The sequence below is a fragment of the Syngnathoides biaculeatus genome, chromosome 19 (genome assembly GCF_019802595.1).
Source record: "Syngnathoides biaculeatus isolate LvHL_M chromosome 19, ASM1980259v1, whole genome shotgun sequence".
NCBI classification, from domain to species: Eukaryota; Metazoa; Chordata; class Actinopteri; order Syngnathiformes; family Syngnathidae; genus Syngnathoides; species Syngnathoides biaculeatus.
This window is the reverse complement of record NC_084658.1, coordinates 12,079,657-12,223,835: the sequence shown is the minus strand read 5'-3', so window position 1 is coordinate 12,223,835 and position 144,179 is coordinate 12,079,657. Positions and strand designations below refer to the sequence as shown.

Genomic DNA, 144,179 nt, shown 5'->3' with positions numbered 1-144,179 from the left:
AGATTGACCTGTGAGAGGCAGTATTGTGATATTGACATACTTGTTGTGTTCCCCCCGCTGGAAAAGAAAAAAAAAAAAAAAAAAAAAAACCGGATGGCTTCATTTGAAACCTTCATGGGAAAAAAAAAAAGGTCACGTATGAAGACCAACCGGCGGACTGTTGCTTTTTAAGTGGTCCAAGGGGGATGGCGAGCAAGTACATCAGTTGTTGTACTTATTAAACCGCCGGCAAGTGGCATTTAGACGTGACACGGTATTTGGCCTTCAGCGTGTGGCTACTTATTACCAGCACGAGCGGAGGCTGTTGAACGACACAAGGGAGAGGAAAAAAACAACAACAACGTAGTAAATATTACATGGCTACGGGTCAAAGGGATGTGGATGTTTTTCTTGGGGAGACCGTGCGCACGCGTTACATATTCCACTAGTCAGTGCATTCAATTGGAATCGCCATGTTTTTTATTTTTGGTTTATTTCCGCGGGATACTTGCCTTTGTTGCTTTTTTGAAAAAATATGTCAAAAATAGTAGGGTTTGCCCAGCCATAAAGTCAGTGAGCAAGCTGTTCGGAATTTTCGCACCAAGACTATGTTCTCATCCGCTGGTGTCAAACCCGAGGCCCGAGGGAGCCGAATCTGGCCCGCCGCGTGATTTCACGGGGCCCGCGATGGAAAATTACGAGAATCAACTTCCGTGATTTTTAAAATAAAATCTGTACTTAAGTTTCAAATCACCATATCATAAATAACATTGAGATGTTGCAAGCAATAGTCTGTGCGCAAACAGCAGCAATGGTTCAAAAACCCGTGACCCATGATTTGCAGTTGCAAAACTAGCTCATAAATATGATGATGAGGTGAAAGCTTTTCAAGGTTTCACATTCATAACGGCCCTCGGAGGGGAAACTGTAACTACAATGTGGCCTGCGACGAAAATGAGTTCGACACCCCCTGTTCTAGCCCGGAATGACCGCCCCTGGCATTGACTTGCAGCACATAAAGGCTGAAGTCCGATTGGACAAAAACCCCCAAAAATAATCAACGTACAATTATCGAAGGTAGTGGGACCAACCAAGACTACACAATGAAGAGGACAGACGTTTGGGATTACCGTATTTTCCGCACTATAAGGCGCACCGCATTATAAGGCGCATAGAATAGATGCTAGAGTAGAGGCTGGGGTTACGTTATGCATCCATCAGATGGAGCTGCGCTAAAGGCTCCATATTGATCCATATATAAGGCGCACCGGAGTATAAGGCGCTCGGCTTTTGAGAACATGAAAGGCTTTTAGGTGCGCCTTATAGTGCGGAAAACACGCTAGTTTATGACAATTGTGGTTGCAAATGTACTCTAGGTTGGTGCTTGTGAAGTTTGGGCCATCAGAGAAAGGCCCACGCGCTCTGCAATCTCGCAATTTGTCGCACAACACGGATGTAATAGCCCTTTTATCCATTTGCGTGCGCCGAATGCTAATCGTAAACCTTGTTAGACCTTGCTTGTTGGCGACGGTCCGCGTTTGGCACATCAAAACAGGTGAACGGCGAACAAGCCCTTCACACAAGGTAACAAGCTTTGACGGTTCCACCCGAAACCTTTTTTAATTTTCCGCGTCATTAAGAGCCCCGGTGGCACCCGAGGCCGAGAAGCCCCCCGCCCCTTTAGGCTCAGGCAGACCCTTTAACGACCTGTTTACCGGCACGGGGAAACGACGGGACGGCCCGACCTAGTTAACGCTTTAACGGCCTCTCTGATTGATTTAGGGATTTGCATAAAGGTCACACTTGTGTTAGGGCGGCGTCGGAGGTTTACGACGCGCACGGATCATTTGCACGGAATGGGAGGCGGCGATGAAGCGTAACCGGGAAAAGTACCGTTCGCTTTTGTGACACCCTGATAGGTCGCAAATTGTTGCTAAAGCGCGAGACAAGACGGGTGAATTAGCTTCGATATTAATGGGCGAACGGCTTACGCGTGCTCGACTGCGCCACCTGTGTGTGAACGTGAGGTACACTCCAAGGCAATGCTGTCGGAAAATTGTTTGGCGAAAATCTGGACATGTTAGCTTTTCATTGGAATGCTAATCCTGTTAGCTAAAACATTTTCCATAACCCATTCAACAAAGAAACGGCAATATTGTTATTTTTTTTTTTTAAAAGTGACCAACATTAAATATGATAGACAGTGTATTTTTATGTCAATGCGACAAAATTAAAATTTTTTCAGATAAGTGCAAACATTTGGAGATACATTTCATTAAGAAAAAAAGTCAACGTTCGTGTATAATATCGTGTTTGTCTTTGATAGCCTAAATATCATCCGTGTTATACCATCCAACGTGTTAATATTTCGGCATATATGTGCTATTATAGTTGTACTATTTTTTTTTTTTTTGTTTTGTTGCTATCGTAGCCTCACAGAAACACAATGGGAGCGGGTCTATGAATAATTCAACAGGCAAAACTGAGCCGATAGCGGAAAGAAAAAGCCCGTGGATTCAGAATAATGAATGTGAATGTTGTCAGTTAGCTTTAATTTAAAAGGACAAATCTGACATTTTTTTTTTTTTAGCTATTTCAATGGCGAACTGAACAGATTGTCGGCCCCCACCCCCACCCAATCCCCTATTTCGGCAATGTAGCAGACGTCAGGTGTCTGCGTTTTCCCCTTCATACCCGCTTTCTTATCTCGCTCACTCGGAGGCCGGGCTTTTCTCTATGGCAACAACAGGAACGAAGATGGTGACATTATGATTTAAAAGTAATACGTTTTAGCTGCTTTTGACAGCTCCCTCTGCCTTTTCTCCGCTCACGCTTATCCTGATGGCTCTGTCGGGGGCAGCGTAATAAAACGCAAGGTTACGAGTGGTCCGGACAAAGACTCTGGGGGCGGCGGGGGCGCACGATGGACCTCGACTGAAGCACCCGTGAACTGTACTGGAACCAGAGCGTGACGAACAGATGCTCTGGGAATTGTCGTACGAGAAGGCAGAGGTGGGTGTACGTCACATATGTGCAAGTCGCAAGTTAAGTCTCAATTCTTCACTTTCAAGAAAGTCCCAAGTCACAAAAATCAAGCCGAGTCAAGTCGCCTCTAACTTTCGAGGAAGTTGAGGAAGTCAAGACGTTGCTAACTTTCAAGGAAGTTGAGTTATTCCTTGGGTTAAGTGGATCATAAGTCAAGTCATAGAATCTTGCTCAACAGTCCTTAGTCACAAAAATCAAGCCGAGTCAAGTCGCCTCTAACTTTCGAGGAAGTTGAGGAAGTCAAGACGCCGCTAACCTTCGAGGAAGTTGAGTTATTCCTTGGGTTAAGTGGATCATAAATCAAGTCATAGAATCTTGCTCAACAGTCCCTAGTCACAAAAATCAAGCCGAGTCAAGTCGCCTCTAACTTTCGAGGAAGTTGAGGAAGTCAAGACGCCGCTAACCTTCGAGGAAGTTGAGTTATTTCTTGGGTTAAGTGGATCATAAATCAAGTCATAGAATCTTGCTCAACAGTCCCTAGTCACAAAAATCAGCCGAGTCAAGTCGCCTCTAACTTTCGAGGAAGTTGAGACATTGTTTGGGTTAATTGGATCATAAGTCAAGTCATAGAATCTTGCTCAACAGTCCCAAGTCACAAAAATCAAGTCAAGTCAAGCCGCCTCTAACTTTCGAGGAAGTTGAGGAAGTCAAGACGTCGCTAACTTTCAAGGAAGTTGAGTTATTTCTTGGGTTAAGTGGATCATAAATCAAGTCATAGAATCTTGCTCAACAGTCCCTAGTCACAAAAATCAAGCCGAGTCAAGTCGCCTCTAACTTTCGAGGAAGTTGAGACATTGTTTGGGTTAATTGGATCATAAGTCAAGTCATAGAATCTTGCTCAACAGTCCCAAGTCACAAAAATCAAGTCAAGTCAAGCCGCCTCTAACTTTCGAGGAAGTTGAGGAAGTCAAGACGTCGCTAACTTTCAAGGAAGTTGAGTTATTCCTTGGGTTAAGTGGATCATAAGTCAAGTCATAGAATCTTGCTCAACAGTCCTTAGTCACAAAAATCAAGCCGAGTCAAGTCGCCTCTAACTTTCGAGGAAGTTGAGGAAGTCAAGACGCCGCTAACCTTCGAGGAAGTTGAGTTATTCCTTGGGTTAAGTGGATCATAATCAAGTCATAGAATCTTGCTCAACAGTCCCTAGTCACAAAATCAAGCCGAGTCAAGTCGCCTCTACTTTCGAGGAAGTTGAGGAAGTCAAGACGCCGCTAACCTTCGAGGAAGTTGAGTTATTCCTTGGGTTAAGTGGATCATAATCAAGTCATAGAATCTTGCTCAACAGTCCCTAGTCACAAAATCAAGCCGAGTCAAGTCGCCTCTAACTTTCGAGGAAGTTGAGACATTGTTTGGGTTAATTGGATCATAAGTCAAGTCATAGAATCTTGCTCAACAGTCCCAAGTCACAAAAATCAAGTCAAGTCAAGCCGCCTCTAACTTTCGAGGAAGTTGAGGAAGTCAAGACGTCGCTAACTTTCAAGGAAGTTGAGTTATTCCTTGGGTTAAGTGGATCATAAGTCAAGTCATAGAATCTTGCTCAACAGTCCTTAGTCACAAAAATCAAGCCGAGTCAAGTCGCCTCTAACTTTCGAGGAAGTTGAGGAAGTCAAGACGCCGCTAACCTTCGAGGAAGTTGAGTTATTCCTTGGGTTAAGTGGATCATAAATCAAGTCATAGAATCTTGCTCAACAGTCCCTAGTCACAAAAATCAAGCCGAGTCAAGTCGCCTCTAACTTTCGAGGAAGTTGAGGAAGTCAAGACGCCGCTAACCTTCGAGGAAGTTGAGTTATTTCTTGGGTTAAGTGGATCATAAATCAAGTCATAGAATCTTGCTCAACAGTCCCTAGTCACAAAAATCAAGCCGAGTCAAGTCGCCTCTAACTTTCGAGGAAGTTGAGACATTGTTTGGGTTAATTGGATCATAAGTCAAGTCATAGAATCTTGCTCAACAGTCCCAAGTCACAAAAATCAAGTCAAGTCAAGCCGCCTCTAACTTTCGAGGAAGTTGAGGAAGTCAAGACGTCGCTAACTTTCAAGGAAGTTGAGTTATTCCTTGGGTTAAGTGGATCATAAGTCAAGTCATAGAATCTTGCTCAACAGTCCTTAGTCACAAAATCAAGCCGAGTCAAGTCGCCTCTAACTTTCGAGGAAGTTGAGGAAGTCAAGACGCCGCTAACCTTCGAGGAAGTTGAGTTATTCCTTGGGTTAAGTGGATCATAAATCAAGTCATAGAATCTTGCTCACAGTCCCTAGTCACAAAAATCAAGCCGAGTCAAGTCGCCTCTAACTTTCGAGGAAGTTGAGGAAGTCAAGACGCCGCTAACCTTCGAGGAAGTTGAGTTATTCCTTGGGTTAAGTGGATCATAAATCAAGTCATAGAATCTTGCTCAACAGTCCCTAGTCACAAAAATCAAGCCGAGTCAAGTCGCCTCTAACTTTCGAGGAAGTTGAGGAAGTCAAGACGTCGCTAACTTTCAAGGAAGTTGAGTTATTCCTTGGGTTAAGTGGATCATAAGTCAAGTCATAGAATCTTGCTCAACAGTCCTTAGTCACAAAAATCAAGCCGAGTCAAGTCGCCTCTAACTTTCGAGGAAGTTGAGGAAGTCAAGACGCCGCTAACCTTCGAGGAAGTTGAGTTATTTCTTGGGTTAAGTGGATCATAAATCAAGTCATAGAATCTTGCTCAACAGTCCCTAGTCACAAAAATCAAGCCGAGTCAAGTCGCCTCTAACTTTCGAGGAAGTTGAGGAAGTCAAGACGCCGCTAACCTTCGAGGAAGTTGAGTTATTCCTTGGGTTAAGTGGATCATAAATCAAGTCATAGAATCTTGCTCAACAGTCCCTAGTCACAAAAATCAAGCCGAGTCAAGTCGCCTCTAACTTTCGAGGAAGTTGAGTTATTCCTTGGGTTAAGTGGATCACAAGTCAAGTCATAGAATAGTTTGTACGTACAGGTTTTGGAGCAACACATGCTGCCATCCAAGCAACGTATATTGAGACCCGGGACTGATGAGCAAAATAAGTTCCACATCAAGCAAGAATGGAAAAGAATCCCACCTACAAAGCTTCAAAAAGTCAGTGTAATCAGTTCCCAAATGTTTATTGCATTTATAGCTGAATGATGCTACCTATCAGTTTTAAGGTTAATGTTATGAGGTCCCCTATTTTTTAAATACAGAATTAGCTTTTTGTGCACTGTATTGTCTGTCAGGCTGCGCAGAGGTGGAATTTTAACATTATACACCATCTCATCCTGTACTTTCTACTTTGGCTTCAGACCAGACCTTTTTTTTACTCAAAAAAGAGGAAAATATCGTCCAGTTTCGCCACTTTTTCTTCATTATTATTATTATTATTATTATTATTCACATACTCCGACATTCATTCAAGCAAAAGCATTTTTTTTCTTTTCTTTTTTTTACTTTTGCCATTTTTATCTAGAATAAACATAAGCAGCATGTCTAACTCGTCTTTGCTCTACGTTGCCCAGACTCTGTTTCCAACTAAAGCACCGGTGGTGGGGCGGTGTTTGTAATTATGAGTGTACCCCTTTAAGAGCGGGCGGTGTGAAGAGAAAATGATGATGTGATATAAGACAGGCGTAAACACTCAAGTGCTGCGACCCAAGTCCGCCACCTCAGATTTGTGCTAACTGGCTGGAATATGGCTAACACCATGCCCTCATCTGCACATAGTATTAAAAAAAAAAATATATATATATATATATATATATATCCAAATATAGCTTTTATAACGACCTGGACAGAGGGCAGGTCAGTTCCCAACGAACCCTCTTGGCCATTTCCGTGACGGTCGTTGGTCACGACTGGCTGCGCTGCCTCGGCGTCGCGCCGAGTCCTTCCGAGTCACTGGTCCTGACACGCTTTCCCAAGGCTCTCTTTGCGGTCGTCGGCCCCGTTGGTCGCTCTATCCAACGAGACAAAAAATTAAATATGTACTATGGCTTTCTTTCCTCGTTAAATTTGATGAAGTTCAAACCTAGGGGGCATGGTTGACCCGAGTTAAGGATGTCTGCCTCACAGTTCTAAGCTTCTGGGTTTGAATCTCCGCTCTAGCTTTAATGTATCGAGATTGTACGTTTTCCCGGTTCTTGCATGGTTTTGTAGATTTCTGCCACGGCGCGTGCAACCAAGTAACTTTGAAGACATCTGCGAGTCAGCGTGGAGACTTTCGACTGGTCGACTGGGGTCAAATCAGTCCAGTTGGTAGGTCAGGACAGGAAAAGACTTTGGTAGTGATCCAGGCAGTGCTTACCAGCGTGCGGTTGGAGTGGCGTCACGTGACGGCAGTTTGAAATCTGTTTTTATCGAGGCTTGGATAACAGCGGCTTTTTTTTCACTGGGTCAACCGACATCCGGATCTCTTTCCAGCCGCGCCGGTCCGTTAATAAAACAACGCCCTCCTTCCCCCGTCTCTTCTTGTAGGGCATCGCTACTGTACGCGTTCGCATTAGCATACTAAAGGTCAACGTTTCTGCTTTTCATAACGTCGGCGCACGCCCGGGCGGCGACTTGCCGACGTTAAATAGATTTTGACGCGTATCTGCGCACCGCCCGCATTTGCAATTCCGTCCAAGGTGAGCCCGAGCGTCTTCGCCGCATTTTGACATTCCGTTTAGCGCGCCGGATTTTCGCATTATGCTAACTTTTGTCTGATAATGTGTCACCGCCTCCGCTCCGTGGAAGGAATCGACGCATAATACCTTCTATCAGCGGCGAAAGCGCCGTCTAATCCAGTTGTTCTTACGTATTTGGTCGCTTGGTTCATCTTGCGTCGAGGGCGTGATTGGAATATCAAGACTGAAGGAGAACCCCCCCCCCCCCCCGGCGTTTGATCCAGTCGTCCCTACTGGAAACGATATCCGGCAAGGCGACGCGTGAAGCGCGGAGGCTTTTGTTCGGCGAGCTTCTATCAGAATTCAATACCGCGCACCCCGGTGACTGATGTGACGGGAAGGAACAAGTGCTGGAGAGGATAATTACGAGGCCCCGTTTCCTGCGCCAACGGGTGTGACAGGCCCCGGGTCTCCGGCGCAGTATTGTTGTCACGGCGAGACAAATAGCTGTCCGATCGCCGCGGCGACGGGCCGTTTGGCGTATTTACCCGCGTCCTATTCGACCGGAGCGGACAGTGCACAGATGAAGTCGGCGTGCGACCCAGAGAGCTGCGTTTCCAAATCTTTCTCCAGTCCGGGCACGTTATAGAAAGTCTACACACCCCTGGTTTTTGTGATGTGAAAAATGAGACCGACGCCAAATACCTCAGCCCGGAAATGATTAAAAAAAAAACAACTCGAGCATTTGATCCTGATTGACAATCTCGCGGCCTCGTCGGCAGCGAGGTAGCTAGCACGGGAAGCTAGCGTAGCGGCCTGCGTCAGCGCGAGTTCCGGCACTAAACCTGGCAGAAGTCGTGCTTCTGGTTTTGACCGACCAATCACTGAGTAGTGATTAAAAGATTTGCCAAGGACTGTCAGCTGGGGTGGCGGTTCAGGGGGAGGGAGGGGCGGTTTTTGCAAAGAAACACGAGCTGGAGAATGCATGTTGACAATTTAATAATCCTCACCAGATGTTTCTTTGTCTTAATATGAACGCGGCTATTCGGACCAAACGCTACCACTTACCCCGAAATTCTTTAAATGAGCCCTAAAAACGACTTTAAATTTTCGCGCCGGTCGAGTTAATTTCCACCAGCTGTCAGCAACATGAGGATTAATGGAGGTGTCATACTCGCTTTATTCGAGAGCTTCGACACAAACGGCTCTGTCTGACTTTTTAAACGACTTCTGCGCCGATTTGCGTAGTTCCGGGGAAAAAAAAACTGCGCGTAGATTTTTATTTGCTGAGAAACATACCAATCATACCCGTGTGTTTATTTTTATTTTTTTTCTTCTTCTGTAAAATATTCAAATAACCAGGAGCAGTTGCAAAATTAAAAAACCCGTTCTCGCCAGGTCTCGTTTTCATCCTCTGCGAATTTGCACGCACGCCAGTTGTTGCCGTGCAGCTGATTCGCATCCGCTCTCCGGGCCTTCATTAAAATCCAAACACGCGACGCCAGTGGCAATGAACCGGGTGGGCGTCGGAGCGGTGCGAGTCGTCGGTCTGACTCATACGGTTTGTGTGCCTACTCGTTGTGATTGTATTCAGACTACCCCCCCCCCCAAAAAAAAAAAAAAAAAAATAACAATACCCCTCCCGTGGACTACTTTATGGATTCCTGGAATTGATTTTCTTATTTTAAAAGCTAATGATCTGCATAGAAGAGGGAGAGAAAAACAATTGGCCTTATCGAGCGCGTGGCTTGTCCTCCGCGGCCGACATGAATAAGTTAGCTTGCCCGCGCGTAATTGAAAGCCGTATGAATTCATCAACGGATGAAAGCCGTATCTCGAAAATCCCGTTAGCGGCGTCGACGGACGGTCGCCGGGACCGGCTCGTCGCTACCCTCAGATCGGACGGCGACAGAGACGTCGATTGGATCTCGATCCGCGTCTGACGCAAACGCCGCGGCTGGAGTCGATGAGCGACGGCTAGTTTTGATTGAGAAGGTTTTAAGGATTAAAAAAAAAACAAAACAAAAAAACAACAATCCTATTGATCTGGAAATTGATCACATAGACAACACACGGACAAAGTAAATATGGTTCGCACCTGTGTATAACGCGGATGCTAAAAGCGACTCACATGAAAGCGGGTTGTATAACCACTAGTTCCGAGATCCGCTTCACATCTGTTCAGTTTTGAGTAGACCCAATTCAAATTCTGCCACTAGTAAGCTGCAATGTCATAGATTTCCCAAACTCCGAAACGTAAATAATACAATAAATTGAAGATTTTTCCGCACGCAGTCGACCAAAACTCGGGTCAAGGCCGTTTCTGGGGGCAGGAACAAGAAGCGGGAAGGATGTTTCAGATGCTGGATTTGCAGCGGGCAAGCGCCAAAAGTTGCTCGATTTGGTTCAACGCGGATGTGAAGCAGGTCAAAAAAAACAACAGTTATGCAAGTAAATATTAGCGATAAGTGATTCAGAGGAAGGCAACATATTTATTTTACTGCGAATATTTAAATAATGCAGTTTCTGAGTCATTGTTTATTAGTTTATATGCGGCATAGCGCATGGTGTGTTTTAATAAGTTTGGTTCCCAGGGAGAAACTCGTGCAACTTTCAAATTGGGGTCTTGATTTTGGTGCCCAAAATGGCCTCCGGTGGTCCCTGCTCTCTGGCCACAGGTTCACTGACGCTGTTTATGGCGTCTGCTTGCTCGCAAATGCTACGTTGCGCTCAGCTGCACGCTGTAATGAAAGGGGAAGAGCCGTGGGGGTGTGGGGGGGCGTTTTTGTATGGGGGGGGGTGGGCGCCGCAACCGCAAGTGCAGTCGGGACAACTGCAGCCGCGTTTAACTAGCGCAGTCTGGCTCGGTTTCTTAATCAGTTCAAATTTTCACCGACTTCATCCCCGGCTTGGCCCCCGAGTGTTTGATGAGTTGAAGGGGGCGTGAGCCAGGGTTATTAAACTTTTTTTTTTTTTTTTTTTATGAAGAGAAAAATAGTTAGTGTCGACTGGTGAACCGGAACATCAAAAAGTCATATTAAAAATATTTTAAAAAATGTATTGTAGTTATGTGTATTAGTATTTAATATAATTGAAGCACAGAAACAATATAAAAGTGACACATTCCTTTAAAAATATAATTCATAATCCGTCCATCCATCCATTAGCTTTGCCGCTCGTCCTCGCGAGGGTCGCGGGAATGACTCATCATTTTAAATGAAATATTCTTGATATGACAGACATTTTTATACTGAAATTGTATCTTTGTTGCAATGATATTTTTCAGTAAATTAAATTTAAATGTTTATTTATCATTTAATTAATAAACACTATTTAATTTGTTGATTCCTGAATATTTGATCTTTGTTTGTAGCTGACATTCGGTGCAATTAAATGTGACGGAAGAAATATTCTCAACCAGAATGTTTTTGGATGTAAACTTTTGAATGTGAAAAAAAAATAAAAATAAGTCTAATTGTTTTTCAGAGCAGCCCTAAAAAAATTATATTTAGGTATATATATATATATATATATATATATATATATATATATATATATATATATATATATATATATATATAAATTTAATATAAATTAAAATAAAAAAGATAAACAATGCAATCAAATATCAATCCCAAAAATCTAAAAAAATATATAAAAATAGTTAAAAAAAAACAATGCAATCAAATATAAATCCAAAAAGATGTAAAAAAATTTAAAATAGTTTCACAGCTAATTCCTAAATAATAAAAAAATAAATACATGGATAGATAGATAGCTAGATAGATAGATAGATAGATAGATAGATAGATAGATAGATAGATAGATAGATAGATAGATAGATAGATAGATAGATAGATAGATAGATAGATAGATAGATAGATAGATAGGTGGATGGGTGGATGGATAGATGGATAGGTGGATGGATAGGTGGATGGATGGATAGGTTGGGAGATCGATGGATACAAAGGTGGATGGATGGATGGATGGATGGATAGGTGGATAGAAATGTGGATGGAAGCATAGATAGATAGATAAAATAAAGTGTATTTTTATACCTCATCAGGATAAAAAATAATGTCATGTCATATATCATTCAAAAACATTTTTAGTAATTTTTTTCCCCCCCACCTCTCGTCGATTTCATCACATCATCGGAAATCCGTTCAGGTCGGCGTCTCGGCTTCGACCCGCGTTTAGCGTTGAAACAGGAGGTGGGTGGGGGGGTGGGGTGCTGCGTATCGCTCGGGCTGTGATCTCATCACCGGGCCAGCGGGGGGGGGGGGGTGTTAGTTTGCGCCGCAGGTAATGAAGTGCAGCAGAACAAGATGGAGGGAAGGTGTTATTAGAGACTTGATCTTGTCTCTTGGCAGGCCAGGGCTGCTTTGGTCATTGATCTGCAGGAAAGCCCCCCCCCCCACCCCCGCCCAACCCGGATTTTAGAATATACAACATAAGCGAGATCCGAGATATGATTGAAAACACGCCGGGCTGCGTAAAAGGGATTTGGTTTGTGTTAAAAGCCATTAAAACAATGACTGAAAAAAATCTGCAATAGAGCGAGAGAACACTGGAATTTAGTCAGTCTGGATCTCGCGAGCGAGTGGGAGTAAAAAGGGGGTTGGATCTCACCGGTGAGTGTGTACGTTTCAGGCGGGCATTCGGGTAGCTCTTCTGTAAGTTCAGGTGTAACAGTAGGGTGGATATTTCCCGAAAAAAAATGCAGTTTTAGCATTCCGTCTGGTGTTCGGAATCACACGTTTTCCTCTCGCCAGTGAGTGTGTGCGTTTCAGCCGGGTATTCAGATGTCTCTTCTGTAAGTTCAGGTGTAACAGTAGGCTGGATCGTTCCCCCCCAAAAAAATGCACTTTACCAGTGGGCTCCATCTCCTTGTGTGTCCGTCTTCAATCTCCTCTTCGTCAACACTCCTTTTCCTCTTGCCAGTGAGTGTGCATATTTCAGGCGGCCATTCAAGATATCTCTTTTGTATGTTGTTCGGCTTCTCACTGCCAAGTTCAGGTGTCACAGTAGGCTGAATCTCTCTGCACTTTTAACATTCCATCTATTGTTCGGCATCACTCGTTTCCCTCTCGCCAGTGAGTGTGTGCATTTCAGGCGGGCATTCAGATATCTCTTCTCTAAGTTCATGTGTAACAGTAGGCTGGATCGTTCCGAAAAAAAAAAATGCACTTTTAACATTCAATCTGTTGTTCGCCATCACTCGTTTTCCTCTTGCCAGTGAGTGTGTGCATTTCAGGCGGGCATTCAGATATTTCTTCTGTAAGTTCAGGTGTAACAGTAGGCTGGATCGTTCCGGAAAAAAAATCCACTTTTAACATTCAATCTGTTGTTCGCCATCACTCGTTTTCCTCTTGCCAGTGAGTGTGTGCGTTTCAGGCGGGCATTCAGATATCTCTTCTGTAAGTTCAGGTGTAACAGTAGGCTGGATCATTCCCCCCCAAAAAATGCACTTTACCAGTGGGCTCCATCTCCTTGTGTGTCCGTCTTCAATCTCCTCTTCGTCAACACTCCTTTTCCTCTTGCCAGTGAGTGTGCATATTTCAGGCGGCCATTCAAGATATCTCTTTTGTATGTTGTTCGGCTTCTCACTGCCAAGTTCAGGTGTCACAGTAGGCTGAATCTCTCTGCACTTTTAACATTCCATCTATTGTTCGGCATCACTCGTTTCCCTCTCGCCAGTGAGTGTGTGCATTTCAGGCGGGCATTCAGATATCTCTTCTCTAAGTTCATGTGTAACAGTAGGCTGGATCGTTCCGAAAAAAAAAATGCACTTTTAACATTCAATCTGTTGTTCGCCATCACTCGTTTTCCTCTTGCCAGTGAGTGTGTGCATTTCAGGCGGGCATTCAGATATCTCTTCTGTAAGTTCAGGTGTAACAGTAGGCTGGATCGTTCCCCCCCAAAAAATGCACTTTACCAGTGGGCTCCATCTCCTTGTGTGTCCGTCTTCAATCTCCTCTTCGTCAACACTCACTTTCCTCTTGCCAGTGAGTGTGCATATTTCAGGCGGCCATTCAAGATATCTCTTTTGTATATTGTTCGGCTTCTCACTGGCAAGTTCAGGTGTCACAGTAGGCTGAATCTCTCTGCACTTTTAACATTCCATCTATTGTTCGGCATCACTCGTTTCCCTCTCGCCAGTGAGTGTGTGCATTTCAGGCGGGCATTCAGATATCTCTTCTCTAAGTTCATGTGTAACAGTAGGCTGGATCGTTCCGAAAAAAAAAATGCACTTTTAACATTCAATCTGTTGTTCGCCATCACTCGTTTTCCTCTTGCCAGTGAGTGTGTGCATTTCAGGCGGGCATTCAGATATCGCTTCTGTAAGTTCAGGTGTAACAGTAGGCTGGATCGTTCCGGAAAAAAAATCCACTTTCAACATTCAATCTGTTGTTCGCCATCACTCGTTTTCCTCTTGCCAGTGAGTGTGTGAGTATTTCAGGCAGGCATTCAAGTTATCTCTTTTGTATATTGCGAGGCTTCTCACTGGCAAGTTCAGGTGTCACAGTAGGCTGGATCTCTCCGAAAAAAAAATGCACTTTTAACATTCCATCTAGTGTTTGGCATCACTGGTTTTCCTCTCGCTGGTGAGTGTGTGCGTTTCAGGCAGGCATTCAAGATATCTCTTTTGTATATTGCTTGGGTTCTCACTGGCAAGTTCAGGTGTTGCAGTAGGCTGGATCTCTCCGAAAAAATTAACTTTTAACAGCCTCTTTGTGTGTGCGTGTTCCATCTGGTGTTCGGCATCACACATTTTCCTCTCGCCAGTGAGTGTGTGCATTTCAGGCGGGCGTTCAGATGAAAATGCACTTTTATCAGTGGGCTAGATCTCTTCGTGTTGTACGTGTTCCATCTCATCTTTGGCAACACTCGTTTTCCTCTCGCCGGTGAGTGTGCGCGTTCCAGCCTGCGACTTGCCTCTCCACTACTCACAAAAGCAGAGCCCGTTCCCCATGAACTCGCACTTTGTATGACCCTTATATTAAAGTTTCATTCAGACAACAATCACACAGCGAAAAAAAGATAGTTTAAGGGTGTCTTTCCGTGCGGAGCAAGGTGAGTGAAAGGTACAAAAATGTCATTATTTATAAGCGGAGTTTTGTAAAAAAGAAAAGAAAAAAAACCTCCCACTCTATCCTTCCACACGGCGGGGGTAATTCATCTTAAACAAGGCGGGATGCATGAAAACAAACCCGGAGGCCTCGCCACATTTAAATTGCACACCTCTCCTCTGTTTGCGTGGGTGAGGCAATTTTGTGCATTTTTCCTGGAGAGGCGACCAAATAATCTTCGCCGCGCGTCGACTAAAACGCTGTCCGTCTTTCTTATTGGAGGAGGCGGGCCCCTCCAAAGGCTGCGGGCGATTGAAAACAACAAGCCTCTCGGCGCCGTCGATCGAGACGGAGCGAGAGAAATCCGAGCTGCTCGGAATCATTTCGTCGTGGGTAGGGGCCGCTGCCGAGCCGCGAATTGCCGTCGTTTCAAACGCGGTTGAAACCGGAGCAAATCGCGGCCGACTTTGAAGTGCGCACCCTCGACCGGCGCCACGCTGCGATGTGGAACACTTCCAGCGCGAATCACCGCGCTCGGCGCCGCCGCCGATGTCACTTCACGTTACGTCTCGTGTCGGCGCGTTTGAGAATGTTTTGGGGAATAAATAGAGATGTCTTTTCACATCAGGCGCGGCATCGGCCCCCTAAATTTAATCCGCCGACGCTCACGCTCCGGCGGGCCTCGCTGAACGTCGGGGGGGGGGGGGGGGGGGATGCAGGCGGGGGGGAGAGGTGACGTGTGGGTCAGCGCCGCTGAATCGCAGCCCACGGCGTGACAGGAAGTGAAAAATGTCTGAACAAGAGGCCCACGTACACACGCGCGGCCTTCAGCTCGCTTTTGTCGCGACGCGGATGTTTTCCCCGACTCGGAACGCGGGAGCGTGTGGACGGTTCCTGTCGATTGCTTTCATGTGTCCTTGCTTGGTTTCCGCCCTGGAGATGGATCGGACTCCGGGATAAACAAACATATCCGCATTTGTCATCTACGGGAGAAAAATAAACACCTCCCTCCAAAAGATGACCTTTTACCCGCTTTCGGCGGGGAAGGATGTTTAGAGAGTTAAATTGATCGAGTCGTCCTTGTTGTCACTTCTGTTTGGCCAGAACTGCTTCGGGCACGTGCACAAAGACCCAGAATCGAAATAAATTCCCTCTGGAAAAGAAAATAGTTCCAAGACAGTGTCCCTTGTGAGGATAAGCGGTTTGCAATATGGTTGAATGTGTGAATGTGGACGAAACATGGAATTGAAGTTCATATTAATTATCTTTCCTTCTTTTCTGTTAAATATCATTTCAAACTAAAAAAGAACCCACAATTAATTTTATTTTGCAAAAAACACGCGTATCGTAGCATCAAGATGTTCGACGTACTTCCTTGACACAGATTGCTATTTTCCTATCAGGCAGCGCTTTGGCACCATCTTGTGGCGCCGTGGAGCATTACAGAAAGTGCACAAAAAACAATATGTGAGAATAGCGTCCATAAAGGTGGGGAAAAAAAAAATACAATTTGTGAATAACAAATGACATTTTTTCATTTTTTTCCAAATCATGTTCATGTCTATAATAGACGCCGTTCCCTAATTAGCGCGGTCGAATAAAGAAAAACAAGGGAAAGGCAGGAGAGGAAAATAAAACTGTATTTACAGTAATCATCTCAGTTCATTGGCAAATATTTAATTGCCAAGCGCACTTAAAGCGGCAACACGTAAACTGTATAATGTAAATATGTAAAAAAAAAAAAAAATAGCCTGCCTCCACTACGCAAATTGCAGAACCGTTGGGGGGGGGGGGGTACTCCAAGGCGTGGGCAAGCCTGTCAGCAGCGGATGAGGCCAATCTGCTCGCGGAGCCTTAAATCCGAGCTTATGCTCGATTTTCGCAGGAGCGCACAATCATTAAACTCCGTTAGCCGCCTTTTGCGCAGTTATTTACAGTATTTGTTTTCGAGCGCGCGCTTTGAAGTGTCCCAAGTGTATTCTTTTTTTTTTTTTTTTTGCTTTTTTTCCACAAGTCAAATGCGGTGTTTTGTTTGGTCCTAGTTATTTGTTCTCAGATGGATAGTAGTATGTAGTACAGTGGGGGGTGATTTTATCCTGTCTGATCACTTTAAAAGAAAGGAAGTTGCTATTTTTTCAAATTTTGAGATATATATATGAGTCAAGCATCAATTAAAACACACAATACCCCACAATTTAAATCATGTCACGCTATATTGCAGATTTGTTTCCAAGCAATCGTTTTTCATTTTTATTTTTTAACAGTGTACCGTAATTTCCGGCAAATAAAACGCGACTTTTTTCACACGCTTTTTATGCGGTGATGCGGCTAATTTGTGCACTTTTTCTAACGGCCGCAAGGGGGGGGGGGGCACTCGAGCGGTAAAGGTAAGCGAGAGACCGGTGGAATATATGTGCCGAGGAAGTGACATTTACGGTCCGGCCGTGTTAGTGCTGCGCTAGCGTGTTACTGCCGTGGCGGCGCTAGCGTTAGGTTAGTGTTAGCTCGGCGGCGCTAGCGTTAGCTCGGCAACGCTAGTGTTAGCACGGCGGCTGTAGCGTTAGGACGGCGGCGCTCGCGTTAGCGCTGCAGCGTTAGCACGGTGGTGCTATTGTTAGCGTTAGCACGGCGGTGCTAGAGATAAACTGTTTGTGTACCGTTTTTCTTAGTAAATATCTTGTGTTTCAATGTCGGTTTCAATGTGCACACTCGCGGCTTTTACACGGCTGCGGCCTACGTATGTACCAAATGGTATTTCCTTTACAGATGTACTGGGTAAGTCTTAAAACCAGGTGCAGTCTGTAGGCCAGGTATTTCCACAGCACAAAATGGAACGCAACATTTTTTACGAGCTGAAGTCAAAGATCAATTATTCCTTCAAAATCTGTTAGCCGAGATAATCCGTCCATCTGACTCATGATGCTGATTACACAAAACCGGTGAATATCCGGCGTGACCACCATTTCGACAGGTTCTTGATTTGCGGTTTTTCGGAATGTTGCCCCGCACCTTTTCAGTGGCTAGCTATTATTTTAATACCTATTTGTCTGTTTTTTTCAGTGTCACGCTGGATGTGCCCGTCGGCGACGTTCTGGATGAGGAAAGGAGGTTTTCGTCCAAAACCTGACACCACACGGCGCCCTTCGCAGGCCCCCTCGATTTGCGGTCAAGTCCCCAAACACGGCAAGTTGAATTCTTGCCAAATGGCTCAACTTTTGGTTTCATCTGACCACAGCTCTTACTCTATAATTTGTGAACATATTCGAAATCCAACATTGGAGAAAATGAGTAGTTGAACAAACCGGCGCCGAGAGTACGAGCCCCGGTGTCACTCGGCTCTCTTTCCCACTCTGGAAAATTCTGGTGGGATATCGAAAAGTAATAGTTTTACGAATAAAACGGTATACCGACATTTGAGCTAAATTTGACCATTTTCAACATTATAACTCACAATGGATCTGTTTCTTTTGAACTATGAATAATTTTATGTTTGATGTAAGCGTGACCTTGTAGGCTAGGTTCTGTTCTTCTGGTCTATGCGATGTCTCGTCGTCTTTCTAGATGGAAAACAAAAAATCTCATTTCCCACCATTTATCAGCGTAAAAAAAAAATTGAATTCAAGCACATACTTCTTTGAGCCCGATAGCCATGAATCGCCCTTTCAGCCAGTTTATGTCCACGCTCTAAACCCCTGTGCAGCATCTCATGAGCGTCAGCAGCATGAAATATTTCAGAAGACGCTTTTAGGAATAAGTCACGGTGTTGGTGTCCTATCAAAAATAATACACACGGGAGCTTAGCTTGAATGTAGAAAAGAAGGATTGACCGAGCCGCGACCCCGCCAGGAACCAATAACCGAGAGAGTTAAGTATTTTTTTCAACCCCCCCCCCCCATTTTCCATTCACGCTAAAGGCCTCGTGAATAAAATACACAAGCGGGAGGAACGATAAGACACCCGATTGGATGGCGAGACGTGAACTTTTCCCGGCTTATTGCGTTTACCCGAGCGACTTCCCCTATTTAAGAGTCCGCGGTGACATTACGCGGGATGCGCACATAACGATGATAAGTCAGCTCTGGCCCGATTATCATACAGTACGTCTACAAATACATTTTCCGAGTGATTATCCTGTGGTTAGAATTTGATTTCCTCAACGATCTGCTCAAAAAATAACCACAGACGACAATCGTAAATGTTAAACCTGTTCAATATTTACGATGACAAATCCTGATGTGGGCAATACCGACACCACGCATATGGAACGATCGTCAATGAAACGTGTTCATAATGACAATCGGACAGAATTTGAGCGTTTTCGTCCCTTTTTGATCAAACTTGGCCAAGGTCCGATTGTGGGGTGTACTTGAAAGATTATCCTTAGGAGATATTACTGTATATTCATAATAAACACTAATGAACCGACAATTCCAAAGGATTGTTAAAAAGTAAACAAAACGCACCTCTTTTTTGTAGGGGTTGTACAATATAAAATGAAAGAATAGCAATTGATTTATATTCATGCGTACATCAGTTAATATCACAATAACAGGCGCGGATGAAAAAGCAGTGAGGTTTTCATATTTCTTAATTGAGCAAAGCGATGAAGTCGCCACACTCCTCCGTGTCAGCGTCTTGACGCCGAGTGGGCTGGAGTGCACTAGAGTGACGCGACGCCGTTTGATTGCCTCTCCGTTATGGATTTGATCGTCGGAGCGCTGTTACCGCGATTAACGCGTCCACGCCGCGTGAGAAAGTTAGCGGAAATGTCAGCGGGTCGTGCTCGTTGTACATTTCGCCTGTACAAAAAAAAACCCAACAAAAAAAAACAACCAATAAAATAGGAACATGTACAGTAGCTAGCTGTTACCGTTTAGCTTAGCGAGCTATGCTAGCTAGTGCCACACAGCGTTTTATGAAAATATACGCGTACTAATGTTGGATTATTGTGTTGCTCTGCTTTATTTCTGTATAATACTACATTATAGTTGACAGTCTTTGCTGAAGATTTTCATTTTTTGCTATTCTCTAGTACCTTCGACTCATGTTAGTAGCATAACGTTAGCATTTTGTTAATGAGCATATGCCGTTGGTGTACACTAGTTAAGGATGCTGAACTGTTTAACTTCACAGTCACCATTTCACTTTTTTTTTAAATTTTTTCTTGCTGCACTCAATTTTCTTATTTTTCTATTTTATAAATTGATTAATAAACTAACTAACTAACTAATTAATTAACTAATTAATGCATTTATTATTTTTTTTTTATTTTTTATTATTATTTTTCATTTTTTATTTTTCTTAAAGGTACATGAAGCTAGTTTCGTTAGCGGACGATATTGCTGAACCCTGCAATATTCTAGTTCACAGTCTCCATTTATGTTTTTTCTAGCTAGTGCCACACAGCGTTTTATGAAATTATACGCGTACTAATGTCGGATTATTCTATTGCTGTGCCTTATTTCTGTATAATGCTATATTTTAGTTGACAGTCTTTGCCGAAGATTTTCATTTTTTGCTATTGACTAGTAGCGACGACTCACGTTAGTAGCATAACGTTAGCATTTTGGTTAATGAGCATATGCTGCTGGTGTACATTAGTTAAGAATGCTGAACTGTTTACCATCACAGTCTCCATTTCACTCAGTTTTTTAAAAGTTTTTCTTGCTGCACTCAATGTGCTTATTTTTCTATATTTTAAAATGAATTTTAATTCTAATTAATCAATTAATTACATTTTTTAAATTTATTTTTCATTATTATTATTTTTTTAAAATATTTTTCTTTTTTCTTAAAGGTACATGAAAGCTAATTTCGTTAGCGGACGACATTGCTGAACCTTGCAATATTTTAATTTGCAGTCTCCATTTCTGTATTTTTATGCTGCCCTCAGTCTCTCCTTGGATAAAGTACTCTCACCGTAACAAAGATAATCCGTCGGGACAGATAATAATAACAATAATAATGGGAGAATGCCCTCCCTTTCATAAATGAGAGACCACAGGCAAAACGTGGCTCTAATAAAAGATGACACCTTCATAATCTCCTGGAATATTTGCGCTGATTAAACCCCCCGAAATGTGATCGTTACATTGACTTGTTGATATTCCTCGCCGTTACTCCCCCGCCCACTTGAACCCGGCGGACCGCCTCGCGGAAGATGAATGCGTCTCCAGATATGAATCATTCATCGCATCCGTTTGGAGGAAAGTCATCATTTTCATACACCCCACCCCCACCCGCAAATGTCCATCAGAATTAAGTCGATGTCTCGCGGTAAGTATGGCATGTAATCGCCGCAATAATACTAAAAAGCATAAGCGGCGGTTATCCGAACACAAAACGGCCCGACTCATCACGTCTTGTTTAGCGTTACGACTCGTGGAGATTTTCCACGTCATTCCCGCGCGTCCATAAATCCCCGTTGCGTCCCTCAAACCCACGTCGCGAGCGTCAGGCTCGCGCCCCCGCCGAAATGGTTCTTTCATTGCAGAGAAACGCAATTAGTTTAAGTACTCACGGGCATCGGCCATCGGTGACAAGCCTATTTGTTACCGGCGCTTTTAATAGTGCATTAAGAGATTTGCCCGACGGAACACTAATCAAAAAGGTATAGTGTCTGCGCGAAACTGTAATGGTGTTTGTGCAATTTAGCAGATGGCGACCGGGGGGGCGGGGGGTGGAGGGGGGGCGTATATCAGAGAATTGGGTGTACAGTAGCTCTCCCGACGGTGGCCATATTGGAGGTCAAGACGGGCGGTACGGGCTGTCGAAAAGTGATGAGAAAAATACTTGCCACACGGATCGCGGTGTCAACGTTGACCCCCCCCCCCCCCCCCCCCCCCCGGCTGACCCCTTTCCCTTTCTGGCAGACGGCGCCATCTTGTAACCGTAAACCGCACGGATCCTCGACAAGCAACCCCCCCCCCACCCCCCCACGCCTCCCTGTACTTGGCGACGAACTCTCGTTTGCCTTCACAAAAACACAAACATGATTCAGCTAATAGGCCTTAAGCGACATCCATCAGCACTTATGATTACCGCGGAACCACAGGACGCCCGCCAGAAGGGGGACAGAAGGGGGAGGACAAAACGTTGCATTGCGTATGTCAGGTGACTGCGGAACAGGGGCCATGCCGTGCCACGATTAGCTAAAAACCACAACCGACGCCCTTGTAAAACCTTTTTAATTGTTCTCGACCACAATCCGTTCCAGAAAAGGGTTCGAGTAGTGTTTTGTTCCAAAACCAAATCGATGTTTCCCATTATAATGAATGAAAAAAGAAATAATGTGTTCCAAGCCTAAAAATTTTGGCTTTTTAAAGCATTTTTTTTAGCTTTTCCTGATAATAAACTGCATAGTAGAAATACATTTATATAATAATATAATTTAAGAAATAGATTTAATTTTTGCTTATCCTTACTCGATCAACTCGACTCAACTCGATTTTTAGCTTTTCCTGATTAAAAAAAATGCATAGTAGGCATACATGTATAGTTTAAATACTTTATATAATAAAATGATTTAAGAAATATATTTAGTTTTTGCTTAAAATGTATGCTTTAGTAGTAGAGTATGCTAGGCTGAGAGTGCATCGCCGTATATGTAGCGACTCGGCCCCCAACCTTGTAAACTTTTTTTTTTATTAAAAAAAAGTGCAGAATTTCTGGGTTTTTTTTTCAGGCGGCGTTCAAATTTAATTGAATTGCGCGTATTATGTTATTTCCGGGTTTTTTTTCGGCGGCGTGGGAATTCACAACAAAGCGCGTTGTGGGTCAGCTGATCTGGCCGCCCGTTATTTCCGGGGTTTTTCGGGGGCGTTCGAGTACCGATTTTTCGTTCGAAAACAGAAGCAAAAAAATCTCGAAATTTTCGTTCGAAAACTGAGACATTCGAGAACCGAGGCTATGTTGTACGTCTGCTTCAATGGGTATGGGAAAGAATCACAGCCCGAGTACAGTTCAGTTGTATTTAACTTTTAAGTTAAATATATTTACATTTCATGTTCAGAAACATTTTTCTTGATATCAGCTTTAAAAACTTTTATGTACAATGCATTTCAATTGAATTATTTTCAGTTGGCTTACAATTTTTTTTTCTGTACCATATTTAAGTACACAGTTACTGTTTCAGATGTTTTCATTACGCACAAACACACCGGAAATATACATGAACTCACTTGCGAGGTAAGAGACTCTGTAACTCCCACTAGCAACCCAGGCTAAACTTGTGTCAATCCCCAGCATACAAAATAACTCAACAATACTTACTTGACATTAATTTCCACTATGACGCCATTTTGAAAAATCTCCTGCCTTTAAAGGCGACAAATCGCTACTTTTAATAACTACAGCATGACTAATAAATGAGGCTCCTCCCATCGCATCAACATACCTCCTTGGCACCAGCAAGTCACACGATGGCGCCATAGCAATACTTTTGTACTCGACATTAGCCGGCAACCAAAACAGCGGCAAAATTATTCATAACTTTGCATATGACAGTTGTTTTTGGTTTGTCACCCAAGACGATTCCCGCGCTTTTATTGAATTAGTCATCCTTACGGCGGCAATACAATAACGCGTAATTGCGGCTGTAATGTTTGTAAATTACGCCCACGCTTATAGACGGGAGATATAGTGCAGAACGTATTACTTTGCATTTCCTCGACGACGCGCCGTGCACAAACGCTGTCGTGATGTCGTTTTGGATCATTCCCAGCCCCCCGTTGCGAAACCGCAGTGTTGTTTTAATTGTGATTTTTAAGGGGACACAATTACAGCAAAGGGGCCTTTTATTAGCAAAGCGCGGCTGGAATGCGACGGCGCCGCCGCCGCATACGATCAAATTTGTGTATTTTCAAAGGCTTTTAAACGGGGAATAAAAAAACAAGTACGTCCTCTTGCACCCGATGCTCTTCCTCCCGGTTGTTGTCTTTTAAATATTCATATGAAAATGCAAGCTTTTGAGCCCAATCATTAGCATCTCGCGCTCTGAATTCACCTCGCTTTTATTCGCCGGCGGTAATGAGCGTCCGTCGACTTTGCGCGCCGCTAATCTATCACGCGGTTGCAGAAGGAGACGAATTGCCGGCGCGGAGTCAATATTTCTCTTCCCGAGGCGGACGCTCTTAAAGCCCGTTCCAGAATGGATGTTTTGCACTTAAATAAAACGAATCCGGTCGTCCGTCATTAGCCGCGTTGTTGACGTTGAACCCGGGGCCGAGGCGCGTTTGGGCGACTGTCTTGACGTACGTACGCCCGGCCGCCGGTGCGCCCCTCCGCGCTTTTTCCGATCGCAATCCCGGTCGGAGCGTTAGTGGTGGTCTGCGGTAATGGCGGCTAATGGGGCTTTAATGGGGAGCGCCGTAGAATAATCAATCTAGATGGGAGAGATCACTAATGAACAATACTACTTATCATATATTGTTTTGCGGTAATCTCACCAGAAGCGCTTCAGGCTTTAAAGTCATCAGATTCTTAATTTCTTCGCAATGTCCTAGAGTAAATGTTTTGAAATGGCGCCGGTGGTGTTTATTTTGCTCAGATGACTCTGTACTCTGCACTTGCAGTGGACGAAAAGAAGTATTTCAACACCCTGCTGTATAGCAAGTTCCCCCACTTAGAAATCATGGAGGGGGATCGTGGTTGGGTCATTCCACATGACTGCACACAGCCAGGAAAAGCCAGGAGTGTCTCCGTAAGAAGCATATCAAGGTTCTGGGGGGGGGGGGGGTGGCCTAGCCAGTCTCCAGACCTAAACCCAATAGAAAATCTTTGGAGGGAGCTGAAAGTTGGTGTTTCTCAGCGACAGCCCGGAAACCTGTCCGATCTAGAGAAGATCTGTGCGGAGGAGTGAGCCAAAATCCCTCCCGCGGTGTGTGCAAACCTGGTGAACAACTACAGGAAACGTTTGACCTCTGTAATTGCAAACAAAGGCTACTGTACCAGATATTAACATTGGGTTTCTCAGGTGTTCAAATACTTATTTCCAGCTGTATCACACACATTAAATTGTTAAAAAATCATACATGCGATTTCTGGATTTTTCTTTTTCGATGATCTCTCTCACAGTGGACGATGAAAATTTCAGACCCCTCCATGATTTCTAAATGGGAGGGCTTGCAATATAGCAGGGTGTTCAAATACTTATTTTCTTCACTGTAACTAGAAAAACAGATGTAGTACCGTACTGATTCAATTCCTGTATTTTGCAGTGTTAAATGTTGAATGTAGCCTCGCTGCTCTACTCCGTTCTCCACCCGAGTCGCTGATCGACGCACACAACAAAAATTCTTATTGGTATGAAAATTTCATTTTGGGGTATATGAAATCAATAAAAAACTCGAGGAGAAGCGATAACGGTGACGTCAAACCTATTGTGCCGAAATGTCTCAGTAGCCAGAGGTCCTTTCAATCTGTTTTTGTCTGCTAGCCTTATCCCATGTTGTCGGTAAATAGCAAAGCTCCTGAAGCCCAAGGTAACAGGTCAGCGCAAGGCCTTGTGGGTGTGGCTTCTCCCTGTGCCTGAGTCACGCCTCCTGTCTGATTGGTTGTATTTCCTCTGGTGTGGTGGCGTCTTCAAATTTAACTCGAGGTACAAGCCGCGAACAGAGAGAGATGATTTATGATTCATTTCTTTTATTTTTTTATTTCTTAAACCAATAGTTTAACTCGACAGCTACCTTCTTGATGTGTGGTAGAGTGGTACCTTAACCCGTGAGTTTTTCTGGGTTGCAAGCTGCTGCTTGGGTGATTTTTGTTTTGTATTGAGAGCCCAAATTTGAATTCTGAGCTGGCTTCAGATACAACAAATATGTGAACATATGCTGCTAATTTTGTGTCAACAACATCACCACAGACGCACTCCAAATTCTCGTGGACGGTCTCCCCGTATTCTCCCTCGCCGTCGCTCCCCCTCAGGTGTTTTGCTGTCCATATGTCTGTAAAAACAGATGTAATAAGGGTCTTAAACTGCGGTATTTTGCGGATATTTCCCCTCATAACGAGGAATCTCCCGTTTTCCTGCGTGACAAACGGCCGATCCCCCCAGGCGGTAGTCAGTCACGTACTAACCCGAAGATCATTGGCCCAACACTGCAGATAATTATGATTTTTTTTTTTTTTAATGTATTTCTTTTACCGGGGTTTCACTGAGGCTTGCGGCAGCTGCTCTCAAACGTTGCTTGGACAAACGCCACCGTGGCAAAACAACGAACCGAAGCGGCTGTACGGCAGAATACGCGGCTAATTAGAGCAGATGGCGTTCGAGCCAGACAGTTTGACGAGGGGGGCATCGAGCCGGCGTGTCGATACGACTCCTACGGCTCCCTCATGTATATCCCCGCGCCCGCGCTCAGCGGTCTCCGGCTTTTATTGCCCGGCGTTATAGCGTCTACGTGCAATAAAGGGAAGCTACGTCGCAGTGAGCGTCGGAGGCCGGAAAAAGGATGACGGCGCGGAGGAAATCTTGCTATTGCCCTTTTCATCATTGCCGTTAAAAACAAAACAATTAGCCTTCGGTCAACAATCGGGCGCCGTTAGCTTAGCTAGCTAAAGTTGCTAGCAGCGATGATAGGAACTCCTTTTCACATTCGTAGACGCAGAAAAAAACCTGCTTATCGATTTTCGACGGATTCCACAGACGTGCTGGCGAGCTTGATCTCGGGCACGTTTTCATTGATCAGGAAGAAGGATATCAGATAATTTAATAATTAGCGTGATTATTCTCATCAACGCGCACGAAACACACCGGTAGCTGTAAAATGGCGTCGACATTTTCCCTTTGATCGGCCCGTGGCGACTTGCCTCATAAAGCAAACCTTCACGTGGACTTGAGTTGACTGCTACCGTGCGTTCCGAGCGGCGTAATATATGTATTTTTTTGACAGGTGTTTGAAAAGCATCGCAAGCGTTTTGGGGGAGATTATAAAAGCCGTCCGTCGTTCTCGTCCGACGATGAACGCACGGATCGCGGCGCTTCCGGGTGATTTGTCGTCAATTAACCGTCGCTGACCTTAAAACAACCCCCGACTGGGTTTGACATTGACGCTACGTGCGGCGGGGACTCATGAGACGCCAGCGCTAATGCGCCTAACAGATGCTAGCTAGCTTCATTAGCTGCTAAAAGAGGTTATGATGAAGACGGCAGCTGTTGAAATCAACATTGGAGAAAATATGTTTTTCGACATGAAGTCTGGATGTCAAAGTAATCTGGTAAAATTGTGACGGTAGTGTTTTTTTTTTTTTTAAGTCTTTCATGCAACATTTTAGTGTATCAGGCTATCTTCTTTAGCTGTTTTAGCAATAAAAATAGAAAAGGCAGCTCTTTTAATAAAACAGACAAAACGTAATTCTTGAAATTTCTTGAAGTAATCAAATCATAATGTCAAAAGAAAGTCACTTTCCCTCTTAAAAATATTGCATTTTCCACCTAACAATAGCTCTTATTCCTACTGACAAACAAATGCACAAGATGAAAATCTTTATTTGATGAGAATAAATTATACTAAAATATTTTCTCATGAAAACTCATAAAAAAAGTTGCAATCTTCTGAAACTAATGTACATTTTATTAAAAGTATTTTTTCAAGTCGTGTGTCTTAAAGTGAAGTCATCACTTTACCAGAATATTTTTTTTTATTCCTGAATTAAAAACTCTCATTTTGTGTAATATAAGTACTAATATTACAACAAAAAAGTTGTGTATTTTTGAGAGAAAAAGATGCATATTTTCAAAAGTCACAGCAATCTGATGAGTCGAATACTGTTGATGAGGAATATGTTCAAAGTAATTAATTCACGTAATTCTTGAAATTTATTGATTAATTAAATCATAATGTGACTTTTTGTTAAAAGAAAGTCACTTTCCCTCATAAAAATATTGCATTTTGCATCTAACAATAGCTCTTATTTCTAATGACAAAAAAAAATGCACAAGATGAAAATCTTTATTTGATGAGAATAAATAATACTATTAATATACTGTTATACTATTAATGATTAATTTACTATAATTATATTATATTTTCTCATAAAAACTCATTAAAAAGTTGTAATCTTCTGAATCTCATGTAAAGTTATCTTAGTCATCACATTACCAGAATGAAGTTGTTTTTCTGAATAAAAACTCTCATTTTGAATAATATAAGTACTAATATTACAACAAAGAAGTTGTGTATTTTTGAGAGAAAAAGCTGCATATTTTCAAAAGATATGATGAGTCGAATACTGTTGACGAAGTATATGTTCAAAGTCAAAGATTATGTTTTTGAAGTAGCAAATTTTCACACACAAAAAAAAAAAACCAAGCAACTTGAAGATAAAAAAAAATCCCCGCATATTTTTATCTCGTAATATTCCAACACGTAATAACACGCTGTGAAAAGATTTCAAATGCAGACGCCAAGATGTAAGTGGACTAACCTTGAGCTAATCATGATTTTTACCGGCGCGTACCTGACCCGAATTCCTCGTCGCGGATTAAAAAAAAAAAAAAAAAAAAGTTTTTTCCAGGCCCGTCAGACAAAGCTTTGAAGGACACTTTCTTTCTAATCGAAAAGTCTCTTTTTTTTTTTTTTTTTTAACATTTTCTTTTTAAATTCTTCTTCCGCCGCCAAACTCTCGACGTGCGTTCGGTACGTCGGCATCGATCCCGCTGGCGTAATTAAAAAATCCTGTGCGGAAGACGGTAAACAGCGCTCAAAGGCGGCTGCGGCGCGCCTCTTCGTCCTTAATGAGATTTCAGTGGGAAAGCTTGCGAGGCATCCCGCCCGATCGATCCTTTGCTCTCTCGCGTTCTCTCCTCAAATGCTTTTGATAATCTACTCTGAGGACACCCGCCCCCTCCCCCTCCTTTCCGCCGATCAATTTGGACTGATTCGTCTCATTAATAAAACTTGTACAGGCCAACTTGGGCTGTGTTTGAATCTTAGAAAAACAGTGCTTAAAAAAAAAAGGGTGGGGGGGGGGGGGGCAAATGTCACTCGTCGCTCTTGGCGTCGTACAAAGGATTTATTTGACGCCACCTTGACTGGGCCGTACCACTTTACACGAGGGCGGGCAATGTATGATAACACCCATCGAGCATTTCCACAAGGGTTCAGCAAATTTTTGGAAACATATTGCGGGGATAATGACTAAATGTGACTTAAAAACTAAAAGTGAACGTGAAGGACCTTCGCCGCTACCTTCGATTATGTTAGTATTACCGTAATTACCGGACTATAACGCGCAACTTTTTTCACACGCTTTCAACCCTGCGGTTTGTGCGGCGGTCCGGCTAATTTGTGCATTTTTTTCTAACGGCCACTGGAATATATCTGCCGAGGAAGTGACTTTTACCAGTCTGGCCCTGTTAGCCCTGTCCTAGCGCGTTACTGCCGTGTCTCAGTGATTTTTATCGGTATGTTTTTTTTTTTTAGTGGCCCTGTAAGCGCGGCCCTATTAGCATTAGCGTGGCAGCGCTAGCGTTAAACTCTGTGTTTACCATCTTTCTTTGTAAATATCTCGTGTTTCAATGTGGGCTATTACACAGCTGCGGCGTATGTATGTACCAAATGGTATTTCCTTTACAAATGTACTGGGCGGGGCTTCATGGTAATAATTTGATATTTATCGATGTATATTCTATGTTTCGCAGTGATAATTTCAAACTCATCTTACATATCCCAGTTAAAAACAAAATGGCTCGGTGTGCTAAATGTTACTTCCACTTACAACCCTGGCTAAACTTAACTAAGCCATTAGTCCCTCAGTCAAAATAGATCACTTAAACCAACTTCCTTGTCACCAATTGCTACTTTTCCACAATCGAGGGCTTTTCCGACATCTTGTGGGAGCTTTGAACATTAATGAGCACGGAAACTACAAAAAAAAAAAAAAAATCCACAAAAAGCAAAAAAAATAGCAAATTGCTAAATTTATGAATTAAAACAAAAAAAGTACTGTATTGTGTATTTTCCATATTTTTACTTTGCTTTTACCTCATAGACTAAGTAAAAATGAGTAGGTGCACCCGTTTTTAAAAATCAAATGCGGGTCAAAAATCGCACAAAAATCCGCCCAGCTCGGATCCAGCCCGATGTCAGCCGACTGACACGAATGTGGGCGTTACCTCATTAAAGCGTTGTCCTTTATTAACATCTCGTCTCGCCCTCGACGGGCAGCGGTCGATAAACCATTTGCTTCACTTTATACCTCGCAAAAGGATTACGTTGCAAGGCCGCAATCCAAGCGTAAAACTCACATGACGGGAGATGCCATTCATGCCAGCAGCTGGAAAGCGTTGCCGATATTCCCAATTCTTACTTTCTTCTGAACGACTTGACAGTTTACTTGCAACGGAATTCATTGCTATACCGTAATAACCGCCCAATAAACCGCGACTTTTTTCATACGCGTTCAACCCTGCGGCTTATGCGGTGATGCGGCTAATTTGTGCACTTTTTCTAACGGCCGCAAGGGGGCACTCGAGCGGAAAAATAAGAGTGAGACCGGTGGAATGTATGTGCCGAGGAAGTGACTTTTACTGCTAAGTGTTTTTTTTTCCTACCAGCCCTGTTAGCGCTGCGCTAGTGCTGTGCTAGCGTTTTGCTGTGTCTCAGTGATTTTTTTACCTGTATATTTTTTTTTGTTTTATTTTTTAACCGACCCTGTTCGCGTCACACTAGGGTCTTGCTGCTGTGTTACTGCAGTGTCGCAGTGATTTTTATTGGTATGTTTTTTTTTTTTTTAAACCGGCCCTGTTAGCGCCGCGCTAGCGTGGCTTTTACGCAGGTGCGGCTTATGTTTGTACCAAATGGTATTTCATTTAAAAATGTACTGGGTGAGGCTTATAAGCAGGTGCGCTCTGTGGGCCAGAAATTAGCGCTGTGCTAGCATGTTGCTGCCGTGTTACTGCCAAGTCTTTCATTTTTACTGATATATATTTTTTTGCAACCGGCCCTTTTAGCGTTAGCACCATGCTAGTGTGTTGCTGCTGTGTTACTGCGCATCTCAGTGATTTCGGTATGTTTTTTTTTTTTTTTTTTTTTTTTAACCAGCCCTGTTCGTGCTACCATGTTGTTGGTATGATAAGCTAAGCTAAGGTATTAAAAAATTCTTTACAGTCTTTCTTTGTAAATATCTCGTGTTTCAATGTGCTTTTACACACGTGCGGCTTATGTATGGACCAAATGGTATTTCCTTTCCAAATGTGCTGGGTGAGGCTTATAATCAGGTGCGCTCTGTAGGCCGGAAATTACAGTAGTCTATGTGCCCACTGTTCTGTTTTTCTTTGCTCAATAGTGAATCATCCGCCAGTCCACTTCATCGTACTGTTTACTCGGGTAAAGTAAACTAGAAGTAGCTGACCGCTCCAGTCTAGAAACCTCTCGCTCTAATTGCCAGATTGCCAGACACACACACACACACACACACACACAAAAATTGCTGTGAATGTGCGACATAATGGACTCATATGCATAATACTGACAAGGACCGAAATTATTCTGTTCCTGCTTGGTGACGGCGTTGACAACCGCAAAGCCGGGAAGAGCAGAGGGCAGTGCGGTTTCTCGTTCTCTTCAGCCTTTAACGGCGACCTGTTCTGTCATTTGTGATTCTGTAAGACAAAAAGGGTCACGTCGACTTTTTAACTACTGCTTGAATTTGAAACAGCCGTAGTTTGTGGTATATACAGAGTTGAATATGATCAGCAATTTTAAACACTTCTGTAGGCGTGTCAATTCCTTTTTTTTTTTTTTTTGCGATTTGCCCGAAGGAATTGCTTTTCCAGCGCCAGATGCGCCGGCGAAAGTGGACCGTGACATTGAGAAAAGTGAGATTAATATAGACGACGCGGCGATCTTAACGGCTGCAGTGTGTTCCCCCGAAAGGGAGAACATGTCAAAGTCAAGCAGGTGACGGCACGAAGACCAATTACTGGCCTCGCGCTCGCCGGGCTGCACCCCCTCGGAGGGCTTCCGTTAGCCCCGGCTATTAATATTGCACTTCCCGCTCGAGAGCAAAGGACGCGCCGCCCGCCCGCAACTGACAAAGGCGCGCAAAGGCCGCCACTCCAAAAAAAAAAAAAAAAAAAGACTTGTAATTTAATGAGGCAGAAATATTAAACAGGACATTCTTGTTTAAGATCCACGCGACCACCTTTGGGTATGATAATAAGCCGCCCGCTGATGTGCGCTGCGCTGGCAGTCGGGAGGATCCGGGTGGGACGGGAGGCCCTGAATGCTCATGAATTTTCACGTCGGCTCATAAAATCCTGTTGAGCATTCGAGCCGGACATTGTCGAGTCGGGTCTCAGTCGTAGAGGTGACTTTCAATAACGCCCCTCACGCAGTTGCGGTTCAACGTTCATAATTTAGGAATTTGTGGTACTGTTTTGCTATTTATTGAAAAGGACAAACAGTAAACACGCAAATATAAAATGAACGCTTGCAAGGAGCTGCTGTAGATCACAGCTCACACTCGGACGCTCACACGCATCAACCAACTGCAGACCCTGACATCACTCTTTCAGCCAAGCCCCTTAAAGGCACAAACACCTTTGTGATACAATGTATTTGAATTATTTTTTTTGTACGATGATCTAAGTTTAGCCTGGGTTGTCAGCGGGAGTTACTGAGAGTTGGCTCACGTGCATGCGCAGATCCTGCGATTATTATTATTATTTTTTAATTAAATTATTTGTAAAAGATTTGTGAGCAACATATAGGAAATATAGGCCCCAAAATATGGATTTTTTTTTTCCGTCCTTTTTGGTAATGAACCAATCAAAAACCTCTTTCAAAGAGTACTTCACAGCACTTTTCTTACCGGTCCAGTCCTCTACCACCTTAAAAAGATTGTCGAGCGCAGGATTATGTGTACATTTTTTGTACTGGAGCTCATTAAATGAGCGCATTAAATGTTTTTTTTTAATTATTATTATTATATCAGTACAATTGCTGGAGTGCTTCACTTTTTTTTTTTTTTTTCCAGAGCCGTTATGCACTAACCATACGCCAGACCATCGAATAAACACGATAGGCCAGCGTGGACTCTGGGGAATGGTAATAATTGTAATTCTCAGCCCCGCCGCGGCTTTTACCCGACACGGAGCTATTAGACGACCCGCTTTGATGCTGTTACGTGAACGTTGTTTGCTAGCCTTTGTGGGTTAACGGCGGAATTATCGCCACCGTTTGATCTCGCCGAAGCCAAACGTCGGGCTTCGACGGCGGCTCGGCCACGTATCGCCGTTGAGGGGAAAAAAAAAAAAAAATTGATGAAAATTTCACGTCCCTATCGCAATATCTTTTAAAACTCTTTTGTGTAGCGGTTCTCAAACGGGGTTCCACTGACTGCCGGGAATACGTGAACAAGAACCCGGTGTGCAAAATTGCAATTCTGTTTACAGTAAACAGTAGAATTGAATTCAAATGACCAAATATTGTATTTTTTTTTTTTTTTTTTTTTTTTGCTCAGTGATGAAAAAGTTTCGACATGCTTTGTCTTGGTCTCGTTGGCATCTCGCAGAGGGGTGTGTAGACTTTTCCTATTGCCGCACTGTCGACCATCGCGTACATCTCTGTTTTAAAAATTTGACCTTTATTCTCTCCGACCCGAGCGCTTTTCCCGCCGCCATCTTCCCCTCGGAAAGCAGCTCCGTAAATTACTATTATTAAACCGCGCTAACTACGTTACCAACTTGCGACGTGAGCAATGAATTTCTACAAAATGTATCCCGATAATTATATATATCCAATATGAACAATAAAAAGGGTTTGCGCTTAATTTTATTCTGCGTCGAGTAAAGCCTCTTACAGTACTAGTCGCCCCCCCCCCCAAAAAAAAAAAAAAGTTCACTTTAGAAAGCTTAAATTGGGAAATTTGCACCTCGTAATAGCTCCAATACGGCCGAGCATCTGTTTGAAGTTAATGCATATTTGCAGTCAATTTACCGCCATGATGGAATATCGAAAACGGGAGATTGTTTCTGACAAGTTCATACATTTCTAATGAAGTTGAAAAAAAGTATATATATATTTATGTAATATATACCCACGCTATGTATGTCTTGCCGCTGACAATAGGATATTTAATTTTGTTATCTTGCCCTACGGGGTCAGATCAGAGCGCTGCAGCGAAAACACCGCCCGGTGTCGTATCATCCTGCAAATCCGCCTTTATCTTTATTACTGCGTCTTCAATCTACACTTTGTATGGGCTGCTACACACTTCCAATTAAACTGCCAGCGTGACGTTCTCTAGAGGGTGATCGGGGCCAAGAATTAGGTGACTCATGAAAAAGAAAAAGGGGGGGGGAGAGAAAAAGGAAGCCCGCGCAGACCAGTAAAAGTGTAAGGGGGGGAGGGGGGGGGGATAAAACAAGAAGAGCTGGTGAAGTGTGACGGGGGGAATTATCACGTTCCGGGTCGTGAAAGCCCACCGGAGCGGCCCGGCTACGACGCGCTCGTTTCCCCGTTGTCGCGAATATATGACGCACTTTGCTTTTAATGACTCTTTATGTCTCGATGTGCGCGTGAAATATTCATCTTAAAAGAATGTCTGCGTGTTGTAAAATGGAACATTTATAGAAAACACTGCTGTCCCGTTGCAAGTGACGACCGCAAAAATAAAGCAAGTTGTAGGGCTGTGTTTGGGTCGTCGCGCAAATGCTAACGCTGGCGCCGCCGTGCAAAGAGGGCCGGTTAAAAAGAAAAAAACATACCGGTAAAAATCACTGACACATGGCAGTATCACGCTAGCGCAGCGCTAACAGGGCCGGACCGGTAAAAGTCACTTCCTCGGCACACATATTCCACCGGTCTCACTCTTAGCGTTTCCGCTCGAGTGCCCCCTTGCTGCCGTTAGAAAAAAAAAATGTAAAAATTAGCCGCATCACCGCACAAGCCGCAGAGTTGAAAGCGTGTGGAAAAAGTCGCGGTTTATAGGCTGGAAATTACGGGAGTTAAGTACACAGTATCTTGTACTTCTTGGGATTGTTCAGTGGTTAGTTGTAAATCAGCGCTCGGCGTTAGCCAACAAAGGCATATATTCGGTCTCACTCTTACATATTCCGCTCGAGTGCCCCGTTGCGACTGGTTAAAATAAAACTTACCGGTAAATATAACATTTTTAAAGGAAATACCATTTGGTACATACATAAGCCGCACCTGTCTAAAAGCCGGAAGTAAAGTTTCTCTCAGCTTGTCCCGTTAGGGGTCGCCACAGCGTAACATCTCAGATTAATGCTCATATTTGTTTGGCACAGTTTCTATGCCAGCTAACAGGGCCAGTTTAAAAAAAAAAAAAAAAAAAAAAACATACGGTAAAAATCACTGAGACACTGAAGTAACACAGCAGCAAGACCCTAGCGCGGTGGTAATGCTAGTGCAGCGCTAACAGAGCCAGTTCAAAAAAGAAACATATCGGTAAAAATGACTGAGACACTTCATAACACAAAAGCAAGACCCTAGCTTGGCGCTAACAGGGCCGGTTAAAAAAAAAAACCATACAGGTAAAAATTACTGAGGCACTGCAGTAACACAGTAGCAAGACCCTAGCGCGGCACTAATGCTAGCATGGTGCTAACAGGGCCTGTTTAAAAAAAAACATACCGGTAAAAATCACTGAGACACTGCAGTAACATAGCAGCAAGACCCTAGCGGGGCGCTAATGCTAGTGCAGCGCTAACAGGGCCAGTTTAAAAAAAGAAACATATCGGTAAAAATGACTGAGACGCTTCAAAACACAAAAGCAAGACCCTAGCTTGGCGCTAACAGGGCGGTTAAAAAAAAAAACATACAGGTAAAAATTACTGAGGCACTGCAGTAACATAGTAGCAAGACCCTAGCGCGGCACTAATGCTAGCATGGTGCTAACAAGGCCGGTTTAAAAAAAAAAACATACCGGTAAAAATCACTGAGACACTGCAGTAACATAGCAGCAAGACCCTAGCGCGGCGCTAATGCTAGTGCAGCGCTAACAGGGCCAGTTTAAAAAAAGAAACATATCGGTAAAAATGACTGAGACGCTTCAAAACACAAAAGCAAGACCCTAGCTTGGCGCTAACAGGGCGGTTAAAAAAAAAAACCATACAGGTAAAAATTACTGAGGCACTGCAGTAACATAGTAGCAAGACCCTAGCGCGGCACTAATGCTAGCATGGTGCTAACAAGGCCGGTTTAAAAAAAAAAACATACCGGTAAAAATCACTGAGACACCGCAGTAACATAGCAGCAAGACCCTAGCGCGGCGCTAACAGAGCCGGTTAAAAAAAAAAAAAACTACAAGTAAAAATCACTTGAGACAGAGCAACAGGCGAGCACAGCGCTAACGCTAGCGCAGCGCTAACAGGGCCAGTTATAAAAAAAAACATACCGGTAAAAGTCACTTCCTCGCCACATTGAAAATTACGGTACATTTTACATGTTTAACAATAATTGCTTAAAATGTGTGCAAAGACCGAGAACTATGTCGGACTGAACTGCGGACAATCGGGCCAGATTTGGATCAAATTCAGCAAAGGCCTGGAGCGATTACACTGTGGTGCGAAATGAGTTAAGTCCGATCTGCTTGGGAACTGGATCAGGTCCAGGATCATAGTTCAAGTTAACATTAAAAAAAAGATTTTTTTGTCATCAGAATCAAAGATTAAAAAAAAAACAAACCATTGACGTGTACTTGCGTGTATGCCTCACAACCTTTTAAAAGGAATTAAAAAAAGTTCCAACACGGTGTCGGAAGCACTTTTTATTTTTTCCCGCAGTCCTTTTCCGAGTTTCTTGGACCATTTGTGCCGGAAGCGAGTCTTGAGACGGCGGAGAGCTCCATACATCATTGTGCCGCCGCATTACCGCGGGTAATGAAGCGTGAACCAGGAGCGGCGCTTGCTTGTGTCATAAAGAGCGAGACGGAGATTGTGGGCACTCTTCAGGCGATCACAGCCGAGCGCCTCAAATTACAGCTGTCAAAGAAACGGAGTCCACCTTACTTGCCGTTGCTTCTATTTGTATTATTTTTCATTTTTTTTGCCAGGAGTGGATGCTAATGTACGTGTTCAGATGAGAGATGAAGACGCGTCTTAAGGAGGAGGGGATGTATTGTTTTTCAGCTCCCGTGAACATTTAGCATTTCTATCGGAAACTTGAGCTCCTCTTCACCGGCGCACGCTTTGCTAACGCGCTAAATGGATGCCCGCGACTGGGCGGAAGTGATTTAAAAACATCAAAAATATAAAATCCTAGTCTCACTGGATCGGTCAATAGTCGCAACAGTTTAGCGTTATTGGTAAGGTTGGGGTCCTTGTTCGGGTTTCCGGTACCATAATTTGAGATCCGTGCATCGGGAGTGGAGTTTTAGGGTCGAGGTCTGATTTGATTACTTGTAGGGGGTTCTTCTTGATGGGGATTGAATGACATGGTCTAAATATTCTGTTTTTAGGAAAGTGGAGCATCAACAGTTTTGCTTTTTAGGTATTTTGTTAAGTTAGCATATTGCTAGCTGTGACGTCTGCGCCGCTGGACTCTTTATTGACAGAAAAGGGACGTGGCTAGAGGGCGAGGCAGTTACTCTTCTTGTCCTCTACTCGGTATTTTCTGTCGAGGCTCTATTAGTCACCACCTCATATCGCATAATTACCCCTGGATTTGGTTATTATCAATTTTATGGCTGCGTTTGAACAGATGCCAAGGAAAGATTTTTGCAACCTGTCGCCGGCCACATAAAAAGATTGCGGGCCTCGCGTTTGACACCTGCAGTGTTGGAATGGAGCGTTTCGGTTTTACGTGGTTAGGGTTGAGATAGAGGTAGGGTTTTGATCATAGATGGCGTGGTACGGTTTCAGTTTTAGATCGCAAGGGGGAAAAGTTAGGGTTCAGGTCGGAGATCGTTCCGGCTGAGGTTAAGGGTTTTAGGTCTTGGATGTTTGGGTAAATGTGGAGATGTAGAGTTTGGGTCTAAGATGGTGAGGGTAAGGGTTTAGATTGAGGGTTTAAGTAAAAATGGAGGGTTTAGGTCTTTGGGTCTACGGTTATGCAGCATCTGATATGGGTTCAGTCAGTCAGTTAGTTTGATTGGGTTCTCGTATTATTGGGCTCGAGTTGAGGGTCTTATCTTACAGTCCAGGTTTCAGGTTCCAGTGTGTCGTTAAGGTTAATATCAAAGAGATGAAATGAAATTAGAACTAGGATTGTAGTCCTGGGTGATGTTTTAGATGAAGCTCTCCAGTCAAGTGAGGTTTTTACGGTTTCAAGTTAAAGTCAGAGGTTATTGCTGTAGGTGTCCACACAAATACGACGTGTCCTCACAAGGGTGACAAGCAAGGAATCACAAGAAGACGACCTGACGATATAAAACTGTCCTTTATTGAATCCCCCACATCTTAAATCGCACAACGCCGCTTTGATTTGGTTCCCTTTCCTCAAATCACGGACTGAATCGAACTCCCCGGCGGAAACATTTATAGGCCTACAATTGCTTCAAGGCCGACACCTATGATTCCCCCCCCCCCCCCCCCACCGCATGATTTATTGTCTGCGCAGACAAACATTCCCCTGGGATATTTCGAAACGAGCGCGCCGCATTAAAAAGCGGCGGCAGGAAGCGGCGGAGCGTTCGGTTATCATGCCGCATGATGAACACGCAGAAGAGCGGAGGGAACTCGCCAAACAATGTTAATCCTGTCAACTGATGTGCCAAAATTCTTTTGATTGAAAAATCCCTGCTGCCTCTTTTCGGTTCTTTATGGGTCTTCTAGCTACTTTTGTTTGGGTACTAATTCAGCAGGTTCCTCTGGGTAATGTCCAATTACGCCTTGTGGTGATCAATGAACCCGTTTAATGATCTTTAGTGATTGCGGGAGGGCAGAGACACGGTGATAAAAAGGTGCAGTTCAGCTCGTCGTCTCACCTCGTATTTCAAGGCAGTCACAGACCAGATAGAGAGGTTTTAAGGTCTCCCTGACAGGTTGCATTCAGGAAACACAAAAAAAAAAAAAACATGACAGCGAGATGTATTGCTTTTAGTTTAGCATCTGGACTGACCCCACACATTACTTTATCAACAGAGCACACCACACTCATGACGATGTTTTCACCGACCGTCGATTCTCCTTCCAGGTCTCTGTTGTAGTACCAAGACTGAACTGTGAGACGCAGCATGTTTGCCACAGTGCGACCAGGCTGTCGTTACACACTATCCATCGACCCTTTCTTTGGTCTTTCTCTCGCTCTCTTCCCTGTTAGCGCCGTCCTTACCACCCTCCTAGCAATTTCCTCACTCTCTCGCCTCCGAACATGCCCAAACCATCCAAGTCTGCACTCTCGAAACTCGTCTCCAAAACATCCAACTTTGGCTGTCCCTCCAATGAGCTCATTTCTAATCCTATCCAACCTGCTCACTCCGAGCGAGAACCTCGGCATCTTCATTTCTGCCACCTCCAGTTCAGCTTCCTGTTGTTTCTTCAGTGCCCCCGTCTCTAATCCGTACATCATGGCCGGCCGGCCTCAGCACCGTTTTATAAACTTTGCCCTTCATCCTCGCGGGGACTCTTCTGACACCTTCCGCCAACGGTTCCACCCCGCTTGGACCTGTTTCTTCACTTCCTTACCACATTCTCGATTGCTCCGTATCGTTGACCCCCAAGTATTTGGAGTCGTCCACCCTCGCCATCACTTCTCCCTGGACCTTCACTTTTCCTCCTCCGCCCCTCACATTCACGCACATATATTCCGTTTTACTTCGGCTAATCTTCATTCCTCTCTTTCTGAGTGAAAAATAACTCTTCGCACATCCCACACCCCAAGATAGTTACTCATAAGGATCAGGATTTAGCCTGATTCTCAGAATTGGATGTACCCACTTTTAGTTACTTAGCCAGCAGGATCCAATCTGTTCACGGCGCCGGAGCTTTTAATGTAAACTGTCCTTGAGACTCGCGAGAGTGGCCTCACATCATGTTTTTATTAAAAATTTATGCGAGGCGCAAAATCGCGAGAGAGGAAAACTAGAAATAGTCGTCGGGGGGAGCGAGTGACGACGACTGAATAGCGCTTTATTCCCCTCGAAGAGTGATGTTTACATTATGCATGGTGTGTAAAATGACAACAAGCGTGTTGTGGCTGATGTATTACACGCGGGCTACTCTGGCGAGGAAATGTATGGCGGCTCTAAAGGGACAAAAAGGCATCCCGCTACTTTGACTGATCTGTGAGTCGGCATGGACAAAAAGCGGGTTTCACAACGACATATTCAGGAGACTACCAACATGTAATGTTGACCCATTTAATTTGAAATTGAAAAATATATCGCAAAATTGACTGTTTATAATTTGGATTATAAATATAGTTCGGACTGCAGATTGTGAGCCTGTTCACCTGACAATCAAATCCCAATGCTATGCCTCGGAAAAATGAACGCTACTTTGGCTAGCATTTTTCTCGAGCCTGTGCATAACTGTTTAAAAAAAAAACATGAAAATATAGAAATTTGGTGGATGGAATATATCGCACCAGGGCATTGTGCGACAATCAGGCGCTCTAAAACGGCCACACCACCCACCACCTGTCCACACGCTGGCTTTGACGTTGGACTATTTCGTTTTTCCTTCTCTTTTGAACCCCCTGTCAATGACGTACGCAAACTCACAGGCAACAACGAGGCACTCTGAAGTAGTCCCTCCAGCGTTTTACCCAAAGGGAGGATGTGTTTTTGCTTTGTAGGGCTAGGTATAGCATAATTTAGCTATTATGCCGCACAGAAATGGAATAAGTTGCCAACAGAGGTGAGGTCAGCCCCAAATGTGAATCTTTTCTTCTTTTTTTCTCATACTTTTTAGAATATAGCCACTTTTTGAACATATTACTTGCACTGTATGCGATTTTAATTGTCTTTTTATTAAAAAACCATTTTGTCGATTTTGTTTTTATGCTGTTTTAAATGTTTTATCCCTTGGTATTCAAATGCCTTTAATCAAGTAAAGCACATTGAGTTAGCTCGTATGTGAAATGCGGTATACATATAAATTTGCTTTGCTTTGCTAGGTAGCTAGCTAGCTCGCTAGCTGCATGTCACTTTTGCGCCAAATTAGTGCGAGATTGCTTCAGATTATTGCTTTTTAAATAGTAAGGGACGAGGTGGATTTGTGCCCAGCATTTTAGCCCCAAAATTAGGAAGAGTGAAATTGTGAAAAACTGTTTAATATTAAATTTCCAACAAGTTCTCAGTCTTTGCGCGTTTCCAGCAACTGCCTCGAAAGATGCTTACAAACAAATCTCCGAATTCAAACGTTAAGCGGAAATGCCCAACGTGTCTGCTTCAATGCCGGCTTCAAGCGCCGCCACGCCGTTGCTCGTACAGTTCAGTGTGCTCACCAATAAGTGACGACGTCGCGGCCTGTCACGGCAGTCAGGCATCCGGAGTGATTTATAGCGGGAAACCCGCGTGATAACAGGCTGACAAACAGCTCGTCGCTATTGCGGAACGGAACGTTCCTCTGACACCGTCGGGCGTCTCCGCGTGGACGCCGGATTGTATTTCAAAGACGCAATAGCGGATGTGACAGACGGATGGTTCAGGTTGAAAGGTGGTTGATTTTTATTGCATTTTGCAATTTTGATTTTTGATTTTTTTTTTTTTTGCCTGTCACGAAACAGCAATTGCAATCAAAGGTCTCCGTGACGCGCGCCCGAGCGTGGCGGCGGTGCGCGATGTGACACGAGAGGTAATCAGCCTGATTGGCTGTCACTCACTGATGTATTGAAATGACTTTAAAGTCGTTTCGGAGCGAAACAATGAGAACGTTATAAATAAAAGTCGAGGTATTCATTTATGAATTATTATGTCTCGTATTGTGCGCAATGTCGAACGGAGCGTTGTTTGGATTATCTCATAAGACTGTCCAGGTGTACAGTATCTACAAGATATAGCAATTAACTGCACAATTTCACCCCCAAAATTATTCCCATGAATTTGTTTGTGTATGGAAATTGCACTCTGACGTGAACTTTAAAGGGCTCCTGTCATGAAATGGATGATTTTTAGTATGTTATTAATGGGAAAAAAAATGGCAGCCGATATGGACCCATCTGGTTTTTCATCACAAAACGTATATGGCTTTTTGTAACTCCCGCCATGAAAACCCTTTCGAGGGATTTGTTTTCGAGAAGAAGCAGGAAGTGACGTAAAGGACAGCGGCGCCCCCAACTGGACTGGTTTGTTTCCATGAGTTTCACCTCCGGGAAGGTAGCTCGTTGTTCCTTCGTGTTAGCCAAAATGTCGGCTCATTGCATTTCTGGACATTGCTTAAACACACGGGAGGATGGATTTACTGTTCATAAGTTTGCAAGAGACCTGGTTTGTTGTGAAAAATGGATTGCACGGGTGCAGAGGACGAGAGCTTCGTGGGTTCCAAATAACAGGTAGGCAGTAATGCGCCCTGGCTTGACGGTGTTGTTCATCGCGTACTGCGGCGGCTACGGACAACCCCCTAAACCAGCACGGCTCGGCTCCGTCATAAGTCACACCGGCTGGCTGCGATGAGCCACGATGGGTCACCTCCGCCACGGAAGCGGTTCGGACGGGGATGCGGTTTGGCCGTGATCGCATATCATCTGAATATGGCTCGATATAATAGTGTAATATTGCCCCGGTAACTTCACTCGGTTGTGGGGTGTTGTACTTTTCGAAAAGAGCTTCCGTGTCAGAAGGGGCGTGTTCGCCACCCATAGTTAGGGTGCACCGCGTGTTTTCAGTGGCGGTTGTCCGGGTGACGTCACGGACGGAGGATGCAGCCAATGTGGCGACCACTTGGATGTCGTAGAATGACACTTCCGCAACTTTGCGCATGGACGACGCGCTCTCCGCTCACATTTATTTTTTTCGTACAGCCGTTGAAGTGAATAATGTTACATGTATTTGTCATTACAATATCTATTTTAGAATAATTATAGGGATGACACTTGGGCTTTAAAGTGATTGTGTTCAAGAAAAAAGCAATTATCTGGACTAAATGTCAAAAATTGGTCATTGATTTTGCGCATTATATGAAGTTAAGAAAGAAATTGACGAGTTTACGCCACGAGGAACGGAACAAAAGCCCTTTTGTAACGGCGCATTGTGAAGCCCGCAGATCTCATTCGTCACTGTGTGTAATCTATTGTCGCTGTGGCGTTATTGAATCAAGGAGATTGCAAGCGCCGACCAACTTAATCTGTGATTAACTGCTGTCGGAAAGTCTGGATGAGAAACACACACACACATAAAAAAAAAGATCACATATTAAATCCAGTTAAGTCTTTATATTAAATGTGGATCGACCTTCTTGTTTCACTTCGGGATGTCTTCATTTTTTTTTTTTTTTTTTCTTCCGGTGGATGAAAACAAGCGCTAATAACCAAAAGCCGCAATGAGATGTTTTAATCATACGCTGGAAAGCAAGCGGTGTCGTTTTGAATGATTCAAAGCCCGGGGAGGAGAGGCGTGGCTCCTGACAGGAGCATGAGAAAATAATGATATCTTCTGACGGTGTGTTGTTTTCGCCTCAACGGACCTAATTACAATAGCCGGAGTGTGATGCTGTCAATTGGGATTCTCACCGTCGTACTTGATTCTTGACCTCTCCTTTCTGAAGAATCTCATTTGCTCGAAGCGATCATTTTTTTTTTTTAAATACATTAACGTGTTTATTTCACCTCGTAGAATGTCTGTCCTGCACGCGGCTGCGTAGCGGATGATGGGGTCGCCATCAAGACAGATGTCCTCAGTTGGCGCGCATGTGACGCGGCTCAGCCAATCACGTCCGGAGCGGGTTTGTGAGCCGAACGAGGCGGTGTGTGTGAGGTCCGCAAGCGGTGGAGAGAGAAAACGAGTGGAGCCAGTCGGTATGTACGGTGTGCTAATGCACGTGGCGACTCCGAACATCTCCGAAAATATCATCGCTAATGGAGCGCCTCTCTAGTATAAAATACTTGGACGAAGTAGCCACCTGAGTTCTTTCCTCACTCCAAAGTAGGAAACTAATAAATTAACTCAATGGTAATTACTCTAAATGTCTACTACAACTTTACTCTTTACTTGTGCATTTCATTCTCTATCAAAAAGTTTCTGAAATAATATTTCCCCTTCTGAGTTAATATGATCCCAATTTAAATAATCAAGCCACCCGATAAACTCACCACTATTTTAACTGTCTTGCAGATAGTCAAATAATGAACCTAGTTATGTAACAAAAAGTGTCAACATTTAATAACGAAATAAAGGTTAGAAAATCAAACATGTATACACAGCAGTCAGATAAACAAAGTCAATGTAACAGGTACACAATCCACACATGCTAGGCTAAGGGCCCAAAGAAATATGAATATAGCCTGCAAGCAAACGAAATTCAAACCCCAATATCACTGCGGTGCTTCCCAAGGTAGGAGTGAAGAAAGGGGAAGGGGTTTTTTTCTCTGAAGTCCAAACACAGCCTCGCTAGCCGCGTTAGCTCGACGCGAGCACCCTTGTCCTCTTCTTCGTGGTCCAACACACAGGCCTTGCTAGCTAGCGTTAGCTGGTTGCTCGCGCCCAAGCCAAGTCCCGTGCATGCACTCAGCCCCGGAGGTAGTGGCTAACTCCACCATGTTACGGCGTGATTTGAATCGTTGAACTTTCAGCAGTCCTTGTCGAACACGTCGATCGACTTTTGATAAATGTCCACCGTTCACTTTCTTTGTCCTTTCGTTGTCCTCCGACCACCACTGTGCCTTGCACTCCATCTTGCCTTTTTTTCCTCTCTCTCTCTCTCTCGCGTCTCCTCAACACGTCACCTCCTGTCCTTCTTAAACAATGGCTACAACAATAAAATGACAAACAAAAGTATTTATTTTTCACAACTGAATCAAACACATTTAAATACAAATCCCTCCAAAAGAAAATACAGTCAGCACACACAGTTTAACAGATATTATTACATTATAGATGGAAAACCTATAACCTAATTGGTACTCTATTGTACTGAAATTTTACCTGGACCAACTTTTAACCGGGTTACACTAACACCGCTAAGAAAATAAGTTATCGCCACAAAACGCCTAGCCTGGATACGAACGGCATCCTCTCGGGTAGAAAAGCGCAATCCGACAACAACCCCCCCCCCCCCCAGATTGTCTGCGTGAAATGATTGCCATCCCGAGCGCAAGCATATTAGAACCGCCTGGCCTTTTATCAGTAAAAAAAAAAATATGTGGGCCTCGTCACTCTTTGTTTGACTGATATTTTCCTGAGCATGGCTACTCGTTGGAAGGCACAGATGACACCCCCGGCACCCCCAGCCTGCCCCCATCAGGGTTGCGAGGACATTCTGTTTACTTGACTGCCAGTCAATAAAAAACCCATTAGCCTAGCTGAACTCTTTAACATCAGCCAATGATGTTTGCGGCCTTAATGTGACGGGCTGCAGTTTTCTGTTAAACTCTTCCTGTTGCTCTTCTAGACGTCGTTTGTGTCTTTCTTTTGGGTACAGTCGTTCCCTGAAGATGGAACGCCCTAAACGTTTGATGAGTTGGAAATCTGTCACGTGTTTTGGGGGAAGAATGTCACTGAAGTTTGAAATTGTTGTTCGGCGGAATCTACGAAATTGTTACTTTCAGGAAATCCACCCCCCCCAAAAAAATCTTGCTCGATTTGACCAAAAACTGCGCCGTTTACGGAGGTATTTGTATTGTTTTGGTACTAAACGACAAGTTCAGCGCAGGTAAAAAAAAAAAAAATTGTAAACAGAGCTGCGACCGAGTTCGTCTCACGGTCGAGCGCTGTAGCGTTTCATTAGCTTGACTGACATTTCATTAACTGGGAAAAACATCTTTACGTGGGACGGCGCACGTCCGCGTACGTTTCGCGCAGCTTTGCTTGATGGGCGGCTTGATTGGTATGCGACTGCGTCATTTCCCTTTGCCTGCGCTCCAGGTCAGAGGTTGCTCGTTTTCAGTGTTAAGCCCGAACTTGTGAAAAGTTTCTTCATATTACGTATCCGGGAAATAGAAATTTACAATGATCAGATAATATTGTGAAATGTGTGGCTCGTTTTAGGAGATTATTTGTACTCTGCTTAAATTTTTCAATTTATGAGCCATCGATAGGTCAATTTTTTTTTATGTTGTCGAACTAAACCTAAAAAAAAGAAACCACAAACTTTGCTTACCCTAGTCTGCTAGCTTTATGCTAACATACAATGGAAAATACCATCGGCGGGCTAATGAAAGTAGCATCTATGTTGCAGTAACCGTTAAACCGCGCGTGCCCGCGTACGTTTCGCGCAGCTTTGCATGATGGGCGGCTTGATTGGTATGCGACTGCGTCATTTCCCTTTGCCTGCGCTCCAGGTCAGAGGTTGCTCGTGTTCAGTGTTAAGCCCGAACTTGTGAAAAGTTCCTTCATATTGTGTATCTGGGAAATAGAAATTTACAATAGCTGGTTGCGCTATTTATGATCAAATAATATTGTGAATGTCTGGCTCAATTTAGGAGATTTATACTCTGCTGAAAATTTCAACTAATGAGCCATCGCTAGCTCAATTATTTGTTGTCTGTCTAAACCTAAAAGAAAGAAATCACACTCAACTTTGCTTACCCAAGTCTGCTAGCTTTATGCTAACATACAATGCAAAATACCATCGGCAGGCTAATGAAAGTAGCACCTATGTTGTGGTAACCGTTAAACAACCTATATTTGAACTCAAGCGGTAGCAATAGACAAAGCATAAAAATACTCACCGTCATATATTCTTTATCCTCTGCAAAAAACTTACCCATATGATTAATATCAGATTTTGTCTCTGCAGTACCTTCCATACGTTAAGGTAGCACAACGCCCGTTTCACAGTAAAAGTAAAGAAAACAAAAATGCTGCTGACTCAAAAATTAAAAGCCTACCATGGATTATCATTGTTTCAAAAGTTAGTGAAGGATACTGCGCCGAGCTTTAATTCCTTGCCGAGAAAATGGAAATAAGGTACACCTTTCCAATGGTATAAAAGAAGTATTATTCTGAGCGAGTGATGGTACAACACGGATTCGCCACATGCTTCTTGCTTCCCGCAGGCACGCCAGCAAAGGTCAACAAATGGAGATGAAGCAGCTTTTTCACTGTCCCGTGTAACGGTCGCACGGATTCCAAGGAAAGTCTAATAAGGTGCATGATTTGAATTTATGCTGATCAGGGAAGGGGGTGGCGGTGGGGGTGGGGGGGGGATAAAATAGTGATGCTCGGCTGAATACGTCTGTGCGCAATTTTTATTTTTTTTTTTTGCTGGTGGTGCACTGAAACGCTCCCTCTGTGGGTTTCATGATAAGATGTTAAATATAGGCAAAGCGCTTTATTCGCGGCCCCCGGTGAGTCACAGCGAGTGGCAACGCTAATCGAAACGCTTTAAAGACTCGCGCCGGAGCCGTATTTCACGCCGACGCCCACTGGAAATGTTTAGGATGCTTAATGTCAAAAGATTTCAGCGGCACTGCAAAATTTCACGGTGTCCATTGTTACTTGCCGATGACAGATTTCGTGTCGCCGCCCGATCCGCTGAAGGTAAACGTCTCTCGTGATGTTATTCCCAATGGTGCCAAGTATTATACTATTCTACTAATTACACTGTAATACATAATAATTCCCATTTTCGCTTTTCACATTTCAGCTCCGAGCAGATTTACGGCGCTCGACAACCTGAAGTCGGCGCAGGTAAAGCTTTGTCACTCTCTCCAGGATCGGTTGAATACGCGGAATTCCTTCCGGGGGCCTTCCACCAGAAACCCCCGCAAGCACATAATGGCGCAAAATATCTTGTTTTCCTTGGGCCGAAAAGGAGGGGAAATGAGGGGGGGGGGGGGGGGATTATAATTTGACAGCAACCCGGACGCGGCGCGGCGCTTCACTCCGAGTAATTGGCAGTGTAATTTGGACCGTGCGGTGGGAGCGAAATGAGTTTTTCCCCGGAGAATTCGGCCTTACGTTGCCCGGAGGAAATGCGGTCGAGTCGGGTCGCTGCTAAACGGATGCATGAAAGCAAATATTGTGACATTGGCGCTAGTTCAATAAACGAGATTTTAAGTGCTTGCGAAGAACTGGTGAAACTTCTTTCTGTGGTCCAAACATAGAGTATCTCGCTACAGATGTCACCCCCTGTAAAGCCACAAGTATTTCTCATTAAGTTTTAGTTTGGGAAAGGTTCACAGAAGAGATGGTAGTGGAACTTCAAAGTACTGCTTTGTATTTGAGCAAGGCTTGGCCACTACCACGAGGGGTCCCTTTCCTGCTTTCTTGGACTGTGTAATGGTGCATCTCTTTAGTTAAGAATAAAACCGACTGAACATTATGCCTTTGCCTGGGAGTCCTGCATTTGGGTCCGCCTCCGCACCGCTGGGATGTGACAAACGCAGTCCCTGTTTTTTCGCCTACCCTATCAAAGTCGCTTGGGGTGTGGTTTCAGGTTTGACGATCATTCCTCGGATTGGACATGGAAAAAAAAGGTGTACGGGGGCCCGATCAACATCGCTTGAATTTTTTCATTTTATTTCTACTTGTATCTATTTTTGTGCTGATAGTCCCTATCTGGGACTGTCTGGCAGCGTGCTTTCATTGTCTCGCTATTGATTTTCCTCGAGGGTCCGCAGGCTCGCGTCGGCCCTCCGCTCGGGACGAAATAGGATGCACGAGGCTCTTTACTGGAGCACTTAATGAGATTTGCGTTGACGATCGATCCGTAAGCGGGACAAAGGGAATTGAGTTCAAGGCCATTCGACAGGAGCCCCCCCACCCCCACTCCCACCCCCCTTGAAAAAAGAGAGAATACTAATAATTCTTCTATTGTTGTGATGGGTTTCCTCCGGTCGTCGTATTTCAATGTGTTGACACGCTATTCGTTTCGATTCTCGGTTGTTTGTTCTGGCGCAGTGTTCGTGTTCCGCCATCAAAGTCCTCTGTTGTCTGTAAAGTGCTCGACGCTGACAGCTGCTGAGTAGACACAGGTGGTAGCTTTCCGATGCTCTCAACGCCGACCATTGTCCACCCGAGCCGCAATTCTCTCGGTATTATCGCTAGCGCGCGAGCGCTAAGCGGCCCATTAAAAGTGGACACTTACATCAGCGGGAGAGACTACTTTGTCTTCTTCTTCTTCTTGTGTTTCTATTCGCTCGCCACTTCTCGGTGCAATTTCACATGGAAGTGTCACAAAAGCGCCGCGGTTTGAAGTCTCTACAGGTCTCGCGTCGCATCGACTCTCGGGTTGCGGGCCCACGCACTCATTGTAAATCACAGGCTGATTGCTCCGACTGTGCTCAATCCAAAGACGAGGCGGGCAACCTGAAGCACGTTGGCGGTAAGCAGCTGTGCCCGGAAGTTGACATAAACTCTGTGTCCTTTTTTCCACGGTGAAAACACGAGACGTTGTGCAGGTACATCTTGTTCTGTTCCGTTCTGTCATAACCAGAGCGCGAGGGCGGTAGACTCGGTAGACAGGAAGGCAGATGAAGGAAGATCTTTATTCGTTCCGAGGTCGAATGCCGGAGAGTCAGTCAGAGCGAGCCGTGGTATCGGGAGTGTCAAGCTTACGAGGTTAGTCGGAGGACAGGCCGAGGTCGGTAGACAGGGGTTCAGGATCAGGAATGCGGAAGTGCGGGAACGAGACGTGGGTGGCAACGATCTGGCAAAGCCAGACCGTCCGCTGGGTCCTATATATACCAGCGTTCATTATAGCTGATGAGGCGCAGGTCTGCGCCTCCTAATCGCACAGCCAGGGCTGGACCGGCAGGTCTGCGCCTCCTTATCGCACAGCCAGGACTGGACCGGTACGACCCATGACATGTTCAAAGTGTGTTCTGTTAAAAATAAATGAAAAATCCTTAATGGTCACCGAAATGAAGAAGTGAGCAGTGTATAGTACTTTGAATTTTTTGGGGCTGCTTCGCTACATCAAGAACAGGGTGTCTTGAAATCGGTGCAGGTTGGAGGGAAATCTCAAGAACCTCAAGCCATACTGGAGTGAACTGTGCTACAGAGTGTCATAAAACTTCAAACAAGGAGTGAAACGTGGTCTAGTACTGGGGCTGCTTTTGCACATATAGCATTGGGCGTCTTGAATGCTCAAGTTCAGCCTGGTTATCGCCGTGTTTCTACCTTGCTTTGGAATAGAAGTGATCCTTTTTGGATCCATCTGGAACCAATTCAATCCAAGATCATCCGTTCGAATCGTATTCAGATCTGTTTGTCTGCCAAGGTATGGAATGAAGACTCAAAGGGTCACCTACAGACGAATGGAAATTGGGTAGGTAGGCCGTGCAGGGTATATCCAGGAACCACCAAGGCCTTAAAAGAAATTGGAGGTCGACCAGGTTTTGGGAACATGTTGCCGTCCCACTCTATTCCCTATCAAGTGTGATTTAGTTTCCCTGAGGTATAATCACACGTGGGGGAAATAATCCCATTAACAGCGGCGCAGCTCTAATAGCGTTTCATTGCCACGCCGCCTACGACGTCGAAGCACTCGGTGGCAGAATCGCGTGGAACTGATGGAACCTGCGACTCTCAGCTTTTAATGGCAGCCCAGTCAGGTCCTCGGGGGCGGCCTGCTGTCACTCACCCATTGAGCGTACCTTTAATGGAGGAGGGGGGGGCGGTGTGGGTAATTGGAAGTTGGACTCCTTTCTTTTGCTTGCACTTTCCTGATCTGTCAGACTTGGGGGGGGGGGGGGGGACTCTGCTGGGATTAAAGGAAGCAGGTTTTGGAGCGGCGTGGGTTACATCGCCTTTCCGCGGGAGAGAAAAATCCTTACTCAATCAAGCCGCCCACCTGGTTTCTGCATTTTCAGCCCAGCCGCATTTAATTAAAATGGGGGACATCCAAAAGGGGCTGGGACCCTGCACTCCCTCAGAAGGCTTCTCTTTAATCATCAGTATATTTTAAATACTTTCACTTTGACACGTGTCAAATATGCATATAGTATTATCATGTAAAAATTTGTTACATTTAAATAATTATTTTTTTAAGTAGTAATAGCGGCAGTAGCACTAATACGGCGATGCCTCGGTTCTCGACCACAATCCGTTCCAGAAAACGGTTCGAGAAGTGATTTGTTCGAAAACCAAATCGATGTTTCCCATTACAATGAATGGGAAAAAGAAATAATGCGTTCCATGGTTTAAAAAAATTAGGCTTTTTAAAGTTTTTTTTTTTTTTTTTTTTTTTTTTTAGCTTTTCCTGATAATAAACTGCATAGTAGAAATACATGTATGGTTTAAATACTTTATATAATAAAATAATTTAAGAAATATATTATTTATATATTTACTGTACTTTTTTGGGTACATTTTACCACAGACACAAAATGGTGTCATGCTTTTATGCATGTGACGCAGTTACCTTGTGTATGGCACGCGCTACATAAATACAATATCTTTGCTACACAAACGTGTACTCCAAAACCTCATGTATCATTCAAGCTGCCGGATTTGCTCGGCAACGTCGCGTCCCCGTCGTACGGCGCGTGTCATCTCGGCAGAGGTCAGGCTAAGCAAATTATTCGGTGGGGGCGAGGGGGAGCCGTTTGACTCAGGGGGGGTACGGGCGCTCCTCCGAATGCCGAGCGGCCTCCTTTTCCTCCAAAGTCCGCCGCCGCCCGCCGCGGCGAGGTTACTCCTTAAAGCGTTGGTCGCTCGTGTGACGAGGCGACGTTTCTTCTCGCGTGCTCAAAGGACTGATTTGCATCCTGCAGCGGTTGCACGGAAACGGGCCGTCGCAAATAAAAGTCCAGACTCCGGCGCGGCAAATTTAGCGCAATTAGCATTTGTATCGCAGAACTGTTTGACTTTCAATAAGTGACCCCCTTTAAATGGCCCCCAGAGGGATATTATGATTTATTTTTTAATTTTTTTTCTGACAGGGATGATGGATATCCTGACAGTTCTCATTCCAGATGCCGCCACTGATGCATTTTTCAAGATCCGCATTTGTTTTGTTTGATTCTTTTTTTTTTTACACACCGTCTTTTCGTCACTGTTTATCCCAGTGAGTGATCGTGCGATCCAGTCCAAGGTGACATTCCAGAGATGGAATAAAAGCCACGCAATCCCCCGCCAAAACAAAATACACTCATAGTACGTGAATCATTTAAATAGGATTTGCGACGGCGTTCGCCTCGCTAGATGAGATCAAGCTGTCGTTATTCCAAATAATACGAGCGTGACGGCGCGGCGCGGTTCAGTGCACGATGACTCGGGGGGGGGGGGGGGGGGGGGAGGAGCCAAAAACGGAATGGCGCTCAAAATATCTGCTTTTTGAAACATTTGCAAGCTGCGTGCCAAAATGGAATTGGTCTTTTGCTTTTATCGGAATCCAACAACTGTAAAACTGACAGCATGTTTGACAAACAACTTCATGCTTTTGTGGACCTCTGTAGGCTGGATTAGCGGTAACGTTCTATCCACGAGCAAGTCCCGAAAGGCTCCGGCTGCTCCAAAATGCTGTTGCCTGAGTAACGAGTGGAACTAAGAGAAGAGATGAAAAATTTCCATAAAATTGACTTTGGGCAAGAGGCGGGGGAAATATTGGACCAGTTGCCAGGGTACAAATAGACAAGCAACCATTTACATACAAATGTGGACAATTTAGAGGCTTGAAGAAGAATTTTTTTTTTATGGGGTCAAAAAGTCAGGTGCTTGAGCACCACTGAGGGTCTATTTGTGCGTGTGCCTTGTGCGGTAGTTGTAGAACTTTCCAGTATCTCCAAACGAACTTCCTAATGGCCAATCATTCTGTTTCACAATCTGTCAAGATTTGGACAATCTAAAATAAAAGCGATCAAAATCTGTTTTTTTTTTTTTTTTTTTTTGGTAAATAACGGTGCAGGTGGATTGTCTATTTTTAATTGTCGAATGGTGCTCCGCCGTGTACGTTGACGATTCTTCAACTCCAATTCATTCTGCATTTTTTTTTGACAATTTTTTGCACCTAAGAAGATTGCTTCTTTTTTTTTTTTTCTTTTTTTCTTTTTATGGAATAAGTGTTGACTGACATACTGTAAAAGCAAAACTCATTTTTTCACCGAAACCCTTTGAGGTCGGCGAGGTGCAATTTCAGCTCCGGGGGGAGACATCATATAATATTAACACATGATATAGCTGTACCTCTTTTTTTTTTTTTTAATTAAACTTGCAGTGTGGCAGAGACGTACCCGTTAGCGCCTCCACCTGTGCCCGTCTTCTTGAGTGACAGCTTCCAATATGCATAACCCCGGCGAGACCTCGCCATAGCGCGGGTGAACAAGACGTGCTAATTGAGAGCGCTAACAGCTAACCCCCCCCCATCATCTCAAATGGAGAAAATATAGCATTCCACTCACACTCTTTTGTCACACCAGGAGTGTTACTGGTTGTTCTCGTATAATGTGTTGAAGGATCAGGAGCTTAGTTTTCATTTTTTTGTACACATTTCTTTTTCTGCGGCTGGTAAAGCGTTGGCCTCACAGTTCCGAGGACCCGGGTTCGATCCCCGGCCCCGCCTGTGTGAGAGTTTGCGTATTCTTCCCGTGCCTGCGTGGGTTTTCTCCGCCCCCCCCCCCCACATTCCCAAATCATGCATTCATTGGAGACTCTAAATTGCCCCAAGGTGTGATTGTGAGTGCGGCTGTTTATTTGTCTCCATGTGGCCTGCGATTGGCTGGCGACCGGTTCAGGGTGTACCTCGCCTCCTGCCTACAGCTGGGATTGGCTCCAGCACTCCCCGCGACCCTTGTGAGGATAAGCGGCAACGAAAATGGATGGATGGATTTCTTTGATTTGTACAGACATGTTTATCGTACTTATTTTTAATATTGTTAGCGAGTTAAATCAATCTAAATGGATATATCTTAGTTTTTTGCCACCATTTTGTAGCATTTAGAGGCAAATACAAGTTTTTGGGGGGGGGGGGGGGTTGAAGGGATGGCTCAGTCCCTGTTACATGCAAATAGCGAGGGAACACTGTAAAAAAAAAAAAAAAGTTCAAACCAAATGAAGCTGCAGACGTTTGCGCTTGATGCCGTTTCACAGAAAGAAAGGAATCCCAGATTTCAGTGGAAATGTTTTGTTCAGCCGTCAAAATGTTTTTGCCACCGCGGCAACGGGTGCCACTCGGCGATCCCCGATGCCTTTCATTTAGCAGTCATTGTGTGGGCGCAGAGGAAAAGAATGCGGCAGAACGAGTTCCGTTGCAGATAAGAGGATTTGCGACAGATTTTTGCCCTTCTCGTCCCCCCACCCCGCGCCATCGCCGTCGCCCGTCGTTCCCGTCGAAACAGACGTTTCTAGCTACTAGACAAATCATCGGGAATTAACTGTTTAAAAAGGGGTTTCATGTATATGACAGACCAAATTTGGCCAATTAACTATTAAATATCTCGGAAATAGCTTAGCGTTTTTCCGCCGACCTACTGCCTTTTCCCAATTGTTCTTGAGAGTTCTTTCATGCGCTGACGTAATCAGTCAGCTGATTTTAAAAAAGCTCCCTCGCTGGGTTTGAATAGTCCAAAGCTTCTGAAAGATGTGGGTAAAAAAAAAATTAAAAAATAAAGAAAAGACAAACCAAAGCTGCCTGAGTGCCTTCACTCCGCCGGAGCAGCGAGGGTGCTATGGTGATGGTTATTAAGTGGCCATTAGTCGGCTTGTTCGGTAAATGGATCCGTGGGAACGGACACATCAGAATGTCATTTTCTTTCTTTGCGGTGTCAGGATGTCGAGAAGTTGCTCAGAAGAAATAAAGTTACAACGTAATTGCAGCACAACGGGAAGCCCAAATGTCCTTTAATTCAATCATGTACATTTGCAAAGTCGATCAAATCTTTTAAAAAAATGAAAAAAATCACAGCGAAAAGCAAGCCGATGAAAGAACTCTGACCCTAATTGTGTGAAACGATGGATTTGTCAAAGATGCCCTGGGGCACTGCGGCGTACGATGCGCAGCGGGCTTTTAACTAGTGCCGGCGCAAACCTTTTTAACGACAGCCCGCGCTTGCTCGCGAGAAAAACGAGTTATTCATTCTCCTCGGAGTCGATTTTTGAAATGATGCCCCACTGTGATCCGATTCATCAATTAATCATAAAACTGATCGGGACACAAATCGATGGTTAGTTGTGACCCTATTCTTGTGCTCGGCTACAAATTCCTCAGAACTTTTTTCCTCCCGGTCCGGTTTGGATTCCACCTAAATGACACGGTCAAATGGGATTTGCTGTCGGGAACACAGAGGTGTTTTTTTTTTTTTTTTTTTATAAATGTGTGTGAGTGGGAAGTCAGAGTCGGAACACGAGTTTTGCGTCCGGAGCCAATTTGGCAGTAGAGGAAAGGTGCCGGGCCCGGTCGGTGGCCCGACGCTCCGGCGGCCGCGTCGAGGCGAAATTTGAAAGAAGCGATTCATCACAATCCGGCACAGTGGGATCTTCGTCTTTATTAAGGCCTGTTGGCGTTTAAGCTTTATTGCTCGGCAGTCAAATGCCAAAAGACATTTTTGTGTCTCGCTCAGGGGACCTCATCGCTCTTTTACTGACAGAAGAAGCCCCCGCTTTTCTTAACATGTTGTGAAAATGCGCTTTATTTTTGTCTCTCTACTAGTTCAGTGTTGTGGCGATATTTCATATACTACCGAGAGTTGTGCAAATCCTATCTAGGTTAGGAAGTCTGTCAAGACCAGCAGGTCGTTAAAATAATAGTGTATGGTTAGGAAATGTAAGTTAGGGTTAGGGTTCGGTTAGGGTTAGGGTTAGGATCAATAAAATGTCACAATTGAAGAAAACTGTACTGTATAATATAGATTTTTGTCTTGACTAGTGCCAACAATGAGAATTCCCGACTGCTGTTGCTTCATTACGCCGTTACCACCTCAGACAACACGAAACAACTTTCCGACGTCGCGCATGTTCCGCAATCTGGAGCCCCCACCGACCCTCATTTCTTATCTTAACCTTGAACCCGAGTGGAAAAAGGAGCTAGATTGGGGGGGGGGGGAGAATGAGATCTCTAACTCTTATTCTGCTTTTTCTCCCCGACATCTCGTTATGGCTTTTGATGGGTTTTCTGGCTCGATCAGATTGGACCGAGCTGACAAATATCAGCACATGGTCTGGAGAAGGCTGCGTTCCCGCTGGGTTCGGACTTTCTGACCTGCTTTTCTGTCCACCTCCCGCTGAAGACAAATTGATCTGATGAGGGTGCCCGACGTCACCCAGCGGCACGGCGCGAATTCGGAAAGACGATCTTGCATTTTCCCTCGCGGACGCGTATGACCCGACGCAAACAATGCAGCCACTCCACATTATTGTTTACAAGGCACTCAAAAGTACTACTTTCATAAATTTTGAGAACTTGGCAGCGCACATCATCATGGAGGGGGAGTTGGGGGGTGGGGCTTATGCTACATTTGAGGAACGATTGACTGTTCGGGGCCGCCGCTTATCACCTGGCACTTCAGCAGGGATTGAACTAGGTCAGCAGAATCTACCGCGCCAACATTCATTCCCAGAACGGTACGATGCACTGCTGAGCACCACTCGGGTGGTACTCTTGGGAACTGGATCCAAATCTTTTACTCCCCCACCCCCCGAGCCAAGCCGATCATGTCGCGGCACACCGGGGGAGGCGGTTATTCATTAAATAAGCCCCATTCTTACCTAATATTTAGAAGTCATGATACCAATTTCTTCAAGTTATTACTTATTTTGTGAGAATGGAAATATAAATGCTGGTACTGTACATGATATAAAAGTTTTTTTTTGTGTGGGAGTGGGGGGGGGTGTAGAGAAAAACAAGTGATTACACAGCCAGCGTAATCGATTGTGTTTTGGCGGCCATTTCTCATTTAGCATCACGAGTCAGCCGGCGAGTATCGATCCAAAACAAGAACGGGGGGCGTCCTTATATCTGTTTCATATTTGGCATTTCCACCTCATTTGCAGCTCACTGACAGCGTAAAATGGATACTTCTTCATTATCTCCGTGTTGCACATCATTAAAAAAAAAAAAAAAAGTTTACTTCTATATTGTAGCTGACTTGTATTATGGATGATATATTGATTCTAAATATGTAGATTCCGGCATAAGGGGTTTCTGCCCGACAGTCGATTTCTAAAATCCTACAAACACGTATCATCAATTCTCTCATTGTATTGTAATTTTTATCTGTAAAACAATGGTCTTTAGCACAAAAAATATACCATAATTCCCAGCCTACAGAGCGCAAGGCTCACCCAGTACATTTGTAAAGGAAATACCGTTTGGTACATACATACGCCGCAGCTGTGTAAAAGCTTGCACCGCTGTGCTAACACTAGCGCCGTGCTAGCGTTGCGCTAAGAGGTCCGGTTAAAAAAAAACAAAAAAAAAACATACCAGTAAATAATGAGACATGGCAGTAACACGCTAGCGCAGCGCTAACAAGGCCACACGGGTAAAAGTCACTTCTTCGGCACATATACTCCACCGCTCTCACGCTTACCTTTTCTGCTCGAGTGCCCCCTTGCGGCCGTTAGAAGAAATGCACAAATTCGCTGCATAAACCGCAGGGTTGAAAGCGTGTGAAAAAAGTTGCGGATTATAGGCCGGAAATTACCGTACATACCGTTATTGTCATTTGGAATATGCTAACCCTCACATGCTCACACCAACTACGTAAGAACTTCACGGCGTTTTTGGGGGTAACAATTGAACAATCTGGTTTTTGGTTGGAGACCCCGACCACCCAACGGCAGTCACCGCGTTAGCATAATTCCTTTCATCAACCATACTGTATATTTCCTCCGTTAGTCGGGCTCATCTGGGAATTATCACACTAATGGCACTATTAGCCCGCGCGGCATCAACCCGCTGTGCCGTTTTATTTTATTTATATGTAAAATATTCTTTTCAAATGAGATTTTTTTTGTTTTGTTTTGATTGTCAGATCGTTGCCTGCTTTGTGTAACCGTTCACAGTCACAATCGTTCCTTATCGCGCTCGTGTTGTGACATTTACAAGCCGGAATCAAACACCTGCAAGATCGCGTACACTTCCCCCCGTCCCCCCACCGCCCCCACCTCCCAAAAAAGAAGCTTGTGATGTATTTTGTATTTCAATTTCCCGTCTTGCAGGAGGAATAATTAACAGGCCGGTTTGATTCATTAGCCTGTGGAAAGTAGAGAGGAAGTGCACTCTTCAAAAGGTTTGTTTGATCCGCGACTGAGGAGAGCGAGAGATGGGTGGTGGGGAGGTGGCGGGGAGGGCGTCGCAGCGTGATTACGGCCCGCGGACTTCGGCTCGCGAAGACGGATGGCGGCCGTCGGCCACCTTGGAAAGATCGTTTGATTTGACGCCGCAGAGGAGAAAGCGATGTTGCCTCCGTAATTTGCTCGGGCCGCCCCCCGCACGACTTCGCTCTCTCAACTCGGGATCACTTGGGCAAAGCACAAAAGTGGAAACTACTTCAGAAGTTTGCTCGGGTGTGTGTACTTTAGATAACTGCACGTCTTTGTGATTCACTCTCCACAAATTCGCCTAATTGAATATTAATGCGAGAAACGGTCAAACTAGAAGAATTAGTCTATTTAAAACATGGGTGAGCCTCCACATGCTCACGACCCTTGTGAGGATAAGCGCCTCAGATAATGGATGGATGGATGGATGGACATCCATTTAGCGTAGTAGCGGAATGCTAATGCTAACACATAATGAGAAACATATCTCTTTAGCAACCGCCATTTGAATACAAATGGTGCAGCAGCACATTTAGACATTCAGTAAAGCACCACTCAGTATACTATTAGTGTTCTTTATCCTCTGCATACGTCTCTGTCTCATACTGCCCCCAGGTGTCCAAGGTGGGCAGCAGGACAAGGGCCATTGAACCGATTCAAAGTGGGACAAAAAGAGAGAGGTATTTTTTTTCTTTTTTTACAAAAGCACGTCACAGATGTTATTGAAACACTTGTCTACATTGTGCAAAAAAAATGCCTCGATTAAAAGCTTTTTCTCGCAGAGTCCCATTTAGTTCCGAGGTCGTTTGCTAAGGCCGCTCCTCGCCGAATCAATTCCCCGCAAAGGAGAGAAACGCAAAATCATTACAGATCTGAAAAGAGAAAGCTAAGTGAATTACAGTAATTATTTAATACTCGCTCTTGGTCAAGCTAAGTGTCTGCACGGGCTCTTATTTATTTCTTTAATAGGGCCATTCATCTCCCGAGATTCCTCTGCGGATACGAGAAACATCCGTAAACGAGGTAGCGTGCGTATCGAGCAGTGAGGGTGGGAAAAAAAAACCCTAAAAAACTTGTATGTTGCTTTTTTTACGCAGGGTTTTTCCCTCTTGGGGTAACTTTTGCAAGTCCACGAGGATTCTCGATCTCAGATTGCAGAGTGGGAAATTGCCATTGCATTGTTTTTTTTTTAGATGGACAGTGAAGAAAATAAGTATTTGAACACCCTGCTATATTGCAAGTTCTCCCACCTAGAAATCATGGAGGGGTCTGAAATTTTCATCGTAGGTGCCAGTCCACTGTGAGAGAGATCATCTAAAAAGAATTATTTGTGTGATACAACTGCAAATAAGTATTTGAACACCTGTCTATCAGCTAGAATGCTGACCCTCAAAGACCCGTTAGTCCGCCTTTAAAGGTCCACCTCCGCTCCATGTATTGTCCTGATCAGTTGGACCTGTGTGAGGTCGTCACCTGCATAAAGACACCTGTCCACCCCGTACAATCAGTAAGACTCAAACCTGTAACCTGTCCAGGACCAAAGAGCTGTCCAAAGACACCACAGACAAAATTTGGAATGGGCTACGGAGAAATTGCCAAGCAGCTTGGCGAAAAAACGTCCACCGATGGAGGAATCATTAGAAAACTGGACGGTCAATCTCAATCGGAGCGGAGCCCCGTGCAAGATATCAACTCGTGGTGTCTCAATGATCCTTAGAAAGGTGAGGATTCAGCCCAGGACTACACGACAGGACTTGGTCAATGACCTGAAAAGAGGTGGGACCACCGTTCCCAAGGTGACTGTTGGTAATACACTAAGACGTCATGGTTTGAAATCATGCACGGCACGGAAGATTCCCCTGCTTAAACCAGCACATGTCAAGGCCCGTCTTAAGTCCAGAGGAGTCATGGGAGAAAGTTTTGTGGCCAGATGAGACCAAAATGGAACTTTTTGGTCATAATTCCACTAACCGTGTTTGGAAGAAGACAAATGATGAGTTCAATCCCAAGAACACCGTCCCTACTGTGAAGCATGGGGGTGGTAGCATCATGCTTTGGGGGTGTTTTTCCTTGCACATGGGAAAGGGCGACTGCACTGTATTAAGGAGATGATTACCGCGGCCATGTTTTGTGGGATTTTGGGGAACAACCTCTTTCCCTCAGTCAGAGCACTGAAGATGGGTCGTGGCTGGGTCTTTCAACGTGACAATGACCCGAAGCCCACAGCCAGGAAAACCCAAGGAGTGGCTTCGTAAGAAGCATATCAAGGTTCTGGCCTGGCCTAGCCAGTCTCCAGACCTAAACCCAATAGAAAATCTTTGGAGGGAGCTGAAACTCCGTGTTTCTCAGCGACAGCCCAGAAACCTGCCTGATTTAGAGAAGATCTGTGTGGAGGAGTGGGCCAAAATCCCTCCTGCAGTGTGCGCAAACCTGGTGAAGAACTACAGGAACTGTTTGACCTCAGTAATTGCAAGCCAAATATCAACATTGGTTTTCTCAGGTGTTCAAATACTTATTTGCAGCTGTATCACACAAATAAATCGTTAAAAAGAAATCATACATTTTGATTTCTGTATTTTTCTTTTGAGATGATCTCTCTCTCACAGTGGACCTGCACCAACGATGAAAATTTCACACCCCCTCCATGATTTCTAAGTGGGACAACTTGCAATATTGCAGGGTGTTCAAATACTTATTTTCTTCACTGTACCTGCATAAATGTCGCACCTGAAGAAAGTCCATTTAACGTAACCGAGTTGCGGGAAGCTCGGATCTCCAATTTATGTTCCATTAAATCCAAAGTCCACGATCTGATTCAGTCCATGAATGTTACCCGCACGAAGTACTCTCCCGCCCCTCAACTGTTGTGTTTTAAGCTCGACTCTTAAAACGTAACAGTGCGTATAATAAGCTTTGTTGCCATATTTACTCGCCGTGAAATCTGCCCTAAATTTCTCTCAGACGTTACCCCCCGTCCGTGTTCTTCGGTTGAAGCGTTCCGAAAGGTGTACATAGTTGCAAAATGAAACGCACATTTAGCTCCGAGGTATTACTAATTTCACAGACGTTGCCTCTCCAAGTCGAAACCACCTCGCGGTCGTGTTCGACAGCGATGATGAAGTGTGAAACGGGTTTTGGGCCGCAATCTTTTGTCACTGATCCTGTCGAGATAATTGTGGAGGGGGGCCGCGTTACCACCTCTGTGGCGCTACCACCACCGCTGGACCGAAGCTCACCGGTATACCCTTGTCAGAACACTCTCGTCGTTTGAGGGGTATTAAAAGCATTTGACACAACGTGAAACGTAGTCAGAACTACTCTCATTTGATTCATCTCGAAAAGACTCCGAAGAAGTAGTTTTTGAGGAGTGGCTAGCCCCACAGGGTGCCCCGACTTTGACGAAGACCGAGTCGTACCTTATGGCGTTCTGGTCAGCGTGAGGAAACGTTGGTAGTCGCCCACGGTCGCCCGAATAGCGCCAGAAGAGCGTCGTTTGAACGCTAGTGAACGTCGACGATCGCCGGGAATCGGCGGAGAACGCCGGTCCGGGAAAAAAAAGTTTTGAACCAGCATTCATCAACGTTTAATTTTAAAATGCTGCAGAACATTCAAGAACGTTGGCGGAACGTTTTACTAACCTTCGCCGAGCGTGCGCGCGTTTGGCTATCGTCGGTCGGTCGTTACTTGGTTGTTACTTAATCGTTTGCTTTGCGGTGAACGACCACTGAACAATCCCGTAGCGCACACAGCGTGTAACTGAAGTCAAACGAACGTTTCCCGAACCTCGACGCATGCGGCTATATAAACCGATGTTTTGCATTCTTACTTGCAGCGCTAGTTGCTGAAGTCCGCACCCCAACTTCTTTTCGTCTCGGCGGCATGTTGCTGACTGAAATTTCCAACGTTTTCGTTCCACTGTCAAAATTACACGCCAGCAAAACGCTGTTCTGTCGTTATTCACCCGTTTAGTCACACGCTCAACACGCTAGGCTAACGTTGACAAACCGCTCGTCGCGCGCCAATGACACGTTAGCACACACTAATGGCTTTGAGGGGTATCTTATTTGGTCGCTGTGACACGCTTAATCACACGCCAGATGTGTCATCCTCATTTGACAACGCTGAAAAATAGAACGATTGAAATGTTCAGAGAACGTTGACCAGAACGTCAGGGTGTGACGGAGCCTTAAACAGCCCGAATATCGATTGTTGTGACGATCGACTGCGCGGAAAGCAAACGCGGGTGAAGGTCAATAGAAAACATTTTGCGGGAAGCGTTCGGCTCGCTCTCCCGCTCACGTTAGCTCTAAGTGCGGCTGCGGGTGTAATTTTTCGAACGGGTCACTCGCCGGTAAATCATCGCCCGGGCGTCTGCGATTGGGCCTGGCGTTAAATTAAAAAAAAAAAAAAAAAACGAAAAGGAAATAACCTGTGATTAAAGGAGAAAGAGTGACATAACTCATGTTTAATGGTAGAAAAAAAAAACCCAGCGGGAAGCGCGTTGGCATCGAGCCCGCTCGGGCCGACGTAAATCCCGACTCCCCGCAGATGTCGCCTGTAAAAGGTCAGCGCGACTTTGAGTCACGGCGCTGTGTTGGGTGTCAAAAGGCAGAAGGGGGCTCATTCGTCACTTTCACTTGATGGTTGCCGAGCGTGCCGACATTTAGAAAACAAACAAACGAAATGTGAGAACTTTTTCTTGCTTCAAGAAAGGAAACGCCAACTTGGCCCCCGGTCTGCACTTTGGACACCCCTCGACAACTAGCATAAGCTAACTCCAATTATGTCACATGACATGTTTATGTCAAGTTTCTCTAAAAACAATTATCCAGAACGACGTAATCTTTGACACATAAGTCCCCACGATATAAATGAACTAGATTTGATTGCAGCCGTAAAACTGGAAATCCTGTAAAATGACAACAATGGACCTTTCCGACCTGTCAATCCCTCGTACAATAATAGCCAATCAGATAGCCGCATTGTCTTGACCCCTGGCTTGACACGCCCCTCTCGCCGTGTTGTCCCACAAGCAATGCCGGTGGTCAGTAGCGGGCGCTTGGAAAAGTTAATGTTATGAAGAAAATGGTCCTCACATTTTTAAATTTGCGAATTGTGAACCACAAATATTCAGGAGCTTACCGTGCGTCGGCTTGAAAAGATTTTCCAAGTTTTCATAATACTCCGATCCTTAGTCACAATTCAGGGGAAATTATTAAAAATATGATCGCATCGTGGGTGTAAAGACGGCGTTGATTTCTCCGTACCCGACCTGACGTGATGAATACGCTCTCGCCATTAAGTCACTTCACCGGCCTTTAGAAACGACGCCGTAAAATCCACACTACCCCCAGGTGTACCCCTGAACGTGACCCGAAAGTGACGACAACTCTCCGTGACTTATTGGAAACGATCGACTTTTCTCTCAGAGGATGCGATGAATAATTCTCTTTTTTCCCAATAGCGGGACCGAATTCCTGCCCGAGGATATTTGGTCAAATTGTCTTTTCTCGTCATTTAAAGGGAAAAAAAACGTCGACAAACTCTTATCAGCGCTGTGCATTCTTTGCCGTGGGAGCTTGGATAATTGATGATGAGGATGGGGGGCGGGGTGGCGGGGGGGGGGGGGGGGGTCACAGTCTGCATATACTGCGCCCGTCTTGGTGTAGCGTGGAAATAAAGTTTACCTTCCCGTGGCGGATTCGCTGACATGAAGAGATGTGAGGAAATTGAAATTACAATCATCATTGGGAAATATTATCCCGATTGGCTTCACTCCGCGCACTTTTCCTACCTCTAAACGACCGAATCACGATATGAGCTTTCATTTGACGCGGGCGAAGGACAAATCGGAGAGCGCAGACCTCCTCCAAGGCGGAAAGTGGCGTGCGACAACGTTTCCCGTCATCGGCTGTTAGTTTCTCGGTAGCGTTGCCACAAGTCGGAGACAAACCCCTGGCCCAACAGGTAATCGGGGTCAAGAAACTATGCCGAATAATAATTCTCGACGGAGGATGAAGCTCTCCACGTCAGTGAGGAGTTGAGTTTAGCCTGGGTTGTTAGTGGAATGCCGCGATCAGCGGAGGCGCACACCTGCGCCTGATCTCAAGTAATCATGTGCCATTTATATCGAACCACACGTACGGTCTGGCCTTCGTCCCGACACTTCCTCATTCTGTTCCCGCTCTCTCGTGTACCGACACCTGCCCGCCGACCGACCTGCCTCTTCCCCCTGCCGATTCCAGTGCTGTTGCTACCGCTGACTGCCCGTGGGGTTTTCGACACCGGTCTGAAGAAAGACCCTTCCCAAACCGCCTCTCCGCCTCCTGAGGTCTGTATTCGGGTTCAACCCCGTGTTCTGGTCGTGACACGCATTCGCTGCATGTACCAGAGTACTTCCTGTGCGTTTCTTCAAAACCAAATCATCTGTATCCCGTTTAATCTTACGTCTCTGGTGTAAGATGATGTTTTGGGATCATAGTTTCTGATATCTTTCAGGTTTCGACTATCGGTATGGACAATTCTAGAGAATTTCGCCTCAGATTTTTGTAACGGTTCGCGGTGGGGGTCAGCCTTCGTCCTTTGGGAAGAGCGGGGGTTTGCAATCGACCTCATTTCAGCCGGCATGAAATTACTACCTCCGCGTGCCCGACGCAGGACTATAATAAATGAAAGCGCACGTTAGCTTAGCGAATAGAGGCTTCTCAAAAATATTTAGGAAGGCACCCGGGCTACGCGTGGAGCCGAGGAGACGTTCTCAACCCTCAGTTAACCAAGTGTGAAATAGCTCCGGCTAAGTTAAGGAGCGGGGACAAACCATTAATTCTGATAAAAAAAAAAAAAAACGGGGGCGAGGTTTTCTCAAGGTGAAGTGTGGCGGAGCACCAAGAAAGTGATTTATGTCACCCCGCATAAAAATCCTCCACACCCCCACGTTTTTTTTTTCTTCTCCTTGTCTTTAACACCACAATACTAAGTCAAAATCCTAGCGCCCGGTCCGCTTCCGAAAATGCGATTCTCGGGCTCAGAAATTCATTTTAACGTGACCATGAGCACAATCTCGGTGTGATATTTTCTCTCCCGAGGTTTTGCGACGGCAGACTTTTGTTGCCGAGAGACCGTCTATTAAATAGAACTCTTGACGCCTGGCGGCATCTCGGATGATCTAAATGAGGTTTTGGTTCTCAAGGCAGCAACATGAAAAACCTTCTGTTCGAAGGTTCTCATCATAAAACGAGATTATTGTTGAATATAGTATCTCGGGTCAGACATTACTTTAGATAATCCAGTCGAGGTTATGCCTGTAAAGTATTTAAAGGTCAAGTGTTAGCTTTGCTGCGTTGTCGTCGCACGCGGCTGAGTGAGGCATTGTCGGCTGCGTTCTTCAGAGCCGCCGCGGTCCGCAACCCCGACGCCGGAGCCTTCGCAGAAGCCGTGACTGCCGAACGCGGCGGCTTATAATGGAGCCGAGCCGTGCTGCTTTAGGGGGTTGTCCGTAGCCGCCGCAATACGCGTTGAACGACACCGCTGCGTTGTCGTTGCACGCGGCTGAGTGCTGTGCTGTGGCAGCGTTCTTCAGAGCCGCCGCCGTCCGTGAGCCCGGAGCGCACATCGGCACATTTTGTACGCGGATCTTTTGTTACGTTTTGAGAGACTGATTACGTGGTCCGCCCCATACTATTAATTTTTTTTTTAGTAGCTGTATACACACTTACCTGTCATTCGGAACCCACGAAGCTCTCGTCCTTTGCGCCCGACAAACGGGGTCTCTTGGAAACTTGCGAAGGTTAAATCCATCCTCACGAGTGTTTGAGCAATGTCCACCGATGCAACGAGCCGGGATTTCGGCTAACACGAAGGAACAACGAGCTACCTTCCCCGCAGGTAAAACGAATGGAAACAAACGAGTCCACTTGAGGGCGGGTCTGTCCTTTACGTCACTTCCTGCTTCTTCTGGAAAACAAATCCCTCGAGAGGATTTTCACGGCGGGAGTTACAAAAAGCCAAATATGTCAAAAACGTGGTGAAAAAACGCACAGGTCCATGTCGGCTGCCATTTTTTCATGAATAAAATACTAAAAATCATGCATTTCATGACAGTGGCACTTTAAAAATGCAAAAGAGAGGAAACCAACCCCGAGTTAACCCCTGCATGAGAGGAAATAACGAAAATAATAATCAAAGAGAGCACTTATCGCCATTGCTCGGCGGAGCTATCGCTGCTCTGGAAACGAAGCATCAAAATGCGCTAACAATCGCTTTCGAGATGTCAAAGCTTGCCCGGGGGAAAAAATAAAAAAAAAAAAACAGGCTTCATTTACTGGATTTCTTTCAAGTCCAGTTCGAAACGTTCCTCCCATGCGTCATTATTCTCACACGAGATGTGCGGAGCATCACGCATAAAGAATACATCCAGGGTTTGTCACATCCCTAATTGGGCAAATCAACGTGCCCATACAAGCCCGCGGATCTGCTTTATTAGCTTAATCAGCTCTCCCGAGTCGGGACCCGGGGCCAGCTTAAGACCCCTTGTCAAATTGTTAATAAGGTCCTTGGTCAGGATCAGGTCAGAGCGCTGCAGGCTTCTGGTAATTTAAGGGAAGCGGAGGCGAAGAGTTTTTGGGCCGAGAACTTTTCCGCCGGGAAACGGACCGTCGCCGAGTCGGCCGTTCCAAACGAGCCGGTGCGGCGTCCCGAGGTTTATCCTCGACGCGTCGCCGCATGAATAATAAACACCCCGGGGTAGAAATATGCACGCGCACATTTAATTCTGCGAGGATATCGCCTCCCGGCTCGTTCCAATTAAACAACATTACGGTTCTGATTTACTTACTTTACGCCGGCGGTCCGTGGCAGCGCAATAACAGAAATTGAAATCCTTGCAGTCGCGGACCAAGACCCCCGTAGATACCGCCGCGCGGGGAGGGTAGAAATGGAACCCGTTCATTATAAAATCGCAGTCGCGGATTTGAAATCGTGGACCCCATCGCGAAGAGAACGGATTAAGGCCGGGAAACGTTTTGGGTCGATCCAATTCAGCACGTGCCGCCTCTTGCTAATTTCCATCCGTCGGTACGTGAACCAAATGTCGGCAGAGGCCGACTGACCCACATTCAAGAGCGAAACATGTTCGGGTATGTGAAGTGTAATCGGCGCGGAAGCTGTTTTGACAGCTAACGCGGGCTCCGGCGCGTTAATGTCACATTTTCCGCCGGATGAGCATGCGGATGGTGTCAGGTGGCGGACAACCTGCTCCCGTTTTTTGATTTGATGCTGAGGTTGTTCGCTGAAATATCGCAGCGGTTGCTCTTATTTATGCATTTTCATCTTTCAGCGGGGATTAAGCGGTTTATACGTGTCACTACTTGCACCGCCGGAACGGGCGCCGGTGCGCGTGTTGCGGAGCAGCCGCGGCGGTCGCCAGGAGCCGCGTCCGAAAGGCGAGTCGCGGTGAGCGAGACAGCAAAGGAGGCAAAGGGCAGCCGGCGGTGACGCGTCGGCCGTTCTCGGCTCGGGGGCTGCTGGGTCGCTGCTGGGTCGCGGACTCCCCTGGTGGAAGGGGTTTTGCGGACGGCTCAATGCTAAAGGAATCCGCCGTGTTTTGTTTGTGTAGGCCGGGTGCGCACTAGGCGACCTCAGTCCTCCACACTGAAAGAGATAGACCGAGGGCCCTGTTCTGGGTGTTCTGGCTCCACATGGAACATTCTGTACGGTGTGGGTTTTTTTTTTTTAGTGAACCACAAAAACATGGTGTGATTGTCAAGGAAGGAACAGATGGCTACAAAGAACAGGAAACCGGCAAGAATTAAGAGAGAAGGTGGATAATTTGGAAGGATTGATCACGACAGAGACTCTTCACTCTTTGCTTTTTGGCCTCATGTACAGTACATACTTCTGGTATCAGGGCAAAAACCTCCTACTAGTTTTTTCTTTGCATTTGGATTTTGGACTTTGGTCATTTCCACGGTCCTTGTTAGCGTTTTTTTTTTTTTTTTTTGCTAGTTCAATTAATTTTCCCTATTCGAGATTCCTACATTCGTGCCGTGTCTCCCGATTTCCCTGCACTTGGGTTCTGCAACTATTACCCCCCCCCACCCCACACACAAAAAATCCTCAACCTGACAGTTTCGAGCCTTATCCGTGTCTTATTTCATCCATTCACTTAAATCCAATTAGAGGTGTTTAAGCATAATTTCCCAATGACTTCCTTCAGTCAAGATAAAGACAGAATAATTTTTCAGCCTTCAATGGCTTGATTACTAGTACAGAGAAGATCAATAGCGACATCAATACCCGTCACGGCGTAGCTGAAGCAAACTTGTGACTCGGAAGCGGCAAGCGCCGCTGTTTTTAACGAGCGTGAAGCCGCAATGCCCGATCTGACGGACGGCTTTCATAAAGCAAACGTTTATTATTATTTTTTCCAAAAGGACAACAGTCGGATCAAAATGTCATCAGCGGCTGCTCGTATTTCAGCATCGGTCATTTCCCGCTAAGGATGGCGGCACGCATGAAAGGGCGTTAAAGGGGGTTAAAAAAACAACGACTACAAAAGTGAAGTGGGAAATATTCTGGGAAATTGGCTTATTCATGTTTATACGCAGACAGTCGAGTCTCTCGAGTGCCTCTGCCATCAAGTGTGAAATTAAACAACCAAGTGCTGTAAATCTGGCCCCTCGCCATGACAAGAAATATGTTATTAAAATACTCATTCTTGATCATGGAGTTATCATGGGAAAATCAAATATGCCTGTGATCCCCCCCCTTGTATTTATTATTATATATTATTATTATTATTACATTCTACATGTGTTGCTCCATCGTTTGTGTTCAAATCTCAATTGTTGAAGTCAAAACATTCCCTGCTAAAAAAAATTTCTAGAACATTTTTCAAGAGTTGCTAAAGAACTGTAGAACTTTAGGACCCAAGTCCAATGGAATTTCTATTGTTCTGTAGAAATCGAAAATCACAGCCAAAGTTCTGTAGAACAAGTTGTTCTGTCCCACTTCTATAGAATTCTATAGAATTTTTATAGAAAAGTTTAAGCAGGGTTATGACACCGATGTTGTTTGTTAGTCTGTCCGTGGCATTTTGCATTTTTTGGTGACTTATTAAAGGTAAGTGAAATGCTGCAATGCAAAGCTATATGGTTGTTTTAAATACGGGTACATAAATATGTAATTCTCTCTCTCTCTCTCTCTCTCTCTCTCTCTCTCTCTTTTTAAGGGTAAACTAGAAGTGTCTATAGAATTTTTATGGAACATTTTTAACAGGGTTATGACACCAATGTTGTCTGTTAGTCTGTCCGTGGCATTTTGCATTTTTTTGTGAGTTATTAAAGGTAAGTGAAATGCTCCAATGCAAAGCGATATGGTTGTTTTAAATACGGGTACATAAATGTGTAACTCTATCTCTCTCTTTTTCTCTCTTTTTTTTTTTTTAAGGGTAAACTAGAAGTGTCACCAAGCAGCATAAAGCCTCAAGCCAAACATCGGCCTGGAAAATATAACCACCTGGCGTCCGCACGGGTCTGTCCAGGCTGATAGCGACCGCTGTGGGCAGACAAACAAGTCGGCCTGCTGCCGTCCCGCCACTCGTGACGCCGGTAATAAAGCGAGCAGCGGGTCGGTCAGACACCAATCAATGCGGACCGGGCCTCGCGCAGCACGGCCTCCGATATCAGAGCCGGTCCCCGCGCCGCCCGCAGAGCGACCATCTGCTCTGCATTTCACGTCAAAGCTCCTCCACCGTGGATCCGCCTATCCTCGGCGCGGCGGGGGTCGCGGGGCCAGGGGGACTGAGTCCTGAGGATCCGGCCCCCGCTTGCCGTCGCCATCCGGCGTCTGTTGCAGGTGAGCATGTTGTGTTGCGTATTATACATGGACCAGTCCCCCCCCCCCTCCCCCCACTCTGATTTGAATCACTGCCAGTGGAAAACATCACTTTTAAAAAGTGTAGGGACTCACATTCTGCGGCTATTTTTGAAAATCTCCTTTCACTTTGTCATTCATAAATTGGCCCGTCCCATATTTTATTCCGCACACATTTATGTAGACACTCATTTGCGGCTTCATTAGTACCGCTGCAACCCTTATTAATTTAGTTTTTGATTTATCATACTTAAATTTTCACTTTTGAAGAAAGCACATGCTAACAAATGGTGCAAGCTAATACAAAGAACCCCTCAATCCCCCCCCCCCCCCCCCCCCCATGATATTGCAGCTTTTAGTTCGGTCCGTTGAGCAAAGAACTGCACACTATAACCCTAATCCTCACTTCTTCTCTGGTTTTTGCCAGACTCAAACCGTAAAGTGCTTCTCCTTCAGCCAGGTAAACCTGAATACAACACAAAATAAGTACACGACACAAAATATTATCAAATTTGTGGTAAAGGTTGATGAAATACGAGGAACGTGTTTGTTTGTTTTTTTTTTTATACCGCATTTCATGTCTTTGTTAATCCGTGCAGAGGAAACTCAAAATAACACTCATGGAATTATTGAATTTTAATTGTACTGTATTTATGGCGCACCGATTAGAACACCGACAGAGGTTATCTCAAGGCAGTTTCCAAATGAAGCACACTCGTCACACATTAAGAGAGCAAATGAATCGAACACTAGCTGGCGCTTGGTCGCAGAGGAGGCAAGTAAAATGTTTCCCCTGAGTGTCTTGCAAAGGTTCTATCTTGTAAAATATTTCAAATTCCGGTTGCAGTTATGCCTCGGCTTCTGGCTTGTGCTATGATTTGGGCACGCAGACATGATTAGCATTGGTAATATATAAGATATTGTTTAAAATGTGATTTAAATCCGTGTTTGTTTGTTTTACATGTTAGCGTTGTACCAAATAGGACTGATTAGACCATCGAGCCTAATCGGTCGAACACTAGCACGTCGGAGGCGAGGCTCTAACCCGAGCACTTAGCTGCTAGCCTTTCAGCCGAAGCCGGCGGAACGAGTCGAGTCTGACGCGCCGACACCGGTCTACCTTTTGAAACCTCAACAGAGAAGACTTTTTCTTTTGAATCTCTCCTCTCGTACTCTCATAACAGAGTTGAAATATCAAGCTAGAGACAACTTCAAAGGCTGTGCTGCCCCCCCCCCCCAAAAAAAAGAGAGAAGCTAATGTTTGGATCTGAAATCAATCTGCTCTCTTACATTCCATCCATAATGCACACTCCATCTCTGTAAGATGTCGCTCTCGTGATTTTATTTTTTTTTTGTGTGCGTGTGTGCGCGAGCCGCGTAGCTGCTTTTAAACAGCATTGATATTTTTCTCTCGTCCCGACGCACCGAGATGCTCGCTCTCATCTTTCTGAGATGGATTTAACAGTATAAATCCAGTCAGCGAGCGCAAACGGTCGCGAGACGCACCCTCGAAAGTGCGGTTCAAGTCGGTGCGGTTCGGTTGACATCGTAGCGCGCCAGTGAGACGAGGTGCAATTCCGAATATTTAAGAAGAACCTAAAAAATGTCACGATATCGCAACTTTGAATACATTCTAAGCACTGTGCATCTGCCAGGTCCTGAAAACCAACTCGGAATACGACAAAAAATATTCGACAATGTGCTGATAGCAAACGACTACGATGCTCTGCCTTGACCGTGTCTAAAGCTAAGTTTAGCTTATCCTCTTGATTATCAAATCAGATACACATTTTTATATGCACAGTAACTGAAAAGAGCCCCGCAGAAATAGAAAATAATCCATAACCACATTGGGTTTGCCAAACCCTCCCCTGATTATTTTTTTATCGTTTTTTTTTAAATGAATAAAATATCAACACCCAACACAACCAATTACTCAATCCTGATTGGCTCTTGTTTGTTTTGCGTCAAAATGGCTGCTGTCCAATCACAAACCTGTGTCCTTAAGGATTTTTTATCATAAATATTGAACAGGTTCAACATGTACAATCGTTGGTCCTGACCGTTTTTCCCCATTAAAAAAAATGCATTATGGAACTCACGCCACGGCAAAATCAATAATAAATAATAATAATAATAATAATAATCTTCCTCTGCAAATGTGCCACCGCTCGTAACGGGAGGAAAAAAAACAAATACTTATCTGTATGTGTGTACTTTACCACTCATTCTAATTGGAAAAGCGGCCTTGTTGATCTCGGGCTGACTCTCGGGTATCTTTATGAATGAATAAATTCATAACGCCGCTGCATCACGGCCAGCCATTAATAGCGTGATTCCCACCACGGTCCGACCCCTCTATATTTTCTATTTACGTTTGTCGTTATACGCCCGCGTCAGCGGAAAGGTACCGCCGGACTGTGAGGATAAATCACATCCGACTTTTGTTTTTTAATTTAAGGTGGCGAGCGCGACGGACACCGCAGGTTGAAGACCGGCGCAAGGTAAGCGGAAAAGTTCTTCTTCTTCACTCATTCGGAAACTATTCGGTGCCGCTTTTGATTATGGATAGGATTGCCAGATTGTTGATTTGAAATATTACTTTTGTTTTATGCCACCGCCACGCAAAAACTGACATCTTCTGCATAATGGCATGAAAATGTATGTATTCCAGGCACACTGACAACTTGCGCGCATTGTTTCAATAATTAGTATGCCTAACGGCGGCCTGACCTTTTTTGACGGTGGCGCACAAGAACATCTGCAGCCAGACACGATTAATACATGAATTTATTATAATGTGCCTTCGTATGCAGTAGTCGGAGTGGTGAGATTGTGAATATTTTTCGTTTCATTGTGAGAACATTTTGTGTGCATTTTGCTGGGATTCTTTCTATATTGTTGCATTATTTTTTAATTGGAATCAAGTTTGGTAAAAATTCTGTGGACTAAAATTTTTCTTGGAGAATAATTGAGGCCAAAAAAAAAAAATTGTGAAAACTGAACTAAACTATATTAGCTAGCGAGAGCCACAATAACATGAGCATTTTTTTTTTTTTTTGTTCTCCGATTTGTTCGTCAGAGCAAAACCAAATTCCACTAGCAAAAAAATACAATAAAATGTTGTGGTTTTATTATTTATGATCTTTTTTTCATTCACTTTTTATTGCAGTTTAATTTCATATGTAAATAATTTTTTAAATTGGTTTGATGGAATCAATTGGAATCAAGTTTGGTAAAAATTCTGTGGACTAAAAATTTTTCTTGGAGAATAATTGAGGCAAAAAAAAAAATGTGAAAACTGAACTAAACTATATTAGCCAACGAGCTAACCCACAATAACATCGGCATTTTTTTTTTGTTCTCCGATTTCTTGATCAGAGCAAAAACAACTTCCACTAGCAAAAAAAAAAAAAGAATTTTTTTATTATTTATGATTTTTGTTTAATTCACTTTTTATAGCGGTCCTTGACCATTGTTTTAATCGCCCCTTTTTTCCTGAATTATTCTCAGTAAAAAGATCTCACATTGAACACTGAAGATTTTGTGCAAATTAATTTTTTTAAGAATACATCTCGTCTCATAATCTCTCATCGGTAGTGTGACTATTTTTTTGATTTTACAGGTAGCATCAACATAAAAAAAAACCAAGCAACTTGTTCCTCTATTATCTTCAAAAGCTGTTTCTATTCCAAGCACTGCACCTTATTTGCTTTTTATAGATGAGCGCTTTGATTTTTTTTTTTTTTTTGGTTCTTCTCCCACAAATGCCCCCCTTCGCTGATCATCTTGCATTATTTAGTAAGCCGTAACGGTTGCGCTCGAGGCTACTTTTTGAGGTTACCGGCTTCATCGCTCGACTGCGAGCGGCGCTCCCGTGGAGATTGGTCTACCTGATTTTAAAGGTGCAGAAAAAACTGCAAGGCAAAGGAGAACCCTGCGCCTGCAATTCTCTACGCTGTGAATGGCAGAAATAATGACTTCCCCTAATTGGTATCCCCTTTTTTTCTTGCCCCTCTCTGGTGGAATGTTGATTGTTGGGGCTCAGATAGCCAGTGCGCCGCCTCTGCCTTATTATGTTCAGTATCATTTCACATACGCAGGCAGTGGGGGAGGGGGGCAAGTTAGATTGTCTGACTGAATGGAAAATATGAGGTGCAAAATGAGCTCCCAACCCCCCCCCCCGGTGTTGCCTTCCTCTTTTGTAATGTAAAGTGGTCGCCTCGCCTCAGAGAGAAGCTCGGGGCGTTACTTCCGTAAACAACATCCGTCCCGCCGCGGTTGAGGTTTTTGGTGGCAGGAAAAAAAAAAAAAAAAAAAATTGTGATTAAAAAAAATATAATGAACCATTGTTGAATATCGTACGTCGAGCTGCTGAGGGAAAACACACGCGAGAAAATCTATGGAAAACCCTCCAGGGTGGGATTTTCGGATTGACTCGCCATTCGATATCGCAATATTTTCCCGGCCAAACAATAATTAAGGCCGAGGCGTATTGTACCGTACACAATAATGCCGCCGAGCTGCAGCGTGAACAATAAAACACATGTTCCGACGCGCGCGTCTGAGCCCGACCACCGAAGGAAAGGGAAGTTCCTCCCTGTCGGTGCTGCGCGCCACTGCGGCCTGAAAGGTCAACAGAAAAGGTCAAAATGGAAGAAGATCACTGGTTTAGTACTTTGCAAGTCCACATGAAAAGAAGTCCAAGCAATGAATAATTTTAATTAATTTAATAATTTTTTTTGTCACCTATTGTGGCGCTTTTTGCCACAACACGGACGGCCAGGTGAAGGTAGAGTGTCGACTCGACTGTTGTTATTATTTTGAATTTAGTTTCGCCAGAGGAACCGTACATCTTCGTCAACCGAAGATGCTCTGTACTCTTCATCTAGAACTGATTGATATAATATCAACAAAATGTCCAAAAATGACAGTCGAGAATGCGCCGAAATGCGAAATCACAGGTGTCATACGCGAGGCTCGGGGGCCAGATCCGGCCCGCCGCATGATTTTATGTGGCCCGCGAAGGCAAATCACGTGTGTCAACTTTCATCATTTTTGTACAAATCGGAATGATGACGTTGAGATATTACAAGCGTTTTTGTCTTACCAAAACCCATTACTCTCGATTTCTGATTCCAATACGGGTTCATAGATTTCATATGTAAATATGATGAGTCGGCTCAAGGTTTTTATGGTTTAGGGCCCTCTTAGGGGAGCCGTAAGTAAAATGCGGCCCGCGACGAAAATGAGTTTGACACCCCTGTACTAAATGCATCATCAAAGATGAAATATGTGGATCAGAAATGACAATGATTTCTTAATTATTTCTCTCACATGATCATTGATGTATGATTTGGCGAAGAAAATAAAAAATAGGGCCCTGCATGTAAAAATTTGGGTTGAATACTTACATCTCTCACTGTGAAAAAATGCTCTCTATATCTCACTTTATATATTTTATTTTATTTTTTAAAAAATAAATCAGCACTTACTTTAAACCCTTAAAGTGAGTCATACAAATACCAATAAATGGGATTAAGAAAGATTTCACTTTTAATACTGTGTTTATCTTTAGCTCTAATATTAAAAAAAAAAAAAAAAAGCATTTATAGCATCACTTTTATGAGTAGCATCCGCATATCCATATTTTTTTCCTTCCTTTGTTTACTTTTAGCGCTCCACAAATTCCCAGCTCACGCCGCGTCGTCGCGAATTAGCGAGTCGGCGGTCACGGTCGCCGGGGTCCCCCCCAAAGACCCTCGCCACGTTTCGAAAGGGCCGCGTCCCGAGTCCGCCGCGAGTGACGGTGCATTAAAGGCCGCCCGCTGCATGATTCATCTCTTCTTGCCATCTGTTAGCAACGTGCCAAGTAAAATACGCTTTGATGCCGTCCAAAGTGAATCCAAAATTCTGGCGCCTCCCTGAAAGACAGTCAAACTCGTGCTAACGCTAACCAAAATGGATGGAATCACTTTTTAAAAAAAATAATAATACATCCCTGTTGGTTAAAAAAATAAAAATAGCGGTGATACAATTAGCTTTTCCTCAGTGAATACACTTTTCCGTATCAAGGTTTCTCACTTTTCTGCCCATTATTACGGGATGCCGGCCACGGAGGCCATTAGCGCTGGCCTTGGAGACGTTTTTTTGACCATAAAAAAAAAGAATAGAGTTATGGGTTTTATTTTCCATCAGCGAGTCAATAGTGGATTTACTTTTTATGGTTGCGCTACCCGAGGCCGGCTAAGCTACACAATGAACGCAATTTCCTCTTCATTCGCGGATAAATGGATGTACTTGAAAGCCTCAATGGAATTAATGTCGACGCATTTAAAAAAAAAAAAAAAAATTGGCAATGTTCTCAGACATCGCCAATATCGTCATCTAGTAACGCGCTTGTCACGGGCATTTATCATCGATGATAAAAAAAAAAAAAATTGGTAAATGCGTCACGATTTGTTGTCATGTCCGCAGCCCATTTTTTTCATTTTTTTTTTTCCATTTTTACTCTTTTTTTTTTTTTTTTGCTCCGGCTGAGATGAATTACTCCTGCAGCCGGCAGTGACAACGCAGCTTATGAAGGGACGGCGGCATATACGGCTTTGTCTGTTATTGCTCATTTCTTTGGCGCCGCCACAGGAAAATCACACCGGAAGCGCGTTACGGGGGGATCGAGAAGATGAGAGAGTCTGGCCCCCGCCGCACGCAGGGAATGGAATGTCTCAATCCGTAATCCATCTTCTATATTTCGTCTTGATATCTTTTTGCCCCCCCGGCGACGCCAATGAGGGCTATTTATTTATTTCCGGGGTCGGCGGGTAATCAAAATGGCTTCCCCGCGTGAGTTGTAGCTATACTGCACGGTTAGCGCGTGCGATTTTGCGTCAGACTTGACTTTTAACATGTGACACGGAGTTTAAAAGAAAAATGAAAAATGTCTGAATAAGTGGCTCACTTCTACTGTGCCGTTCCCTCGCGCGGCTTTTACAAAGAAGTTCAAGGACAAATTTCGGGAAGGTAAAAAAATTCAGAAACATCGCGCTAACTATTCGCTCCTTTTGACAACGATCAAACAGATGTTGGCTCCACTTACCATTTCATATTCATGCAAAAAAAAAAAATACGTATTTTGAAGATGACCTTTGCACCGTTCCCATGGTAACCGGTGTCGGTGGGACCGAGATTTCACAAAAGCGTTTCCGAACCTTCGAGGCGCGGTGGGGAAAAAAATCCCGTGACACGCCGTCAAACAATAATGATTTAGACGTCAATGTGTCCCAAAGTATGCTCCAATAATTTTTCAAATTCATTTTGCGACATGACAGTGATGTCTTGTTTATCGTCGTGGGGGCTAAATTCGGCACTACCCCTGCAGTAGGGGAAATCTGTGAAGTAGTGGGCACATTTTTGCGAGGGAACACAGTCCTCTGAATAGTAAATGGCTTTAAAAATAATTTCACTCACTTTTTTTAGCCACACCATACCTGATTTTTTCTTTAATAATTCTGTTTGCTGCTGACATACCAAGCAGGTCAGCAACAATGACAAAAAAAAAAAAAAAATACCTTAAATTCCATAATGTGGGAAAAGGAAGAACCGGTAAATTTTTTTCCCTGGCCGCAAAGCCCTTCCTCGACCGTTCACATCATCGTATCCTCCGGCTGTCTCGAGACTCGGATTTCGGAATTATGAATCCAACTTCACCCCCCCCCCCCCTTGTCTTTATTACCTCATGTTTTTTTTTTTATGTGCCCACAGTTTTTGAAACGTGTCACCGAATAAGGCCTCGCCAGGCGGTTTGTGGGTTATGGAAACTCAAAAAAAAAAAAAAAAAAAAAAGAGTCATCCTCCGAGGCTTTGTCAGAAACATCAATGAGTCCCGAGCGGTTCCTCGTGAAAACATTTGTTTACTTTCCAGCCGAAGCTCCGGTTGTGATCGCGGATTCACTGAAGGCGCCGAAATTCACCAGGCAGCCATATTAAAACTGTTTGCCCCTCTACGGATCCCCACCCCCCGTTTTCAATCCCCTACCGGCGTTCTTGTGCTCATCTGATGAAAGAGATTGCTTGGGTGTTGCACTAATGAATTGGCATTATTATTAAATGATGTTTAGAAATGATGACCCAGTTTGCCCCCCCATGATTGGAGCAGAAACTTTGAAAGCCACATTGACAATTAGGGAGCTGAGTTATTTGTGGCGTTTTTAAGAACTATTTGCAGCTCGTTGGCGCCCCCTTGTGTACTATAGAGGAATGAGCCCTCGTGTGTCATCGGGTTCAACTCCTCAAACTCTTTGGGTACAAGTACCCCTTACATGTGTAATACTATTGCTAATCGAGCATTATTTTTTTTTGCAACATTTAAACATAAATATTATTACATCTTCAATTAAAAAAAGAAACTTAAATTCAGTCGAAATCAATATGTATTCGTTTTATTATTGTTATTATAATTATCATTATTTTTATTATTGTATTTATTATTTATATTATTGTATTATTTTTTATTATTGTACATCTATCTGACATGCATCGTTTACGCTAACAACATGGCTGCAAACAGGTTTACAAAAAGGACAGTCAGTATTGACAATGTAGCCAGTGACAATTAAAATAAAGGGACTGGTTGCTTTAATTCTTGCTAGCAAAAAAAATGAAAATAAAAAAAGACATGACGGAAAATCATATTTACATTTTTGGGGGGTTTTCGGTATACGGATGGAAGAGCAGAGGCATGATTTGCATTCATACATAGCCAAAAGCAATGATTTCGCCATGTTTGAAATTTTTGACCCGAGGTATGTGCTTCCAAGCCTCTCCTTTACAGCTCTACATGAGAGGAGTGTGAGAAAGAGGGGTAGAAAGGCTGTCATCGATCACATGAAAGGTTTTAATTGGCCCAAATCTAAATAATAAATAAATAAAATGATCATAATCAATCATAAATAATTTAAAATAAATAATAATAAATAAATAAAATATTTAAAATAAAATAAATAATAATAAATAATAATTTTACTATATTTATCCTATTGCTGGGGCCTCGTTTTTTTTTCAGACCCCCGAGTGACAACTCGCGGCCCTCCTGGCAGTCCAGGAACCCTAGATTGAGAACCTAATCTCCCGTTTTCAAACTTCAGTCGGCCCCTCATTTGGCCACAAGGGGGAGATCACTAAGCTGCAATGCTCACAACATCCCCTCTCATCTGACTGATGAAAAATTTCATTTTCATTTGGAATTTTTTGCTTTGTAGTTAATTACATCGACCACGACTTCACACCACCGTTTTGAAGGCAAACACGACTTAGTAAATGTTGATCGGGGCTTTTGATTCAAACAATTTATCTCAAAGCAATTTTTTTTTTTTTTTTTTGACACTATATTTCGAACCTGCTATGGAGTTTTTTTTTAAAGTGAAATTTTGTTGGCCGGGCATTGACCCCGATTTTCTTGGCGGTACACACACATGAATGCTGCCACCATGGTTTAAATTGCTAAGCACACGAGTCATTAGCGCCGACTTATTTCTTCGTTTGGGCAGCTGTGTTAATTTTTTTTTTTTTTAGGCTCGGTGGGTGCGGACGATGGTGCGGCAGCGGGGACGTAATTGTGGCCTCGTAAACGACGAGGGCCTGAAATTACGAGTATTTGTCGGCTGTGTTGCAGGGTGACATCTCCAGGACTTGAAATTGAAACTTTGGTCGACTGAATCTTGTTTATTTATTCGTTTTCTGGGTAATCAGTTAATACCATCGATGTTAATTTTTATTTTTTTTTGCACTTGTTAGATGGTCTGTCTGACACTGGTGTCAAACTCAGGGCCCGGGGGCCAGATCTGGCCCCGCCGCGTGATTTTATGTGGCCCGCGAAGGCAAATCACGTGCGTCAACTTCGGTGATTCTTGTTGAAATCTGTATCTAAATTCAGAATGGTCAAACCATCAATGATAACGAGCATTTTTGTGTTCGCAAATATGAACAATGGTTCAAAGACCCTTGGCTTCTGATTCCAAGACTAGTTCATAAATTTCGTGTAAATGCGATGAGGCGATGAAAGATTTTTGTGGTTTCAACTCTGAAAGGAAACAGTAACAACAATGCGGCCCGTGACAAAAATGAGATGAGGGGTAAAAAGTGGACTGAGTAAAGAAAAACTCCCCTCTGGAACTGCCGCTGGACCCTGAAGAGAACCACTTTAGAAAATGGATGGAGGGATGTAGGACTGTATATTTAGGAGAAGCAATCATTTTGACTGATTCCACAGTGTCTGAAAGACTTTCCTGGATTTCCGTAACATCAGATCCGTTTGAGGGTGAGGGGATTGTCGCAGTCTCGCAAGACTGGCCGCCGTCCACCCGTGTTCTTCAACGACCAGGACCAGATGTCTATCCCACGCTGCGGAGGTGCCTGCAGAGACTCCGCCGCGATGACTACATTAGAGATTCTCGCGAAGTTTCCAGCCACCTGGAGGGATCCGCGTCTTGACTGATCGTCGACTGGTGAATCACGCCACGCAACTGCGGATGATGTATATCGCTTCGAATCATTTCAGCGTTGTATTCTGGTCTCTGTGGGACGGCGGCGGCTCTCCCGCGTCTCTTCGCGGTTGCAACATCACCGTTTTGGCATTTAGCTTAATGTTCCATCCGCGCTGGGACATAATGGAGGAAAAACACTCGACGTCTGTTTTGTGGGCGCCGAGGAGGGCATTACCCTGCAATTTGACGGGGCTGAATTACAGCGCGTTGCTGGAACGCACCAGTCAAGAATATCATCATCTGAAAAAGGTTTTATTGTTGTTTTGCGCCGCTTTAAGTGTCTTTAGTGCCATTAACTGCGCAACAAAATTTCACCGGGAAAAACTCTTGTAGATGAACTTTGAGGCTGACTTTCTGCTGATTATTTTCAAAGCCCCGCCAAGACTGGTGAGGGTGTTTGTGCCGGGTCGGTGGGGGCGGGGGGCTCCATTCCAGACGTGCCGTGGCTGACAGGATATGATGTCAGCTCTGCCCAGACTACCGTGACTCATTGTTATGTTCATGCCGTCTTTTCGTGTTGGCCTACATTTTCGGGCACCGCCACAGCAGTCGTGAGATTCACTTGGTTTGCTCAATGGTCTTGGTTAGAATTCCGGTTCTCAGCTATTGTCTTCCATTTGTTTAGGCTGGTGTGGTTTGATGCTCTGGGATATTTAAATTGAAACGCAGGATTGCTTAAAATGTTTGTCGATCGTTTAACCTGGTTACCATTAAACCAGATTAGAGTTTCCTATAGATGTCTACGGTTCTTGCACTAGCTTAAAACAATTTCCGAAAAGTTTAAAGAAAGTCTGCCGGACGTTGTCATGACATCCCGCGCAACATATGGGGTTTATCCGCAACACTCACTTTCTTCCCTCGTTATAAATGTATATAAACACAAAAGAGATTAATACGCCTTTGGAGATGGTTTCCAAATAGCGTTTGGGAGGCTTGAATCGCGATCCATGTAGCCTGGGCTATGTAAACAAACGGTAACGCGTGTGTGAATGTAAACGTAGGCAAACACCTGCTGACCTCAAACTGACCTCGGTTAGTTCAGCCTCAAGGACTAGATGAAATTAGTCCCTGGAAAGACTTCCGTGATGTATTCACCTGGAAGAAAATCTTGGTTCCAGGAGTACAGAGTTCCAGAACCCTTAGTGAGGGCTATTTGGTCCCCGGAGTCTGGTCCGCATCGCCGGCAGTAAGTCGGACTTGCTCCGCCCAAGGGGCAAGTCGGTAAACGCAGAAATTGGATGGATGGATGCATATTTTGGCTTATATTGCCATAAACTTTGTCAAGTGATCTTCGAGGTTTGATGCCTCGAGCTTTATTTTGAATTCTCCCAAAAATCAGTCTCCAAAATCAATAATCTTTCTTTTCATCAGATTCCCGAGTTCATGTGGCTTAATATTGAGTATTTATATACAGATACTAATGAAGCCACGATTCCAATGTGTGACGGCATCTCAGATTTCCCTCCGTTACGTAAATCATTTCGAAGGACTGCTCCCGAAATATCAAAAACAAAGCACGGGAACCCCTCCAAAACAAGTTTATGTTTATAAAATGTGCACATGGATGTTTTGAGACACGTGGGTGGTGTAGTTTGAGGAAGGAGAGGCTTGAAAGAAAGGGAGAGTTTCTGGCAACTTTCAAGTTTTGCAGTTCTGGGAGGTTAAAATTGCTTGAGGGGTTCTGAGGGTTCCCTCGCGCATCCCTTTGGTATCTAACCTCTGTAATTAAGTGTGTGCAGAGGGGGAGCGTCGGGGGTGGTCCCCGGTGCTCCAGAACGACCAGCACTTTGGCACCATGCTCCGCACTCGCGTTCCCATCTTGACCTTGCGAGGCTAAATATGGTCCCTTAAAAACCGGCGAGAGGCAACCTGGATATTACCCTGTGCAGTACTAGTAGCTTTTGACTCCTGCCATTTCAAACGTCATGGAAAAAAAAAAAAATATATATATATATATAAAGCCCGGTGGAGTGATTTTGTGATATGAAGAAAAGTGATTACGATCTCACACAAAGGAAATGTCCATTCAACTGGCCTTATAATATGGAATATTTGCATAGCCAGTGAACCTATTCAAATATTGGAATGTTAAAGGCCTCCTGTATTGAAATGGATGATTTTTACTATGTTATTAATGGAAAAAAAAAACGACAGCCAATACGGGCCCATGCATTTTTTCACCACAAAACATGATTTTGACATACAGCTTTTTGTAACTCCCGCCATGAAAATCCTCTCGAGGGATTTGTTTTCATCAGTTTTACCTCCGGGAAGGTAGCTCGTTGTTCCTTCATGTTAGCCAAAATGCCGGCTCGTTGCATTGCTGGACATTGCTTGAACACTCGGGAGAAGGGATTTACCCTTCATAAGTTTGCAAGAGACCCGGTTCGTCGTGAAAAATGGATTGCACGGGTGCAGAGGACGAGAGCTTCGTGGGTTCCAAATGACAGGTAGGTGTGTATACAGCTACTAAAAAAATAATTGTTTGGGGCGGCCCACGTAATCGGTCTCTCATAACGTAACAAAAGATCCGCCTACGAAATATGTCGATGTGCGCGTCGGACGACGTCGGGCTGCTGCGTCGCTTCGGGCTCGTGGACGGCGGCGGCTCAGAAGAACCCATCTAAGAATGGCTCACTAAGCCGCATGCGCGCAGTAAAGCTGCCCGGCTCGACGGCATTGTTCATCGCGTACTGCGGCGGCCACGAACAACGCCCTAAACCAGCACGGCTCGGCTCCATCATAAGCCAAACCGGCCGGCTGCGATGAGCCACGGTGGGTCATCTCCGCCGCGGAAGCGGTTCGGACGGGGATGCGGTTTGGCCGTGATCGCATATCATCTGAAAATGGCTCGATACAATAGTGTAATATTGCCCCGGTAACTTCGCTCGGTTGTGTGGTGTTGTACTTTTCGAAAAGAGCTTCCGTGTCAGAAGGGGCGTGTTCGCCTCCCATAGTTAGGGTGCACCGCGTGTTTTCATTGGCGGTTGTCCGGGTGACGTCACGGACGGAGGATGCAGCCAATGTGGCGACCACTTGGATGTCGTAGAATGACACTTCCGCGACTTTGCGCATGGATGATGCGCTCTCCGCTCACATTTATTTTTTCTTATAGATATTGACATGAATAATGTTATATGTATTTTTCATTACAATATTTATTTGGGAATGTTCATAGGGATGACACTTGGGCTTTTAGGCTTGATTATTGCAGTAGCTGGGAAACACAAAAAGAAGATATTTTGCAATTTTTAAGAATGGGGCTGGGGATCTCTGTACAATATCTTGGACTTTATAGCGCCGTTGACCACGATCATAAATCATCCCTTCACGACTACCTGCCAAAGTCAAACAAAAAGCAGAAACGTGGCAGGGTGCCCTCTGCGGCGGAGCCAGCGTGCCACTGAGCAGGATCAGGGCGGACCACCGGTGGTTTTTGTCAAGATTGTTTGTGGTTGACGGATTGCTAGTTTGCCGCTGCCGTTCTGGTTCCCTGGACTCTGCGGAGGGCAGAAAGGTTCGGTGAGGCAAAAAAAAAAAACACAAAAATAATTCTGTTCAGAATTGGAGCGGCTTGTGGAAGAAGCCCCATCGGGAGCCAGAGAGGCGGAATCTGAAATTATAACGTCGCACTGGATAAACAGCTCTTCAGACAGAAGCCAATCCAGTACGATTGGATCTTGGGTTGCGCTGCCGCGACTGCTCATCTGCCACCGAGTTAACGTGGCATAAGTAGTGACATGTGTTCTCGGGTCCGTTTTAACATTTCTACCCTATACAATGTCACCTTCATTGCTCAGAAGGCTCAACTTGGAAAGGTTCGCTGGAAAAATGTAATCCCCCCTTTTTCAAAGTGTTGAAAAGCCCCGCCGGTGTTTGTCATCATTTGCTTTGCTGCCATTTATTTCCAGTCCCGGTTGGAAGCCCCCACGTTTTCAAATGTCGTCGTGTGCGCCACTGCTGCGATTCCGATCAATCGTGGTTTTGCTGAAGCCGTGGTTGACTGGGAGGTGGGGGGGGGGGGGCAAAAAACCCCATTCCTCCTGGCCGAACTCCAGATTTGAAAGATCTCCACTAGCTTCCCATCAAGTGTCTCCATTTATTTAATCGGACAGACAGCAAATCCTCGTAGGGTTGTTGATCAAAAAACATCAAACGCCAAACACTAACACTTGTCTGCTCCAGTGAATTTCTGAAGAAATGTTTTTATCTTATCGTGATGATTTATTTTCGGGATTAAATGAAATAACCTGGCTCCAGAGTGCGTGACTCCGAAATGTCTGGAACCCACCCTGAAGCTTTTCGTTCCCTATTTCTGCTCCTATCACCCAACGCTAAGATCCTCAGACCGGAACATTCAAACCAGTCCTTGCTTCCGTCGGCAGGCACGATAACCAAACAAAACACACTAAAGGATCATTAAAAGTATCCAAAATAGCTCTTAAAAAAAAACATTGTGTCACTTTCTTGCTCGCTCTAAACTGAGGTTCTGTGGTTTTGGACGACTCCCCAACTTTCCTTCATCCCGTCGTCTCCATAAATCAATATCTGTCCAAGGGGGTGGAGTAGTTGATTAAAGCCAGTGTGTAATTTGACAAAGTAGTACTTTTACCTATTTTACCGACGCTAAACAGATTTGCAGATCAGCAATACTTGAGCTTGTACGTTGTGATCGTGTTTTTATCCCCCCCCCAAAAAAAACCACCCTCGTAAAACTGATGGGACGGGTATAAAAGTGCACTTTTACATCACATCCGCTGTATCACACAGCACCTGTCATATAGCGTGTATTTTATTTCCAGCACTAGAAATCAATATCATTCACTCAAGTCCAATAAAGCCTTCCAAAGAAAAAAAAAAAAAACAAGTTTATAGTGTTGGAGTTTTCTCTTCTGCCAGACTAAAAATGTTGACATTAAAGACACCTTCTGGTACTTCACTTAGAGCCACTGGTTTAACATTTAAGAAAAAAAAAAAAAAAAAAACTATAATGTATTAACAATGCCTTGCCACTGAGTACAGGAAGCAGCAGAAGGTCTTTGAACATTTCGTTTCATTTAAAGTGTTGAAAATCTAAAATTACTCACTTTTCAAAACATCTGCAAAATTGACCGAATGTGTGTGTCGGTACTAAAAACTTATTTTGCTTTGCTTGAGTTTGTAGATCAGGATTCCGCCGATATTCCAGACTAGGAGTGCAAGTACTTGGATTTAAGTAGCCTATTCGCTGATAATGAGTACTGATAGCGGATACTATTAGGTCTTGTGATTTTGATGACAATGACAATGTTATGCAATCAAAAAAAATCCATCCCAAGAACACCATCCCTACTGTGAAGCATGGGGGTGGGAGCATCATGCTTTGGGGGTGTTTTTCTGCACGTGGGACAGGGCGACTGCACTGTATTAAGGAGAGCATGACCGCAGCCGTATATTGTGAGATTTTGGAGAAAACCTCTTTGAAGATGGGTCGTGGCTGGGTCAATGACCCAAAGCACACAGCCAGGAAAACCCAAGGAGTGGCTCCGTAAGAAAGCATATCAAGGTTCTGGCGTGGCCTAGCCAGTCTCCAGACCCTAAACCCAATAGAAAATCTTTGGAGGGACCTGAAACTCCGTGTTTCTCAGCGACAGCCCAGAAACCTGTCTGATCTCTGTGGATCTGTGTGGAGGAGTGGGCCAAAATCCCCTCCTGCAGTGTGTGCAAACCTGGTGAACAACTACAGGAAACGTTTGACCTCTATAACTGCAAACAAAGGCTACTGCACCAAATATTAACATTGGTTTTCTCAGGTGTTCAAATACTTATTTGCAGCTGTACCACGCAAATAAATCGTTAAAAAAAATCACACATTGTGATTTGTGAATTCTTCTTTTTGGATTATCTCTCTCGCAGCGGACATGCGCCTACGATGGAAATTTCACACCCCTCCATGATTTCCATGTGGGAGAACTTGCAATATAGCAGGGTGTTCAAATACATATTCTCTTCACTGTGTATATGCATATTATTTCAAGGTTGATATTTTTTGCCTACTATATTTGCGGATTGCCGGATGTACTGTAACTTTCTAAAGAAAGACAAGCCCTTGGGGTAATCTCACACATTCCCGCATACGCCTAATTTAAAGTACGTGTTTTGTCGGGAGTGTTTACCAGAACCACAGTTAGCGGTGGCGTTAAATCTGCACCGTATAGAAGCAAGTTTGTTTCACGTCCGCCCGAGCAAAGCGACCGCTTGGGTTTGCAGTCCTCCACGTTTGACTGTGAAAAGATTGCCTCCAGCTGGATCCTCCCAAAATTCATGATCTCAGCATGCAATCATCTCATTATAAACAGCCTCCCGCTCGAACTTAAGCAGGAATATTTCTGATTTGAAAAAGGTGCAACCCAACCCCCCAGCCACCCACCCCAACCACCTCCCCCATCTCCATTTCTGCCGTTCGCTGAAAAGAATCTCGTGAGGACCTGCGAGTTGGGGAGGTGCGCGGGTTCTCCCGCGATCAATGTCACCTTTGAGAGCGGCTGGATGCGAGGTATTCCGAGGGAAGTGATGACCACAAAGGGCTCTTTGAGGAAGGACGGAGCTGACCCAGTTCTTCCCCCCCAGCAGCTCCTCATAAATTTTATCCTTCAACCAAAGGTGGACAAGAAGCTTGTGCTCCAGGGCAGGGAGTCCCTTATATGGTCCTCATTGTGAGAGTCCAGTCACTGTAACATGATTTATAAAATGTAGCTCAGATGATATTTAGTTTCGTTCTTGGCGAGCAAATGATACGTAAACTAGATTCTATGTTATCCAAACAGATCAAGTTCCGACGGATCATTCATCACCGTGGTATGACAAACTTAAATAAACCTCAACCTGCCATATGTTGCCCCACCTTTGCCCCCACCCCAACCCCCAAAACCCTTTTTTCAGTATTCTTCCACCAAGCTTAACATTCCTGGCGTGCAACTTTCATGTGCACACATGCATCTAGATAAACTCTTGACCCCCCCAAGATAAACTGAACTGCAGTCGTCAGAGGATATTTAAACAGTCCATAGGCACCTGACACGTTCGGTGAAGGACTGAAGAAAGGAGTTGGAACGCAAAGTTGATCTTGTGAGAAAAGAAGATGACGGCCATTGGCTGTAATGACTCGTTCGTTCTTGACGGATGGGCGTGTTGCGTCACGAAGGAATTCCGAAGGAACGCCGAATCATCATTCAATCCAAATAATACTCTGAAGAATCCATGAAACTCTCCAAGATTTCTTTTAATTACTTTTTGACAATAAATTAGAAACAAAAAACAAAGGCAAGAGTAGCAAAATTCATTCACACAAGGACTTTTTTTTTTTTTTTTTTCCTAGATTTCGGTTTCAGGAATTGACGATGCACGTCGGTGTTCAAAGAGGCGAGTGACAAACCTTCAAGTAACAGACTCCGTTCAAAGAAAACGCACCGCGGGTTTTGCTGACCTGTTTTTTTTTTTTTTTCAGTCTGCCGTGCAAAATGCAAAAATACTTTTTTTTTTTTTTTTAAATTAAACCACAAACTCACTTCTATCCACTATTTAATTCTGTCTGAAAAGACGGAATGATGATTAGCACCAGTTGACGGAAAAAAAATAGCTAGCATGATACAGCTAAAAGCCAAATTGACAACATTTTGGAAAATCATGATGGGCTCGCTCACTAAATACACCACGGAAGTATCTTGTTTGTAGTAACTGGAGTACGTGTACCCAGCTAGCAAAGATGCCTTTCTGCTTTGTGTACCTAAACGTGAGAATTTACCACCGCTCATTTCCAGTCAACACTCTGTCTGACAGAGATTCGCTTAATGCAACCGCTCATCTTTTCAAAGCAAATCGCTTTGAAAACGTAGAACTACCAAACATCGGGGCACAAAACCAGACAAAACAAAGACGAGAGGCTGAGATGAGTCAAAAGTTTCAATTACAGTGGAATTAGACAAGTTTTTTTCCAGGGGGCGGGGGTTTGTTTTGTTTTTCAGGGGTCGATGAAGGACACCGCGATGTAGCGTGTGCCGTTGGTGGTGGGGAGTCCTTCGTGGAGATGGGTCAGTCGTCCTGGGTGCATGAAGCTCCAGCCTTTCCTGGGCGACTCTATGGAGCAGTTGTAGCGATGGAAACGGCAGCCGCCGCCCTGAGAAGCCAAGTCAGACGGTGATTCGCAAACACGTCGACAGATGAGCAAACGATCCATTTTCCCTTTGATTTGCGTTTTGTCATCTATTTGACATCTGGTCTTACCTGAAAGTCTATGTCTTTGTTGTTAAGGGCGATATTGATAGTGAAGGTGGAGGTGTCATGGTGGGGCCTCAGGTATGCTTGCCTCTCAGGAGTGTATTTGACTACAAAGTTCATGACCGCGTAACCCTGCAGCGGGACGGAGAATACGTCGAGTTAGTTGGCGGTTCTGTCTTCGCGTATCCAAATGTAACACAGCGCACGCGTAAAGGCAAGTTATGTCGGCCTGACGACCTTTTCGGGAGATGCTAGGAGTGTCAGGACCGGCGTCCAAAAAGATTTGAAACCCCAAACTATGAATTTTCCCCGTTCGGTGTGAGTCAGACAACCAACTAGTGCCTCTACAACGAGATCTTAGGAGGGTGTTTGCGTCATCTTTTCAGACACCAGTCCCAGTACTTAGTCTTCTTCGAGTCCGTACCAACCTTTGTGTAGTATCCAGAGAAAACTTTCAGCGTGACGGGCGCGATGAACTCTCGGATGAAGTGAAGCCACTCCTTGTCGAACCCGATTTGCTTCATGTGGATGTCGTCCGTCGGGACCGTCTCGTAGCCGCCGGCGATCCTCTTGTCCTTTTGAACAATAGACAAAGCACTTGAGTGCTAATTGTCGAGCCACCGATCGTGCGGGTCGTTCCTTAATGCCGTTTTTCGTCTCACAACGCGCTGAGTCGGCAAGACGTTCCCACGCTGACAATTCACTCACGAGAACTTCGATACTATACTGAGCCACTCCAGTCAGTTTACTGCTTTTCATTGCAGTTCTTGCGTACGACACCCTTTCTACAGCTCCCAGCGTCGGGATTTTAATCACCAATGTCTTAAGACATTAGAGGTGTAATCAACGCACCGTCATAACCCATTTTATGACCGTATTTATGCCGCGTTGGCAACCGTAAACTAAAGACAGTCCGCTTTCTCTTCACATCTGGTCGAGATACGAGCGTGCCACCCACGCTAAAAACGGAGCTTAAAAGTAACTACCCCCCGTGTCTGTCAGACAAGCAAAGACACAACCTCGTAAAAAAAAAAACAAAAAAAGTTTACAAGTCATCATGAGGGATGCCTCTATTTTTCTCCTCTCACTTCTTCTTGCTGCCTGGTTTTTATTTATTTACACGTGCAGGCACCACTTATTAGCAACGAGGCAAAAAGAATGTTTATTTTTGCTTGAAATGAGAATCGCATGGGTAAAGAGGGGAGGCGGGGGGGCTCCAGAGTCTCGGCACATGCGCCGAGCATTGGCGTCCTCTTGGATTCGTAACATAGACATAATAATGTTATGAAATTAATACCGGTAGTGTTGATCAAATCTGGTTGAGAGCCGAATGTAAATAAAGTTTTTGCGATCCATCAGGAAGGTTTCGGGAAAATGTCCTGATAGTTTTTGTCCCTCTTGAAAATGCAGAACTTTGTTCCAAGTCATGCAATTTTTCATAAGATTTGAAAGCTTTTTTGTTTTGGGGCCAAAGACTCTGGACTGTTTTTGCAACATCTAATTGATCCAACCAAAGATTTATTCGGTTCTTCCTTTAACCCTGTTACAGCCATTCCACCGAATCCAATAAAGAGAACAAACTAGCCGGAGGTCAAATGGTCCAAAAAACTAATGAGTTTGTTTTCTTTTGCAATATTTCCGGCAGACACGCTAACGAAGAAAAGGCTAGTGTGCTAACTTCAGCGCTAACAGGACTGACCTCATGTTTGCCACCGGACCACGAGCCGTGGTTCTCCATCTCCTCCACCAGTTCATCGCAGGCCTTTTCTGTGAAGACCGGGAACCAAAACACATCTGGACAAGGCTGCGGGCCAAACACACACACAGACGTATTTCTCAGTCCCACCTTCACCTTGAGTTGTTCGCGGCGCGATGTGTATTATTCATAAGAAAAACAGATGGCGGAATCCATGTACGGCGCGCGGTCAAGACTGTTCTCGTCAACAACAAAAAAAATACAAACGCACCTCTTCCAAGTAGTTTTCAGTGAAGATTTTCATATAGTTGGGATCAATGTACTTCTCCTTCCAGTCCTGCAGTGAGTAATTCATATTAGAGGCCTTTTTTCGCCGGATGATTTTATGACCTGAATACCAGGCCGCAGTAATCCTCCTCCCCCCGCTACGCATGGCACGTTAGGAGTCACATCTCACAACTCGATTCTTTTCATTACGGCACCGACGCTTCGCAGGTGGTTACTCTTTAGCTCTGAAAATGAAACGTGACGGGCGGCGGCGACTTACCAGGGGGTTTTCGAATATCTGCCACAAGTCACTGTTATAATGAGAAGTGTTATAATTGGCTGCGGAAATGAGCCTTCCAAAGTCGTGGCGGTTTGTTAAGTACATGAAGACTCCCTGCAGCAGACAGGAAAGAGTTAGTTACGCTCGAGGCGCAAAAAACGTACTCTTAAAAACGTCTCGCAGGACGCTCCGGCTATACATTATCCATGCTTTATCGTTAAACATAATTCACGGTTAGCACTCTGATAGCAAATTAAAATTGTCGGGTTTGTCCGACTTAGGTAGAGCAGAAACAGAAGCCATATAAATAATCTAGGATTATTTATGGGTGGTGTAAGAGCTGCTCGGGGGGGGGCGTTCACACGGGCATCGTTGAGGTGGGAGGAGTTGAGGTGTGAAGGGGGTCGGTGAGGTGAAAGGAAGGGCAGGAGGATAGGGACAGATGGGGGTGCAACGCCAGGAGCAATATTCCCCTGTACAAGGGGGCCACGAGGGAGATTTGGACTCAAAATCGGACTAGGCTTTGTTAGGATTAAGAGGAATTTAGTTTTGCTGAAACCCAAACTGCCAAATGTGCAGAACAAAAGAAGCTGCGAGAAAAGGAGCCCAGTCTGATATCGGTCGGTGGGTCGAGATGAAGCAGCCGGTTTTAGGGTCAAGCATCAGGACGGGGGTCTTTTTTTTTTTTTTTTTTTTTTGTTGTTGCTTTTTTTACATTCTTCCTCATACTTGTTTCTTGGGACTGTTTTGTCCAACATCAACTTGACGTTCCTGAAGAACCGATCGAGAATTATCTCCGAAATACTTCAGCATCCACCCAAACATTATGACAAGCCGAAGCTTGGAATGGCTTCTGAGTGCTAACCCGTTGGAAATGGATGTTTCAGATAACAACAAAAATCAAAACAAATGGCAACCTTTGGGGGCCTGAGCATATGGAATGATTCCGGAGAAGGGGACTCTTTTTCTCTGTGACTGGTCTAAAAACGAAGGAGAAGCATCATGTAAATAAGATAAACATGAGTTATTGTTTCAGATGTAGACACAGGGTGGCAGATCAACACAAGGGGAGGCGAGGAAAAATGCGCCTGCGTGGGAAGAGAAGCAAGAGTCCCTCTGAAGCTGATGTTTTGGTAGAGTGGGAGAAATGCATGCGGGAGTTGCAAAAGGCACAGTTGGAATTCGACCCGGAGGGCGTGTTAACAACTTGAAGCAACGATGATAATCAGTACGTGTGTTAAAAAGTCAAAAGGATAACTTGGATCGGGTCATCCCCCAGCCAGTGGTTAGAAACGGAAAAGGGGCCTTCGTGTGACCAGGAAAGACAGAAAAGCCGGACTGACGGGATACGACGACAACACAAAAAGCCGACCGTGACACGGACGCAGTACCCGTCATGCCGTCACAACGCACAAGAGCCATTTGAAACAAATGCGGTACTTGCCGTTGGTCAACGTCCCATCGCGCTGTCGACTTTATAGGGTTACGATTCATTGCGTTTACTTTGTCTCTCAAATGTCTTCGTGACATCGAAAGTCGTTCTTACCAGCTCTCTGGTGTGTTTACACAAAGCCATATCGGGGTCCAGTTTCTCAAGAACAAAGTAGTTCCTTTCCTTCAACTCCGTCCTCAAAACGTCGCCGCGGACCAGGTAGACGTGCGCCATGTAAGGAATGTTCCACACGCCTCTGGAAGCAACGCAACGGAGAGACGTGAGGCTTCTTCTCAAACGCGTTGGATTTGTCATTCTAACCCGCGCGCCACATGTCGAAAGCCGTGCGGCGCGCCGGCGTAACGCTTCGGTGTTGTTTTCGTTTGCATTTCTGAGGTCCAGCTGCCCGTTACCCCCGCATGGATGATCTATTTTAACGTTATAAAGGCGCTGTTTATCCATTTGCCCCCCACCATCTGGGTGCAGTTATAAATGTAATTTTAGAAACATACAAGTGTTTTCAGCCAGTTAAAAAAAAACCAAAAAACCACGACTTGCCGGTTCTCGGTCACGATGGAATTTAGTGATTGTGATTTTTCGATATATTCCTCGTCAAGGGTTACGCCGGATAGACGTTAAAAGTCATCATACTTACACTCGTTTCCTCTGCACGATATCGACGTAATCTTCCGATCGGGCGTAATAACCATCCAGACTCAACGCTCCCCAGAAGTTGGACCACAGCTTGTTGTGGCGAGTCACGAGAGGCCCGATTATTTTCCTGAGGCAGAAAGAGAGAGAGAGAGAGAGAGAGAGTGAGTGAGGTTTTTTTTAGAGGACAGGAAAGGTTGTCAGTGAAATCATACGCAAAAATATTGTATGCAGAATCAAGACAGAGGAAGAGCCTTTCAAAGAGGAAAAGGTTACCAGAGTTTATGGAATTATTGAATGTCAAAAAGATTAATATAAACCCTTATTCCAACCCCAAACCATTAGATCAATCTCTATTCCCCCCCCCCCACCCTATTTTACAAAAAATGAAAGCATATGTCCAGCCCACTGATTTCAACTTCAAACCAAACGCCACACATTTTTATCGCATTTGACAATAAACCGGACTGTTAATACTCGACTGATGCCAGATCCCCCCCCCCCCCCCATTGCCCCTCCCCCCCTCCCAGCAGAGAACTCCCTTCCTTACTTCCCTTGAAATAACCCTGGAAGACTTTTGCTTTGTGCGGAATACAAAACAAAGACCGCAGTGACTCGATCTAGTCTGCCGGCAGCTTTCTTTGCATTTAACGGGCTTCAGTAAGGAGACAGACGTTTGCATTTTTGTTTGATGTTTTTTTTTTTTTGTTGTTTTTTGTTTTTTTGGGCAATGCAAAGTGGTACTGTGGGGTTTTACGCAGTAGACGCTCTCGCCGTTTCCATGCGGTCGGCGAAAACAGGAAAACGGCGCGGATTATTTTTAAAAGTCTCCGTCGCGCTGCTGAAATGCGCCTGCGGTTTTTGCCACTGACAGAATACATTCAACAGTCCAGTGATCTTAACAGCAACACGAGAGTCCCCCCCCCCCAAGTTAGTCCCGCTTGTTACCTGTTCTGCTCAATGAGGAGCTTCAGAGTCTGTGTGTTGGTGAGCATCACGTCTGAGTCAATGCTGAAGTAGAAGTCGCACGCGGCATCCTGGCGGCAAAGATCCCTAAAGATGAAAATAAAACAACCCAAAAACAAGTCATTATTTCAATCCAGGGCTACAAACCGCAAATTTAACAAATCATCACAGAACCACTCTCAAATATATCAGATCCAAAGCATTGGATGTGCCAATTTCAATTACGGACTTGGCCTTTCTAGTCTCTAATGGATAATTTACATTTTTTTTTCATTAGATTCATTAAGGCTTGTTTGCATTGTCAATACATTCCCAACACAAAACCACATTTTATGCTCCAGCACATTTTTCCCCCTCAAAATTTTTGACGCAACAGCCCATGATGAAAACATCTGATTGAATATTTCTTAGCGAGATCTAAAAATGGAGCTTCATAGATTTCCAAAAGCGCAAGCGTGGAACATCATTTACTTCGGTTAAATCTGTACATACATGCCATGTTTCTGGCCTCTCCTTGGCTGAGGTTTTCCTCCGGTCCGACGACCTTCAAGCTGCCGAACACGTTCCTGTGTTCCTCCCAAAACCTCTGCATGTGCTTCTCGTGGTAAACCTCCTGACAATTGGGCAGGCGTTAATAGGTCAGAAGGTCACGCGTGGGGAGGAAAAAAAAAAAAAATGGTGGAAAATCTAAAATCCGCTGGCAGCGTACTCACATTGTTGTGGACGAAAACCTCGAGTTTTTCCTTGGGGTAATCCAATCTCATCAAACGTTGGAAGAACTCGGGGAGGAAAGGCGTCGGGTGCTCGATGAAGACGCCGACCAAAACGTTTGGATGCTCCTGTCGAAATTTGACAGGAAAAAAATAGCGACATTTCAAACATCAGGGATAGCAAACGGAGTGTTGTTTGACATGTCACGTTAGCTTTGTTTGAACTTTGAAATTTCTCGCAGGAGGACACAAGTAAATGTCATGATTTTATTAAATATGTAACTCCCAGCTGAGTACTGCCAAAGAATATATTATACTGTATCAATGCCTCACAGGCAATTAGTTAATTATTTCCGCTACAGATTCCTTAGTCAAGTGATGTCGATGAAAGGTCCGGATTAAGGTTTTCATTTCTGCTTGCAAGAACTTCTATCCCACATCGCCACGTTTCAAGTTTAATTCAGAGATAAGTCGGTACAAAAAAAAAAAAAGAATTAAAGAGGAAACATTTTCCCAGGAGATTCGGCTTCAGCCACGAAAGTTCTCCCTGGACTGCAGCTCGCTGTGACCAGTTCCCAGCGAGGGTCTGGGACAGCGATGAAAAGGGATCCGAGCCGAAGCGTCTAATTTGAAGGGTTGCGATGTCTGGCTTCAAGCACACGGTGGGAGGCTGGAAAAAAAAAAAGCCTTACCCCAGAGCAGACGAGTGTCCGACAGTGTTTTTACACAAAATAAAGCATCGGGATGCGGTTGCCTAGCTTGTTATTGTCTTTGGCGGTAGAACTCAAATTATATATAACATTTCTCAAGAAAAAGTACACAAAAGATTTTCAAGCAAAGCTTCCCGTCTTAACTAGAGCTTGACACCGTGTCCCCAATTCTTCTCCGTGACATGATCCCTAAACATACAAAACCGACGTTATGAAACTAAAAAACCAGGTCAATGGCGCCATTCGCTAATAATAGCGTAGAAATGTTGAGTGTTTGCGTAAAATTAAAGATGGATTCATGACAAGTGCGCACCATTTTCCTCTCGCCATCTTGCGTATCTACGGGAATCAGAATCCACTCAAATCGACGTGCTTGCAGTCCGCACAGACCGTCATCAAAACGAGTCCGGCCAGGAAGTTTTTTGAAAGAAGAAATTTTGTCAGTGCAGACAATGAGGTTATCGTGTCCTTTTACGTCCCATTTCCACAAAAAGATAACCCGTCCCTCTATTGCAGACATTTATTTTTTTTATGCATCTACGATGCTTGTGAATGAGGCCCAACAAGATCTGCTTTAAGAGAACTGAATTGCAGCTGTCTTGAGCATTCGTTCATTTTACTGCGCTCAAAGCCTCGCCGGGCTCTTATAACAAATATTAGACGTCACTGTTGAGCAGTTTTCTTCTCAACCGCTGATACCAGTAGTGGCAAACAATAAAACTGGATCTATTGTGTTCCCAAATTTGACTGTGATGAAGCAGACACCCCCCGCATAACTTGAGATGTTTCCAAGTTCCTGCCATTCCATCCCGGTATACGTCGCCAGTCTTGGCTGAACTCTTCAACATAGTTTCCGCATGACCGCGAGAACTGGAGATTGTGGATCAAACCTATACTGAGACGCTCACAAAAAGGAAGGCTGGTCAGCGGCGACACCCCCTTGAAATGAGGCCCTATGGAAACCGCAGAAGCCATATCCTGCGCCACAGCGGTGCCGGGTTTTCTCTTCCCCCGAGAAGTACCCCTTGCACATAATCTCTTTTAAAAGGATCCAAAAGATCCAGTCGGCACCTAACCTATTATTTTCTTATCTTTTGAAATAGAACAGCGAGGGCTTGACTCCGAGCGTCTAGACAGTCACGGATGGACGGCAGGCGGCGTTTCAACCTTTCCTACATTCCCAAGGAGGTGTGCTAAAGATAAACTTTCCACAAAACCAACGTAACGCCGACTCCGGCGACGGAAAACGGGACCTACTTTCAACTGAGACATATCCACGACATCGTCGTCGCAGTGGCTGCAGCCGTGCTCGTAGTTCCACGTGTTGGGAACGTAGTTGCCCAAGTAGTTCAAGTACATCTGCACAGGGGGAGAGAATTTAGATCTGGTTACGGACGATGAATGTCATTGTAAACAACAATTCAAGCATTTTTTTTTCCTGAGTCAGCGGATTTATTTTAACACGGCTGTGCCTTGCTCGGAATGTCATACCCTAAAATTACACAAGAAACACTCAGTAGGGACAATTTATGAGATAGACGCTCAGTTGCAGCAAATTGTAACTTTTGGGTAATGAACTTGGAGGAGCTCAGCTACGACTCCCTCGCCGTCGACCATTTTGACTTTATCCAGCAGATGTTGAAGCGTTTGGGAAGAATGACTCAAGAGTTTGGGTTTTGAACGGGAAGTCAAGAGAAACTGACAGAGAGCGATCCAGAAATGATTTCAGTGACCAAAGAAAACTGACAGAACCTCGTTTGGATCAGAGCTTTTCCCCCCCGATGAATAATTGTCAGTGTGACTCATAAATAGGATGGAACAGTGTATATAAAGTACTGTACTTCCTTTTGTACACGGGAAAATCATTAGTACTCTTTGAGGTTGAGCGTCAAGAGAACTTGTCAGATTCCCCTGTTAATAGGTCAGACCCGACACAAACAGCGCCATCTTTGATGGCGTCATAAATCCGACGAGTCGTTTGAAGCATGACCTGAGGTGAAATGGTGCGTTTGAGAGAAATCGTTTGTTACTCACTTTGGTATTCCCGTTGCCGTGGACAACCACCGGCAGAGAGTCGTACGCTGTGTTTCTAACCCTCACCCGGTTGGTTCCGAATTTGAGAAGCACTTCGTCTGCCAAAAAGCGGGGGAACACTCCATTTCAGACCAGGTTATGGAAATGGACAGAACGCATGTCCCCCCCAAAAAACTGCAATAGTTTATTTACTTGAACGAGCCAAACCTCATACTTGTCTTTACAATACACACTATTTCAGAAGATGGAGAAAGAAAGACTATTTGGAATTTCGCTCTTGAAAAACAGCACACATTAGGAGGAAAACGGAAGAAAAGAAGTCTGTGGGATTTCTCACCAATTGCGCCATTCAGGTTCTGGAAAATCTGGCACTTGTGGTCCAGCGTCATGTTGAGAGAGTCCTAACAGACGTGGGGAGTCTTATTCAGCTGGGAAAGAAATCATTATTTCCAGATCATTGTGGGTGTTTTTAAACGGCGCTCACTCTTTGTAGTGGATCCACAAATATTTTCGTGTAGAAGAGCTGGTCGTCGTCATTGTCGTGAAGGTTCCACTGCGAAACGATTCGCTTTACGTATGGCGCATATCCCATGATCCCTGCAGGACATAAACGGGGCGGAACACATTTCCAGCGTAAACGCAGATTCTGCGAGAGAAATTACACGGATATAGTAGATAACCGGCGGGAGTTGATTATGTCGGCTAGGACCAAAAACGTAGAATTGCGACCAACGTCGCCGAGCGCAGGAAATCTGAACGTACTTCAGCGTATGATTTGAACGTCTGACGGGACATTGTGTGCTATTAAAACACTTCTAAATGTATGTTCTCACGGTGTCCGCCACTCCCGCTTTCTTCCCGTCTGCTCATATAAAATCAAGGACACTGACCGCAAGGACTGATTGCAGGCTTTCGACACTATGATTTAGGAAAAACCCTCAGGAACTGAAAAGGCATAGACGTGCTAGTTAATTGCCAGAAGTGAAGATGAGGCTCAAGTCAAATTATGATGTTATTTTTGTGTCTGATCCAAGCTATGGCTGGAGAAGTATTATCTTTTGGGACACAGCCGATTGTCAGAAGAGATGGTATTTTTTGGTCATAGTACAGTTAAGCCCCTGGAAAAAAAACAATTTAAAGCGTTTAGTTTGTTCTTTAGTGACATTGCCGTTGGTCTAGTCAAACAAACATTGGTGCACACTGGCAGAAACTGTGTACCTTAATAATGATCCGACAAAATTGACTGTACTTTGTAGCGAAGTCACCAGGCTGAGACTTCGCTTTCAAATGGTCAGTTTAGTGGACGGCCACGAGAATGCCGGCGAGCCCGGCAATTTCACGCGCATGTGGGAAGCCAGGACAAAGCCGCATGTCATGTCGGTGAAAGCGAAAGCTCAAAGGAGTCTGGGATCAGAGGGGAAGGCGGGAAGGCCTCCGGGTACGGGAGGTCGTGCCACGTCGGTGACCGCTGCAAAAGCAGTAATTAGGCCTCCGTGACTCTTGGAGCACACTATCGTCGATATTTTTTTTTTAGGGTGTTTTTCTGTTTTGAGCTACCCAGATCTTTGGGGGTAAAATATATGAACTGTTTTGCGATATATATATAGTTGTTTCGACTCATCTGTCATATGTATGGACTCATCAACTCCCACCGCCCCTCAAAAAAAAAAAAAACAATAACAGTCCAAATATACATTCATTTTCAAACAAGTTATTATACACGTTTTGTGGTTTCATGTTTCTAAAATGAACACAAAGTCCTGGAGCCATTCTACTATTTGAAGATTGAACTTGCCTCAAGTCGGCCCAGTTCCGCGATAAGCAGTCTACAGGCTATGAACGGTAGATTACGCTTAATCAGGGTTTAATTGTCGGGGAACGGTTGGGTGTTGAAATGATTGCGAGGCAAACACTTCCTTTGCATCAGCCTCTCTGGTCACCCTAATCTCGACTCAAAACGAGTCACAGGAATTCAAACAATAAAGCAAATTCCTCTCGTGTTTGGAATGTTTTGGAACCGACCTCCCGAGTTGAGGTACCGCTTGCCGCTGCGGATCGAGGGATATTTGTCGGCCAGTCGCTTATCTGGCCAGATCAGCCCTTCTGCGGCGAAAAGGACCTTGTGGTTGGCCTGTTGGAACTTCCTGAGAATCTCCTCTGGTCCTCCGGCGAAGATAAGATCGTAGCTGGAATGGGGAGAGGGGAAGATGAAACAAAACAGTCAGTCCGTCAACCGCTTCACTTGCTGCAGGTAGACCCAAATCTCTTCTAAAACAAGAGGACAATCTTCACATTGGCGAGCTTTTCCCGCAACGACCTTGACAATTCTGTGACAGTCGGGAGAAATCGCGGCAAACTGTTTACACGGGAAATCCTCGGAACTCCGACTAGTAATTAATTCAACAAAGTCCCAAGTCGGTTTCTAAAAGGAATCCCGACCTTTAATCCTTCGAGATGAGATTTCTACTTTTAGTGACGCTGTAACGACATCTGCCCAACACGTGTTTGTACAAATACAGTACCTGTCCATCATAAATCATCTTTTTTTTTTTTTCATTCATTGCGCAATGGACCCCCCAGGTGATGATTAAACAACCAGTGTGAAGCTTTGTTGGCATCTCCCGTTAGCAACGGAATGCGTATTCTGTCGTGTCTCATCACTAGTTTGCAATTCTTGACTTTTTTTGTGCTTGCGCTTTCTTGCTAACTGGCCGGTGAGAATGCTGAGGACGTGCAATACTCTCCGTTTGACGCAAGATAAACAAACGAGAAAATTAAAGCTAGCCAAAAAGGACGACAGCCAAAACAAACAGCCGCCCTAATTAAAACTGGATTCCTTTTTTCTTTTTTTGTTCCTCCCTGATTGGAAAAGTGCTTCACTCAAATGAAAAATGGAAGATAATTTAACCTCGGCGGTAAAATGGCAAGGGGGTTGCTATCTGCTAATCCTGCACCTTTATCTTTTTTAACCGTTAATTAATTGCAACACCTCCCGGATGAGCAGAATTTTCTCCATTGTGTGCCGCGGCAGATAACCAGAAACAAAAAAAAAACGACACGAATATCTCCAACTTGCTGACATTTCATATTTTACCGTTAAATACAATTTCAGGGAAATAGATTCTGCCGACTGCTGGGTAAAGTATTAACCATTACAGAAATATGAAACATGTTTTTTGGTCATTACCATTTCTGTTGAATTGGGGCGATTATGGCAATTGGGCGAGTTTTTCAGACCACTACCGATTGGCTCTCTGGGATTACACATTTCCTATATTTACATTTTGAACAGTCCGCAGTTTTTTTTTAACGCGGCAATCATATTCTAACAACCTGTTCCGAAAGTGAGCCAATTTTTTGTCACTGAAATTATCGACAAGACGCGTCGCCTCCGTGTTCGCTTTCTGCTTCGCCTCCAAAAGCCGTCATTACCGCTCTGAAAATTTCTGTCGGTTTTGCAAAGTCGTAAATCATCTCGCGGACGGGCTTTACTTCATAATAACACCTTTTGTTTGAATAAGTGGAGGGGGGGATTTATGAAAATCTGCAGAAACGCCTCTCTCAGAGAGAGCTTTGAAAGTAATTATTAGTCTGTCTCGTTATCCCGCCAGACGTGGCTTCGTTGGGTCTCGAGAAAAGATTGAAGGTGTTCTGGTGCGGGTGTGACGACCTTAAAATGTCACATACCTGTCCACGAAGAGGACCACAAGGTCGTCCTGGTCAGCAAGACCCTCCATGGCCTCTTTCAGTAGTCTGACTTTTTGCCCGCCGCCGATTGAGCGGCCGACGTCGCCGCCCTTCCATTCTTCCCCCATTCCCAACACCTGTGACGGAAAAACATCGTCAAGTCCGACCGGACTCCGGGATCATCTGAAATAGCCGCATATTTGTTTAACTTTCATTTAAAGGAGACATTTAGGCTTTTGAGTACATTTTTCGAGTAAGACTATGTGATGTTAGCACCAATCAACGAGTTAAATAAACTAGCCATGACTTGCCTTTACCGTGTCTAATGCGCATGATTGTGGAATCTGTCGCTTGCAAGGTGTTGTTTACTCAAGCGAAGGAAAAAGACCATCTCTCACCTTCACAGTGTAGTTGAAATACTTTGCAGATTGCATAAAGCGGCGGAAGCCGTCGGTTTCTTCTGTGGCCACGGTTAGCACGAGCAAGTTTTCTGAAAAACAAAAAACAGTCAGCTAGATACTTTTTAAACTCATAACTTTAGCGCACTTTTTCTCCATATTCTTCAGACTGGCGTTCCCTGATGTTTTGCGTTCTCGAATCAAGGGTAAGATTTGTGTTTCTGCGGGGCACAACCTAAAAACGGATGACACAAAAGTGTTCAAAACCTGGTCGAATCTCAAATAATTAACATTGGAGTGTTTCTTTTTTTTTTTTTTATTTGATACCAAATAATAAGAGATGCCTTTCCACATGGCTTACTGGTCATATTTTAGTTTCCCAAAGTCCCACAAACCACCGCTGACAGTCCTAATGGCTCCTGGTGCTAAATTCCGAGGTTGAGGAAGGGTGAAACCAAACATAAATTAGCGACACTGACCTCGCAGAGAGAGTCCGACTACACCCACTTTGTTGCCGTTGCTTATTTTTTTTCGGGAGAAACCAGCTGATGAAGTCACCTCGGAGGTTGCAATGTGCAAATTGTAAACAAGTACCACAAAGGCTATTCGGTATTGCTGTAATAATACATAAGCCAAAACCTCTAAAGTATGCTAAACATAGCGTTGAGTTATTAGACTGGATAAAAACCACCATCCAATCTTTGCGCCACTACTGAAAATGACAGTCTCATTCCATTTCCTGCTATTCTCTCGTCAAAGATCTGTTACTGACTGGGAATGAATCCCGGTTTTGCAGAGCCTCCAGTTACACGTAATAAACGGGGGAAGATGAATTTGAGACAATATGAGTATTATATTCAACACGGTCCTTTTGAATCGCAGGCCAGTCGGTGATGGGTTTAAATTTTAAGAACGACGTAGCGTAAACAGTGTAGGATGGAAATTTTTTTTCTCGCATGCATCTGGGAAACACATTCTCTGTGCTGTCATGATGTTCTGGACCATAATGGATATTAATGGCTCCGAGGATCTTTCATTCTTTGTATTTGCCTACAGGGGATCTGGAATTTTTCCCCCTCCTTGGGGGGTGAATGTAACGGCAATGTTTTGGATTTAAGTTACAGGAAATGCACTTTCAAAGTCAGTCAGTCAATAGAGACGATGTTGATGGTTGGTTAGTCCCCGGTGGATCGGTGTTTGCTTGGCCACCTCCTAGTCACAGACTGTCTATGTTCGCAGTTCCGAATAAATGAACACTAGGTGTTTTCTGTAAAAACAACGGCCCGCTGTGGCGGGGCAGCGAGAGTGAGCTGCTGAGTAAGTTTGACGCCGAGGCGGGTAATTGCCGAGCTCCGGAAGGCTCGCAGAGTGGGAAGTGACACAGATGGAAGACAGTAAGCGGGAGTCCTCGAGCGCCGCACGTTGTCGGCAGACCCCGCCGCCGTCCCCCCCGCGCTTGTTGTGTTAAGATGACCCGAGCAGAAAATACTTCGGCGCGTTCCCAGATGATGTTCGGATCAAGATGTTTTGGAAAACTCCGGAACATGGTCTGCTCATGTAATTACAGCCAGATAAGTCAACTGAACCGAATAAAGGGACTTCGTTGCCAGAGTCTCTGGTTTGCAGCGGTCAGCGCGCTTCAGTAGCCGCATGCTGAAAATGAACTGGCCTGTCCGATCATGTGGATCAAGAAGATGTAGACTGATGGGTTTTTTTTCATCAGTTTTTCCTCCAAAAAGTTCAGTTGGCTTGGATTCAACTTTCGACTGGAAAAAAAATCAAGCTCTCCTCTGTGTAAAACACGAAGGTGACCGTGCATGGCAACCTTGTTTTTCACGTCTTGCTTCTAAAAGCAGATGGAAAGGACACATTTCTTTTTCGTCAAGACTGAGACGACAATTTTTGGAGAGTTTCTGGTGGGAGAAAATCTGTGGCCTCGTGTGAATTATGACCGGAAAACCTGTGCCGATATATAGTACAATTTTACAAATTGTAGAATATGGCCGCAGGACGGATGGAAAACATTTCAAGGAAAGGAATGACCTGGATCTTTTTGACAAATGCGTTTTGCGTCAAGAGTAAACACGAAGCTTCCACACAAGGTGTGGAATGTACCACCCGCTGCTCTAGTCCATGGTAGGCAAGGCACTGGACTTCGAGCCCCCCACCTGCACCTGGGACCCCCAACCCCCCGTCCGCCTCGCACCGTATCCCGTCTGCCGAAAGCAAACCTTCACACTTTTCGTTGCGCTAAAGTTTGTGACTCACGGGCTGCCGCCGAACCCGCGGGAGTCGGGGGGAAATACGTAAGCGTGGGAACGTCTCCTGGACCTGGACACGAGAATAACTGAATTTCCTCTTTGACGAGACACCCGAGCTAAAATTCCCCCCGTGTCTGCAAATTTAAAGTCCAATTATGATAGATTAAAGTAGCTCTTGGAATACATTTTTGACCTTGAAGTGCTGCTGTTTTGGTTAGCAACTCCCACGAAAAACGAGAAAATGACTTTTCGTTTTGTGTGTGTGTATTTATCGTCTTTGTCGCAACATACAGTATGTCCACACTCCAAACGTGTGGATTAAATCCAGATGGGGTGAATATTGCGTGAGCACTGACATAATTTATAACTTTTGATGACCTCATCTAAACTGGCTGAGAGAAGCTGAAGTGAATTGTGGGAAAAAAAACAAAACATGCAACAATAAATAAAAATCACAGCCATGTCATCATGTTTTCATTAATGTTTAAAGTGATCGTTCTCAAATGCTATTCGGTCTTTCTGACAAATATGATAGTCAAAACTCTTAAGCCGTACTGCTACTCGAGTACTCCATGTGTTAGTAATTATCTTGGCTTCACAGACAATGGCAGGATTACAGAGTCAAAATGCCGACTCCCTTGACATTGATTTGGTTGTCCTCGTCCGCAAAAAAATATTTAGTTCATTTTCAAATTAAAAAGTCATTGTCATTATTGGAATGGCAGCAAGGCAATACCACAAAAGCCGTGTCGCTGAATTATAGGAAAATGTTTTTCATTTAAAAAAATAAAATAAAAAATCAGGCGATGATCAGTACCACTGAAGCTGAATCGCTCGTACTTGCACAATAGTTAAGAATGTTTACATTTTACTGAAAAAAAAAAAACAACAAAACACCTACACAGTTCACGAGGGTGTTATGCTGACGGCAGTTCGAATCTGGACAAAATTATTTCTATTCGCATGATTTCCCATGGGGGGAAAAAAATGACAGTTTTGTAGATTCTTGTATTGTAGTTAGGTTATGAGTCAAATATATTTAAAAAAAAATCAATATCAGAAGGGATTTTGTTGTATTCTTGTCATTGACTAGAGCATATATTAATTTTTTCTCATATTGTGCGAAGAAGTAGCAAATCGGATAGTGGACACATTGCCAAATTGGAATGTTGTCAAAGTCTGTTAAAATGGAGGCTTTGCACACTTTCAGAAAAAAAAAAAAAAAAATAAAATAAAAAATCAGGCGATGATCAGTACCACTGAAGCTGAATCGCTCGTACTTGCACAATAGTTAAGAATGTTTACATTTTACTGAAAAAAAAAAAACAACAAAACACCTACACAGTTCACGAGGGTGTTATGATGACGGCAGTTCGAATCTGGACAAAATTATTTCTATTCGCATGATTTCCCATGGGGGGAAAAAAATGACAGTTTTGTAGATTCTTGTATTGTAGTTAGGTTATGAGTCAAATATATTTTAAAAAAAAATCAATATCAGAAGGGATTTTGTTGTATTCTTGTCATTGACTAGAGCATATATTAATTTTTTCTCATATTGTGCGAAGAAGTAGCAAATCGGATAGTGGACACATTGCCAAATTGGAATGTTGTCAAAGTCTGTTAAAATGGAGGCTTTGCACACTTTCAGTAAAAAAAAAAAAAAATTAAAAAATTGAAAAAAAAAAAATATATATATATATATCCAAGACAATTTAGTACATATTTGTCTAAAAAAAGGAAGTTACTGGACAATTTTGGTGCGGTTGTTCTGAGATATGATTCCAGGCGATCTCTCGCGAAAGCGGTTTGGTGGCATGTTAGAATGGATCTTGACACAATGCAGAGTGTGATTAAACATCTTGGACGTGGGCGGAGATTCCGGTTCTTCCCTAAAATGACATTGCAATTACAGTACTGTAGACGAATCTGCACCGTTTAGGGAAAGCTGAGGGCTTGGGGGAATTTTACAATGAAGTTCTTTTTGACACAGGAAGTAGGAAGACGTTGAGTCTTTTTTTAATAAAATTAATATATAACAATACCCATGTATAATTGTCAATTTATCCCCAATTTCAGAAATGTGTCAAAATGTGTCATACCTAACTGGAAAATAAAAAAAAATTATATTTTTTTAACAAGAAGTAAGACCTCCTCACCAGTAGTTGGCGCTATAGTGTGGACATTTGACACCGTCTTTGTTCATAATCGTCTGTCATCGTCTTCAGTGAAATTGGTATCGGTACTCGCTAATTTTAGGATTTTTTTTTTTTTCCAGATGGAAAATATTCAGTATGACAATTAGAAATGTTTAATCTGTTTAACATTTCCCTGTCACTAATCCTCATCAGCATTTTTCCACATCCTGCACAATCACTCACATTTTCAGTTTTCTGCCATACTGTAGCTAAATTTAAAATAATTTAATCCTCAGTATATTTTTAAAAAATGTGTTCTAACGCACAGGGTATGTTGAATCTTGCACATATGCTCAGAAGTGATGTCCGCAAGGTCAGTTAGAATCAGTCAAAGGCTTCTTTCACGCAGTCAAACAGTGCGTAGGGAACTCGAGGAGGCCGGGGAGGGGGTCGGCGTTCGCCCAACGTTAGCGTGACTTTCCAAAACGAGCCGAGCCAACAGGTGGCCCGAGCCTGCAGAATCGACCCCGTTGTGCTCCAAGTCATAGACGAGCTGCGTGCGGGCGAATGCTAGCCGAGGTGCCGTTGAGCAGACAGCCGAGCGTGGGTGCGGGTTGGCCTCGCTTTTGATAATCGAACCCCTCGAGGGTTCGTTCACTGAGCTTTCGTGGGAGGGTTTGGGTTGATTTGGCGTCACGTGACGCACCTCAAAGCAGTGGTAAGCAACCTACGGCTGGGGGGCCAGAGGTGGCCGTGAAAGCCGTTCATCAAGGCCCACTGTGAAATTCTAAAAAAAATAAAAATACAGTTTTGCCTTAATTTACGAGTTTATTTCGACCTGTGGCTATCTTTTATTGTGATTGAGGCTCTGGAATTGTGGTAATTGCTCCAAATTCCGGTTTTACTCTCCCTTTAGTTCGTAATCACGAAAAGCCAGATTCAAGTTTTTTGTCCGAAAGGTTATCCACAATAATTCACCAATTATGTCCCACCCACCCAAAAATCTGATTTGAAAACAGACAAGCCTGAAAAAAATCGTAAATCTTGAACCTGTTCAATATTGATGGCAAATTTTAATGTCTGTGGACCAAGCAACCGACTCCGTGATCTTGACGTGAAACAAAATGGCAGCCAATCAGGACAAGTTCTGAATCTCGTGCTGTGTTGGGCGCCGTATACTTTTTTTTCTGATGGGTTTCTCGTCATGTGCGGTCGCCCTCTCGCATTTAAAATGCCGGCAAAGATTTTAAAAGTCTAAACCCGGAGTCTGGGGGCAGCTCCCAGAAGCAGTTTTTAAAGGTGTCGTGAAAACTACCAAATCCGCAATTTGATTTTTTTTTTTATGATGACAGCTTTGAGGAAAAACACACTAACAAGACAGAGCGGCCCTTTTTTGTGGCCAGTTGTGCTCCTTGCGCGTTAATGAGATAATGGTTTTCAAAGGGATTGTTAAAAGTTGCTGTGGCGGCAGAGCAGGCGCCTGTTGCTACTTGTGTCGGTAGCTCACTCAACTTTTTCATCTTGAAATGCAGTTCCTCCACAGGACACATAAATATGGCTCATGTATTAGCATAATGTTGACATAGACTGTTCACAGTCATTCTATGGCTACTTGACAGTTGATACACTGTTATGACGTTGTTATAACAACGTTATAACATTGTATTACAACAAACAATTTGCTGGTAGCCTGCTGCAGGCACAATAAAAGTAATAAAAGTTAACTTTCACACTTGCTCACACAAATGATTTTTGGATCTCAAATTCATTTCTCCTTCTTGTGCAATTATTGTAAAGCGTGCCCAGCACTTTTGGAGCGTTAACAGTGTTTTCTTGACACGTTACAGAAGCAGACTGCGCGTCGAGCAAGCAAGTCTGCGATGTGTTTGGACCCGGTCCGCAGACCCCCGCGCAGGCATGCGACCGGCATTCCCCCCCCCCCCTTCCCCCACCCATGGCATTGCTCAAAGGCACACAAAGAATGAAGAAAGGGTGGCCGTGCAGCTTTTCTTACCAGGAGGAATGGACGCGGGACCCCGAGGTTTGTCAGTGGACACGACCGCGTTTGCACACGTCATCCAGAAACAAAACACAGTGCAAAACCTGAGGTACTCCATCGCTGTTAAAGTGCGCGGTTCCGGTTGAGGGGGGACTCGAGTGGACTTTTCTTTGCCTCCGAGGCCGGCGAGAGGTGGTCCGAATCAATTTTTTTTTTTTCCTTGACTGCGCGCCCTCGCGGCAAGACGTCTAATAACCGAGGCAGGGGTGGGGTTGGGGGTATTGGGAGAAAGTTAGCTCCGAGTTTGTTTTTGTTTCTTTTTGGGGGTGCACGTCCAGCTGTAAAATGCTGCTGCGGCGTCGCGCGGTCTGGGTGGAGCCAGAGCGCGCGTTCGGAGGCTCGGGTGAGGAGGTAGGGAAGATCGGCAGCGGTGCTCGACACGCGGACGTCCGGCGTGAAAGTGTGGCCAAGCGCGGGTGTATTTGAGGGCCCCTTACGGACCCTCCCCTCCTTCCTCTCTCCAGACTAATTACACCCTCCCCCCCCAGCTCGACACCACTCCCTCTTCCACTACACTGTCCACATTCAGTGGCCCGCGACATGAGGAGATACTGTATGAACCATAAAAATCAGTTTAAATGGACTTGCATATTCATAAATATCAAACCCCCAAAAAAAAAAAAAAAGTTACTTGTAAAAGGCAGGTGGCATACTGTAGAGTTTGGGGGTCTGGGGGAGCCAAGAATTGTGTGTGAGGGGAATCATTAGGAAATTACCCGGGAGTTACACGATCGGGTTTATGGGGTAGGGGTCGGGGGGTTCCATCTTTTCATACAAATATTTACCGTAATGTGGCGAATGCGTTCCGATAGACTATGGGTTGTTTTCGCTGACGTCACATTTTTTTGCTGAATTACCCATACGCCACCGCGCGCCGCCATTTAACCTCTCTAGCTAACGCCTACCAGCGTGGAAGTCTACGGAATGCCGTCAGTTACCGTTAGTGTTTCACGGGCATATCAGGACTCAAGTACACAAGAGAGGACTTGCTAACCATCAGAGATCTTCTGACTTTTTATCGACAACTCTCGCCAATTCGCTGAAGCTTTTTCCAGAGTTGCTAGTCGGCACGCTCTTGAAATCCTCGCGATCCGGTACCCGAGTCCGACTGCGTAAGCTTCTTTTACACATCTTTCAAATTTAGCGGTCCTCCCTGTCCACCATGGTTCTCGAAGTATTCTTGACATTTCTGTCTTTTCCGCTTGCCGAACCTTCAATTTTCGCATTCTGCACATCCCAGTAGGTTCCTGCTTCTAAATTTCTTGTGTTGAGTCCCTCTCAAACCTCCTCCTCTGTTTAGCGTTAGCTTTACTAGCTAAATATAGATGGCTTCTTTTACACCTCTTTCAAATCTAGCGGTCCTCCCTCTCCGCGAGGGTTCTTGAATTATTCTTGACATTTCAGTCTATTCCGCTTGCCAAACCTTCAAATTTCGCACTCCACACATCCTGGAAAAACATAGATAGCTTCTTTTATACACCTCTTTCAAATCTAGCGGTCCTCCCTATCCGCGATGGTTGTTGAAGTATTCTTGACTATCCCGCTGGCTAACCCTTCAAATTTCGCACTCCTGCACATCCCTGAAGGTTTCTGCTTCTAAATTTCTAGTGTTGAGTCCCTCTCAAACCTCCTCCTCTGTTTAGCGTTAGCTTCACTAGCGGGAGACGTCGTATAACGATTGCCCGACGCTGCTATCACGCTACCAGGTCTCAACCTCCATCGTGCTGATGTGTCGCCGAGCTAAGCTAACAAACTTAATCGGTACTCTTTTCAGAAGGCCAACATTACAGCTAAGATCGTTTTTTGTTAGTCACTTGAAAGATTTGAGAATTTTGTGAAATACTGGATGTGTTTATTCTTTTGTCTTTCTGACATTGCCATCAGATTTTAAACAAATACCATATTTTCCGCACTATAACCCATTAATTTTCTCAAAAGCCGACGGTGCGCCTTATAATCGGGTGCGCCTAATATATGGATCAATATTGACCCTTTAGCACAGCTCCATCTAATGGATGCATAACGTAACTGCAGCCTCTACTGTAGCGTTTATTCTTTGCGCCTTATAATGCGGTGTGCCTTATATATGAAAAAATGTTTTGAAATATGCCATTCAATGAAGGTGTGCCTTATAATGCGATGCGCCTTATAGTGGAAAAAATATGGTAATAAACATTTCCCTTTGCTTGTACTTAAGCAAATTTTACTTTTGGGGGAAAAAATTGAAGAAATGGAGTTTGCTCTGTATTCGAATTAAAAAAAAAAAATATTCCACCGCCTTGTGTTTTCCGTGTTAGCATACAAGTAAGTGCGCATATATATATATATATACATATATATATTTTTTTTTTTTTAAATATTTTTATAGTTAGGTTGTTGTAGCTAACGAAAACTTCTGCAGTGTGTGCTGAGGTCTGTAACATCCGTGCACCATTCCCCGTTGATATAAAAGCATATTCCACCGCGTTTTGTTTTCTCTCCTCCTTTGTGATTTTTTGTCACATAGGGTAAAGAAAACAAGTGCACACGACCGCGCCTTTGTGACGCAGTCCTGAGTCCCATGATGTGTGTAATGGCCGCCGTTCGAGGCAGCACAGCGGGTGACGTCACGTGAAAGCAACCCATAATCAGGTTATATTGCCGAAATTGAAACAGAATTCTGTCAATATGGCAGGAAAAAAAAAAACCCACACAACTGAGTAGTGTAGTAGTGTTTGTATTATGTATCGCCGTATTAGTTTTAGTCAGATTTGAAGCAATGACGGGGTAATATTCCCCTGTCGGCCTTCGTCAGTGGAAAAAATGTGTCACCGCAATTACGCTACCAGCAACTTCACCGTTAGGCGAGCAGTAACGAGGCAAAGTGTGCGGTAGGTAAAAAGGGGCCCAATTGGGCCATGCATCGGTCTCACTCCTCGTTACGACCGGCAGAATCTCCCGTCTGGCAATTCGTTCCCAAATTGTTCTGCTCGATGACATCACAAGGCTGCGGTCCGAACGCGGCGCCACTTAACATTTGAACAAGTGGGATTGTTTATTCGATATACATTGAAATCGTCCAGGGCGACATAACTTATTTGCCGTAATTCAACGCGCGAGCTACACAAACGCAAGTGCCGGGATGGATGTTCGGAAACGATTGTGTCATGACATGACACGGTTACCGCCCGTTGCTGCTCGTCTTGAGTAGAAACACATTCGGAACACGTCCGGTAATCCGACCGATCGCGAACCGAGCTGACGCGAAGCAGGCTTGATTGTAAACCCTTTAATACAGTAGTTTTTTTTTTTTTTTTAAATAAAATAATGTACTAGCAATTGAGTGTTAATCAGAAAATACTGTCAATGTTTTTGTCAGGCTGAATCTCTTCTGGATCTTGGCCGAGTGTTAAAGAGAAATGCGCTGCCTTGCCTCATGGTTGGATCCCGTCTTGGGGGAAAAAAGAAAAAAAAAAAAAAGATCTGAACATTTGGGAAAAGCTGGACTTGATTATGGTTTGAGAAAGTATCCAAGAGTTCTTGGTGCTGGTCCAACCAGAGCCCTCTGTTTGTGAGCTAGGACAGATCCCGTCAAGCTTTCTGTCTTTGACACTGAAGTTCGAGGTCTGCAAACTAACAACTCCTCAAAAAATGAATTATAAAAGGAATCAAATGATACAAAATATGGAAGCGGGAAAGCCGATCTGGTAATTGAGGTCATGTGAAACCCAGATGTTCGAGCAACACCTGCATTTAATCCTTCGCGGTCTGTCGACCCGAGAACACAGGTGGCGAGTTGTCAAAAGCACATTGGTGCGTCACCGAGGCCCAAACATCCAGACTTTCCCGCCTGCGTGTTAGCTAAAGCTCCGCGCGGCGCGGCGTCTTCCTGACGACGCGGAACGTCCTTTTACGGGCCCGGTTTGTATTTAATCAACTGGAAGGAGAAGCGGATGCGCATCCTCCGTCAGGATGGATGAGGAAAACCTCCTTGGGGGAAAAGAAACGCAGAACAAGAAAAGTGACAAACCAGGTGGAATCGAGCGCTTCCTTAAAATGTGGACTACGTTGGACTTGATTTGAATAATAATTCCTGTGAATGAGATATCGATATGCGATATCAGAGCCACGGAACCGTCTGCCTGGCGACACTTTTGGGTATGACGTTCCTCTTCTTCGGTGGTATAGCTGGCTGCTTTTGGAACTGGGCTGGCAAGTCGCAAAACCCGGACACTCGGTCCGAAAACCCGCAATTGCACCATGATTGTAAAATAATAGCGTCTTTTTTTTTTATTTTATTTTTAGACGTTTCATTACAGCACAAGTGCGGTTACTTCCAGGGAGAACAGTGGAACCGTTTGCGTCTTCCAGTCAGCCGCTCTTTCCGGACTGTGTCTGCGCGGTGTCCGAGGGTCCGGTTCAAAGGTGGTGCTGGTGCCAATCTGGGTTGGAAAAGGTCAGTCTGGATTTGCAAGCACAGCAAGTCCAGTTTTAATTTTGTCAGGCATCCACATGGGGACGGTTATTTAAAAAAAAAAAAAAAAAACGGTGGTAGACCACATGAAAACCATTTTTCAGTGGCGTTTGTTACTGAGTAATTTCCAATTTGTGATGCAATAACCATTAGTTGGAAAGTTTTCTGTGATCTTTTCTGTATTGCTCTATGATTCCACAAGAGGGCCTCAAAACCCCGCCCCACAGGAAAGGAATAATTGGTGTCAAGGAAGTATTGTTGTGCTGACAGAGCTGGATTGAGAGACCAAGAGCTAAGCTAATTTTATCTTTCAGGTTAGCCAAATTTATGGATTTGGGGACAACGGTCGTCCTAAAATTGTGCAAGGTGAACTCCCTGACTTGAATCTCAACATCCGGTGGTTTTATTTATGCTGCATAAATATTATGAGGTGAACAGAATTCTGGATTGCGTCAGTCCGGTCTGCTGCCTGGATTCTCGTGAAAAAAATGTCTCCATTTCAAGGGTGACTCTTAAAAAAAAATAAAAATATTACCCAGAAGTTAGAGGGCTCCGCTCAGGGTGGAGGAGTTTGAATTCCTAATTTAGCAGGCTACATTTTTTTTAAACATGCTAAAAGTTAGCATGTTATTCATATTTATTTGGTTGACTTTCCGATCAAAAGGTCCAATTTGCGAGACATTACAGTTGGAATTCTTCCTAAAACCAACGTTTTAAGTACCATTTTAAAATTTGCAATTTCATTATCAGTGGTAGTTTTGTCGTAGTGAGCAATGTAAAAGTAGCACTGGTGGTTTTCGCCACGGACAAATTCGGGAGAGCAATGCAAACTCAAAGTCAGGTTTCAATGTGATGGAACTGGAAGTGTAAGTGGAAAAGGCAAACAGACAAACTGTTACGCGGATACAGAAAATAAATCCGTAGCTATTAAAAAATGGCCATCGCCATAAACTCGGCGACGCGGCAATGTCTGAAATGAGGTGTATTGAGGGTGCACTGACAACCCACGTTATATTTATTATGTTTACACATGTTTAAACTTTGGGGCACATGTTTCAAGAAATATAGGTGCAATTCCAAATGACCCAACTCTTGTGGCATTGAAGATCGGACTGTACTCTATTAAGGGGTCAGTATTGCTTTATCCTACACTGTTTCTGTCCCTCGAATGCTACGTGCCAATAACCATCCCCCATTTCCCGCAGCTGTCGTCACTATCCCAATCCTGCGTCCATGCTATTGTCCTTTTTCTGTTTGCACAGATGTTGCTCAGGCCCGTTTGTTTATCACGTTGGGTTGCGATACGGATACCACAGATTCCCGCCCGTCTACGCAGCCGGGCTGGAGATAGCGGCCATTTTAGCGTCGGTGCAAAATGGAGAAATTGTTACATTAGATACATTATTTGGTGTTTTTTGGTCAGTTGCCGTCCGGCTCACCAGGTTTTTATCTAGTTTTTTTTTTTTCCTAGGAGCGTGGACAACTGGATTTTACATCCTATGTGCTACTTTTGCAATTTATTCAAATATCACACAGTTTGAAATCATTTATTGGAAACAAAAGTGTGTAGTACTTTTTGTGTTAGTCCGCATTTTCAAGGTGTTTTACCGACAAACCGGGTGCCGCGGCGTCCATTATCCCACCTCGATGTGAAAAATGCAACAGACGGCAAAACTCTCACACAATATCAATAAAATATACTCGACTTTTTTTTTTTTTTTGCAAAATACATTTTGGTACAATTACTGGATGCGATTGTTTAACTGAACTCACTTCCCCCCCCCCCCCCCCCCCAACTAAGGCAAACAAAAATATCAACAACCTCCAACAAATAAATAAATAAAAATACTAAAAATATCAGTAAATACATTTGTAACTTATGCTTGAATCGTTCTTGCTACAACGTGTGTACTATACATTGAACCAAATTGCAACAACATAAAAAATATAACAGAAGAAAACAAAATGTTCATTTTTAATTTTTTTTTTGTGTACAATCCCGAGTCAGTTGCAAGTGACGGAGCAATCACTGACACTCAATTCAAGTAGCATGCATTTGGAACCTGAGTTTTGTCCGAAAAACATATTTCAATAAAAACAAAACACAAAAGCTAATTTGGAGGTCATTGCGGATGTGCCTTGCATGAAAATCTAGCGACCTCAAGTGGACGAGTTTGGAACATGCGCTTTAAATCCTGAATATTTTGTTTGTTTCCAATCCAATTCCAATGGAAGTAGATATTGAGAGTATTTTATTTGTTAAATAATTTTTTAAATTCCATCCATCCATTTTCTCTTCCTATTATCCTCACAAGGGTGTCAGGGATTTTTAAAAAATACTTTTGTATTTTTTTTTTTTTTTTTAATGCAGATCAATTTTTGGATCTTATTCCATTGTGCCTAATGCGCAATCCATCCATGTTCTTCGCCGCTTATCCTCACGAGGGTCGCGGGGAGTGCCGGAGCCTATCCCAGCTGTCAACGGGGTGGGAGGCGGGGTGCACCCTGAACTGGTCGCCAGCCAATCGCAGGGCGCATCGAGACAAACAGCCACAATCACACCTATGGGCAATTTAGAGTGTCCAATTAATGTTTCATGTTTTTGGGATGCGGGAGGAAACCGGAGTGCCCGGAGAAAACCCACGCAGGGTTCGAACCCGTGACCTCGGAACTGTGAGGCCACCGTGTCGCCCGTTTCCAATCGCTGGTATTTAAATGACAGTTAACCTTAAAGCACACAAATATAAAGCAGTTCCAAAACACGCCGTTAAAAAAAATGAAATACCGGAATCACAAACGACACACTCGTTAACTCCTTTTGATATTGGAAAAAAAATGTAGTTTGCTACTTGTATTAACATATGTAGCAATAGGACCATGCCACATAAAGCAAGGCAGTGTTAATATAGCATTAACAAAAAAAAGAATCAGTTATTTTCATCGTGAGTGAAGTTTGTAAACACAAGTCCCAAAAAAAGTAAAAAAAAAAAAAAATAGTACCACGCATCTTCATGGCGTACTTTCGCAGGACTTGAAACGTTCTTTTCCCGACGCAATTTGTTGGGAGGACAGTCGTGACGGATGATGGCATCGTGGTGGGAGGGGGGCGGCTCGCGTCGCGGGACTCGCCGGGCCTCATTCCTTCCGGCGGCGTCGCGTGATAGCGTTTTTTTTTTTCGCCGAACCTCCTCAGTTGGTCGTCTCGAAAAACATGAAATCCTGCGCGGAAACGAGAACGACGAATGTTAAAGAGGGGAAAACGCGGCGAAGAGACGACGACGCGACCGCGAAATCAACCGCGAAATGTGTTCCGACGTTTTCGCGTCGCGAGAAAGTTGCCTGGAGAGATTTGAAAATCTGTTTCGAGTTTATCTCCGACGCGCTCGGTTCTGTGTCACACGTCCAACTAAATGTAAAGCAACCGCTACAAAAAAGTGGTCGCCATGGAAACATTTTTTTCTGATTTTTTTCAAGGCTTTTCCGACTTCAATTTGACACATAACAGACCTTTTTCTGCGTTAATAACTGATAAATAATAACTTCTTTTTAATAGGTTGGAAATTAACTTTTAATTTTAAAATGAATTTAAATTCAAAATTAAAATTACAAAATTAATTTGTTTTAAAAAGGAATGATGACTAGTAATGCATTGTTTTACACGATTATTGTTTGGGTATTATTGCTGTGAGGCAGATTTATTATTATTATTATTTTTTTTTTTTTTAATGTAAAGCGATTTAGAACCGGATCTCATTTACAATCCCAGCTTGGCTGGAGACAGCGGAAGAAAAAAAATTTTAAAAATAAAAGCCAAACGAAATACATAACATGCAACCAAATGTACAATTTACGGTTATCATAAATTATTTAAAAAATTGATTTCAAATGATATATACAGAAATAGGGAGGCCATACGGCCCACTCCCAGGGGTCATATTAATCCTGCAGACACGCTGATCCTTCCAAGACGTGTTCTGGAAAAAAATATTCATCTTAGATACACTCTTTGACAAAAAATGTCATAAATTTGGCAAAATTGAAGACGCATTGAAGGATCACGCTGAGAGCTCAAAGCTCTGTCGTAATCCTAAAAAACTATCAGACGAGTCCGTCGGGATACTCACAATGAGAAAACACGCCCCCATCATGACGGCCTTCATCCTCACGTCCAGGTCCATCGGAAACTGGATTCCGAAGTTGTCGGAATCGGTGAAGACTTCCCGAAGGAGGCCCGTCCACTGCTTGCTGATTTTCCCGATCTTGCTGACCTCATCCATGGTCAGGATCTGAAAGGAGAGTCCCGTAAAGCGCTGACATCAGGATCTTTCGGACGCGCAAATGTTGGACTCGTTGGATTTCTCGAGCATGGCGGGATTCCCGATCATTTCCAGGCTGCCTGCCCGCTGGCCCGCGGACTCGGGTTTTGGGTCTCTTAAAGGCAGCAAGGCGGAAAAAACACGAGGATTGTGACATTTCGCTTCAGTTGCTCCGAGCTGTGTATCAACGTCCTCAAATCCCCGCTTAGCGCAATCGGAACAAGATCCCGAACATCTCAAGAATCCCCTCGACGGAACAGTTTTTGGACCACTGCTGCCTTCGGCTTGACCCACCTCGAAGTCCACATCCGGGAGGCAGCTCCACCCGCAGAAGGGCCCGTGGATCTTGAGGACGGGCTCCGCGTGTTCATTGGCGACGATGAATTTCGGGGAGAAGGGGTGCCACTGCTGCACCACGTAGCCCACCGTGTTGCCCGGCGGGGCCTGAACCTCCAACTGCAAAAAAACAACAAAAAAAAGCTGGTCCTTGAACGTTGCGTACATAAGACCGTTAAGACTTTTGTCTCGCTGTACCTTCCTGGTAAATCCACGTGGAGCTACTACAACGACAACAACTTTTAGCAGATGACAAATTATGTTTTTCAAAATGGATGATGAAGTCAACCCGGTTGGCGATGGAAAAAAAAAACACATACACTGCCATTGACGGCTATAGACGTCAAATATCCATGCTAACCGGGAAGCCTAGCAGTCTTTAAAGAGAAGTAGCGATGGGGTACAGATTATGGTGCACTGGAAGTTTAAGTTGTCACAGTATTTTATTACCAGAAACGGATCACCTGACTCCAGTATCAGGACCAGTATTAGAACTTCACCTCTTGCAGACAGCACGGGAAGAAGCAGGACATGCACTTTAGCGGGCGGGTGACGGTGATGATCTCGTGTCCGAAGTTGTCCAGCACGTGGATGGAGAAAGGGCGCATGGGACCGCAGCACTGCCGGCTCAGGCAGTCGTTCTCCTCCACGGCGTAGAACACGTTCTGGCCCAGGGAGTTGCGCACCTCGTACTTGTTGTTGCTCTCGAACCCGACGAGCGCTGCGAGGGGAGACCGACGACGCGCCGCGAGTGAACAAAGTTACGTTGGGGATTCGCGACTGAAAATCAGGACGGTGCCGTCGCCTCCTACCTTCCACCAGCTCCACCTTCTGTTTGATGAGCAGCTGGTCCACCTAAAGGAATATTTTTTTAAAAATGAAAATATTGCTATAAATGCACAGTACATTGAACCCAAACTATAGGGAATCAGTCGCAAGGATGAGAATTTTCCGAGTTTTTTCTGCTGAAAATGGCATTTTTGTGAAATGTGTAAATCCATTGATTAAAAAAAAAAAATTGGGGGCGGGGGCACCATCTATCGGCAACGCTCGTCGTGACATTAGTCACAGCTGTGATAGCGGAAAGCGGCATTGCTATCGGTTTGCATTAAATTTGGTGTTCATAATAACGACAACATTCCGATTTCCGGGAGCATTTTGGCAGTATTTCGTCTGTATTTTCACTCTGATGTTAACGTTTCATAGAGAAGCATTTTGTTTACTACGGCGTAGTTATTATTTATAGACATACGTACACATATGTTATCGAGCAGTCCGCACGTTTTGCCGGTACGGCGAAAGTCTCGGAGCGAAAAGATGAAGATCGTGCCGGGGGAAACTGATAAAAACCACAGGTAAAAAAAACTGTTTCAGATGGGCGCGGCTTGAAAAAAATGTAACCGTCCAGATTGGAACGGAAACTGGATCAAAGGGGTCTAACCGAACACGTACAAAAACTGGACGTTCCCGGCAAAGCGCTGCGCACTCTGCGTTCCGATATGATCGATTATGGAAACCGAGGAGGAAAAAAATATCAAGGGGCGTATCCAAACCAGGAAAAACAAAGGTAAGTTGGACGTACATTTCTCAAAATATTATATAATTGACAACTGTTAATATGATTAGGCCTAACTGTAGCACTGGCCCTGTTGATCACACATTTTATCACCCACTTTTATATTTCATGATCTCTCTCTCATAATATATATCAACAAATTGTGTACATATTTCTGAAGTTAACTTGTTAGTGCAGTAGCCTATTTGATTTATTTAATTATTTGTTTTACTTTTTTTTTTATTTCACGCAGTCTACATTTTTATGTCTGAAGTTTGGCGAAATTATTTTGGTCGTTTGGACTCGTATTTGAAGTTTTTAAAATGGTATGATTGCCCTGTAATTACACTGTTAGAAGTAACCAGAGGTCACCGTTGAACAGTGTGTTATATTAATAAAAAAAAAACAACACAATTTTCATTGTTTTTCCAAATTAATCGTCATCCCTTCTTTTTTTTATTTTATTATTATTATTTTTTTTTTTTTTTAGCCATCGTTTTTGCCCCCCTCTACCTTGAGTTGGCTGCAGTTTGACTACTTTTGGCAACTCTGCATATTTCCTTATACATCTCATTTATTTATTTATAATTTTTTGTTTTTGTTTTTACCTGAGTTAGGTATTCCAATCCAGGCGGACAGCCAGGTATTCCCGGGGTGGAAGCCTCGTACATGTTCATGTCTTCCCAACCTGTTGAGGACGGACAGGCAATATTGACATCTGGCGCCCCCTTCAGGTCATATGAGGGGAAAACAGTCATAAACAAGCGGACACGAATCCGCGGCAGGTGGTCTTCAATCATGCCTGGATGAATAGGACGTTTATCAACACCAACAAGTGACGTGTGAGACCCCCGACCCGCCCACCCTACAGCCCACTTATCATAAATCAACATATATGCTATAATATTTTGTTTCCACGCACACAACGACGCTCAAACGGGACTCAGGTCCACAATAGTGCGCGTTTCTGGGCCAGTAAGTGGGTCAAACGTTGATGGCGACGTCGACGTCACCCACGCGCGCCCCCGTCGTCGCCGTCACGATCCGTGCAGCCGCGGACACGCGTGTCGCACGGCGCCTGGCGAAAAGCCCCCCCTTCGCTTGCTCACCGGTTTTCGGGCCAGCGACTCGCGTCGGTAACGGGCCACTCCGGAACTAAAAAAAAAAAAACCTGGGAATAAACGGAGTAATCCCATTCGGCGACGTCACCGCACTTCCGGCGCGCGGCAGCCAATCGCGGGAGCGACCACCGAACACACTGCAACGCGTTACAGGAGATTATGATGACGATAGATTACAAATAAGGAGGTGTTTAAAAAAAATCTGTCTGATAATTATATATATATGGATATATACCTTTATCCACCTTTCTATCCATGCATCTATCTATCTATCTATCTATCTATCTATCTATCTATCTATCTATCTATCTATCTATCTATCATCTATCTATCTATCTATCTATCTATCTATCTATCTATCTATCTATCTATCTATCTATCTATCTATCTATCTATCTACCCACCCACCCATCTCTCTATCTATCTATCTATCTATCTATCTATCTATCTATCTATCTATCTATCTATCTATCTATCTATCTATCTATCTATCTATCTATCTATCTATCTATCTATCTATCTATCTATCTATCTCTTGTGGATGTTTTTGTGCTGCTAATAAATATTTTCCCCACTAGAGGACAGTATTGAGCTAGCAATGCACAACTTCATGTTCTCCACTGAGTGTCAAGCACAAACGGCCTTTTCCCGTTTCTTGATTTTTTTTTCCCCCTTTCCAAAAAATATTCCCACATATCAACGACACAATACAGGGACGTGCACACACACACGCAGAGACGCGCACGGCGCCCGCGTTACAAATTGCGTGACGCCAGCGGGTCGACTTTCCCCATTTGCGGGTAAAAAATCGTCGGCTTCCCTCAAGCAGCGCTGATTTCTTCCGGAGAAAACGCTAATGAGAACAAATGATGACCCGGGCGCGGATCTGCTGACACTACAGCAGCTTTCCGGGGGCTAAAAACCTCCTTTTAATTGATTCGAGTAACACAAATTACCCGAGTGACCCGCCGTGACCCAGAAAACAACGCGCGTGCACGTTCACTTTATTGCACGGCCTGCAAAACATGACATGTTTCTTGGGGAAGTGAGGAAATCTGGAAGACGTAGCAAGAAAAACACGCAGGCCGGGCTCCGTTTTGCAAAAGGCGCGCGAGGAGCTGGGTCGTGGGGCGGCGGAATCGAAGTTGCGCTTTTTTCGCTACGTCATTTCAAAAGGAGATTGCCGCATTTGAGGTTATTTCTTTAAAAAAAAAAAAAAAAAAAAAAAAGTCCAAACTTGTACAGTCGAACATCTGAACTTTATTTGGGGAGCCACATTAACTGACTAACATGAGTTTGTGGGATTGGTGACCTCTGACTGCACTGGACAGAGGGTGTGCACACTTTTGCAACCACATGAGTGCACCTGTTTTTTTTTTTTACTTTACTTCACTCCCCTACCCAATATAGTAGCAAAGCTCGAAGGGAACATTAATAACGGTTGGAAAAAGTTTTGAAATTTCAACACAGATGTTTCGAAATTTTACAATCTGAATGGGATTTTTTTTTTCTGTAAGCTTTTACAATTTTATTTCCTCTAATATTATGACGTTATTCCTATAAAAGTCTGTCATGTTACATATAATTTAATGAAATATTTTTTTCAATATTTAAAAAAAACAACTTTAGTTTATCTCTCGTGATTTTTTTTTAGGTACAATTTTACAATTTTATTTTCCATAATATTATGACGTTATTCCTACAAAAGTCTTGTCATTTTACATATAATTTCATGAAATATTTTTTTCAATATTAAAGAAAAAAAACTTTACTTTATCTCTCAAGGGTTTTTTTTTGGTAAGCTTTTACAATTTTATTTTCCTTAATCTTATGACGTTATTCCTCCAGAAGTCTGTCATTTTATATAATTTCATGAAATATTTTTTTCAATATTTTAAAAAAACCCTTTTGTTTATCTCTCATGGGATTTATTTTTCAGTAAGATTTTATAATTTTATTTCCCATAATATGACATTATTACTATAAAAGTCTGTCATTTTACATGTAATTTTATGAAATATTTATTTCAATATTTGAAAAAAAAACTTTAACTTATCTCTCATAACAATTATGACTTTATTCCTGTAAATATTTCTCCATAATAACATTACAATTTTACACTACTGCATATTTTTTTTCTCTCCAAAAACTATTTTCATAAAATTCCGTTTTAATTCTTGTAATTTTACAATTTAACAGCTCCATTACTTTGCATTAATATAATAAATGTAAGTTGAGAGGATTTTATTTGTTTTTTTTTTGTTCCATTCCATCCAACCATTTTCTTTGCCGCTTATCCTCACAAGGGTTGCGGGGATTTTTTTGAAATTATTTTTGTATTTTTGTATTTTTGAAATGCAGATCAGTTATTGGATGTTATTTCATTTTGCTTAATGTTCCGGCCAAGCTATCGAACATGCAAAGCGGAATAATAATCATAATTAAAAAAAAAAAAAAAACATTAAAAAAAAAAACAGAAATGCGTACCACCAAGGGATCAGTTTATCACCTGGAATGGCCGAGAGGAGCACTGACACTGATGTTCTTCATCAGCGAGATCAAAACAAAGTAGTACAACGCTGGCCTTTCTCCGCTCCCATCTGAATAAACACAGCAGATAGTCGGGGGGTCTTTGAAAGTCCCTCCGATTGTCTTTTGTGACTGGAAGACCCCGCTTCCCACCCCACCGGGGGTCTCCCCCCGCGCTCTCTTGGCCGCATTCCTACCTGTTTTTTTTTTTGTTTTGTTTGGTTTTTTAACTGCGATCCGTCTGGCCCGTCTTGTTTGCGTTTGCGCCCGCGCTCTTTAGCGGCGCGGGTAATCTTTCGTGCGCTCCTAACGAGCTTGTCGCGTCGGGCCCCCGCGTAATGAGGACGCGGCCCAGATGGATGGCGGGGGGGGGGGGGGGAAAGGCCTCCATTTTACGCCGCTTTCGTCTTGCCGTTCATTAGGTTAGCGTTACGCTCGGGGGTCCCGGTGTTCCCAGCTCGAAATTGCAAGAGTACTTCACTCGAATGTTGTTTTGTTGTTGTTTTTTTTGTCCGCGCCGCTGTCGGAAATCGGGGTGCAGTCGGAGTCCATTTCTATTACGCTAACGTAGCCCACGGGGCTAATTATTAAACTAGCTTCTCGTGGCTTTTCCAGAAAAAAAAAAAAAAAACTAAAGTACAGCTGTTTTTATAGTGACAAACTGTCGTCATACCACGTTTCAAGGTTTCATATTTTGGCTTTTTTTCTATACAAATATTGTAAAAAAGAACTCTACTAAGTTAGCATGGCGGAAATTTGGTTAACTTGGCAGCGTGCCGAAAATCCCATAAACAAACGTTTGTATCAACATCCCAGAGTTCTGAAAGTAATAAATTATGATTTTAAAAAAATTGTTGAGGCCCACGGATCAACAAAAGTATTGTAAAGGATTCGGGTGTTGTATTGACAATCGACACTGCATTCCCACGGATGTCCACTAGGTGGGAAAAAAAACCTTTCGTGGCACGATATATTTTGTAAATATTTTTGAACATTGTCGAGGAGTTATCTATCCTTCCATCCATTTTCTTTGCCACCAAATCAAGTGTATTCCTCATCTATCTATCTATCTATCTATCTATCTCTATCTATCTATCTATCTATCTATCTATCTATCTATCTATCTATCTATCTATCTATCTATCTATCTATCTATCTATCTATCTATCTATCTATCTATCTATCTATCTATCTATCTATCTATCTATCTATCTATCTATCTATCTATCCTCACGAGGGTTACAAGGGGGTGCTGGAGCCTATCCTAGGTTTCGACGGGCAGGAGGCGGGGTACACCCTGGACTGGTCGCCAGCCAATCGCAGGGCACATTGAGACAAACAGCCGCACTCACAATCACACCTCGGGGCAATTTAGAGCGTCCAATTAAGGTTGCGTGTTTTCAGGATGTGGGTGCCCGGAGAAAACGCACGCAAGCACGGGGAGAACATGCAAACTCCACACAGGCGGGGCCGGGATCGAACCCGGATTCTCAGAACTGTGAGGCCAACGCTTTTTACCAGCTGATCCGCCGTCGAGCAGTAATAACTCAGTAATAATTTTCCCGAGTTGGGCTAGCCTAGCATGAAAATGCGCACTTGTATTCGACACCTGTTAGGACTGAAACTCTCAGGACTTGATTGCGATTGGTTAATCACGATCCAATCGTTAACCAGCATCAGTGACGTCATCTAAATTCGGCGCGTTCATTGGTCAAGAGGCGCAACTATGTTATGCCGCGAGAGAAGAAGAAGAAAATCCTCAGCGTCCGACTGTGATGTCATAATCCCGCGACACAACGAATCGATTCGTGGGTCGCCGCAGCGGATCTTCAAAATCTGATCAGCCCTTTTCGACACCGCGTTGCCATTATTTATGATTTCATGAAGTTTAAGCGCTGCATTCTTGTTATTTTGTTTGTTTCTGCGCGCTCTTGTGATGTCATTGCATCGTCCGCGGACGTCCGAGCTTTTGTCTCCTCACCTCAGCCCGTCCCTCCTGCTTTTCACAACCCCGTCAAAGTGCTTTTGCGCAAGCGTGACTTTCCGACGGGGGTTATCTGAGCGGAGACAGTATGCTCCGCTCTGGCACGGGACCTCAGTTTCCACGGCAACTTTATAATTGTTTTGGACGGGGTCCAAGCGCGGCTGGACGCCTCGGCGTTATTGATGTCAAAAGAAACATGTATGAAATGGGGAGACGTGGAGGGCGCCCATATGGTTCCGGAACGCGCTCTCACGCTAAGCCCTCTCTCTTATGTTCGATGGGAGACGCTTTCGCTCTCTCGATTTATTTATTTTTTTAGCAATAGCATCCGTGCACTTAATAATAAATTCCAAAATGTGGATGATCCCCCCCACCCCGCCCTCCCCCTCTCTCATCCGGGTCACGGGGTCATTGTCGCATGTCTGGGAAGAGTATGGCGGCCTTCGTGAGGACAATGCGCCTCCCATCACGCCGCGTTACGAGTGTGGAGAAGCGCGGCGGCGCCCGAAAGCCTTCCGTCGTGCGTCTTTTCATTCGGAGTCACTGTCATTGTTGTCTTTGTTTCTTGTTTTTGACGAGGGGGAGTCGACCCGGGCGCTCGTCGGCGAAACCATATTACGATACACGGCGACACCGTGTCAAACCTGAGGTCCAGGGGCCAGATCTGGGCCGACAAATCAAGTGTCTTCCTCATCTATCTATCTATCTATCTATCTATCTATCTATCTATCTATCTATCTATCTATCTATCTATCTATCTATCTATCTATCTATCTATCTATCTATCTATCTATCTATCTATCTATCTATCCATCCATCCATCCATCCATCCATCCATCCATCCATCCATCCATCATCCATCCATCCATCCATCCATCCATCCATCCATCTATCTATCTATCATCTATCTATCTATCTATCTATCTATCTATCTATCTACTATCTATCTATCTATCTATCTATCTATCTATCTATCTATCTATCTATCTTAATTTAGGCAGGATATCTAAATGTCACCCTTCGTTATATCTATCTATCTATCTATCTATCTATCTATCTATCTATCTATCTATCTATCTATCTATCTATCTATCTATCTATCTATCTATCTATCTATCTATCTATCTATCTATCTATCTATCTATCTATCTATCTATCTATCTAGCTAGCTAGCTATCTATCTATCTAGCCATCCATCCATCCATCCATCCATCCATCCATCCATCCATCCATCCATCCATCCATCCATCCATCCATCCATCCATCCATCTATCTATCTATCTATCTATCTATCTATCTATCTATCTATCTATCTATCTATCTATCTATCTATCTATCTATCTATCTATCTATCTATCTATCTATCTATCTATTTTAATTTAGGCAGGATATCTGAATGTCACCCTTCATTTTTTTACATTATTAATATTATTACTTTAAACCGTTTTGGTCATACCGACCAGATGAGGGTAAACCATAACTAAGTTGAGGCCCGCCATGAAAATAATTTTCACCCCCCCCCCCTGCATTAAAATATATCATCACAAACTTGCCTGCGGTTGTGTAGTTTGTCTGATTATTTTTTTAAATCAACATATTAATGTACTTTCCCGAGTACAATGCGTCTTGAAGTATAACTCGCACCCCCAAAAAACCCTTCTACCCATGTACAATGCGCACCACCAATTTGCTGCTCCCCATATGCTCAAAATATTGGGACAATATTGGCACATTTTCAATTTTGTCCTCTACCTTTTTTTTTTTTAACCACTCTATGTACCTGTGTACAACTATACAATATAATGCGCGCTCTTAAATGCTGAGACGTCACCCGTCGTAGGAATATCTGATCTTTTTCCCTTAATCCGAGCGCCCCCCGCCCACCTCCACGTCCCCCCGCCCCCCTTACCCGGCCTAATTTATGACCCGCGAGGCCGAGACCGTGGAGTGAGAAGTGAGTGAGACCGGTGTGAAAGCTTTGAATGGAGCCGGGCCAACAGGCCTTCCAAAACAACCTTTAAAAAAAAAAAAAAACCGCACCACAGCTGTTTCGGAGGCAAACGCGACGTCACGTCTTGTGCTGCCATTTCGCTCTCTTGACTGGCACTCACGCTGACTTGATTATGTAAACGCTTGCGCCATATTAAATTCGCAGCTACGGAAACCGGAGTGTGAAATTTGAAGGTTTGGCAAGCGGAATAAACTGAAATGTCAAGAATACTTCAAGAACCATCGCGGATAGGGAGGACTGCTAAATTTAAAAGAGGTGTAAAAGAAGCTATCTATGTTTAGCTAGTAAAGCTAACGCTAAACAGAGGAGGAGCTTTGAGAAGGACTCAAATTTCCGGGATGTGCGGAGTGTGAAATTTGAAGGTTTGGCAAGCGGAATAAACTGAAATGTCAAGAATACTTCAAGAGCCATCGCGGATAGGGAGAACCGCTAGATTTGAAAGAGGTGTAAAAGAAGCTACCTACGTTTAGCTAGTAAAGCTAACGCTAAACAGAGGAGGAGCTTTGAGAGGGACTCAACACTAGAAATTTAGAAGCAGAAACCTAGGATGTGCGGAGTGTGAAATTTGAAGGTTTGGCAAGCGGGATAAACTGTAATGTCAAGAATACTTCAAGAACCATCGCGGATAGGGAGGACTGCTAAATTTAAAAGAGGTGTAAAAGAAGCTATCTATGTTTAGCTAGTAAAGCTAACGCTAAACAGAGGAGGAGATTTGAGAAGGACTCAAACTTCCGGGATGTGCGGAGTGTGAAATTTGAAGGTTTGGCAAGCGGAATAAACTGAAATGTCAAGAATACTTCAAGAGCCATCGCGGATAGGGAGAACCGCTAGATTTGAAAGAGGTGTAAAAGAAGCTACCTACGTTTAGCTAGTAAAGCTAACGCTAAACAGAGGAGGAGCTTTGAGAGGGACTCAACACTAGAAATTTAGAAGCAGAAACCTTCTAGGATGTGCGGAGTGTGAAATTTGAAGGTTTGGCAAGCGGGATAAACTGTAATGTCAAGAATACTTCAAGAACCATCGTGGATAGGGAGGACTGCTAAATTTAAAAGAGGTGTAAAAGAAGCTATCTATGTTTAGCTAGTAAAGCTAACGCTAAACAGAGGAGGAGCTTTGAGAAGGACTCAAACTTCCGGGATGTGCGGAGTGTGAAATTTGAAGGTTTGGCAAGCGGAATAAACTGAAATGTCAAGAATACTTCAAGAACCATCGTGGATAGGGAGAACCGCTAGATTTGAAAGAGGTGAAAAAGAAGCTATCAATGTTGAGCTCGTAAAGCTAACGCTAAACTATGAATTTAAAAGCAAAGAAACATTTTGGATTCAAAGTGAAACGTGTTCGACAAACAAGAACAATCCAGTTTCCTTGATTCCGTCGTTTGGCCAATGGGTTGTTTTCACGTGACATCACCCGTTTTTCTGCCTCGGACGGCGGCCATTTTGGATCCCTGAGCTACGTTCCTCATCCATAGACAAGGCGGAGACGATATTACGTGTCTAACTGCATTGATTGAAGACGCGACCGACAGCACATCAAGCCCAGATTGACTACTAGGCTATGTGGTATACACACATCATGGGACTAAGGACTACGTCACAAAGGTGCAGTATTGTGCCCTAGATCTTTTACTCTATGTGACAGAAGTCATGACGGAGGAGCACTTACCTGTATGCTAACTTACCTGTATGCTAACAGAAAACGAAAGGCGGTGGAATATTATTTTTTTTTAATATCGAGGCATGGCGGTGCGCAGTGGGGCGTGGGTAATTCACCTTAAAATGTGACGTCAGTGAAAACAACCCATACCTGGATGACTTGAGAATCCACCCGGACAAAGTCGTGTTCCCAGAAAAGAACCACAAACCGTGGCCACTTGAGCTGTTTTTGGAACCAGAGCACCAAGAGACTCCCCAGAGTTTGCGTCCAAAACTGCTTGCAATCTCATAGAACAAAAAATGTTGCGTGCAATCTTTTATTTCTTCACCACAAAGTCCTGCCCGTTGTGTTTTCGGGCTACGAGCTAGCGACGCGCTACCACTTGAGACGGCTTTAAGAGTGATTTGTTGCTATACTTGATCTCGTGACCTTTGACGGATTACCGAGGCTAATTCCGCAGATTCCTTCGTATTCCTCCGTCTTGAGTGGTTTATAGTCCAAACAAAACCACATTTCAGCGTTCTGATCTCTTAACAACCAAAGAGCCACAACTGTCAGAAATAGTGACTCTTAACTTAATCTGTAAAAATAAAAATAAATGGATAACTCGAACTATTTAATCCACGTTAGTTATTTAATACTTGCACCGGAAGCACGCAGGCAGTCTCGAGTACAATTTTTGAAGTGACGTGCCTTCACTTATGAGATTGATTTGTTCTGCGATCACGTTTGTAACTCAAAACGTATCTCAAGTCGGCATTCCTCATTGAAATGAATGGCAATTCCATTAATCCGTTCCACCACCTATAGAACACCAACAAACACTTTTTTTTTTAAACATGAGAAAAACGCCACACCATTGCATTGTACAGTGAGGGCTCAGTTCTCGACCACAATCTGTTCCGGAAAATGGTTCGAAAAGTGAATTGTTCGAAAACCGAATCAATGTTTCCCATTGCAATGAATGGAAAAAGAAATAATGCGTTGCAAGCCTAAAAAATTTTACTTTTTAAAGCATTTCTTTTAGCTTTTCCTGATAATAAACTGCATTTTGTTGGGGGCGTTCGAGTACCGACTTTTGTTCGAAAACAGAAGCAAAACAGTCTCAAAATTTTCGTTCGAAAACGGGAACGTTCAAAAAGCGAGGCTTTGCGATACTTTATCAAAGACTACAGTCATCACGTTAAATGGGGGGAGGGGGTGGGACCAAAATCAAATAGTTTGTGAATAGTCAAAATTCAATAGGCATTGTGCTGCTCCCTCTGCTGTCTGCATTTTAGCCACCAGGGGGAGCAATCTAATTCAGGAATACAGATGTGCTTTCGTTTTTATTTGGCCAGAACACAAGAATACATGACATCATTTTACTGAATTTTTTTTTTTTTTTGGGGGGGGGGGGTGGACTTTAGAGCCAGAATGTTTTCCTCCTTTCCAATCCACCTTTTTTTTTTTTTTTTTTTTTTTGCGAGTCTTCCGCGGCCATCTGCAGACCACAATCCGTCCTCAAGCTGCGGAGATCACGAAGGTGTTATTTTTCAAAGCCGGGCCCAGCGTGCGCCTCCCGCCGAGGGCTGGCGGTCGTAGTTCAAGGGAAGGTTCTGGGAAAAGGGTGGGGTGTGGGGGATGGTGGGGGGGGGGGGGTTCTTCTGAGGCCCACCTCGTACCCCTCCCTGCTCGCGCCCCATCCTCCTTTACCTTTTGATGGTGTCATGACGGCCGGCCTGTATAACGCACCTTCCTGATGGTGGCGCTCAGTCACACTTGGCGGGGGCCCCTCCGCCCGCCTTCTGGTAAATTCCACACGGGCGAAAGAGGAACATGCGTTATGGCTTCCGGAATGTAGAGGGTGCTCCAAGCCCACGTTTCAGACGCAGAGCGGGTCCTCTTTATCCACCAGCAACTCTGCGCGTTCCCTTTTTTTTTTTTTTTTTTTTTTGCAGGAATATGAAATAATCAGAACCAAATGCAAAGTCGCAGAACACGCCGGCTGTTGTTGCGCCCGTGAAGTTGACTGTATGTATGCGTGAGTTTGTGCGTGAGTGTGTGTTTATGTGTGCATGAATGTGCGCATGTGTCTGAAATAGACCCAATCGAAGAATGCAATATTTTTGGGTACATTTATACTTTAAAAAAAAATGCACAACAGAAACATTTGATTAAAATATTTTACCCCAAAAAATGTAAATAAATGGACCGAGGTATTGTTTAAATAATAATCAGAACAATATACATTTCGTTTTCAAAGGTCATTAAAAATATATATAAATTAACAGTAATGTATTTATAATTTTTGAAAAATATTATATTAACAGTAATATATTTATCATTTTTGAAAGCATAATTTTAAAACTGTTCAGAAGAATGCATTTATTTTCAAATCTGAATTAACACATGGTCATTTTTAAGGTATAACTCAATTTCAAAATTATGACTTAAAATTTTCAGTGTTTGTTAAAAATAATCAGGTTCACATGCAATATTATTTCTAATGGTATATGTAAAACAAAAAAATGTAAATATTACATATTACATTCAATAGAATCATTTAACAAAGATTTAGAATAATGTAAATATTACTTTATACATGCTAATTGTACTTTAAAAATATTCAGAAAAATTTGATTTGCATTACATTTGAATTATTTAGTTATTTACACATTATTGTGGGAATATTTATCAATTCTGTATGTATTTGACTTTACCTTATGGATTTGTTTATATGCCATTTTTTTCTTAAACCAAATCCTCACAACCTGAATTATAGATATATATTACATTCATTTTGATGATTTACCTCTCATTTTAGCATGTGGAAAATCCACCTCAAATATTGACATATGTTTTTACAAAATATGCTATATACATACACATACGAAGAGAATTATATATTCAGGTCATTAAAATGCCTCTAGTATGTTGAACCTGGAGTGGCCGCACACACACGCACACGCACACGGATGTAGCCCCGCGTGCATCAGTTTCGGTGCGGCGGGGGGTCAAAGTTCACGGCGCTTTGGGACTTCCTCCTTTGGCCGCCGTCGGCATGTGGACGACACGCTCGCGGTGCGCACAATGCGCCTCTGTTCTCGGCGCTCTATGTACCTCACACACACATTTTTTTTTTTTTTTTTTACCATAATACCTCACACGTTCCTGCTTCTGTTATTATTAGCGCGTGCTTTAACGGGGTATCCAAAAATCGTCATAAAAATTCAAATTTATCTCGTCGTTCATGTAGAGTTTCCCGCTCGCTGCTCGCACGCTCAAAAAGTCCTGCAACTTTTCCCAGAAACCCCAACAAGCCGTAAATTCAATTAATCAGACGGAGACGTCAAATCCATCAAATCCGAAACGTAGCCGTCGTCGATCAAAAAAAAAAAAAAAATGTCGGAATCGGCGAATGCAGGAAGTTGGAATGCATGAAGAACGCCGAGCTCGACGGCTCCGCGGCGTTGACGTCCGGCATCCATCTCGCGCTAATATCCTTTAATCGGATTCACTTGGCCGGCGCCGTCGCCTGTTGTAGCGCCGTCGCGTGTGATGGATGCCGTTGTCAGAAATGCCAAGGTCAATATGTTACCCCCCCCACATCCCCCACGCCGAAAAAAAAAAATATTAATAATCCAGAAATTGAGAATCACTTCCCATGAATCATCATCCCTGCAATCTGAGCTTGCTTTTTCTCTGTAATAACATTCCGAGGGAGGGACCACTGCTGGGCGCAGGGGTTGATCTCGCCGACGGGTCACGCCGCCGGCTCGGAGAGGCCCGCGTCGCTCCCTCGCGGCCGGATTGCTTTCCACCGACGCCCACTTGGGGGCGGGGGGGTCTTGGGGGGCGAGTGAGTGGGTGCTGTGGTGGCGGGGAAATTATGTCTTAATTTAAGCGTCTCGACCGGGAGGGGGTCGTCCGTCGCGCGAGGTGGCGGAGGCGCGTTAGTCTGTCGTTATGTAAATCAGCCGTAATGTAAACTAACATACAGAGACAGTGATGGGCGATGTCATCTTAAATTCCCCTCAATTGTTTTATTTTTTTCCTTCAGTGAAATGTACACAGATCCATTTTTTTTTTTTTAGGCCTCGTTTGGCAGTTCCAGTCGTGACCCGAGCCCGACTTTGGTCCGAATGTGGTCTCCGAAATGAGTCCGTCGTCTAATCGCCGGTGGCCTGCAGTTTTAACAAGGTGGCCTGATGGGTCGGCGGCCGTTACGCTCAGTGCGTTCCAGAGGTAAACAAGGTAGACCGCATTCGACCAGTTTTGGCCAGAGGTGGGAAGTAACAAAGTACAAATACTTTGTAACTATACTCGAGAGGTATTTGGATTTTATTTGAGTATGTTGCGCCGACTTTTTTCTACGTTTGAAAAAAATGTCTTTACGCCGGATACGCCCCATACATTACCTTGTTTGAAACAATTTTTTCTTTAATACCAAAATGCTTAATTATTAAGATTTACTTCAGTCCTTACAGCGGGGGCGTCAAACTCATTTTCATTACGGTTCCCCCCATGACTGTGAAACCATAAAAATCTTTCGCCACCTCGCCATATTTACATATGAAATTCATGAACTCATATTGGAATCAGAAATCAAGGGTAATAGGTTTTTCTACTCTTGTTGCCTGGTAAGACAAAGAAACGCTTGTAATATCTCAACGTTGTCGTTTATGATATGAGCATTTTAAATTTTGGTACAGATTTGTCCAAAATTGACAAAAGTTGACACATGCGATTGTCCTTGGCGGGCCACGTAAAATCATGCACCGGGCCGGATCTAGCCCCCGGGCCTCGGGTTTGACACCTGTGCCGGCCTACAAGTTACGGAGTTTTTTTCACATTTTCACCCCGCGCTTGTGCGGGTTTTCGCTCGGTACGCGTTTCAAGTACATTAAAACCAACGAACTCCATTTTTATTGGTCAACGCAGAGCTCTTCCTCCCACACCGGTCAAGCTTTTTTTCCCCCCTTTATTAAGATTGCAACGTTATCGTTTATGATATGAGCATTTTAAATTTTGGTACAGATTTGTACAAAATTGACAAAAGTTGACACATGTGATTTGGCTTCGCGGCCCACGTAACATCATGCGGTGGGCCGGATCTGGCCCGCGAGCCTCGAGTTTGACACCTGTGCCGGCCTACAAGTTGCAGAGTTTTTTCACATTTTCTCCCCGTGCTTGTGCGTGTTTTCGCTCGGTACGCGTTTTAAGTACTTTAAAACCAACGAACTGCATTTTTATAGGCCAACGCATAGCTGTTGCTCCCACCCCGGTCAAGCTTTTTATTTTTTTCCTTATTCCCAGGAATAAAGAAAAACGACTTCAATTAACTATAAGTTAAATAATATTCCTCACGAGCAAAAGTCAAGCTGCGAAAAATCCCTCGACGGAAATGGATCTAATTGCCGCCAAACAAACGGGGGCCGAATACGTCTCTCTGCTTAATTACACGTGGCTTGATATTTAAACGTCTCATTTACGGTTGGGGGGGGGGGGGGTTTAAAGTATCATAACCGTGCCCATCAATTTGAAATATTCACCATTTGCAGTGCGACTGGTTACACGTGGCAGGTAACGCTAGCAGAATGTCAGCTATGTATTATGCACGAGGCGCCGCTGACAAGAACGGGTAATTGTCCTTTCCCCGATCGGCGGGTGGCCGCCAACCGGCCGTTCGCTCCCGCCGAAGCCCGACGGCTCGTACGCGACCGGCGGGAACAAAAGACCCTTTTCACGCTAATCTCTCATTTTTTTAATCTTTTTTTTTTTATTGCACACAACCTTAAAGACATTTCATTTATAGAATATGATCAAATCGTTTCCGGTATATTAAAAACATCGCTTTAACGGCGCTCCCGTGTCATATATTTAGATTATAACAGAAAAGATAAAAGCTAACATGCAGAGTTAATTAACAAAATCTTCCGTAATTTTTAGTATTACACGTGATAGTGGTTTATGGAAATAATAAATAAAACATCAAGTGTCAGTCCTAAAAAAAAAGACACATTTTTAATAAAGATGAAATAGCAATGTAATTAAATATATGAATGCAAAAATGTAATGAAACAGAGTGTAAATAAATACACGTGTATTAACACAAACATTTGTATTATTTGTGTGTGTTGATGTGAGGCATTAAGGGGCGTGGCCTCGGTGGGCAACATCAGGAGCTGGGTCTCTTACTCGGTCGTTTTGCCGGGCGGTCCGTTCGCTGTTAGCGCCCTCGCCATCCTCCTTGCGAGTGTTTTCATTTCATATTTGTGTGTTTGACTGTTCAATGAAAAGATGAAATTGCGCCGGAGTTTTATTTATTCCTTCTCACGGAGGGAAAGTGTGTCTGTAGTTATCTCGTAACTCCAGTTCCGGAAGGGACGGAGTCAAAACAATCACCCTCGACGCCCCGTGCTCCGTAACAATCCGGCACCCCGAGTATGTGGCCTCGCGGCTTTTCAGTCTGGACCATGTGATGTAATAAAAGCAATGCAATGGATAGCATAATGGAAATAATAATCTTGTAAATCAGTTTTCTCACCTTTTATTGTGAAAAACTGTGGTTTATGATCCGAAAATGAACATATTTTGCTGCATTCAGGCTTTGTCGCGTTGGCCCAAAACACCGATATCATCTCGAACCTTCTGCTCATCCGATGTTAATTTCTCTCCCCCCCCCCTCCCTCTCTTCTGGCTGCGGTCATTTAAACTTGGCTCCTGCAGGATCAGGGGTTGCACCCCCGGCGTCCTGGCCCGCGGCCAAGCGGCGACTCTCCCAATCTGGCCGGCGAAATCGCCACCTTATCTAATTGGCCCCGATCGCCCGCTGCTCGAGGACCCCCCGCGGCCGCCGCATGGCAAAAGGCCTCTGCGAGGAATCAAACAATGTTTGCAAACTGTTAATGCCGTGTTTGGTCAAGACTTGAAGGTCTTCTCCAAAAGCCGTGGACACAAAACCGCGCTAATTTTAGTTGTCCCGACATCAGGGGGAGAGATTGAAACAAAGGCTTTTTGTGTACGACACGGAAACCTTGAGTATCTGCCAAGGCCAGTTTCATACGGGCACACTTTTAACCCAAACGAGGCTCGTAAGCTAACTGTATATACATTTTTTTTCTTAAATTCAAGCTTTAGCAAAGCCTGAACCACAGACTACCCGATCACAAATCTATATTTTTAATAAAATACGCCACTTGAAGTATTCCTTCGCTCATTGAACATTTTTTTTCAACAATTCAGAACAGTTCCCAGGTGTCTTAATAAATGGTATATTAAAATACAGGAAGTACAAAGGATTTTAGCCGCCGGCGGAACGAGTGCGCGGCGGCAAAGCGAGGGCGACTACAAGCCCAGAGTGGAAAGAACAGATGGCACACCGAGTACAGATTTGGTTGTATTTTCAGTCTTCGAGCAGCCGAAATACATTCGTCAGTTGCTGTTGTCTTTGCTAACAATGCAGCTCTGCTTACCTCTCGCCTTTGACGCTACAGCGCTTCTAGATAGCCCGACCGGCACGTGGCAGCTCTGTCGCCGAACCTCCCGGCCAAGTCACGGGCATTATTGTGTAAATTAGCCAAACTCTTGAATCGCAGTCTGGCACAATTGCGAGCACATTTTCAGAAACAGCCGGCTCGCGGTAGATTCTTCTTCGATGGCGGTCTTAAGCTCCGCCTCCTTAGCCACGTCCCACAGGCTTCTAAAATGGCGATTGAACAGAACATGTTTGAAGCCGATTCTCTATCAAGTATTCCAGATAATATTGGGGTATGTTTTTCAAGTTTTCTTAACTTTTCCAAGCGCACGCTACTGACCATACGGCGAAGAGAATACGACTATCTGATTGGCTGTTATTGTACGAGTGATCGACAGGTCGGGAAGGTCCATTGAGCAATTGGGGAGGCACTCCAGATACGCAACAATTTGTAGACACGCTAAGTCGATTTTATTTGCTAGTGGTTTTTGCATAGCAAACAAAAACAAAAGGACTCTAGTTCCATTGGGTGTTTGTTTGATTCGCTCACGCTTTTGTACTTGATAATTTGAAAAAAATGACTGCAATATACCCAAACCAAGCCAACCCCCGCCACGCCTAGCGCCCGCCGCGCCGCCACTTACCGAAGCGCCGACAATAAGCGTAAATGCCGCGGGGGCTAGCGAACACGCTCAGACTAGCGTCGGGAAGCACGAGCGCGCGCACAGAAGTTAAGCAGACCTTTGGGTCGCAGTGTGAGGGTTGCAAGAAAAAAAAAACCCCAGAAAGCGAGAGCGAGCGAGAAGAGCAGCTGCGGGAGCCGTGGGGTGGGTTTGGCCTTACGGGAGAGCAGCGAGGGGCGAGGGGATGGCGGTGGGGCGGTGGAGCTTTTTGGGGACGCGGCAGAGGGGAGACCCGGAGCAAGGGGGTCCCGCCTGTTTAATTGGAGCTCATTTACACAGCAGTGGAGCAGGAGACACCTGAAGGGCCTTGGCTGCCTTATCAGCAAAATGGCTCCCTCTCTACCGATTGCACCAGTCGGACTCCTCGTCTTGTTAACGCTTCCCTTCCCAAATCATCCGTTCTCTCCCGGCTTATTCGGGCTTCTCGTCTGCTCGGCGGCTTTAATTTTGTCGGCGAAACGTTTGCGATATCTGTCACAAATACGCACGCGTACTGTATGTAAAGAAAATTAAAAAAATGACCAACCCAATGTTAGGTACTACTAAAGTGTCACATTGAGTTAAAATGTCCACCCGGTTAGCACGCGACCTCGAGTCAGGACCTCAAAACAGACACGCTAAACGGCTGTACTTAAACCTTGAATTCATTTTCACGAAAGTGAACGAGTTTAAATGATTTTATCACATCTTAAAATTACCGTGACCATCAAATTAGATGCTACGATGTGGGGCGGGACTCCTTCTCTTAAATATAATATCAGAACAAGAACAATTAGGGGCTAACCGCTAACGTTAGTTCCCTCCTTCAGTGGAACACACAGAGCGATTTTAAGGATCTTAATCCAGTTTTGAAATGTGAAAGAAAGATGGCAAGAAAAGTAAATATTGAAAACGAGCGGATCGAGAAGGGGGAAAGGAATCTCAACAGCCCCCGACGCCGCGAGATAATCATCGCTCAGGCTAATCTTTCCGAGATGCGCGACAATCGGGGGGGCCTTTGATGTCTTTGATCACGAGGGAGGCAAAATCCTCAAATTTGGTTTGATTGTCAGGACGTGCGTGGGGCCCGCTAATGCCACACCCCATCTCGGGTTTAGTGATTTTTTTTTTTTTGTCTTCATGCAGATGAAAACATCACCTCCTCCTTCACGCTAACAGTAAACTGTTTTGACTAGCAACGGCATTATTGTGAATACTTGTCTCACAGGTTTTTTTTTTTTTTTTAACCATTTTTACAACAAATGAACCCAATTTTCCGGGTTGCGGGAAGTACGGGGGAGGAGGAAGAGCAGCGGGAGGAGCGGGAGCCGAAAGACGAAACAACTTTACTGTAATCATAGTCATGTTCAATCAGACACCCGCTATTAAGTTGATAAATACACTTTTCCCAGTGTGAGTCCAGATACACTGAGTACCCCTCAGGCACACTTGTGCTCTTTAACTACCTCCTCCGCCGGCTTTCTCCACTCAAAACGACGACGGCTCTCCTCCCATTAACTCGCATTTCGCGCACTCCCGCAAGATGTCCGCCCCGAATTCATCCACCCCCGTTCCTCCGCGGGCCGGGGTCCGCCGTGCGATCGAATAATGTGTAGTCCTCAATAGCGCTGATTGGGTGAGTGGGGTTTTTTTTTTCGGGGACCGAAAGACGGTTTCAAGCACATTAAGAAAGTCCGATTTTCTTTCTGCTCTTCCCTTCGCCGCCTTTCCGCGCCGGCGATAATAAGAATAAATGGAAGCGGAGTGCATATTTTGTTGGAGGCGGGAGTGAAAAAAGCTTCTTGTTTCACCTTTTCGTAGCTCCCGTCGCGGGCCCCATACTGAGAGGACGCCACTCCCACCCGTCGCGCGTGGTACTCGGCGCCGTGTCGTGGCCGCCACCCACCTGATCAACATTAAACACAGGTTGGCTAAATGTTATTGTTGTTGTTTTTCATTTTAAGGGCCCCTGCAAGCAAAGCAAACCTTACAGGAACTATTTCAAATGACGCTTCACCTAAAGGGAAATAAAAGCGGCGAGTACCGCTTCACCCTGGGTCCAGATTTAAGTGAATTGGATCATTTAACTTGGAATTGTTTAAAAACTTTGTGGCTGTTTGCGGTGGATACATGAAGAAACTTCGCTTTGAGTGGCGGTTTCCAAACATTTCCGAGGTGAGGCACATACCGTAATTATTAGTACAGTAAAAATAGTTAGCTAGTTAACGTTAGTGCCTCCACGTTAGCACCACAGCGCTAGCGTTAGCATTAGCGCCACCGCGCTACCATTAATCTCTTTCTGTGTACCGAAGTTTACCACCAGGTGTGCTTTGTTGGCCGGGAATTACGGTATTTTAATGTAATCTCCCGCCGGCCGCGTCACTCCAAAAAATGTCACAAATGTCACAGAAAGTCCACATTGATGCCATGACAAATGGATTTGTTTATCGAATCAATTGTAATAATTTTCACTTGAAGTCAGGCCACCAAAAACATCCGAATTTTCTGTGGTGTTTTCAATTTATTTCTAAATATAAATAGTACTGTATTGTCTATAAAAAAAACAGGATAAAACAATAAAATTGTATTCTCATTTTGTTTTTTTTGTTTTTTTTTAACTGTTAACATCCAAGAGTGTATCAGTGACTGTGGCTCTATATAAAATATTATTATTAAAAATATAAAAATCTCAATAAAGTTACGTACATAATTGTGCCATTATTATTATTATTAATTTTTAGCTTACTGGACTACAATAATTTCCGACCACGAATTTGGGTTATGTCGTCCCTATAGGAACAGAACTCCATCCTAAACCTGGTCTTGGAAGTGGGCCTTCAAAATTCACCTTGGATGATGAGCATGCTGCTTCACTGTTTAACGTGAAAAAATGTAAAAAAATCATATTATTTGATGTCATGTATTGCCCGTTGTGGTAGATTTCCGTTCCGGATGAAAACTCATTTGATGCGATTGAGTATTTGCACGGTTGAGTGATGGGCGTTAAACCCCAGCGTGCGTTTGCTCAGCGGTACCGTCAACAGCACTTGGGTTTTGACGTCGAGGGACCAAAACAGACACGAGAATTATTGAATTCCGCAATTGCTTTGAAACGTGAATATCCTGTTCATGTTGCCCCCGCTCCCCAAAAAAAGTCTCCCTTAACTTGCTTTGAGTCTTAAAAGAAAATTCATAACTTGTGTGGTCAAAGTTCATAGTGCTGCCCAGCTTGAACATGTGGCGTGGGGGGGACAGTGGGCAAGCAGCATAACATGTAGACTTTCAAAGGAACCATCATTATAGGAAGGGGTTTTTGTTCCGTTTTTGGTCACTTCTGTATTTGTATCTGTATGTTCATTTGACCATGCATGTGTATAGTATTGATTATTTATGTATTTCTATTTACATACTACTCTTCGCATTATCTTCCATGGACCGTATAATCGTATCAAATTGATCATTTACAGTTGGCCGCTCACATCTCCATATTGTGTCGTAATTGTGATCGTTGTACAGTTATCGCATACATTGCGCTCTCGTTGGCTATCGTTAGCGATTTTTAAAACGATTGTTCTTCTTTGCCTAGCAAGCGGCGACCTCGCTATGACCCGAACCAGGGGAGGAAAACATATGTTCTGCTGGTCTTGGCTGGCTGGCGACCCGCAGAGAGGGTTGGGAATTCCTCCAGCAGGAGGCAGGGAAGAGGGGAGGGCCCCCGCTGTACATTTTTCTGTCCCGAAGCTTTACATCGGCGAGAGAGCGCCGCGTTTTATATCCGCGCTACGTCGGACAAGCTGCGAGCGCGTTAACCTTTGCGGCCGCCGTAGACGCACGGGACATTAAGCGCGACGTTATAAAACGTCTTAAGATCTCCTCCGCGCTGCTAATCCTGCGGGCTCAGTCGGGCCCCGCGGTTCCCTATTGTTTTTTTATTACGTGCAAAGCAGTTGCCAGCTTGCTACGTCGTCAGCGCGGTCGATCTGGGATCGCTCGCGTCACCCCCGTGACCGCACTTCGCGAATCCAATTGAAGTTCCCGTGCGCGGAATTCTACTCGGAAGAGTAGTTGTGAGCATACCTCGGCCTCGGGTCCGCGATGCGAAGGCGTGGCCGCCGCCGTTACGAGCTTCCTGTTACTTTGGGGGCGAAAGAAGGGAAAGCGAGTGGGGGTTGCCGGAGGCGGTCCGTGTCTCTCCCCCTTTATTTACTCTGACCCCACGTCGGCGGGAGGCCCGGGGAGGGCACATGCCAAACTCCCCGGGCGGGCAAAGCCGTCCCTGCCCTTTCGCTCACCTCGCTGCCCGCCCCTCCGTCTCCATGCAGATTTATGATGGTTTTTCCGCGCCCAAGACGGCAGAAACGGCGATGATACCCTCCTCCTCTTTCCCTGACGGGTCTGTGAAACTTGTTCACGCGCACGGGAACGCGACTTGTTCGCGCGCACTTTAGCCGTCATTGTTCTTTGTTCACTTGAGTGCCCTGCGAAGTCATTTTTTTTTGCATTAACGAGTCACTTGTGTGGTTGTTTTGATACAGTTCTCACAACCACGTGTTTTTATCTGGGGTCGGGACTGGCACTGCCCAGATATTTTTAAATCTTGCTAACGACCTAGCTTAATCTCTCTCGCGTTAGCTCAAGTTGACACTGAGTGGCACGACAGTTTGATGGAACACAACGAAACAACCGCGCGGTCGCTCTTAATACGTTAATTCTTCAAACAAGGCGACGGCTACCCGCGTGACGCCGAGATCGGCACGCTGCAATTATTACCATAGCAACGCCACCTCCACGGCCAATCGCAGTGTGTTTATTTGTTTAAAGCAATTAGCTGCCGCGATTCGCTGTACAAACATAATTGCTAGCTAATCTTTTGCTTGGAGGGGTTGCTCTATTTATGGCTTTTTTTTTTTCCAGAAGTGGGTAACCTTAGAAACCTCGCTGATGAAAACATAATGCCTACAAGCGTAGTTAATGTACTCCACGCCGCATACTTGATCCATCCATCTTGGGAGATAGTCCGCTGACAAGATTTCTCCTGTGCCAGACTGTCCACGTCACACCAGGTGCAGCCCAACCTCTGGAAATGAGAGTCTAGGTCCTGTCACCAAGTATTTGTTTGACAGACCTGATTCTTTTAGCTCTGTGGGTGTTTTGGGTCGGTTTTTGGATCGTGCGTCCTACCGAGCGCGAGTACTCTGCTTTAATTCCTGTCCAACGGGCTGCTGACTTGTTCTATCCCAGAACTCCTGGTTGGTGATCACATCTAGATACCTGGATTTTTCTTGATGATTATGGTGCTTCCCTCATATTACATCGTTATGATGAAAAACCATATCTTTAATCTGAGGGTTTTGAATGTGCATAGCCCTGGTCATGTTCTTCATTTAGTCTTACATTGCCTCAGTCTTAGTCTCGATTGGGTTTGGTCTCGGTCTTGACTCGGTTTTACATTTCTTCGGTCTTGGTCTCGATCAGGCTTGGTCTTGGCTTCATCTGCTCCGGTCTTGTTCACGGATCGGTCTCACGTTTCTTCAGTCTTGGACTGGACTCCGGCTTAGTCCTGTTGGTGATGATTTGAGTCTTTAATCAACCGAACTTGAATGTTTTGAGGAATGTCCCGAAACCCCACACAAGTACTTGGAGAACATGCGGACTCCACACAAGGGAGGGCAGAGTCAAGTTTGAAACTTGTAACCTAAGAACTGCAAAGTAGACTTGCTAGGTATGAGTCCACTATGCGGCTCATGTGTTTATCCTTTCAAGCAAAAACTTTCCATCACATCCAAACATGTCCAGCAGCTCAAGATGATAACAGAACATGTTTTTTTTTTTTTTTCTTCCTCCCCACAGGGGTGCGATTTGGACTTTTACGGCGAATCGATTCTCAAATCCCGTCATAATGGAGCGGGGGTAAGCGAGCTGACTCAGGTGGGCCAAAACACGTCGATGTGAAACGTGAGGCGTCCCTCCCGCCCCGGGGCCTCGACCAGACGAGCGCGACTCGTGGGCGCAGCGGCGGCGCGCCAAAGTGTCACCGCGAGATGACAGTCGTATTCCATTACGGCGATCGGTCAATATCTTCTGGCGGGGCGAATGACAGCATTTCGGCGCCGTTTAAAATGACGCAAAGCAAAAAACAAAGAATGTTCACGACGTCTCCGTCGAGACGATTTTGCTAATTAATCACAATTTTTAAACGTAAATTCACACAAGAGGTGGGGTGGGGGGGGAGCGAGCCGGGTCAGGGATATTCTCGAAAATTGACGTGTTTTGTGTTGCGAGTAACACGCTGTGACAAATTGAAGGGCCAATTACTCCGCTTTAAAAACACTTTGCCGTTGAAAGCGAAAGCCGGCGGCAGAATCCGTCCAATCCTCGAGCTTAGCGAGCAAACCGGGATGCATTGGAACCTCGACGGGGGGACGCCGACGGAGCTGCTGGGCACGCGAGCGAAATTTTTGGCCCCATCACGTTTTTTTTTTTTTTTTTTCATCCCCCCGCGCCGAGAGCCTCCGGCGTGGGCCCGGCGGTTGCCAGGCACCTCCTGAGGCGGGGGGTGGGTGGGGGGGGGGACTCTATCAGACCCAGTCAAGCCTGAAATCAATCACTCACAGCCATCAAAGCTGCCGGCCTCGCACTGCTATTGTGACGGGGCCATCTGGGCCTCAGCGAGGAGGGGAAAAAAAAAAAAATCATAAAAAAAGTCTGCATTTGTCTCTTGACCGTGAAAAGTTTTGGCACATTCAAAATATGTTTTTTTTTCATTTATTTTACAGTAGTTATGAATTCAACTTGGTTAGCGAGAGTTAGCGATAATGGTATGTTGGATCAAGGACAAAACTAGTCTTTCGTGATTAAAGTATTATGGTTCTGTTCCGAGTTCTACCTGGCAACAAGTTGTCACGTATAGGTTCTGTACGCAAGAACAAGCACCCTCCATGTTTATCGACTCTGTTTTTGCCCCAACAACCGCTTTTGTACACTTGCTCAGTGGCAATTTTGCACCCCACGAAAAATCTAGTGATATTCTGTCGTGCTCTTTTGTATCTGTTCCTTTTCCCGTCCTGGCTCGTCAGGTTCTGGTTGGCCGTCTTTCTCGCAGCGGACCGCGGGGCAGCTACAATCGAGCCTCATGGATTCTGCCCGGCAACAAGTGGCTGCGCAAACAGGAGTCACGAGCGGGGAAAAAGAGTGTGTCGTCTGTTGACGTATGCTGCTGCACCCGTGTTATTTCAGGTCAATGTCTTTTTTTTTATCTTTTTTACATTTTTGAAAATATATATGAATATACTTTTATTTCGTCCCTTTTAGAATTGGCATTTCCTTTTATTCTTTCAATGAATGAAGACATTTTTTAGACCTCCATTTTTTAAAATCAACCATTTTGAGAAAAATGTGAGCATTTTAGCAGTCTTGAACATGACCTCCCAAGATGATATGAAAATAAAATAAATACTCAGTAGCGCCCCCCCCGCAAGGTGTGATTTTTTTTTTTTTTTTTTTTGGCCATTCGGTTTGAAGCAGCCATTTTTGTTGAATTCCAAGGCACATATACGATAATATTTGTGTGTGACAAATATAAATTAGCAAGTTTTTGTTTCTTGTCGTCTACTACACATTATTGTTTCTGTTGCGTGGTGTTATATGATCACTCCAAAGTTGTTGCCTCTGGGATGTTCTATTTTATTTTATTATTTTTTTTGAAAGGAAAGTCAAAATCTTTACAATAACAGGCACAATTGCGAGCACGGTTTCATAATGAGTCGTACTGAGTATTTTTTTTTTACATGTTTTCATGATTCACGGTTTGCAATTTCACACGTGCAATGAAAAAAAAGATAGCCAAAAAAATTGATACTGAAGTCGTTTGTATTGTGAGCGACTTTTATTTTGAAAAATAAAACAGCAATAAAGCAAAAAGCAAACAGCTCTACATTCTCGGGGAAAAAAATTACCTTTCTCTGCATGACTCTCGTGCATCTATTTCTCTCTGTGTTTTGAACCAAGCCCCCCCCCCCCCCACTCCCCCATGTGAAGACCTTTCTCCTTTTTTCTTTCTCTTTCGTCGTAGAGGACAAGACCGTCGGCGGCCATTGGAGGGCAGTAGAGCACCAGCACATCCGTCGCTCGGTGGGGTGACACCAGCGGAGTGACGGTAAGTCACTTTTGGACTGAGAGTGGACCGAGACCAAAGTGCCATTTTCATGTTTTCAATATGAGCATATATACACACACCCCACCCAGCCCCCCAGACACACACAT

The 144,179-nt window shown here is 44.2% G+C and overlaps 2 protein-coding genes and 1 long non-coding RNA gene across 6 annotated transcripts; 1 reads left to right on the top strand and 2 right to left on the bottom strand.

The window, feature by feature from the left end:
- Positions 1–58,490: 58,490 nt before the first annotated feature.
- On the top strand, positions 58,491–107,740 carry LOC133492911 (uncharacterized). Of its 4 annotated transcripts, none has more exons than XR_009792792.1 (5): positions 58,491–58,558; positions 69,324–69,731; positions 70,177–70,209; positions 72,211–72,253; positions 107,624–107,740. It is a non-coding gene; the product is annotated as an uncharacterized LOC133492911 (long non-coding RNA). The 4 variants fall into 4 exon arrangements; XR_009792793.1 differs by lacking the exon at positions 107,624–107,740 and adding an exon at positions 88,294–88,384; XR_009792794.1 differs by lacking the exon at positions 70,177–70,209.
- plod2 (procollagen-lysine, 2-oxoglutarate 5-dioxygenase 2) lies at positions 87,605–108,474 on the bottom strand. Its single transcript, XM_061805745.1, has 20 exons — positions 107,791–108,474; positions 101,378–101,469; positions 100,980–101,116; positions 99,315–99,478; positions 97,777–97,889; positions 97,630–97,693; positions 97,293–97,390; positions 96,516–96,617; positions 94,552–94,677; positions 94,327–94,451; positions 93,821–93,925; positions 92,877–93,002; positions 92,336–92,477; positions 91,707–91,769; positions 90,790–90,903; positions 90,514–90,579; positions 90,246–90,350; positions 88,975–89,121; positions 88,553–88,678; positions 87,605–88,445 (listed from the first exon to the last, which is right to left on the bottom strand). Exons 1-20 carry the CDS (start codon positions 107,891–107,893, stop codon positions 88,290–88,292), a joined length of 2,274 nt encoding a protein of 757 aa, XP_061661729.1. The 5' UTR covers positions 107,894–108,474; the 3' UTR covers positions 87,605–88,289.
- Positions 108,475–114,075: 5,601 nt separating this feature from the next.
- Positions 114,076–119,637, bottom strand: si:ch73-206p6.1 (phospholipid scramblase 2). The gene is made up of 7 exons (XM_061805190.1): positions 119,605–119,637; positions 119,104–119,183; positions 117,753–117,795; positions 117,441–117,661; positions 116,899–117,060; positions 116,413–116,574; positions 114,076–115,507 (listed from the first exon to the last, which is right to left on the bottom strand). The coding sequence occupies exons 2-7, from the start codon at positions 119,170–119,172 to the stop codon at positions 115,478–115,480; spliced, it is 687 nt and encodes a 228-aa protein (XP_061661174.1). The 5' UTR covers positions 119,173–119,183; positions 119,605–119,637; the 3' UTR covers positions 114,076–115,477.
- Positions 119,638–144,179: the final 24,542 nt, after the last annotated feature.

Coding starts and splice junctions, on each gene's coding strand:
- si:ch73-206p6.1 (XM_061805190.1), bottom strand. CDS start 119,172: ATGAACATGTACGAGGCTTCCACCCCGGGAATACCTGGCTGTCCGCCT. Junction 117,061..117,440: donor TCCCGTGCTGTCTGCAAGAG/GTGAAGTTCTAA, acceptor GTTTTTTTGCAG/TTGGAGGTTCAGGCCCCGCC. Junction 116,575..116,898: donor TCCCGGATGTGGACTTCGAG/GTGGGTCAAGCC, acceptor CTCTCCTTTCAG/ATCCTGACCATGGATGAGGT.
- plod2 (XM_061805745.1), bottom strand. CDS start 107,893: ATGGAGTACCTCAGGTTTTGCACTGTGTTTTGTTTCTGGATGACGTGT. Junction 97,694..97,776: donor TTGTGGATCCACTACAAAGA/GTGAGCGCCGTT, acceptor CACGTCTGTTAG/GACTCTCTCAACATGACGCT. Junction 94,678..96,515: donor TGGATATGTCTCAGTTGAAA/GTAGGTCCCGTT, acceptor AAATTTCGACAG/GAGCATCCAAACGTTTTGGT.